This window comes from Acinonyx jubatus, chromosome D1, assembly GCF_027475565.1.
Source record: "Acinonyx jubatus isolate Ajub_Pintada_27869175 chromosome D1, VMU_Ajub_asm_v1.0, whole genome shotgun sequence".
NCBI lineage: Eukaryota > Metazoa > Chordata > Mammalia > Carnivora > Felidae > Acinonyx > Acinonyx jubatus.
In genome coordinates this window covers 11,809,920-11,941,806 of record NC_069390.1, presented here as the reverse complement: position 1 = coordinate 11,941,806, position 131,887 = coordinate 11,809,920, and the positions used below count along the sequence as shown (strand labels likewise).

The 131,887-nt window shown below is 39.5% G+C and overlaps 2 protein-coding genes, 1 long non-coding RNA gene and 1 pseudogene across 8 annotated transcripts; 2 read left to right on the top strand and 2 right to left on the bottom strand.

Moving 5' to 3' along the window:
* Nucleotides 1–18,623: 18,623 nt before the first annotated feature.
* Nucleotides 18,624–68,328, top strand: LOC113595399 (uncharacterized). The gene is made up of 3 exons (XR_003415899.2): nucleotides 18,624–21,612; nucleotides 44,094–44,207; nucleotides 68,029–68,328. It is a non-coding gene; the product is annotated as an uncharacterized LOC113595399 (long non-coding RNA).
* On the bottom strand, nucleotides 20,270–80,669 carry GLYAT (glycine-N-acyltransferase). Of its 6 annotated transcripts, none has more exons than XM_053203138.1 (8): nucleotides 80,439–80,669; nucleotides 69,554–69,643; nucleotides 66,704–66,811; nucleotides 32,934–33,029; nucleotides 29,475–29,582; nucleotides 23,547–23,673; nucleotides 22,008–22,179; nucleotides 20,270–21,590 (listed from the first exon to the last, which is right to left on the bottom strand). In XM_053203138.1, exons 2-8 carry the CDS (start codon nucleotides 69,629–69,631, stop codon nucleotides 21,188–21,190), a joined length of 1,092 nt encoding a protein of 363 aa, XP_053059113.1. In that variant the 5' UTR covers nucleotides 69,632–69,643; nucleotides 80,439–80,669; the 3' UTR covers nucleotides 20,270–21,187. The 6 variants fall into 6 exon arrangements, with proteins under 6 accessions (XP_053059113.1, XP_053059114.1, XP_053059115.1 ...); XM_053203139.1 differs by lacking the exon at nucleotides 80,439–80,669 and adding an exon at nucleotides 76,448–78,705; XM_053203140.1 differs by lacking the exon at nucleotides 66,704–66,811.
* Nucleotides 80,670–87,983: 7,314 nt separating this feature from the next.
* GLYATL2 (glycine-N-acyltransferase like 2) lies at nucleotides 87,984–96,288 on the bottom strand. Its single transcript, XM_015085000.3, has 5 exons — nucleotides 95,765–96,288; nucleotides 94,529–94,636; nucleotides 92,198–92,324; nucleotides 91,934–92,105; nucleotides 87,984–88,899 (listed from the first exon to the last, which is right to left on the bottom strand). The coding sequence occupies exons 2-5, from the start codon at nucleotides 94,589–94,591 to the stop codon at nucleotides 88,491–88,493; spliced, it is 771 nt and encodes a 256-aa protein (XP_014940486.2). The 5' UTR covers nucleotides 94,592–94,636; nucleotides 95,765–96,288; the 3' UTR covers nucleotides 87,984–88,490.
* Nucleotides 96,289–121,772: 25,484 nt separating this feature from the next.
* Nucleotides 121,773–123,780, top strand: LOC106986784 (beta-enolase-like; annotated as a pseudogene).
* Nucleotides 123,781–131,887: the final 8,107 nt, after the last annotated feature.

Here is a 131,887-nt window from a genome sequence, read left to right as displayed (position 1 = left end):
TAGTTCATCCATTTTTGCCTGGAATCCAGTGACTGGACGAGCACTGAGCAGCATGAGTTGTTAGCAAAAGGGCTGTAAACATCTCCTTCCCAACTGACCAAATGTGGAATGGCCAGGGGACTTGGGGAGTGTGTGCTCATGCCCCTTCGTTTCCTGGAACAGGGGTTCTTTGATAACACATTTTGAAATAGGCTGGGAACTTTGGTGTAAGACATCTGTTTCAGAGACAGGAGGGGTTTAAGGAGGAGCCTCTTCCCTACTCTCTCTCTCTTCCTTTCTCTTTCTGTCTCATTTTAAACCACTTTTATAATGTGAATGCTCTACTGTTTACTTCTCCTTATACTCATATTCTGGCAACCGTTATAGAGGCCAAACACAAAAAGGGCTAAAAAAAAAAACAAAACAAAAAACAACCCATCAACCAAGAGAACAGAAGAGAATAGTCATGCCAAGTTAGGGCAGGCTTAACGTTAGAAATTGGTATAAAATAGCAAAGAATAAATTAAAAAGATGGTATTAAAAGTCTAAGCATCCAAAAACAGGAAGAGAGAACATTTTTAGTGAGAGCAAAATTTAAATAAAATTCATCAATAATAAGATTGAATAAAGGAAAATAATATTTATTCATAAAAATAGCTATCAATAGCCAAAAACGTTTCTGTAGTTGTACATGAGGCACTGTCTAAGCACTTCATGGGTCTCACGCTCCTCACAAGAACTATCCAAGAATAACAGTAGTTATTCCCACTGAAAAGATAATCACCCGGAGGCCTGACAGATAAAACAACTTTTTCAGGGTCAGTTAGGGAGCGGCAAAGATGGGATTCCAACCCAGGAAGTCTGATTGCAAAGCCTACACTCAAAATTGGATGAAAAGCTTCAGCTGTTTTCATTCACATTACTACTTTTGTTTTTTCTTTTGAGAGAGAGAGCATGAGTAGGGGAGGGAGGCAGAGGAAGAAAGAGAGAATTCCAAGCAGACTCCACACTCAGCATGGAACTGGATACGGGGCCTTGAACCCATGACCCTGGGATTGTGACCTGAGCAGAAATCAAAGAGTAGGAAGCTCAACCAACTGAACCACCTAGAAGCCCCCTATTCACATTACTTCTGACCTCAAATGAGAGTGCTTTTCTTTTCCTCCTAACACCAACTACATAGTGTCTTTTCCAACACCACTTCTTGGATTCTCTGATGCCAACTGGATGTCCAGCAATTCTGTCACTACCCAGAGTTGGCACAGATGCACAGGTTAAGGACTCAGTTCCACTGGACAGTCCCCACTTCAGATGTCCGTCTTAAGTCCTGGGCACCTGTACTCCTGGCAGATCGGCTCTACATCCGATCTTCCCATGACCCCCTCCTCAGCCTTGATAATTTGCCAGTTGGCTCACAGAACTCAGGAAGGCACTCTGTTTATGTTTACTGATTTATTAGGAAGGATACAAATCAACAGCCAGATGAAGGCATATACAGAGAGTTCCAGAAACATCTGTGCAGAAGCTCCAGTCCCTGTGGTGTTGGGACGAGTCATGTGAATATGCTCACCAAACAGGAAATTCTCCAAGTCCTATCATTTACAGTTTTTTTTTTTAATGTTTATTTTTGAGAGAGTGAGTGGGGGAGGGGCAGAGAGAGGGAGGAGACAGAGGATACAAAGCAGGCTCTGCACTGATAGCAGAGAACCCCATGTGGGGCTCGAAGTCATGAACCATGAGATCATGACCTGAGCCAAAGTCAATGCTCAACTGACTGAGCCACCCAGGAGCCCCTCATTTAAGGATTTTTATGGAGGTTCCAATACATAGGCATGACTGATTAAATCATTGACCATTGGTAACTAAATAAAAGATTCTCCTGTTATCCCATTGCTTAAGAAATTCCAAGGGCTTTAGGAGCTCAGTGCCAGGAACTGGGGACAGACCAAATATATACATTTCTTCTTATGTCACAAAGCAAAGCAAAATTAAGAGAAGTATTGTGTTATCGGTTCCCAAAACCACTCTCAGGTTCAGTGATTTGTTGGACAGACTTCCAGAGCTCAGAAAAACTTTTCTTCATGGTTGATTTATTACAGTAAAAGGATACAGATTAAAATCAGCAAAGAGAAAAAGGCACATAGGGTAGAGTCCAGGTGAAAGCAGGCATGACCTTCTAGCTGTTCTCTCCCAATGGAGTTGTACAGACAGTGATGTACTACCAGTGGTGTGTGACGGCATGTACAACGGCCAACCTGGGAAACTCACCTGAGTCTTGGTGTCAGAGTTTTTTTTTTGGATTCAGTCATATAGGCATGGAGGCCAGCCCCAGAGGTCAGACTGAGACAGTGTGGCTCAAGACTTCAGGTGAATGAAAAGAAGGATTAATCATAAATCACATTGTTAGCAGAAATTATCTAGCAGAGGCCACTGTCTCAGATATACAAAGACATCCTTATCAGGCTGGATAGTCCAAGGGCTCAGAGGTTATCTGCCAGGAGCTGCTGGTTTGGGAATGTGCAGGGTACTAGCAACCCAAGCCTGTTGAGTTAATCCTCACTGCTCAGTTATGTTTAAGATAAAAGTAAAAAATACGCAATAAAAGGCAACGATGTAAAGCAACTGAGGGTTAACAGCATCCAAAAATGGTTTAGAAAAAGAAAGAAAAACGAAATTAGATATTAGACTTGAGGTCTATAAGAAGTTTTCTGAGAAATCCCTCAGAAAAAGATCTCTTGGGGTGCCTGCCTGGCTCAGTTGGAGGAGCATGTGACTCTTGATCTCAGGGTTGGGAGTTTGAACCCCACATTGGGTGTAGAGATTACTTAAAAATAAAATCTTTAAAAAAAAAAAAGAAAAGGAAGGGCACCTGGGTGGCTCAGTTGGTTGAGCATCTGACTTCAGCTCAGGTCATGATCTCATTGTTTGTGAGTTGGAGCTCCACATCAGGCTCTGTGCTGACAGCTGGGAGCCTGGAGACTGCTTCAGATTCTGTGTCTCCCTCTCTCTCTCTCTGCCCCTCCGCCTCCCCTCAAAAAAAAAAAATAAACATTTAGGAAAAAAAAAAAGATTTCTTGCTGAGCCCCAGGCTCTTTCTTCCTGAGCTATAGCTTGGTGGAGAGCCTTGACCTACCCTCTTGGCTGCCAGGCTCTGCATCTTGTGTTCTGATTACGTGTCCTTTACTGTGGGTGGGGTGGAGATAGCGGGGCTAAGAGCCACTGGTCCCAGCAGCATCTCTGAGCTGGTCCCAGCAAATGTACAGTGAGGCTGCCTGGGTCCTTGCAGAGGAGAATCTCCATGTTTCTGAACCAAGTCACTGCAGATGGGAGTTGAACAAAACCAAACTGTTTTCTGACAGCTGAACCATGCAGAGAAAAATTACTGCAACTGACTTTAAAGCACAGCAGTTTATTATGTGGCTTTAGCATGATATACCCCGAGGATAAAAATAAATAGAATTGCAGTAACAGTTTGTAAAATTTTCAGTGATAACGTTATTAGTAATGCTATCAACATTGTTGTTCTGAAGTTGCTATATATATATACACACACTTATACATGATTAGGCAGTTAAGTAAACAATTATGTTAGCAATCTAAATAATTATACTAATGTCATTAGGATCCAAGATTGTCACTGTAAGAGGGAGGAATTACAGATAAAAACAAAGACATTAAATAAAAACCATGTAATCTGAAATTTGCATTGGAAAAGATCAGTGTGAACTCATGATGAATTTTACCCTTAGGAAAAATAAAGTGCAAATGCATGTTTTCAGATCACACATATTTTTCATGTCCAGGCTGGAAAAAACCCAGAAACAATGACCAACCCAGGTTATGATCTCTTAAGATAATTTCCCAGTGGAAGAAACCATTGCCCTTGAAGAAATGGTTGATTGCAGGTCTGAGAAAGGGAATTAACAAGATAAGCCTGGAAGACCTTTTTGAAGCTGAAGGAAAGGAAGTTGTCAAAGAGTAGTGGAATCGTGTCAAAGGGCTCAGAAGCTAACATGAAGGGAGTCCCACTGACCAAGAACTCAATGGACAGAAACTTTTCGAAGATGACAAAACCCAAGGGTTCATAATGATACCACAAATATAAAGATCTTTGCTAACCAACTCATTGTTCTGAAAGCTGCTAAGTAAAGGAAAAGAGTTAAGAATTGATTCTGCTTTTCCTGTCCTAATTAATTAATGCTGTCTCGCCAAATAAGTATTATGGGACAGTTCTCTAGAGGAGAATTCTAGCTGGTGAATGCAGAAGGAATAAAAGAATTAGAATATCACACACATTGGTTTGTGTTCTATGGCTGTTGGACGGCACCTCTCTGGAGCATGGTTTTGAAGGAAACACCATGGATGGTCCAGCTCACCATGAGGCCAGAAGGTGCTGCTGAGAGTGGACACAGACTTTGATTTGGAACGGTGCTTTGCAAAGGTTGGTCCCTCAGACAGCATCATCGGCATTACCTGGGAATTCTTAGACTCCCAAGAATACTCTAAAAAATAAAGCCTATCAATCTAAACAAAACAAAACACCAATTGTTAATGCACTCCAGCAAATGTCATCAGTGGCTCCTAAAACTGATAGGTGAATAGCCAGCGGGGAACTTTGTAATGGTTGGAAAAGTCTGATGAAAAGTCGGGACCCACGGATCAGTACTGACCATCACAAAAATAGAGATGGTCACACTTTATGTGTACCCTAATGAGATGCACTAGGAAGTTCACAACCACAGTCAGGCAGTGTTCTTGCTATAGATTTAAACCCGATCCTGATTAAGATTCTCCATCTAATTGCAAGTTTGCAGGAAATACAAATTGCAGAAAAACAGGTTAAACAACACATAGGCTTCAGAAAAACAGGTTACACAAATCCAGAATGTGGGAACGTCTATTGGACAATTTTTTTCAACAAATCATTTGAATGAAGATAAGAACACGAGTGAGAAATCTTGTTTGAATTTTGATTCAAACAAATCAACCGTAAAGAGGTGCTTACAGGCAGATTAAACCCTGACAGGATGTTCTATAACAGCAAGAGATTATTAATTATTTTATCCATGTTAATTGCATTGGGTATATTTTCAAAAGTCATCTTTTACAGATACATAATGAAGTATCTGCAGGTACTATGATATGGTATCTGGAATTTGTTTCAAAATAATCCATACTTGATGGTATGTATTGCAGGAAGGTTTACTCTCTTTTGTGTTTGCCATTCTATCATGGATACTCAAAATTCAAAAGCCTTTTAAAAAATATTTGGAGCATGTTCCCACCCTCCAAGGCAAAGCCAGTCTCCCAATATTGAAGGTGTTGAAAATGCTGACTACAGGGGCTCCCAGCCTCATTTATAGCTAGGACACAGGCACCAGACACAGACTCTACCAATTATATGCGCTGTTCCTTGACTTTGGATAAGCAGCCTGGTGGCCAGGGACTTGGGAGTATCAGCAAGCAGTTCTAGTGACAACACTTAATATTCTTGATCAGAGGCGTCTGGGCACAGTAACAATGGGGCTTCCACAGGGCACCTGCAACACGATTAGGGAGATGATTGCAGACTAAATAGCATTTAGGCTATATGCTAAGAGACATTCCAGCCCAACTAGAGGGAGATTCAGGTTGTTCACCCATTTTCTATTCGTTTCCTGCTTAAAGAGAACTTCCATGAATTACCACAAGATGGCGGTCTAACATCCCACCATCTGCCGCACATCCTCTTCCAAGCTACCCATTAATACAAGTGAACCTTACTTCCTTTCTGCTAAAGCCACCCCCACTTGCCTTCTCAAGAATATCACTTTAGCCATTTCCCCCTTTTCCCAGAATCATTGATTTTTCATGCTCTTATTGGGTCATTACCTCCAGCATACAAGACTGTGATTTTTCCTGTCATAAAAGAAATAACTTCTCGAGTCATTTACACTTCATTCCTTTGCTCCTATTTGTCTGTATTTGGTGTCTCCGTTTCCTCTTCTACAGTTGTCTCTTTGAACAGCTCCAGTCAGGCTTCAGTCCCCTTCAGTTTATGGAGGGGCATCATCAGAGTTTACCGGTAACTTCCACCTTCATATACCCAGTGGTCAACAATCAGTTCTCATTTTATTGGACCCATCAGTAGGATTTGTATATTTCTTTTTCCTTGATGGACACACTTGTCTTCAAGGGTTCCCTGAATTCTTCTATTCTAGTGAAAGAGGAAGTGAGAGGAGGAAAAAGGAAAGGGGAAGGGAAAGCAGATGTTGAGTATTTACTAAAATTCAGACACTGCTCAGTACTTTATATATAAATTACCTCATTTAGTATTTATAGCAATTGAGTGAGATATGTGCTATTTCTTCAGATTCTGCAGATGACAGTGTGCTCCACAGAGATTAATCTCTATGTGGCTCCATAGAGATTATGGTCTCTAAAACCATTTTCACACTGAAAAAGTTGTTGGAAAAATAGCTGATTTCACATTTGGATAAGGCAGATTTTTATAAGACCAACTTTTTTTTTGTAAGTTCTAGGAAGTTTTTCATTCTACAATGCAATAAAATGTCTTAAAATTAATGAGGTCATGTCAAATGAACACAGCAGCTGACCTAAAAGGGAAACCACTGACCAAAGTTGTCACAATTTGAGCTCAGAAAGGAGAGTAATGATTGTAGAATGTAGGGGGGTGTTCAATCTGAGTCCACAATGATCCACAGAAAGTTACAGAAAGAAAACATGAATGGGTCTAAAAAAAGTTGATGAGTATTGTTGGTTCGTTTATTTCATTTTTAAAAATCAGAAAATTTCTAATGCTAAATAGCTTTTTTGTTGTTGTTACGATTGTATGTTTGAAGAATTTCAGACCTAATGAAGTCCATGAGTTGTAAATTGAACAGCCTGGTACTCTTCATTTGGATTCAAAATCATCAACATTTGGCACATTTTTAGGCGTCATGATCCTTTAGCCCCTAACTAGTGTATAAATACAGTGATATTTTCTTATATAACCGCAAAACAGTTGGCTTTAATCAGAAAACTTGGCTTTAATACAATATAATTAACAATATTATTAATACATAGTCCATATTAAAATTTTTCTAATTTGTCTCAATAATGCCCTTTATAGCAATTTATTTTTCTGGCAGCTTCTTATCTGTTGACACACTTTGCACTTAACTGCAATCACTTTAGCCCTCTCTAACCTGAGACTGTTTTTCACATTTTCATTTTCATTCATGATGTTGATGTTTTTGAAAAGTGTAGGCCAGTGTTTTTCAGAATACCCCCAAGTTGGGTTTGAATGTTCACTCATTAATCGATTCAAGTTATGCGGGACGTACTTGATGTACAAACTCAAGATTGTGTTTTTCTCAATGCATCACATCAAAGCACAGGATGTTGGTGACTTTGATGGCTTGGCTAGTGGTGTCCACCTCACGAGATTGTGTTTTCTGACTCAAGGAGAGGTGGCGGTAGAATGACACTGATAAAGCCATGTGAAATGTCCAAAATTCTGTTCATTTTAAATATCCTCAGTAGTTGTATGCTCCTAAGACTAGGAGAGAATGAAACATTAGCTACAGAGAGAGGTCTTCTATATTTGCATTTCTTAAGAATCCATCCAATTTGTGCACACTCCCGGCAGCTGGCTCTAGAGCCCAGGGCTTCCCATTACGTGCTTTCTTTCCTTCTTTTCCCCTCCTGGGGTCCCGGGGTCATGCACACCACGCTGAGTGGCCAGTTGTGGGAAGGGGTGAGTGGGCTGCGTGAATGTGGAGGACAAGGCACGTGGACTGGAGAGAGGCACCCAGCACGGCAGGAAACTGAGAGCCCCGTGGGACCCTTGAGACAGAACCGGACCTGGTGGAGCACACTCTTCGGAAGCAGTTCCCCCACTGACTGCCCCGGAGGCCCAGTGACATTTATGTCAACGTGAAGACTGACTTAAGGCCCAGCTGGCCCGCTGCCAGAAGCTACTAGAAGGACTTGGGGACAGAACTGGTCCAGCGAGGTCCGCATTCACCCTTGAGCCTGGCCATCAACCCTGCCATCAACTTTGCCCTACCACTGCAGGTGGACAGCCTCCAGTCCTTGCAGGTGGCTGCCAGTATGCCCCCTGGGGAGCTTGTAGAGGAGCTGGAACCAGTGTTTCACAAGAACCCCTGACCCAGATCCACAACTCGGCCATCCATCTCCTGTCTTCAGGGTCACACCAAGTAACTGAAAGTAGGCTGGCCATCTTTATACAGCCAGGCCCAGATGTGGCCCCACTCGTACGGAGTTCTGTCACGGACCTCCTACCAGAGCCGTGTAAGAAAAAAAAACCAGTCCCCTTCACAGCTCAGGGGACTCTGAATTGAGAGGGGGAGCAGTGGGTCTTCCTGTGTCTTCCTCTCCCTACTCCGTTACCCAATAAACTCTTTTCAAATGCTTATTTTTTAATGTTTGTTTATTTTTGAGAGAGTGTGCAAGAACACATGTGGGGAAGGGGCAGAGAGAGAGGGAGACACAGAATCTGAAGTAGGTTCCAGGTTCTGAGCTGTCCGCACAGAGCCCTATACAGGGCTCAACCTCATGAACCGTGAGATCATGAGCTGAGCTGAAGTTGGTCGCTTCACTGACTGAGCCATCCAGGCGCCCCTAAACAATCATGTGGGGACTGATCATATGGTTGCTGAGGAAAGGCAGGCTATCCCTACTGAAAATAGTACAGAATTAACTGGACTTGTCTTTTCCAATATTTATCTAGTTTAGAATGCAAAATATTGCAATCCAGTTTGATGGAGCTATCCGTTGTGACATGGGCCTGTGGGTGAACAGATCATACCCATAGATGATGGGATATAATGGGACATTATCAGCAATACACCAAGTGAAATACTGAGATGTGCAATAGCACTGATGTGTCTCACAAGCATTTTGGTGAATGGAAATCTCAGGCATAAAATGGTACCCAGTATGTGGTGCTAATTTTATGAAGTTCAAGAACTTGAAAAACGAATCACTAAGGAAATCTTAACCATGGTTGTGTCTAGTAAGGCTGTGAATTGACTGGCAAGGGGGCATAAAAGAACTTTCAGAGGTGATAGAATTGTTCTATTTTTTGGAAGGGATGCGGGTTTCAAGAGTGTAAGCTTGTTTCAACTCTCTGAACTATAACTTAAGATCTGTGTGTTTGTAAATTATACCTCATTTTATTTATTTATTTATTTTTTATTTAAAAAAATTTTTTTTCAACGTTTATTTATTTTTGGGACAGAGAGAGACAGAGCATGAACGGGGGAGGGGCAGAGAGAGAGGGAGACACAGAATCGGAAACAGGCTCCAGGCTCTGAGCCATCAGCCCAGAGCCTGACGCGGGGCTCGAACTCATGGACCGCGAGATCATGACACGGCTGAAGTCAGACGCTTAACCGACTGTGCCACCCAGGCGCCCCAATTATACCTCATTTTAAAAGACTCTCTGTGTTAAGCTTTCCAAGTTACTGTATGTGCAAAAATTATTTTAATCCGTCCTTCTAATTAAGTGTTTTGCCTGTCTTTATGACTGTAGTTGGCCTTAAATTAAACCTTATAATTAGAGCTGAACCTTTCCTGAGAACTTAAATGTTATCACTTCTCTGGTAAGTATCTGGGGCTGCTCATGAGGACCCTGAAGTCAGTGTGATTGTTATTCTTCTGAACATAACCAGCCTGTTCCCTCTTTCTGGAGGCTTATCATATCTTGTCAGCATCATTGATGCTGGAAATTCCATAGTAATATATCTAATGAGTTCTTTTCACACTCAGCTTTTAAGTGAGTTCTTTCAATCTGAAGGCATTCTTCATTTTTTGAAAATCTGCTGCTTCTGCTACCTCTTTCCTCTTTTTCCTTTTAAATTGTTTATATCACCCCATTTGCTCTGTTCTCATTTTTTGGAATTCCATTTGGATGGATGTTAAGACTTGTCAGCGTTGTTCACTTCTCTTTTCTTTCGTGTTTTCCATCTCGTCTTCATTTTCAGGTTGTGTTCTGAGAGAATCTTCTAGATCTTCCAGCTTTGTGATTGTCAACTCTATCCACTTTGCCACTTTGCTGTTCACTCCCTCTATTGAGATTTTTTATTCAGAGTTCCAGTATTTCATTTCCAAAATCTATACGTGATTCTTTTTTATGCACGTAACAAATAGCACAGTTACGCTTATTTGAGGTCTTCTAATTGCTCTGTTTCTCTCTTAGCAGGTGTGACTTCATCTACAGGTGAGTTTCATTCCTCTCTGTGGTTGTCATGTCTTTAGTTATTCCTGGTTTTCTTTTCATCTTTGAGTTTGAGAGTTCCTCTTCACACTTTTAAAAAGGACATTACTGTTGCCTGTCCTGGCATGGGGGGGGGGGGTGGGATGGGACATGTTACAAAATGTGACTACAGTTTGCCATCTTTGTGTGACGCCCTCTGCTCTTCCAAGAGTCAGCTACGGTTGCTCTCAGTCCCCAGTACCCTTCCTAACTGCCTCGTGTTGCAGTAGTCCTCACACTGGCAATACACTTAGCAAAAAATCAGTATAGAATCAAGGGTCAACCAGCAAAGCATTGCATCATCTAGCTCTGATAAATAATAGCCCTGAGCTGTGTTTGCTAAAACCTGTATGCCTGTTGACTCTGGACTGAATGTGCCTCTTATGCTTTCCTTCCTTCCTTCCTTCCTTCCTTCCTTCCTTCCTTCCTTCCTTCTTCCTTCCTCCCTTCCTCCCTCCCTCCCTCCCTCCCTCCCTCCTCCTCCCTCCCTCTCTTTCTTTCTTTCTTTCTTTCTTTCTTTCTTTCTTTCTTTTTCTTTCTTTCTTGTTTATTTATTTTTGAGAGAGAGAGGGATGGAGGGGCAGAGAAAGGGAGACAGATGATCTGAAGCAGGCTCTGCACTGACAGCAGGGAGCCTGATATGGGGCTCGAACCCATGGGCCATGAGATCATGACCTGAGCCGAAGTTGGATGCTCAACTGACTGAGCCATCCAGGTGCTCAGAACCAAGACCTCTTGACTGAGTGATTGATTCTATGTTTACCTGTATAGAAATGCGAAGTACATTGAGCCATTTTATGTGTCAGAAAGCAAGAAAGCTTTCAAACATTAATGAGGCCATGTCCAAAGAATTAGGAATTAAAGACCAGACGAACAGGATGTTCTACAGGCTGAAGCTGTAATAATGGAGAGTTATGACTGAGGTTCAAATACACTGAATCTGAAAATTATGAGTCTGTGTGACACACAAAAAGATACTCAGGGAAAACTGACAAAGTCTCAAAAAGTGTGATATTTACCTATTGAATCATTGAAAAATGTGAAAATTAATCTTAACTACAACAGACAGTATTTTCTTTTTTTTCGAGTTTTTATTTAAGTTCTAGTTAGTTCAGATATGATGTAATATTGGTTTCAGGTGTAGAATTTAGTGACTCATCACATACATGTAACACCCAGTGCTCATCACAAGTGCCCTCTTTAATCCTCATCACCTATTCAACCCATCCCCCATGCACCTCCCTCCATCAACCCTAATTTGTTCCCTATCATTAAAAGTCAGTTTGGTTTGCTTACCTTTTTTTCCCTTCCCCTATGTTTATCTGTTTTGTTTCTTAAATTCCACATATGAGTGAAATCATATAATATTTGTCTTTCTCTGACTTATTTCACTTAGCATAATACACTCTAGTTCCATCCATATGGTTGCAAATGTTAAGATTTCATTCTTTTTTGTCATTGAGTAGTATTCCATTGTGTGTGTGTTTGTGTGTATACCACCTTCTTTTTTAAAAATTTTTTAACATTTATTTTATTTTTGAGAGACAGAGAGAGAGAGAAAGAGCATGAGCACATGATCGGGGGAGGGGCAGAGAGAGAAGGAAACATAGATTCCGAAGCAGGCTCCAGGCTCTGAGTTGTCAGCACAGAGCCCAAAGCAGGGCTTGAACCCACAAACTGTGAGATCATGACCTGAGCCCAAGTCAGACACTTAACCGACTGAGCCACCCAGGCGCCCCTTTAACACCACTTCTTTATCCGTTCATCGCTCGATGGACATTTGGGCTCTTTCTGTAGTTTAGTTATTGTTGATAATGTCCTATAAACTTTGGGGTGCACGTGTCCCTTTGAATTTCTAGTTTTGTGTCCTTTGGGTAAATATCTAGTAGTGCAATCGCTGGATCTCAAGGTAGTTCTAATTTTAAGGAAATATTTTAAGTTCTATTTTAAGTTTTTGAGGAAGCTCTATACTGTTCTCTAGAGTAGCTGCACCAGTTTGCATTCCCACCAACAGTGCACTAGGGTTTCCCTTTCTCCACATCCTCCCTAACATCTATTGTTTCCTGAGTTGTTAATTTTAGTCATTCTGGCAGGTGTGAGGTGATATGTCATGGTGGTTTTGATTTGTATTTCCCTGATGATGAGTGATGTTGAACATCTTTTCATGTGTCTATTAGCCACCTGTATGTCTTCTTTGGAAAAATGTCTGTTCATGTCTTCTGCTCGTTTCTTAACTGGATTATTTATTTTTGGGTGTTAAGTTTGATAAGTTCTTTATAGACTTTGGATACTAATCCTTGATCAGATATGTCATTTGAAAATATCTTCTCCAATTCCATAAGCTGTCTTTCAGTTTTGTTGATTGTTTCCTTTGATGTGTAGAAGCTCTTTATCTTGATGAAGTCCCAATGGTTCATTTTTGCTTTTGTTTCCCTTTCCTCAGGAGACATATCTAGAGAGAAGTTGCTATGGCTGATGTCAAAGAGGTTGCTGCCTGTGTTCTCCTGTGGGATTTTGATGGTTTCCTGTCTCACATTTAGGTCTTACATCCATTTTGAATTTATTTTTGTGTAGGTAATAAAGTTGTCCAGTTTCATTCTTCTGCATGTTGTCCAGTTTTCTCAGCACCATTTGTTGAAGGGATTGTCTTTTTTCTATTGGATATTATTTCCTGCTTTGTTGAAAATTAGTTGACCATAGAGTTGTGGGTCCATTTCTGGGTTTTCTACTCTGTTCCTTTGATCTATATGTCTGTTTTTATGCCAGTAGCATACTGTATTGATGACTATAGTTTTGTAATATCACTTGAAATCTGGAATTGTGATACCTCCAGTTTTGTTTTTCTTTTTCAGTATTGCTTTGGCTGTTTAGGGTCTTTTGTGGTTCCATACAAATTTGAGGGTTATTTGTTCTAGCTCTGTGAAAAATGATGTTGGTATTTTGGTAAGGATTGCATTAAATGTGTAGATTGCTTTAAACTGTGTAGACATTTTAACAATTGTTCTTCCAGTCCATTAGCATGGAATATATTTCTATTTCTTTGAGTCTTATTCAGTTTCCTTTATCAGTGTTTTATAGTTTTCAGAGTACAGATCTTTCGCATCTTTGGTTAGGTTTATTCCTAAGTATCTTACGGTTTTGGTACAATTATAAATGGGATTGATTCCTCGATTTCTCTTTCTGATGCTTCATCATTCGTATATAGAAATACAACAGATATCTGTACATTGATTTTATATCCTGGGACTTTGCTGAATTCATTTATCAGTTATAGTAATTTTTTGTTTTGGGTTTTTAAAAAAGTTTTTTTATTTATTTTGAGAGAGAGAGCATGCGCAGGGGAGGGGCAGAGAGAGAGAGAGAGAAAGAGAGAGAGAGAGAGAGAGAGAGAGGAAGAGAGAATTATAGGCAGGCTCCATATTGTCAGCATAGGTCTTGATCCCACAAACTGTGAAATCATGACCTGAGCTGAAACCAGGAGTCGGATGCCTAACTGACTGAGCCACTCACACACCCCATTTCTAGCAATTGTTTGGTGGAGTATTTTGGGTGTTCTATGTAAAGTATGTCATCTGAAAATAGTGAAAGTTTGACTTCTTTGCCAATTTGGATGCCTTTTATTTCTTTTTGTTGTCTGTTTGCTGAGGCCAGGACTTCCAGTACTATGTTAAATAACAATGGTGAGGGTGAACATCCCTGTCTTTTTCCTGACTGTAGAGGTGAAGCTACCAGTTTGCTCCATTGAGGATGATATTAGCTGTAGGTCTTTCATATATGGCCTTTATGATGTTGAGGCATGTTCCGTCTGTCCCTACTCTGTTGAGGGTTTTTATCAAGAATGGATGCTGCATTTTGTTAAATGCTTTTTCTGCATCTATTGACAGAATTATATGGTTCTTATCTTTAATTAATGTGGTGTATCACCTTGATTGATTTGTGGATATTGAGCCACCCCTGCAGGCCAGGAATAAATCCCACTTGACCATGGTGAGTCATTCTTTTCATGTACTGTTGGATTCAATTTGCTAGTATCTTGTTGAGAATTTTTGCATCCATGTTCATCAGGGATATTGGCCTATAACTCTCCTTTTAATGAGGTCTTTGGTTTTGGAATGAAAGTAATTCTGGCCTCATAGAATTAATTTGGAAGTTTTCCTTACATTTCTATTTTTTTGAACAGTTTGAGAGGAATAGGTATCAACTCTTCTTTAAATGTCTGGTAGAATTCTGCTGGGAAGCCATCTGGCCCTGGACTTTTGTTTCTTGGGAGATATTTGATTACTTATTCAATTACTTTGCTGGTTAAGGGTCAGTTCAAATTTTCTAATTCTTCAGGGGAGAGGGGAAAATGGGTGATGGGCATTGAGGAGGGTACTTATTGGGATGAACACTGGGTGTTGTATGTAAGCGATGAATCATGGTAATCTACCCCCAAAACCAAGAGCACACTATATACACTGTATGTTAGACAACTTGACAATAAATTATATTAAAAAGAAAATTGTAAAAATTAAACAAAATTTTTTTTCTATTTCTTCCTGTTTCAGTTTGGCGGTTTATATGTTTTTAGGAATTTGTCCATTTTTTCCAGATTGCCCAGTTTTTTGGCATATAATTTTTTATAATATTCTCATGATTATTTGTATTTTTGTGGTATTGGTTGTCATCTTTCCTCTTTTATTTGTGATTTTATTTATTTGCGTCCTTTCTCTTTTCTTTTTGATAGGTTTGGCTAGGGGTTTATCAATTTTATTAATTCTTTCAAAGAACCATCTCTTAGTTTCATTGATCTGTTATAGTGTGGTTTTGTTTGTTTCTATATTATTTATTACTGTTTTAATATTTATTATTTACCTTCTTCTGCTGGCTTTAGGCTTTATTTGAGGTTCCTTTTCTAGCTCCTTTTGGTGGAAGATTAGGTTGTGTATTTGAGACTTTTCTTGCTTCTTGATGTAGGTCTATACTGCTACATACTTCCCTCTTAGGACTGCATTTGCTGCATCCCAAAGTGTTTGGACTGTCATGTTTTCATTTTCATTTGCTTCCTTGTATTTTAGATCTCTTCTTTAATTTCCTGGTTAACCCATTAATTCTTTAGTAGTATGTTCTTTAACCTACATGTATTTGTGGTTCTTTCTGATATTTTTCCTGTGGTTGACTTCAAGTTTCTTGGAGTTGTGGTCTGAAAATAAGCACGGTATGATCTCAATCTTTTTGTACTTGTTGAGGCCTGATTTGTGACCAGTATGTGATCTGTTTTGGAGAATGTTCCATGTGCACTAGAAAATAATGTGTACTTTGCTGCTTTAGGGTGAAATGTTCTGTATATATCTGTTAAGTCTGTCTTGTCCAGTGTGACCTCAGCCGAAGTTAGATGCTCAACTGATTGAGCCACCCAGGTGCCCCATCCCATTCAGTACTTTGAATATATCATGCCAATCCTTTCTTGCCTGCCAGGTTTCTGTGGAGAGCTCTGCTGTGAACCTGGTTTGTCTTCCTTTATAGGTTAAGGACTTTTTTCCCCTACTGCTTTCAGGCTTCTTTCCTTGTCTGTGTATTTTGTAAAATTTAGCACAATATGTCTTGGTGTTGACCAGCTTTTGTCGATTTTTATGAGACTTTTCTGTGCCTCCAGGATTTTGATGTCTGTTTCCTTCCCCAGATTAAGGAAATTTTCAGCTATAATTTGCTAAAATAAACTTTTTGCTCCCCTTTTCCTCTCTTTTTTGGGGACTCCTATGATACTCATGTTATTATGCTTCATGTAGTCACAGAGTTCTCTAAGTCTACATTTGTGATCTGATACTTTCCTTTCCCTCTTCTTTCAGCTTCAGTATTTCCCCTAATTTTATCTTCTTTATCACTTATTCATTCCTCTGCTTCTTCCAACCTTGTTGTCATTACATCCTATCAGTTTTGCATCTCAGTTATGGTATTTTAAAATTTTTGCCTGACTAGTCTTTAGTTCTTTTATCTCTGCAGTAAGGGACTCTGTAGTGTCTTATATGCCTTTCTCAAGCCCAGCTAGTATCTTTAAGATTGTTGTTTTAAATTCTGGTTCAGGCATATTACATACATGTTTTGATTAAATCACTGGCTGTGACCTCTTCTTGTTCTTCTTTTGGAGTGAATTCCTCCATCTTATTTTTTCTAGGTCACTGTGTGTGTGTGTGTGTGTGTGTGTGTGTGTGTGTGTGTGTGTGTTAGGAAAGCCTGTTTTATTTCCTTCTCCTGAGAGTAACGGCTATGTTAAGAAGAGGTCCTATACTGTCCAGGGCTTCAGGAAGTGTTTCAGAGTGTGTACTCTGCTTTTATGTTTTGGCTGCTCTTACCCTCAGTTGATCCTCTGCAGAGTTTCTCCTTGCCTGCAGTGGGGTGTTTGGACTTTGTCCAGTGTGTGGCATTTTAACTAGTTATGCTTTGGTCTCATTGTTAAAATAAGTCTGATCCTATAATGCACTAGAGCTGAAGCTTTTCAGCACTCTATGAACAGTAGACTTGGTGTGTGCAAGGGTTTGTGCTGGTCGTCTAGGGTAGGAGCCTGCTGCACTGGTTCTCAGGCACACTTGCCCTAGTCCAGAAGCATCTGCAGAGCACAGGGTGCAGGGCATGGTATAAATGGCTCCAGCCTCCACTGGGGTGCTGTGTTGCTCATGGAAGTCTGTCAGCAGTGCTGATGGGAGAGGGGGAAAATATTATTTCCCTGGCTTTCTCATCCCTGGAGAGGAGCATTCATGCCTGCTGCTGTTCAGGAAGCCCTCACAGAAGAGTGAAGAATCTCCCCTTTGTGTCCCTGGCTTCTATTAGATCCCTGCCTTCATCCTGTGTCCAAGCCAGTCCTGTGTTATACCTCAGGTGCATGCTAGGTTTCAAAACTCCAAATTTTGGGGGCTGCCACATTGTGGACTCACACTGATCATCTGGGGGAGGGTCTTACCAAGCTGTGGCTGGTGCTAGTTTGTCCCAGAAAAGCAGTTGCACAATCACACAAGGGCTCAGACTACATGGTAAAGCACCGAAAGAAGACAGCACCAAGGTTTGCTACTCTCATCTGATGTCTCTGCTCCTATGTTAATGAACAGGGCAGTACATTGGTGCCTGCCAGCATTTTTGCCTCCTGAGAGGCTGTGCCACATCTCTCAAATGCATTCCAAGAGGGGAACTGTCTTTTCCAGTGCAATCCAAAGGATCTCAAACCACACTGTCCACTCCGGGGCCTCTGGCTCCTTCCCCACAGGAGTACCACTATTGCTGCCAGGCTTTACTTGGGGGTGGTGCAGACTCCTAAAACTCCAGACTTTGAGCTTCCCTGCTTGTAAAAACTTGTGATAATCAGCCTCTCTACTTTTCCTAGTCAATGGTTTTGGGGGAATGTTTCTCTTGTGCAAATTCCTGTGTGTCACCTTCTCTCTGTTTCTCTCTCTCTTTCTTCTCTCTCCAAGATCAAGGCTCCCTCCCCTCTGCAGCACCCACAGTTCTTTTCTCCCCAGTCATATCGCCACAACTTTTATCTTCCACAGTGTGGCTTCTTTTCTCCCTCTGGTTCTGCAGTTTGTTCTCTCAGCATTCAGATAAATTTCTTGGGTGTTTGGAGTGATTTGGCATTTATATAGCTGTGTTTGAGGGACAAGGAAAGCATAGGACCCCCTACTGCTCCACCATCTTAACTCCTTTTCTGTATGTCCCAGCATTTTCTTTTCTATTTGAACTTTTATTTTGTTAAAAAAAAACTCAGAAAAATTGCAAAAGCATTACATTAAACACACACATACTCTTCACCTCTATTCACCAATTAGAGTTTGCCATATTTTCTGTATAAGTCTTTTAAATTCTTATGTAGGCTACAGACATTATGACAATTTATTCCAAATATTTTAGCATGTATCATGGAAGTATAGGGATATTCTCTTATATAACCATAGTATAATGATCAAATTCATAAAACTTAATATTTCTCTACTACTAGTAACTAATACACTGACCATGTACAATTTTTGCCAATTATGGCAATAGTATCCTTTATGGAATTTTTTTTTCCTGATCCAGTATCCAATCCTGAACCTCAGATTGCTTTTAGATGTTGTGTTTTTTAGATTCATTTTCTCTGGAACACTTCTTCCACCTTCCTTCTTCTTTCATGATATTTAGCATTTTTACATGTACATGTCAGTTGTATTATAGAATGTCCTTTAATTTTGGCTCTTGTATTCTTTTCTGAGGTATTTAATTTTTTCCTATTGACCATATTCAGGTTATAAATTTTATTTTTTTCAGGTTATGCATTTTAGATGGTAATATATTAAAATTATTATTTCTTCACTGGTGAATCACATCCAGAGACACATCCAGATCACATCCAGATAGGTCCTACGGTTGATGATATTAAATTTTGTTCACCTGGTTAAGGAGGCACTTTAAAAAACTCATATATTGTATTTGAAATCTCCAAAGCCATATGAAATATCCAAATTTTAGAGATTTTTTAAAAGATATCCTTAGGAGTTGTGATGTCCTAAGTACAAAAGAATACAAGCATCCCTCAGTGGTTCCCTTCAGATCCAAAAAGTTCTCCAAGTTTATAGTTTTGCATCTGAAAACACTAAACCCAATTAGTTCTCAAGGAACTTTGAGGAATGCTAGATTGTAGATATGACTGATCATGGAGTGGTGTGAAGGACCTTCAAGACAAGGGACTGGGAAGCTGAGCTGGTACTGAACAGTGTAGATGGAGAATGTGGCCTTGAATTGAAGCCATGGAAGACAGTAAAGATGTTACTCTGAATACAAAAGATCCTTCAGGTCACATTTCCAACTCATAGCACTGAAAGATCTTGTTTTTCCATGGCACAATTCTCAACAGCTGAAGATATTATTTTGCTTTATTAAAAATTAATCTATGCTATTTTCTAGTGACCACGTTTTATGAAGAAGTAGTGAAAGTGTAGTTTGATGTCTGCCTAATGCACTCTTTAATGACAACGTTTATAGAAGCTTTAAGAATTTGTAATGAAGTAATATTATCAATCAATTAAAGCACAATGTAAATTATAATTACAAAAGTAAAATGATATACCTAAGTAGTGTGCAATATGAATTTTCATCTATTGTTCTAGGACATAAAATATGTTCAATTATTTCTCTAAACCAATGGTTTTCAAAGCCCGATTCGTGGACCAATGCCAGTATCAGGATCACTTGGAAAGGTGTTAGAAATTTAAATTCTGGGGCTCTACCCAAAATCTACTGAATCAGAAACTTAGGAGATAGGCCTCACAGTCTGTGTTTTAACAGGTCTGACAGTTAAATCACAGTCTGTGATTCTGATGCAGGCTCAAATTTGAGAATCCTTCCTCTAGACCACTGGCTCTCAGTCATAGGTGACTTTGCCTTCAAGGCACATTTATCAATATCTGCAGACATTTTTAGTTGTCATAACTGGGACAGAAGGTGCTACTGGCATCTAGTGGATGGATGCCAGGGGTGCTACTAAGTATTCTAAAAATGCACAAGACAGCCCTCACCCCACAGCAAAGAATTGTCCAGCCTAAAATGTCCATTGTGCCAAGGTTGAGAAACCCTAACTCGCCAAGAAATTAAACCTCAGTCAGTTTCTGAGGGTTGGAGGGACTTCATTCTCAATCTGTAGCCTAATGCCAGGCTTAGGTGGACCAGAAGGAAACAGGTTCTTAATCCAGGTGATTACCTTCATTCCAGTGTTCTCTTTGCTATTTCTTTTGAACTGTTGGGGCAAGGACCCCTCCCAGCTCACCTGTCACCACCAGGAAGAATATCCCTCCACACTCCCAACTAGACTCTCCCATGAGACAATTATCAGAACTTCACAGAATCCAGGCATCCTGAAATAACGTGCCCAGGGCAAGTGGGGGCAATGGGTAACCATGCCCTCCCCATCACCTTCTGTCTCTCTCAGTTAATATCCACTCCCTAGGTCTTGGCACTCCTACTTCTCTCTCTCCATAAACTCACCCATGCGCTCTCCATTATGAATCACTTTGTTTCAACCTGTACAGTGAAACACAAAATCTTTTTATTGTCTGGGGTTTCAGGTGGGTTTAGGAAGGTCTGCTTTTAGAAACAATATTGAGCCAGGGCACCTGTGTGTCTCAGTTGGTTAAGCATCCAACTTTGGCTCAGGTCATGATCTCACAGTTTGTGGGTTTGAGCCCCGGCATTGGGCTTGGTGCTGACATCTCAGAGCTTGGATCCTGCTTCGGATTCTAGGTCTCTCTCTCTGCCCCTCCCCACTTGTGCTCTGTCTGTCTCTCTCAAGAACAAACAAACATGAAAAAAATTTTAGAAACAATATTGAACCATTTTCCCTGGTGTGAGTGTGAGGAGGGGACAGACAGGCTAACATTAAGTCTTTGTCTTATTAACCCTCTCTGCTATATCATGTGTATCACGTTTAACCTAATTTCTCCTATGTACTTGTATATATTTAGTGTACCTCTAAAGCAGTAATCAGAGGAAAAGATAATCTCTACAGACCTAATGAGCAGAATATGCTTGCTGAGTACTAAGGAAAAGGCCATAGAAAGAAAGAGGAATAAGTTATAATGCCCAGGAAATATTACCCTTTCCTGGAAGATTTGGCAGGGCTCTACCAATCCGTGTACTAGGAGTTCTAGGAGAAGCTATTTGGGGCACCAGGTAGCTGATGAAGGAGCATCACAGAGATCCCAGAAGTATGGGAGGCTAAATTCTGTGGGGCCCACTGAAGGAGTACCTGGGCTGCTTCATAGTGATAAATCTAAAGGAATCCCATCTGCAGTTCGAGTGCAGGGACTGGGGTGGTCTTGCTGACCAATCACACTGCTTCCCTGGAGCCCAAACAGTGCCATTCCTTTACTGATGATTACAATTATAACTTATTCTTTCTGTCTTCCCAGGCCTATCTGACATGGTCTTCTGTGCAGGGCTGCTTCACAGGGGCACACAGTGCCACTGGTTCCAGCCACAGGGTATGGTGATATGGTCAAGTTTCTTACAAACTTTCTGCATAGTTTTGTTACTCTTGTCAACGTGAGAATATATGGGGAAGCCAAGTTTGTTTAGATAGTGACTATGGGAATAGATGACTTGGGTGATAAGGCCGTGGGCCCGGTACTCAGGCAGGGTACCCGCCATCCGTAACTCTCCTGTCTGGTCCATCAGGTTCCAGGATACAGGCGTCCTCTCAGGCCCCAGCAGGCAGAAGGTGGGGAAGTTCTGGATACAGCGCTCGATGAATCTCTGGCTCCTCTCATTGCCGCCAAAATGCCAGAATTTATTCACCAAGGCAGCGTGGGTAACATCCAGGGAGGAGGGTTTAAACATCTCTTGGCAGCTATGGAGGAAAAGCAAAGTCTGTGAGTATGGAGGTTTTTATTTGTTCTTCCCTCTACTGTTTTGAGAGGCAGAGTAGGTAGAGGAAATAAGAAACACAAAGCCCTGGAGTATAGGTGAGTTTGTGATGACAAAGGGATGGAAAAGTCCACTGTTGTTGGAATGAGTGAGCAGGAAGAACAGGATAGGTCGAAGAAGCTGGCAGAAATCAGATATATTCCAGATGAGAAAAGAAATGGTGGAGTATTTTAAGCAAAGGAGGAATATGGTATGAATTACATCTTAAGAAAAGATTACTCTGACTGTTTTGAAGAATATTGACTGCAGATGGGCCAGAGTGGAAGCAGGGTGGGAAAATGGGAGGCTGTCTCAGTACTGAGAGCAGTAAGTGATGCAGAGTGATTTGTATCAAACTCACATGGCCTTGGGTTTGCCACTGTTGGGTGATAAGTTCTTTCCCTCCAGCAGGGAAGGAACTAGTTTCTTTATCGTCTCAGCCGTCATATAGAGAATGCAATGTGTTTGCTTGACTTGGAAGGATTTAGTAGCTGCAAGATTTTGTATCACCTCATTCAGGCTGGGCTGTGAACCTAGATGGGATTATGAGGAGAGACAATGATTTAATAAGTACATGCTGTGGAGAAGCTCCCCATTGGAGTAGGAAGTGTCTGGGATTTACAGTCAGAGAACCTAGGTTCTGGGCTCAGTGCTGCTGCTGTGTAACCAGAGTCAAGTAGTCAGGATTCGTGCAATTTTCCCTGTTTTATGTAAGAGAAAACATGCCCAGAAATTCATTAAGCCATTGGTGGCAAAGCGAGACTGGAACCAGGTTTTCTGGGCTACATAATCATGTAGTTTTGATAATTAAAGGAGAGAAGTTTTTTTTAAAAAGTAGTAGCCAATATCCATTGTGTACTTACTATGTTCCCAGTGTAGTAGATTGTTGCAGTAATGGCCTATATTTGCCCACATCTCCTTGAATCCATTCCTTGGGGTAGTCCTCGCCTGCACTGCATCTGACCTTGGCCATATGATTTGCTTTGGCAATGGGGAAGAATGAACTTGATGCAGAGAGAAGCTTAAAAGTGCTTGCACATCGGGGTTTGCCCTCCTTGTGATCTCAATTGCTTTGAAACCAATGCCATACAAATAGGCCTAGGCTAGCCTGCTGAGGTCAGGTGCTCCTATCATTCCATCACCATGGCAGCCAACGCTGACAGCCAGAACCATCATTCAGACATGTGACTGAGGCCATGTTAGAGCAATCAGGCCATAGTCCACCCATCAACTGATGGCAATTGCATGAGTAAGCCCAAGAGACACCAGCAGAACTGCCTTGCAAAGCCTAATACAAACTGTAGATTCACAGAATTATGCAGCAAAAGTCAACTATACATCCAGGTATTATAGTAAGAAATCCCTATTCAAGATTTCATTTAATCTTTTCAATGCCCCTGTGTTCTAGGAACTATTATTATCCTCATTTATGTATATGAAAGTCATGGTCTCCAAGAGGATAAGTCATGTGGCTAGGATCACATAGCAAGTAACAGGCAGATGCCATCCTAGGGAGTCTGACTCGGGGCAGGGGGCATATCCACACCATGACAGTTGTCCTTTATGATCTGGGAGGTGCTTTATGGCACAAGTCATCATTCTCATTCCAGGAATGGAAGACCTTGGGTGAAGCCCTCCTTTGGTACCCAGTTACCCTAAGGGATCCTGTATATGTCTACAAAATATGCCATAAATCATTGGCTATCCAGGAATTATATTATGTTCCCCTATATGAAGCCCATTTTTTGCAAGCTTTGAAGGTGTTTTTTTCTCCCTTTATGAGGGAGTTAAAAAATTGGCAGCAGGCTGAGGGTCTGGAGCTTGGGGGCAGGAGATATGAGTCATAGGGAAAATTGTTCAGGACAGAGGAGTGAGTCCGCACCCATCCCATTTCTCTTACTTTGGATCTGCAAATGCTGTTTCCAGTTGATGACTTCTGGTGAGACGAGACATTTCTGACAGTTCTTGAAGTCCTTGGAGTAGATTTGGTAAGTATTGGTGTAGTGATCAAGATCATCTGTCATCTCCTATGATCATTGGGAAAAGGGAAATAAAACAAATTACTTATATTTCACTATTGCAATACTTTTTCTAAATTCCACTATACTGTGAGTTTTTAACATTGAAATATTGTTGACACACAATGTTACAATAGTTTCAGGTGTACAATATAGGGATTCAACAAGTCTATACTTTATGCTGTGCTCACAATTATAGCTACCATCTGTCACCATATAACACTATTACACCACCACTGACTATATTCCCTATGCTCTACCTTTTATAGCATGAGTTATTCATGCTATAACAGGAAGCCTGTATCTCCCACTACCCTTCACCCATTTTGCCCATCCCTCTGCCCTCTTCCTTCTGGCAACCACCAGTTTGTTCTGTGTATTTATGGGTCTGTTTCTGATTTTTGTTTGTTCATTTGTTTCTTAGATTCCACATATGAGGGAAATCATACAGTATTTGTCTTTCTCTGTCTGACTTATTTTACTTTGCATAACACCCTCTAGGTCCATCCATGTTGTCATAGATGGCAAGATCTCATTCTTTTTATGGCTGAGTAATACTCCATTGTGTGTGTGTGTGTGTGTGTGAGTGTGTGTGTGTGAGTGTGTACACACTACATCTTCTTTATCCATTTTTCTATCGGTGGACATTTGGGTTGCTTCCACATCTTGGCTATTGTAAATAATGCTATAAACATAGGGGTGCATATATTTTTTCAAATTTGTGTTTTTGTTTTCTTTGGGTAAATACCCGGTAGTAGAACTATTGGGTCGTATGGTATTTCTAGTTTTAATTTTTTTTCTATTTTTTTTTTATTTTAGAGAGAGAGCACAAGCAGGGGAAAGGGGCAGAGGGAGAGAGAGAATCCTGAGCAGGCTCCATGCTGAGCATGGAGCCCCATGTGGGACTCGATCCCACGACCCTGAGATCTTGACCTCAACTGAAGTCAAGAGTCAAACCCTCATCTGACTGAACCACCCACATGCCCCTCTATTTTTAATTTTTTTTGAAAAACATCCTTACTGTTTTCCACAGTGACTATACCAATTTACATTTCCACCAACAGTGCACAAGGGTTCCTTTTTCTCCACATCCTCACCGACACTTGTTTTTTGTCTTTTTGACTATAGCCATTCTGACAGCTGTAAGGTGATACCTCATTATGGTTTTGATTTGTATTTCCCTGGTGATTAGTAATGTTGAGGATCCTTCATGTTTCTGGGCTATGTGTATGTCTTTTTTGGGAAAATATCTAATTCATGTTGTCCTATTTTTTTCTTTTCTTTTTTAAATTGTATTTAATTTATTTTTAAAATTTACATCCAAGTTAGTTAGTTTATAGTGCAACAATGATTTCAGGAGTAGATTCCTTAATGCCCTTTACCCATTTAGCCTATCACCCCTCCCACATCCCCTCCAGTAACCCTCTGTTTGTTCTCCATATTTAAGAGTCTCATATTTTTGTCTCCCTCGCTGTTTTTATATTATTTTTGCTTCCCTTCCCTTATGTTCATCTGTTCTGTGTCTTAAAGTCCTCATATGAGTGAAGTCATATGATATTTGTCTTTCTCTGACTAATTTCGCATAGTATAATACCCTCTAGTTCCATGCATGTAGTTGCAAATGGCAAGATTTCATTCTTTTTGATTGCTGAGTAATACTCCAGTGTGTGTGTGTATAAACATAAATAAATATAAATATATATATACATCATATATATGTGTGTGTATATATATATGAATATATATATACCCCACATCTTCTTAATCCATTCATCCATTGATGGACATTTGGGCTCTTTCTATACTTCGGCTATTGTTGATGGTGCTGCTATAAACATTGGGGTGCATGTGCCCCTTTGATATAGCACACCTGTATCCTTTGGGTAAATATCTAGTAGTGCAGTTGCTGGGTCATAGGGTAGTTAGAATTTTAATTTTTTGAGGCACCTCCATACTGTTTTCCAGAGTGGCTGCATCAGCTTGCATTACCACCAATAATGCAAAAGAGATCCTCTTTCTCTGTATCCTCACCAACATCTGTTGTTGCCTGAGTTGTTAATGTTAGCCATTCTGACAGGTGTGATGTGGTATCTCATTGTGGTTTTGATTTGTATTTCCCTGATGATGAGTGATGTGGAACATTTTTTATGTGTCAGTTGGCCATCTGGATGTCTTCTTTGGAGAAGTGTCTATTCATGTCTTTTGCCCATTTCTTCACTGGATTATTTGTTTTTTGGATGTTGAGTTTGATTAAGTTCTTTATAGATTTTGGATACTAACCCTTTATCTGATATGTCATTTGCAAATATCTCCTCCCATTCCATTGGTTGCCTTTTAGTTTTGCTGAAGTTCCCTTCGCTGTGCAGACTTTTTATTTTTATGTGGTCTCAATAGTTCATTTTTGCTTTTGTTTCCCTTGCCTCTGGAGATGTATTGAGTAAGAAGTTGCTGTGGCCAAGGTCAAAGAGGTTTTTGCCTGCTTTCTCCTCTAGGATTTTGATGGCTTCCTGTCTTACATTTTGGTCTTTCATCCATTTTGAGTTTATTTTTGTGTATGGTGTAAGAAAGTGGTCCAGGTTCAATCTTCTGCATGTCACTGTCCAGTTTTCCCATCACCACTTGCTGAAGAGACTGTCCTTATTCCATTGGATATTCTTTCCTGCTTTGTCAAAGATTAGTTGGCCATACATTTGTGGGTCCATTTCTGGGTTTTTTATTCTGTTCCATTGATCTGAGTGTCTGTTTTTGTGCCATTGCCATACTATCTTGAAAATTACAGCTTGGTATTACAGCTTGAAATCCGGGATTGTGATGCCTCCTGCTCTGGTTTTCTTTTTCAAGATTGCTTTTGTGGTTCCATACAAATTTTAGGATTGTTTGTTCTAGCTCTGTGAAGAATGCTGGTGTTATTTGATAGGTATAGAATTGAATATGTAGATTGCTTTGGGTAGTATCAACATTTTAACAATATTTGTTCTTCCTATCCAGGAGCATGTAATGTTTTTCCATTTTTTGTGTGTCTTCTTCAATTTCTTTCATAAACTTTCTATAGTTTTTGGTGTATAGATTTTTCACCTCTTTAGTTAGAGTTTCCTAGGTATTTTATGGTTTTTGGTGCAATTGTAAATGGGATTGATTCCTTGATTTCTCTTTCTGTTGCTTCATTGTTGGTGTATAGGAATGCAACTGGTTTCTGTGCATTGATTTTATATCCTGCCACTTTGCTGATGAATTCATGGGTCAGTTATAGCAGTTTATTGGTAGAATCTTTTGGGTTTTCCATATAGAATATTATGTTATTTGCGAAGAGTGAAAGTTTGACCTCCTCCTGGCCGATTTGGATGCCATTTATTTCTTTGTGTTGTCTGATTGCTGAGGCTAAGACTTCCAATACTATGTTGAATAACAGTGGCAAGAGTGGACATCCCTGTCTTATTCCTGACCTTAGGGGGAAAGCTTTCAGTTTTTCCCCATTGAGGATGGTATTAGCATTGGGTCTTTCATGTATTTATGCCTATTTTTAAATTGGATTCTTTAGGTTTTGGTGTTTAGTTAAAAGTTCTTTATGTATTTTGGGTATTAACTCCTTATGGTAAAAAACTGAGAACTTTTCCTGTAAGGTCAGGAAGAAGACAAGGATTTACACTCTTGCCACTTTTATTCAACAAAATACTGGAAGTTTTAACCACAGCAATCCAGCAAGAAAAAAAAGAAAAGGCATCCAAATTGGTAAAGAAGAAGTTAAACTGTCACTATTTACAGGTGATATAATCCTATACAAAGAAAACCCTAAGACTTCACCCACAAACTATTAAAAGTAATAAATGAATTCATTAAAGTTCCAGGATACAGAATTCACAGAAATTGGATGTGTTTCTATACACTAACAATTAGGTAATAGAGAAATTAAGAAAACAATTCCATTTACAATTGCATCAGAAAGAAAGAAAATACCTAGGAATAAACTTAGGAAGTGAAAGACCTGTACTGTGAAAATTATGAAATATTGATGAAAGAAATTGAAGATGACACAAAGGAAAAGATATTCCACGTTCAGGGGGCGGAGAAATTAATATTGTCAGAATGTCCATACTACCCAAAGCAGTGTATAGACTCAGTGCAATCCAAATCAAAATACCAATACCATTTTTCACAGAACTGGAACAAATAACACTAAAATTTGTATAGAACCACAAAGACCCTGAAAAGCAAAAGCAGTCTTGAGAAAGAAAAGAAGTAAACTTATGCTTATGCAGTCCATTGTTCTATGACAAAGCAGGAAAGTGTATCCAATGGGAAAAGGATGGTCTCTTTAATAAGTGGTGTTGGGAAAACTGGACAGCTACATGGAAAAGAATGAAACTGGACCACTTTCTTATACCATACACAAAAATCCATTCAAAATGTATTTAGGACCAAAATGTGAGATATACTGTGATATTTTTTAAGTGCTAAAATGTTGGTATTTTCATTGGTGCATTACAATTATTCCTGAATCATTTAAATCATGAGGTCAGGAGGAGAGATTCAAGTATTCAATTTATGATGGAAAATTGGATAGCAATACTGCTATCTACCCACATATTGCATTAAAATTTCAAATCAAACAAAGACACAATTATTAGGAAGCATTCTTCTATACTTCTATTATTCTCAGTGGGAAGAAGAGAAAAACAATTGACAAGGAAAAGCCAAACTTCTGTTGCAAGAATGCATGTAGTAAACAGTTCAAATAGTTGCAGAACATGCCAACCATGAACATCACAGTATTAAATTTAGTTATAGATATTTCTGGATTAAAATCTCCATCTATACTTAATGAAGCCAAAGAAGATGAAAACCAATTAGAAATGCTTCCTTAAAACAATGCTATAGTTAAACAAACAGTAGTTCCAGAAAAATAAAGAGAGTACTTATTTAAGAAGACCCTCTCAACTTACTAAACAGATGAGATTATTGGGAAGTAAGAGGCACAAGAAAATATTACCACAACTCAGTGCAGAATTCAAAAGCTTTTTAAAAAATGGTTGGAAAATGTTGCCCAAAAATACACTGACAAGTCAGCAGGGATATCCACTAATACATTTTATTACTTAAGATCACATTTAAGATAAAAGATCAAATAATTTTATTTCAGGTCAGTTGTTACTACTAATACAGATTTCTTTATATATTGTTTAACTTAGTGGTTTTCAAATCAATTTTTATTTCTATGAAAGGTATAATATTTGTATTTTTATAAATTTAGAATTTTACTGAATGTTTAAAAATAAGCTTGTGAATTTTTGTCTTTGAAATGTGTTTACTATTTAGTTTTGCTAGTTTTTAAATGTTTCCTCAAAATGCATATGGCGATTATAGTATTATAAGTTTGCTTTTTATAATTGCCCTAACTCACTGTACTGTCTCACACCTTCCTATCTTTACCCCTTGTGTTTTCTCTGTTGGAATGTCCTCTTTTTTTTTTGTCAGCCTAACAGTATCTACAAAATATGTACAAGATCCAGTGCAGGTGAAACCTCCCATCGGGAAGTGTCTCAGACCTTAACCTTCATCTCCAGCCTCCGTTGTTGAATCAGCTTTCGCTATTTCTGTGTTGTACATCTTCTCTTCCCACACACTTCACTCTATATTGGAATTTATTTGCTTATTGATCTTTTCTTCCAAGGCTCTGAGCTCTTTGAAGAGAGGGACTTACTTTCCGTCACACAATTCATTTCTGTATCCCTGGGCTGCCATATTGTCAGGCACATGGCAGGTACACAGCAAAAATGAACAGAAGTATATTCATTCCACGTCTGGCACCTTACCTGCTCCTGAGGGCGGATAACCACTGTGTTAAAATCAGGCCACTTGTCCACTAGAGCCTTCAGCTTGAATGGGTTTCCCTGGTTCATGTGGAAGACAGTCCCATAAACCTGCAGCATCCCAAGAAAGGGAGAGGGTCAGCTTGTTAGGAAGGACTGGTAAAGTGCCTTGTTTGGTCAGGACAAGGATCATTTCTATCATGAAATTTTATGTTGGAAAAGGGCCAAGTAGGGCATCTAGGTCAAACAGTCTCCATGTACTATATTTTTTTTTAACCTCAAACGAGAAGAGCTTTTTCTCCCCACCCGATATGAATCATACATGCATATAGTAAAATGTTTGGCCAGATAAAATTTGATTTTAAGAATACCATTCTTCATTTTAGGATTTAAAATTTTCTCCTTCAAGATTTTCTTCTACTCATACACATAGACACAATTTTACAAAAATTAAATGATCTGATACATGTTTCCTCCCCCAGAATGCATTGTGTTTATGTTCATAAACACAAACATTTTCAATTGTTTTATGATGGCTGCATAGGATTCCATCGTATGGATATATCACAGTTCATTTATTTGCTTATTGATAGTCATTTCAGCTGTTTCCAGCTTTTCACTTTGACAAATAATTCTTCATAGAGCATGCTTGACAGAAAATTTGCATGGGCTCCTGATATTTTCTTAGAATATTCAGAAGAGTAGTTGCTGGCTCAAATGTTATGCACATGTTTAAAACTTCTTAACATAAATGACCACGTTATTCTCTGGAAGGATTAAATGAACTTCCACCAACAAACAGGCTACAGCATAGTGCTCAACAGAATGTGCTGTGTGGTCCCATGGCCTGGGGTCCAAGTCCAGTCTTGGATCCCCCTACCCCCATTTGTGTTGTGCAGGCTGTTGAGAGACAGGAAGATGGGGAGAGAATGAATGAGAACAAGTCTTGTGGACATTGTGTTTTTGTGGTTTGGGGGATTGGAATGCAGCAGCAGATACTAGCATGGGCAACTGTGAACATGAAGCCTCTGCAGATACCAGCGTGGAAGCATGCCAATGACCTGAGGTCAAAAAGATGGTATATGCTTTAATATTTCCACCTTGGATACATGATGACTAAGAACTATGCCTGTATCTTTCCCCCTGCCACTCTCCACCCCACATAAACTATTGATGTTAGACAAAGAGAAGGGGGAAAAAAGCTCAGTTGACTGAATTTATCTGAATTTATTTTGTTTTCAGCCATGAGTGGAGGCTTGATACAGAATTCAGCATAATTTGGGAAAATACAGACATTATCTTTTTACATATTTGCATTTGGGCCCCGTAAAACTGATTTACACCATACTATTACCCATTATAGGATCTGAAAATACGTAGAACTGTTACTCTTTGTTATTCCCATGGCCTAATTAATTAAAAAAATTTCTTTTTTCCTGCTCAGTTCAGAACATACCAGGCAGCTACTCTAAGTTGACTCAACTGGAGTTGATACACGCACTAAAATGTATTTAATATCTAGCACTAAGAGGAATGGCTGGGCTTTTTCTCAACTGAGACTCAAATAAGTATTGAATTTTAGGTTATACATCCATTACAAGTACTACACATATTCTGGATTTTAATTAGGGGGCAATGTATGTCTTTAATATGCAACCAAAAATTGAAGGTGCTATTAGGGCCACCTTATCTTACCACGGAGATCTTCCAAGAAAGGACACTTGGAATGCACCATTTTCTCAAAATATTTGGGCTCAACTTAACATAAGCTGTAAAGAGAAATTTAAGTGACAAAATTCTACACTAAATTCATGGGAAAAAAAAAAACTTTGGTCTGAAGAATTGTTAAAAATAACTATTCACCATAAAAATATCTTAGGCAACTGTTTATAGAGTTTCTAACTGATGTAACCTCCCTCCCAACCCCGCAGAATTGATTGTAAGGTTGCCTGGATCTTAAGGATTATGAAGTGAAAGGAGTTAAATAGTGGGTGGTAGAGATTAATGGTAGTAGGAATCTACTAACATGGTTAACTTTAGTTTTAGATCACAGTTGACCCTTGAACAACATGGGGGTTGGGGGGCACTGATCCCCCACTTGCAGTGGAAAATCTGTCTAGAATTTTTGATTACCCCCAAACTAAACTACGAATCACGTACAATTGACCAGAAGCCTTACCAATGATTTAAACAGCTGATTAAGATGTACAGTATGTTATATACTGTATTCTTACAATAAAGTAAGCTAGACATAAGAAGATGTTATTAATCAGATTACAAAGAAGAGAAAATCCATTTACAGTTCTGTGCTATATTTGTTGAAAAAAATCCAAGTGAATATAAGTGAACTCGCATATAAGGGTTAGCTGTGGTAGAAGTCATTTTTTTTAGTAGGAACTAAAGAACAGTTATTTCATTAGTCTGTTTCTAATAATTGAAAATTAAGCCTTAAAAAATAAATAAATAAAAGAAAATTAAGCCTTGTGATCTACAAATAAAATAATGCTAATATTTTTCTCCTTATACTGAAAGAAGGGAGTAGCAGAGCTATAAGGGAGTAAAGGAGGCAAATGCATTTATCTTATCTAAATTGTATGCATCTTATAGGAATGTCTTATAAAATAGTAAAAATCTAATTTCTATGTCTACAGAGGTTTTTTTAGGGAAAAGTAACTGTCCTCTAACACACACACACACTCACACTCACACACACACACATGGACCCTATGCCTTTGGTTGCTAAAAAAAACACAAGCAAGTACCATAGCCTATCACTAGAGTTGCTCTTGCACAGTTCTGGATGTAAGTATTTACGTGTACATCTTAGTTAATTCTGAGATTTCTAATCAGTTGTACTAGGTTAAAGGAGACACCTAATTGTACTAGGTTAAAGGAGACACTAGGTTAAAGGAGACACCATAAAATAGCCTGATATGCAGTCAGCTCAGGGAAATTGGGAAATTTAAGTCAAAATTGGAATTGACTCCTTATTAATTTTAGAGAAGACTCCTGATGGTTAACCTCTCACCTAGCAAGTGTTCTTTTAAGAAGAACAATTTTAACACTAATATGTAGTCTCAGCCAACTTTTGAGGAAAACCCTCAGCCAACTTTTGAGGAAAACACCAATGTTATTATGGAATGTTTTTTGGAAAGGAGAAAGGGAACACTTTATGAATGACAGAGCAAAAGCTGGTAAAGTCCCAGGCATACCTGTGTTCATGCCATGGCATTGCAACTCATTATTTGTGTGATATTGGCTAAATCACCCTAACTGAGATCCATCTTCTCATCAGTAACATAGACATAGTAGCAAATATCTTCTAGAGAGGTAATGCAAACTAAGCTAGAGAAAACATGGACTAATGCTGGACACAGGACAGAGGCTCAATGTTAGTCTCTTTTCTTCTTGACTCATGGGGTTTCTATTCCTTACTCTCCACCCAGAATTTTCCATTGTCACCTTTAAGGATTCAGGAAGGCTCTTCCTCAAGGACCTCTCCAGTGACTGCAGCATTTGGGCACTTTGCAGTGGGAACATCATGGAAGGTACCTTAGCCTAAAGAGAGAAACAGGAAACAGCTAGGAATGAGAAGAAGCTGGAAGAGATTCAGAAATATGAGTAGGAAGTTCTCTTCTAATGGCGAGGTCCCCCTTCAGTGTCTCTTCATCTGTGTCACCTTCAGTAAAGTCTTCACTAGCTCTCACCAACTCCAAGGAAGGACAAGACTGGTAGAACGCATGGGGGGTGGGAGGATTTATACATTTTTAAATTCACTTTCTTACATTTCAATGCATTCCAGCCATCTGTTTCATTTTAGGTTAACAAGCGCATTTTTAAGTACACATAACATCTTTTGAAATTTAGTTGCCATTAGTGATTCTCGTGACACCACCAGTGATAAGCCGTATAACATTGTGGAAGTTATTTACTCTTTCTGTGCCTTGCTTGCCTCTGTTAACCTCAAAAATAAAACTATCTTACCATCAAAAATGGCTTATTTGGAAATAGCAGGGAATTGCAATACCAGATAATGAAGCTATAGAAAATTATAAGCAAGTCTGGAGAACAAAAAAGAGGAACATTCTTTTATAAAAAGGAGAGGAAGAGGACTGTTATAAACAAAAAGTCCATTGGTAGAAAGGTGGAGTTCCCAGTATCAGGGCTTTTTCTTGGCTGAGTGGTGACTCTCTCATTGGCTGGGCTGTTGCTGAAGGGAGGAGGAAACCTGTCTGCTCAGTAGGAAAGTAGTAGCTAGAGTAAAATGGAATTTGGAAGCAATGAATCATAGGAATCTACCCCCCCCCCAACCAAGAGCACACTGTGTACACTGTATGTTAGCTAACTTGACAATAAATTATATTAAAAAAATAATTATAAATAAAATGGAATTTGGAAGGCACTCTATTCCTGTTGGGTCTGCGGTGAATGCAGGCAGGAGTTGTATGGCAAGAACTCCCCGCTGCTGGCTTCCTGACTCCATTCCAGAGGATTCCTTTTATTGATTTTCACACTTCGAAGGTGGATGGGATAACAGCACCATCTAACTTACAGACTTTTTTTTAGGGTTAACTGAGTTATTACATTAAAGGAGTCAATAAGTGCTTGGAATAGTATCTGTCAGGGGCTCCTGGCTGGCTGTCAGTACAGCATGTGACTCTTGATCTTGGGATCATGAGTTCAAGCTCCATGTTGGGCATGGAGCCCACTAAAAAGAAAAAGAGTATCTCTTGTATAAAAGCACTGAACATGTTATTTTATTACTCCTCCTCCCTCTCCTCTTCCTTCCTGTCCTTTTTCATCCCCTCCTTTTCTTCCTCCTCCTCCTTGCCACCTGAGTTAAAGTGCTGTTTATTGCAGTACATTTTGCCGCAATCTTTTTAATATGGGCATTTGGACATGGTCTAAAATATAAACAACCTTTTAAAAAATTTCCAAGCTGGTATTTTCACCCTATTTTTTTTTTTTTAGCCTTACTGTATCTCACTCTTGCATCTGTTTTGCATATTGTACGGATTACGAGGTGGAATAAAAATAGCATTTTTTACATATTTGATTCACTGCGTGAAATTGGGATTTACCAAAACATTCTATAAAACCCCAACTACATGAAAAAGCAGAAAGGGCTGTGTCACAGCGTTCTATTTTGGAACCAGGATCCCTGGAGGAATACATCACTTCTAAGTGAAGGAACCAAAGAAGTGTTCAGAGAGGATGTTGCATTAAAACTGGCTGTGTGTGAGATTCCATGCTCCAGGTCGGAACTGGGTAGCTGATTTTACAACAGCACGGAGGAGGCTTCTACTTCTGGCCAAGAGAGCATAACAGGATCTGGATTTACCTCCTCACCTGAAAAAAAAAAAGAGACAAAACTAAACAGTAAATGAAACAGCATTGCACAGAGCAGAGCCACTATCCCCAAGAAAAGGAAAAAAGAAAAGGTGAGTTTAATGATTGCATAGCTTATTGTTGGAAGACTGCAGCTCAGGGAAATGGAGCCTGACCAGATCACTGGGGTCTCAATGACTTGAGCATATAGAAGTAGAGGCCAGTGTGGAACTTGAGAAAGAGACAAAGCAGAGAGGGAGAAAGAGAGAGAGGGAGAACGAGAAGGAGAGAGAATGCATGAGAGAGGGAAAATGAGGGAGAGAGAGGGAGAATGAGAGAGAGTTCTGGAGATCTTTGGGAAAGAGCAGTCTCCTAGAGTCTTTGGCTCATCACTGAACTGTATAAGGGGAAACTACCTTGGGCTTTGGCCTAGGGAGAGAACCACTGGAAAAGATCAGGTGGAAAAATTCTTATAGCTGACACAAGTCTGGGAATAATTTATGTTCTGACACACTGAAGTGAAAAGACCTTGTAGCATAAGGGCATTGAGTAAGAAGCTCAACAAGGGGGTTAAATTCAGACTTGTCTGTTCTAAATTCACCCTGCACTGATTAAAAGAAAGTCTTGAAATGATCCATCTGATTCCAATAACTTAATTGTGCACCAGAACAAAACGTACTTAAAAATGCAAGTACAACAAAATCTATCAACTAACAGTATATAATTCACATTGTCTCACCTCCAATAAAAACTGATACGATGGAAAGAAGCAGTAAAATATGATTCAGAAGCAGAAGACAAACACAAATCAGTAAAGACAGGCCCAGAGGAGACACTCTCAGACCTACAATCAAAATGTTTTTTTCTGTTGCAACAGTGCTTCTCCATGATGCAATAGTCCTTCTCTCACCTTCTTGCAACATTTGCAAATAAGGTTTCTCTTTACCTGAATAAATAAAAATGAGTAGATGCAGATATATTGCAACAAGCAGGCAAAGCCATTAAAAAGCTATAATAATGCTGCTCTTCATGTTTAAGAAGATAGAGGGACACATCATGATAAGAGAAATGGAAGCTACAAAAGATGCATATTGAACTTATAGAAATGAATATATACAGCATTTAAAATAAAAAATACAGTGGATGTGATTAGCACTAGATTAGACATTCCAAAAGAAAAGATCAGTGAGGTTGAAGATGCAGCAATTGAAACTATCAACAATGATGCATGGAGCAAAAAACAAGAAGGATCAGAAGACTTATTATTGCTAGTATGTCACCATTTATCCCCCAAATTGATCTACAGTTTCAAATTAGCCATAAAACATTTCAAGTTTTATTTGTAGAAATCACAGATTCTAAATTTTACATGATATCAAGGCTTACTAAAGAGCTACGGTAATCATCATGGAGTGGTCTTGGAATAAAGATAGACAAACCAATGAAACAGAATAGAGAAATTGATAGACATTTGTGGTCAATTGATTTGCTACAAAAATATCCAGACAAATGGGAGATAGGATATTCTTTTCAATAAATGGTGCTGATTATTTTTAAACAGTCAAGATTACTTCTTGATAGACTCAGTAGTTGTAAATTTCTAAATGTAGACATTAGAAGAAAGTCACTCTTGTCTATACTTACTTGTCCCTCTGCTACTTTCTGCTCCCCAGGTCATTTATCTAAAAATAGATCCCCATTCCATTTAGGGTGTTTTATGAATTTGAGAAAGAAAAAAAGCAGCACCCAAAACATAACATTTTCACAGAACAGCAGAACCTGGCAAGGTCATTCAATGGCCTTGATGGAAGGGGACAAAAACGAGATCATTCCACAACCATGTTTGAGCATGGACAAAACAAGAAGGTAGTCTTATCTGCAAAAACAGCCAAATACTCTCCCCAGGTAACAAGTGGCTGCCACTTCTTTACTCCTAATCTTTCTTCCTGCTTCATGGACAAAAGTCTTCCATACAATTGCAGTGTTTTCTGACAATATTCAAGGCAGAGCAAATCCATGCTTCCTTGAATCTTTCCCCAAATCATGTGTCAAGTCCCTCCTGACACTGTTACTGAGGTGTACCACATTTCCTTCCTTATGGTGTGCTCTCCCTTTTGTTGCAACAGATAATAAATCCCAACTTTGCTGGGTTACAGGTGTGTTCTACATGGCCTTTGACTAGAAGTTATTGATAATGTTTATAGCAGCATTATCAACAATAGCCAAACTATGGAGAGGGCGCATATGTGTATTGACTGCTGAACGAATAAAGATGTGGTACACACACACACACACACACACACATACACACACACACACACAGATACACAGAAACACACACACTGGAATATTACACAGCCATCAAGAAGAATGAAATCTTGTTATTTGTAATGATGTAGATGGAGCTACAGTGTATTATGCTAAGCAAAATAGGTCAGAGAAAGACAATACCATATGATTTCACTCATATGTAGAATTTAAGAAACAAAACAGATGAACATATGGGAAGGGAGGGGAAGAAGAGAGGGAAAGAAACCACAAGAGACTCTTAACAATAGAGAACAAACTGAGGGTTGATGGAGGGAGGTTGGTGGGATGGGTTAGATGAGTGAGGGGTATTAAGGAGGGCACTTGTCATGATGAACATTGGGTGTTGTATGTAAGTGATGAATCATTGAATTCTACCCCTGAAACCAATATTGCACTGTATGTTAACTAAAATTTAAATTTAAAAAAAAGTTATTGACACTTATTTAAATATTTAGCTCTGAGGCATTTGTTCCTACTGGATTGTTCACTGTTCGCTTTGACTTCCTAGGACTCAGAGACTTCTCCTTTTCAGCTTAGCTCCTCAGGACTACTAGTTTTTCAGGGTGGTCATGAAAGATTTGGTTTTGCAAAAGTGGAACCAATATTAGTTTGTTTCTATGGAAAAACATATCTAGGTTACAAAGATTTCACTGTTTTGGTTGCTTTAACATGTTGGGTAATGTGTAGATCGTCAAATGTTCCTGATTTTTCTATGTGTGTGTCCTCTGTCTCCTTCCAAGTCCCTGTCAATCATTTGAAGAAAACAAAATGATGAAATGGCATTATGTGATAAATGTGAAATAGCATTATGCTGCAAAAAAAAAAAACCTATGTACATAACCTTAATTTTAAAATGCTAACCATTATCTCAGCTTTCAGTGAGTCATAATCTTTTTTTTGCCTTGACATTGATGGCTGCTGACTGATCAGAGTGGCGGTTGCTGAAGGTTGAGTGACTGTGGCAATTTCTTAAAAAAAGACAACCGTGAACTTTACCACATCGATTGACCTCTTGTTTTGTGAATGATTTCTGTAGCATGTGATGCTGTTTGATGGCATTTACCCACAGTAGAGCTTCTTTATTTATTTTTTTAAGTTTATTTATTTATTTTGAGGGAGAGAGACCGAGAAAGAGAGTGTGCATGCATGCATGTGAGCAGATGAGGGACAGAGAGAGAGAGGGAGAAAGAGAATCCTGAGCAGGCTCTGCACTGTCAGCGAGGAGCTTGATGTGGGGCTCAATCTCCTGAACCATGAGATCATGACCTGAGCTGAAATCAAGAATCGGATGCTTAACCCACTGAGCCACTCACATGTCCCTGAACTTCTTTCAAAATTGGAGTCAATCCCTCAAACCCTGCCTCTGTTTCAGCAATTAAGTTTATATAATAGTGTAGACTCTTTGTTGTCATTTCAACAGTCTTCACAACATCTTCATCAATAGTAGATTCCAGCTCAAGAAACCACTGTCTTTGTTCATCCATAGAAGCAGTTCTTTATCCATTGAAGTTTTATTATGAGACTGCAGCAGTTCAGTCCCATCTTCAGGCTCTAGTTCTGATTCTAGTTCTCTTGCTCTTTCCACTACATCTGCAGCTACTTCCTCCACTGAAGTCTTGAACCTCTCTCAAAGTCATCCATGAGGATTGGAAGCAACTTCTTCTGAATTCCTATTAACGTTGATATTTTGACCGCTTCCCATGAATCACGAATATTCTTAGTGGCGTCCAGAATGGTGAATTTTTTCCAGAAGGTTTTCAATTTACTTTGCTAGGATCCATCAGAGGAATCACTGTAGCCTTATGTGGAAGCTATAGCCTTATGAAATTTATATCTTAAATAACAAGAATGAGACTTGAAAGTCAAAATTAGTCCCTGACTTATGGGCTTCAGAATGGATGTTGTGTTAGCAGGCATGAAAATAACTTTAATCTCATTGCACATGTCCATCAGAGCTCTTGGGGGAGTGGGTGCATTGTCTGTGAGAAGTCATATTTTGAAAAGAATCTTCCTTTCTGAGCAGTAGGTCTGAACAGTGACTTAAAATATTCAGCAAACTGTGCACAGATGTGCTGTAATCCAGGCTGTTTTGTGCCATTTCTAGAGCACAGGCAGAATAAGTTTACCATAATTCTTAAGGGCCCTAGGATTTTCAGAATGTAAATGAGCATGGGTTTTAATTTAAAGTCACAAGTTGTGGGGCAACTGGGTGGCTCAGTCAGTTAAGCATCCGACTTTGGCTCAGGTCATGATCTTGTGGTCTGTGAGTTTGAACCCTGTGTTGGGCTCTGTGCTGACAGCTTGGAGCCTGGAGCCTGTTTCAGATTCTGTGTCTTCCTCTCTCTGACCCTCCCGCGTTCATGCTCTGTCTCTCTCTGTCTCAAAAATAAATAAACGTTAAAAAAAATTAAAGTCACCAGTTGTATTAGCCCCTAAAAAGACAGACGACCCATCCTTTGAAACTTTGAAGCCAGGCATTGACTTCTTCTCTGTAGCTAGGAAAGTCCCAGGAGGGCATCTTATGCCAACAGAAGGCTATTTCATCTACATTGAAAATCTGATGTTTAGGGTAGCTGCCTTCATTAATATCTTGGCTAGATCTTGTGGATAACTTGCTGCAGCTTCTGTATCAGCACTTGCTGCTTCCCATTACACTTTGATGTTGTGAAGACATCTTTCCTTAAACCTCATGAACCAACCTCTGCTAGCTTCAGACTTTTCTTCTGCAGCTTTAACTCTCTCAGCCTTCATAGAATTGAAGAGACCCAGGGCCTTGCTCTGCATTAGGTTTTGACATAAGGAAATATTTTGGCTGATTTGATTGTCTACCCAGATAACTAAAACTTTCTTCATATCAGCAATAAGGGTGTTTTGCTTTCTTATTATTCATGTGTTCACTGAGTAGCATTTTTTATTTCCTTCAAGAACTTTTCTTTGCATTTACGACTTGGCTAACTCTTTGGTGGAAGAGGCTTCGCTTTTGTCCTGTCTTGGCTTTCGGTAAGCCTTCTTCACTAAGCTTAATCTTTTCTAGCTTTTGATTCACAGTGAAAGACATGTGACTCTTCCTTTATCTTTGACCCTTAGAGGCCATTGTTGGGTGATTTCTTGTCCTAATTTCAATATTGTTTGTCTCAGGAAATAGGGAGGCCCAAGGAGGAGGAGAGAGACAATTTAAGGGCCGTCAGAACACACACAGCATTTATTGATGAAGTTTGTCATCTTATAGGCACACAGTTGGTGGCACCTCCCAAACAATTAGAAATGTAACACCAAAGATCACTGATCACAGAGCAATGCAACAAATATAATAATAACGGAAAAGTTTGAAATATTGGTGAGAATTAGCAAACTGTGACCTAGAGACACAAAAGAAGCAATGCTATTGGAAAATGGTACCAATAGACTTGCTTGATGCAGGGTCACCACAAATCTCCAGTTTGAAAAAACACACTATCTGCAAAGCATAACAAGGTGAAGCTTGATCAGACGAGGTTCGTTTGTATTCATCTACTTATTTCTTTTCTAACTTTAAGTACGGCAACCTTCTTAGGAATCACAGGCAGGGAACAAAACTGCCTACTTGGTAATACAACCAGAAGGATTAAATATGGTAATATGTGCAGTGTCTCCACACATTAAAGACTCCATTCACCCCCACCCCGCCGCTTCCAGAAAGCATCCAAATCTCTCCTCATTCATTTATTAGTTCAAATCAGAGACCTGTAAGAACTTTTCATAGTACCTAGCAAGTTAGCCTTCACAGAGTAAGTGCTAGATATAGGTTTCTTAAGTTAAAGTTATTTCTTTCCCTTAAGTATGTTTGCCATCATATTCTGATGTAACACAATATGGGCATTTTGATTTGTCTCATGTAAGTGGAGATGATGTCACAAAGCAATGACTATCTTTTTTTTTTTTTTTTTTTTTTTGGTATGAGCCCCCACCTGGAAAGCTGTCTCCACACCAATATTTGCAGGTGTCCCCAGGAACAAATGAAGAGCAGACTTCCAGGCTATGAAATTTCCCTCTGATGGTGTCAGTTCGGCAAGATCTCTCAGACTGAATTTAGGTCTGTCTCCTCCAGAGATTGCTGAGCTGAGGCTCAAAATGTGGACCTTGCACATAAGCAAACAATTCTAGGTGTCAGCTCTTGTGAAATCCAATCTTCCTCTCTGGGACTCATGTTGTGGGAGCTCTTTATGCAAATTCAGGGGCTGGGAGTGTGTCACCTGAGCTTCTCTTTGCAAAACACCAGGTTGCTCTTTGCTCCCACCAGCCTGGCCATGACTCTGGAATCCAAAGCTGTGTGAACCCAACAGGCCAGGTGTCAGAAGGGGGGTCATGTTGCATAAACCATACTGTCTACCTCCCCTTCCCATTCTTAACAAAATGCAATCAGAGCAAGGCAATAGGAAAGATAGGGATAAGGTGTGATTTGCAGAATCTGGTCTCTTTCCTTACACATATGCAGAACAGAAAATATTTTCGTGGAGTGACTAAAGCCTTTAGGATCCTCCTTTTTTTTTAACGATAAGCTGTGCCCTCTTTCCTGCCTATTGTGAGGCTGCAGTTAAACATCCCAATGATTCAGCGTACACACTTCTTAGTCTCACTATTATGGAGGAGGACACGGAGGCTCAGTGTGCCTGAATTAGATGGAATTTAAACCCAGAGCCTTCTCACTCTGAAGTATCCACTACTCCACATTAGCATTTGCTCTACCATTCTCAGGAAAGGAAGGAGGATTCATAGAAAAGATATTTTGAGCCACAGCTCCTCTGTGTGAAACTACCAAGGAGGGAAGTTTGACACTGTCTGGTCCTTGCCTTCATCACCCTCGTCCTTCTTCACCATAAGTAGTTGATTTCATTATGAAAGAAAGAAGGGTCATTCCCATCAGAGGAGCAGAGACAGGGGTGGCTAGTGTCTAGAGAAAAAGTAGAAAAATCCTGTGTGCTTCTTCAGTCCATGGGCCAGCAGAGCACATATTTCTCCCTGTCCTTTCTAGGAGCCTTGATTCCTAGAATAATAATTCTCAATTTTATCTCCTGGTGTTGAAGTCATTATAATCATTACTTATTCTTTCTCCAAAGCCAAAGGCCACTGAAGCTGCTCTGTCCCTGGACAGTCAGCAGAGTGGACCCCTGGGTCCCTGTAGAGTCTCATAAAGGCTGACTATTACAAAAGAGTAGTGTCCCCTGTGCCCCAGTCCCAGAAAACCTCTATCTCCTCTATAGACCTCTATCTCCTTCAGCACTAACAGTCAGTCAAGATTTGGGTCTCTACCACCCTTGTATCTTAAACTAGTCTCTTAATCTCGCTAGGTTGGTTCCCCAGCTGCCAAAAGTGTTGTTGTATTAGGTAACCAAGAATTTTTCATGCTCTTCCTTGATTCTGTGGTGGTTATCCTTGCTCTGTTATATGAAATAATACATATAAATCTTCTCACGTACTTTGGGACCGGATACAAGGAGAAAGATTCAGGAGCACTGGCCCTCAGTGTATTTATGTGTTTTCCTCTGGGTGCTGGGTGCAAGCCCAGACGATGATGATAGAAGCAGCATTGCATAGTAGCTCAGAGGGAGGACGATGGGGCCAAACTAACATGGTTGAGATCTTGACTGACCCCACATACCTACTGTGTGACCTTGGACAAATTATTTCCTCTTTCCATGCCTCTGTTCTTCTGTCTAGAAAGAGGAGTAAATAATGGCACTTACTCTGTAGGGTTTAGAGGAATATTAAGTTCTCCCCCCGCCCTGCTCTGCCACAAGTGACCCAATCCATGTGTCCCTTTTTGCTGAAGAAGTTCCCATCCAGGCTCATGGGTTGCCCTGTGCCTGCAGGTCCTTAATGAGTTCCAGGAAAATGTGTGAGTTGTAGTTTATCCAGCCTTTTCTGATCATTAGTGTGGGATCAGTGCTTTTTTACAGCTTTCTAAACCTAACTTAAAAGCAGAAATGAGACCATATATTTTCTTAATTTAGATATACATAATAATTATAATGGCTTAGACAGTAATTGTTTAGACAAGCTCCTGGTACATGGTAAGCATATATAAATGTTTTATTAAATAAAGAATTATCGAATACAATGCATTACGCATGTACAGGTATTTAGTGGAAATATTGTTTCCCTTACTATAAACCATTTCTGCTTTCTATAGTCAGCATGTTTAATGGGGAATGTGAAAAGGGTAATTTGTATCTGCCTACCAGGTAATCCAATGGAAGGGTTTCAACTGATGTCCATATTGGGACTCTCACCAATAGAAATGTATATTTCCTTTTTCTGCCACTGAAATTTTTGATACAAGAACCACTGCACATATATAAGGGGTAGATGCTAGATTGTACCCAATTATTATGAATCCAATTTGTAAATTATACTCTGGAAACCTTATAGCTCAGTCCCACCCAATTTGCTAACCATTCCCTGCCCCCTCCCATGTAATAATAATCTTTAGTCCAGATTGTACCTGTTCCTGGTACTTAATACCAAAAATTACAACTAATATTTTTGGAATGCTTAATATGTGCCAAATATTTTTCCAAGTTGTTCATTTAGATTTTCTCATTCATTTGATTCTTGAAATAAATCTGTAGTTTGGGAACTGTCATTTTCCCTCATTTTAGAGATAAGGATTCTGTGGCACAGAGAGGTCAAATCATTTTCTCCACTTTACAGAGCTGACAAAAAGCATATCTGGGATTTTCATTCAGAGAGTACAGCTCCACCGTATATATGAGAATGCACTATACTGCCCTACCCCATAGTGTTTCTAGCATTATGGGTGTGCTTTATTTTATATTAATAAGTAATCATTGAAATGTAGGCTCACCAAGGGATCTGTGTTTTATTCAATATTTGACCAAATTCCTAGAACAGTCCCTGACACATAGTAGGTGATCAGTTAATATATATTGCTGTTGTTAAAATGAGAAAATTGTGGAGGGTTTAACACATGTTTTGTGCTACCAGCATGGAGAAGGAGCATGAGAAGTTCATATGAAAAGGCAGGAGAATCTTTGCTCGTTTGGACATCACTACATCCCATTCTGGAATTTTCCCCAAGGAAAATAATTTTTTTAAGAGGTAAGAAAAGAATAAAGGAAAGAAGGAAGAGTAGGAAATAGAGTGGGTGCCCCCACTATCTCCTCTCAATGTCTTCCAACTGATGGACCCTCTAGTTTAACTTCTACAATCAAACACAAAATTTGTTTATGGCAGGGTGATTATAGGGGTAGAAATTGACCCATTTCAAGAAAGATAACACTGTTCTCACTTTCTTGGGGTTTCTATGAGGAAAAATGCTACCACTAGTCAGTCTTTCTCCTAAGAACTCCCCAGATCATATGCACTTAGTGTCAAGTATTCATGTGCCTAATGCGTTAACATGATTTTTTAAATCTTAGTTAATATACAGTACAAATTTGGTTTCAGGAGTAGAACTCAATGATTCATCACTTACATACAACACCCAGTGCTCATTCTAACAAGTTCCCTCATTAGTACCAATCACCCATCTAGCCCATCTCCCACCTATCTCCCTCCAGCAACCCTCAGTTTGTTCTGTATCATTAAGAGTCTCTTGTGGTTTGCTTCCCTCTCTTCTCTAGCCTCCTTCCCCTATGTTCATTTGTTTCATTTCTTCAATTCCACATATGAGTGAAATCATATAGTATTTGTCTTTCTCTGATTGACTTACTTTGCTTATCATAATACATTCTAGCTCCATCCACATTGTTGCAAGTGGCAAGAGTTCATTCTTTTTGATGGCTGAGTAATATTCCAACATGTGTGTGTGTGTGTGTGTGTGTGTGTGTGTGTGTGTGTGTGTGTGTGTATTTTATTCATTCATCAGTTGATGGACATTTGGACTCTCTCCATAGTTTATCTATTGTTGATAATGCTGCTATAAACATCGGGGTGCATGTACCCCTTAAAATACATATTTTTGTATCCTTTGGGTAAATACCTAATAGTGCAATTGCTGGATACTAGGGTAGTTCTATTTTTAGTTTTTTGAGGAACCTCTATACTGTTCTCTAAAGTGACTGCACCAGTTTGCATTCCCACCAATAGTGTTAGAGGGCTCCCCTTTCTTTGCATCCTCACCAACATCTGCTGTTATTGTGTTATTAATTTTAGCCATTCTGACAGGTGTGAGGTGGTATCTCATCATGGTTTTGCTTTGTATTTCCCTGATGATGAGTGATGTTGAGCATCTTTTAATGTGTCTGTTAGCCATCTGGATGTCTTCTTTGGAAACCATCTCTTCATGTCTCCTGCCCATTTCTTAACTGGCTTGTTTGTTGTTTTGGGTGTTGAGTTTTATAAGTTCTTCATAGATTTTAGATACTAACCCTTTATCAGATATGTCGTTTGCAAATACCTTTCCCATTCTGTAGGCTGCCTCTTAGTCTTGTTGATTGTTTCCTTCACTGTGTAGAAACTTTTTATCTTGGTGAAGTCCCAGTAGTTCATGTTTGCTTTTGTTTCCCTTGCCTTCTGCCATGTGTCTAGTAAGAAGTTGCTCTGGCTGAGGTCAAAGAGGTTGTTGCCTGTGTTCTCCTCTAGGATTTTGGTGGTTTTCTGTCTCATATTTAGGGTTTTCACCCATTTTGAATTTGTTTTTGTGTTTCACCCATTTGTGAATTTGTTTTGTCTCATTCTTCTGCATGTCGCCATCCAGTTTTCCCAACATCATTTGCTGAAGAGATGGTCTTTTTTCCATTGGATATTCTTTCCTGCTTTGTTGAAGATTAGTTGACCATATAGTTGTGGGTTCATCTCTGGGTTTTCTGTTTTGTTCCATTGATCTGAGTGTCTGTTTTTGTGCCAATACCATGCTGTCTTGATGACTACAGCTTTGTAATACAGCTTGAAATGGAGACTCATGGTGCCTCTAGCTTTGTTGTCTTTTTCAGGATTGCTTTGGCTGTTCGGGGCCTTTTGTGGTTCCATAAATGTTTTAGGATTGTTTGTTCTGCCTCTGTGAAAAATGCTGATGGTATTTTGACAGGGTTTGCATTAAATGCGTAGATTGCTTTGGCTATTATAGACATTTTGACAATGTTTGTTTTTCCAATCCAGGAATGCTTTTGCATTTCTTTGTGTCCTCTTCAGTTTCTTTCAAAGTGTTCTATAGTTTTCAGAGTACAGCTCTTTTACCTCTTTAGTTAGGTTTATTCCTAGGTGTCTTACTGTTTTTGGTGCCGTTGCAAATGGGATTAATTCCTTGATTTCTTTTCCTGCTACTTCATTACTAGTGCATAGAAATGCAACAGATTTCTGCACATTGACTTTAGTATCCTGCGACTTTGCTGAATTCATGTATCAATTCTAGCAGCTTTTTGGTGGAGTCTTTTGGGTTTTCTACATAGAGTATTATGTTGTCTGCAAATAGGAAAGTTTGACTTCTTCCTTGCTGATTTGTATGCCCTTTATTTCTTTTTGTTGTCTGATTGCTGAGGTTAAGACTTCCAAAACTATGTTAAATAGTAATGGTGAAAGTGGAAATCCTTGTCTTGTTCCTGACAGTAGGGGAAAGGCTCTCAGTTTTTCCCTACTGAGGGTGATATTAGCTGTGGGTCTTTTGTATATGGCATTTATGATGTTGAGGTGTGCTCCCTCTATCCCTACTTTGTTGAGGCTTTTTATCAAGAATGCATGCTGCATTTTGTCAGATGCTTTTTTTGCATCTATTGACAGGATCATATGGTTCTTATCCTTCCTTTTATTAATGTAGTTATCACAGTGATTGATTTGCAAATATTGAACCAGACCTGCAAGCCAGGAATAAATCCCACTTGATCATGGTGAATAATTCATTTCATGTACTATTGGATTTTATTTGCTAATATCTTGTTGAGAATTTTTGCATCCATCTTCATCAGGGTATTGGCCTGTAATTCTCCTCTTTAGTGAGGTCTTTGTATGGTTTTGGAATCAAGGTAATGCTGGCCTCATAGAGTGACTTTGGAAGTTTTTCTCCTCTCTCTCTCTCTCTTTCTTCCTTCTTTCTTTCTTTCTTAACAATTTGAGAAGAATAGGTATTAACTTTTCTTAAATGTCTGGGTAGAATTCTGCTAGGTAGAATTCTGCTAGGAAGGCATCTGGCCCAGGACTCTTGTTTGTTAGGAGATTTTTGAATACTGATTCAATTTCTTGCTGGTTATGGATCTATTCAAATTTTCTATGTAGTCCTATTTCAGTCTTGTTAGTTTTTGGGTTTCTAGGAATTTGTCCATTTCTTCCAGATTGCCCAGTTTGTTGGCATGAAATTTTTCATAGTATTCTTACAATTGTTTGTATTTCTGTGGTGTTGGTTGTGATCTCTCCTCTTTCATTTGTGATTTTATTTATTTGGGTCCTTTTTTACTTTTGATAAGTCTTGCTAAGTGCTTACCAATTTTGTTTATTCTTTCAAAGAATGGGCTCTTTGTTTTGTTGATCTGTTGTTGTTGTCATTGTTGTTGTTTCTATTTCATTTATTTCTGCTCTAATCTTTAAAAAAAATTTTTTAATGTTTATTTTTGAGAGAGACAGAGACAGAGTGTGAGCAGGGGAGGGGCAGAGAGAAAGGGAGACAGAATCCAGAACAGGCTCCAGGCTCTGAGCTGTCAGCACAGAGCCCGACGCGGGGCTCGAACCCACAAACCGTGAGATCATGACCTGAGCCATAGTTGGACGCTTAACCAACTGAGCCACCCAGGCACCTCTTTATTACTAATCTTTAATTCTTCTGCTGGCTTTAGTTTTTATTTGCTGTTCCTTTTCTAGCTCTTTTAATTGTAAGGTCAGGTTGTATATTTGGGACCTTTCTTGCCTCTTGAGATAGGTCTGAATTGCAATATACTTCTCTCTTAGGACTGCGCTTGCTGCATCCCAAGGGGTTTGGACTGTTATGTTTTCATTTTCATTTGCTTCCATGTATTTTTTAATTTCTTCTTTAACTTCCTGGTCAACTCATTCATTCTTTATTATGATGTTCTCTAACCTCCATATATTTGAGGGCTTTCCAAATTTTTTCTTGTGGTTGACTTCAAGTTTCATAGCATTGTGATCTGAAAATATGCAGGTATGATCTTGATCTTTTTGTACTTGTTGAGGGCTGATTTGTGACCCAGTATATGATCTGTTCTGGAGAATGTTCCATGCACACTCGAGAAGAATGTGTACTCTGCTGCTTTAGGATGAAATGTTCTGAATATATCTGTTCAGTCCATCTGGTCAAGTGTGTCATTCAAAGTCATGGTTTCCTTCCTGATCTTCTGCTTCAATGATCTGTCCATTGTTGGAAGTGAGATGTTGAAGTCCCCTACTATTATTGTATTATTACCAACGAGTTTCTTTATGTTTGTTATCAATTGAGTTATATATTTGGGTTTTTCCAAGTTGGGAGCATAAATATTTACATCTTCTTGATGGATGGACCCCTTAATTATGATATAATGCCCTTCTTCATCTTTTGTTACAGTCTTTGGTTTAAAATCTAGTTTTCTGATATAAGAATGGCTATTCTGGCTTTCTTTTGATATCCATTAGCATGATAGGTGCTTTTTTTACCCTTAACTTTCAATCTGCAGGTATCTCTAGGTCTAAAATGAGTCTCTTGTAGGCAGCATATAGATGGATCTTGTTTTTTTATCCATTCTGATACCCTATATCTTTTGATTGGAGCATTTAGTCCATTTGCATTCAGAGTGATTATTGAAAGATTTGAATTAAGTACCATTGTGTTGCCTGTAAAGTTGGTTTTTTTAGTCATGTTCTCTGGTCCTTTCTAGTCTTTGTTGCTCGTGCTTTTTTTTTCTTCTTCAAGGAGTCCTCCTTAAATTTCTTGCAGAGCTCATTTAGTATCCACAAACTCCTTTCGTTTTTGTTTGGGAAACTCTTTATCTCTCCTTCTATTCTGAATGACAGCCTTGCTGGATCAAGTATTCTTGGCTTCATATTTTTCCCATTCAGCACATTGACTGTTTCTTCTCACTCCTTTCTGGCCTGACAAATTTCAGTGGACAGGTCTGCTGCTAACCTTATGTGTCTACATTTGTAGGTTAAGGACATTTTATCCCTAACTGCTTTCACAATTCTCTCTTTATCTTTGTATTTTGCAAGTTTCACTGTGATATGTTGTGGCATTGATCTGTTTTTGTTGATTTTGAGGGGAGTTTTCTGTGCCTTTTGGACTTGAATGCCTGTTTCCTTCCCCAGATTAGGCAAGTTCTCAGCTAATATTTATTCAAATGATCCTTCTGCCCCCTTTTCCTGTGCTTCTGGGATTCCTAGGATATGGATATTGTTTCACTTTTTGGAGTTGCTGAGTTCTGTAATGATCTAATAGTATTCTTTCCCTCTTCTTTTCAGCTTCAGCACCATTATTTTCCATAATTTTATCTTTTATGTCACCTATTCTCCCCTCTGCTTCTCCATCCTCATTGTGATTATATCCAGTCAGTTTTGCATCTCATTTATAGCATTTTTTATTTCAGCCTGACTAATTTTTGGTCCTTGATCTCTGTAGTGAGGGTTTCTCTGGGGCCTCCGTTTGTTGTTGTTGTTGTTGATTTGTTTTGTTTTGTTTTGTTTTGTTTTTGAAGCCCAGCCAGTAGTCTTATGACTGTTGCTCTAAATTCTTATTCAGGGGCACCTGGGTAGCTTTGTTGGTTAAGCACCTGACTCTTGATTTTGGCTCAGGTCATTATCTCACATGTCATGTGTTTGAGCTCCACATTGGGCCTCACGCTGATGGTGCAGAGCCTGCTTGGGATTCTGTCTCTCTCTCTTTCTGCGCCTCCCCTGCTCGCTCTATCCCTCTCTCTCAAAATAAATAAACATTTAAAAAAAATTAATTATTCTTCAGATATGTTGCTTATATCTGTTTTGAGCAAGTCCCTGGCTGTGATTTTTTTTAAGTTTATTTATTTGTTTTGAGAGACAGAGAGAGAGAGCATGCATGCAAGCAGGGGAGGGGCAGAGCAAGAGGGAGAGAGAGAATCTTAAGTAAGCTCTGCACCATCAGCACAGAACCCAACATGAGGCTCAACCCCAGGTGTATGCTGTGTGTACTCTGCTGTTGTGTTTTGGCTGCTTTTTCCCACTAGTCAGTCTTCTGCAGGGCTCCTCCTTGTTGCAGTGGGGAGTGTTTGGATCTTTAACTAGGTGTGCTTTGATTTGTTTGTTAAAATAAGCCTGGAAAAAAAAAGGAAAAAAAAAGCCTGATTTCCCCCCCACACACCAAAACAAGAAAGAGAAAAAGAAGAGGAACAAAGAAAACCAAGCAGACATCAAAAAACGATAAGCCTAAAAAAAAAAAACAAAAAAACAAAAAACCATAAGCCTGATTCCAAGGAAAAAAGGAAAAATGATAGAAAAAGAAAAAAAGAAGCCTGATTCTGAAAGAGAGAGAGAGAGAGAGGGAGGGAGAAGGAGGGAGAAGGAAATGAAAACACAAACAACAGACTATTAGCCTGATTTAAAAGGGAGAAAAAGAAGGGGGAAAAAAAAAGTAAACCTGGTCCTATTTTTACAAGAATTGTAGGTGACACTTTGAAGCACTCTATGATAATCAACTTGGTGTTTGCAGGGTGATGCCTATTTTGGTCTTCTAGAGGAGACGCCCACTGTGTTGACTCAGAGTCAGTCCTGCCCCCATAAATAGGCAGTTGCCAGGCACAGAGAGGTGGGGTTTGGTGCACACAGGTCCTACCTCCACTGGGGGCTACTGTGTTGCTTTCTGAAGTCCCATCGTGTTGGCATGGATGGGGGAAATGGTGCCCCTCCACTTTCTCAACCTCAGACAGAGGATCTCACACCCCCCACTGTTCTGGAAGCCCTCACAAAATAGTGAGGGCAGTCAGTGTGCCCTGCTCCACAGCTCTCTTGCCTTTTTGTCTTTGGCACCCAGGTGGGATTCCAAACTTGAAATCTTAAAGGACCCAGCATAGCATGGACCCTCCCACCTCCTCTGGAGGAGAGCCTTTCCGCTGTGTCTGATGTTCTTTGTCCTAGAAAAGCAACCCCACTCTTGGGCACTCTACACAATCTGTGGCCTAACACCATGATAAGCAGTAACCAGGTAACATGCCCTCTGTGTGTGCTTCTGTCCCCTGCCTATGAAAGGCCTTTGGTGGAGCTTGCAGGGTGTTTTGTCCTTGGGGAAGCAATACACCCTCTTCAAATGTACTCCAGGAAGGGGAATGTTCTTTCCCACTGCGACCCAAGAGATCCCTACGCCATGCTATGCACTCTGGGGCCAGTTCCCTTCTTCTCCCCAGAAGTGCATGCCACAGCTTCACTCCAAAGTTGCACACTTCCAAAACCTCAGATTTTGAACTCCACAAGTTTGCAAAATACCTGCGACACTCAGTACCTCCGGCTCCCTAGTCCTTGGTCTGGAGAGGCTTTCCTCTTGTGCAAACCTCCCACCATTCTCTCAACCCCTCTCTCTTCCTCTCCCTTTTGTGTCTCCAGGGAAAGCGTTCCCTCCCTTCTGCAGCACTGCTGTTTTTCCCTCCCCCAGATTCACTTCCATGCTCCTTTCACCTGCCATGTGTGAGATCCTTCCTCCCAAATGTGGAGATCCTTCTGTCAGCCCTCAGATTGATTTCCTGGGTATTCCAAGTGAACTGGCCTCAATATAGCTGTGTTTGAGGTATGAGGAAAGACCAGGGTTCCCCTACTTCTCTGCCATCTTAACTCCTCTCTTAACATGATCGTGAAACAAAGACCAAAGGGCTACTGGTCAAAGAATCAATTCACTTTGGTCCCTAAATTACATGGGGTCACAAGTGATGTTACCAAGATGGTGGGATGGGAAGCTCTTGACTTTCTGTGTTCCTAAGGACACATTCAGAGGGGGCAATTACCTCTGAGAAATCCAGAAACTGGCCACGCAATCTCTACACATTACGTGAATTAAAAAAGAGCCACACTGAAATGGGTAGGAAGGGCTGAGATACACTTGCAATAAACCCTACCCTCAGCACAGCCCCTTACAATCAGGAGGGAATCCCTAACTCTCAGTTTCTTCCTGAGAAGCGAAAGATTTGGACCACACATCTAGTGCCCCATTTTTAAAGCTGCCACCCAAGGGATAGACCCATGAATCACCTCGCTCTGAGAGCCATTGTGGCTTGGCATCCATGAATCTTACAGGGCCGCATCAAACAAAGAAGCAGTTTTTAAAATGGGTGCATGGGCATTTCTTGTAGCTATCTCTTCCAGGCTCAGCACAGAAGGAGCAGGCAAAATGCCCATCACCCAGTCTCCCTGGAAGGCTTTGACTGCATACTTTCCCAGCTGCTACCTGAGGTTCTGGCTTCTAATCAACCCATATATGGGAGCTCACTGGGATCTTCCCAGAAGCCTAAAAGAGCTAGTGGAGACATCCTTTGCCTTCTCTCCTCAGTTAACCCCACTAATAAAGCTAAGTGTCCAGCTTCTCCCTAAAAAGAGTTTGTCTACAAATCTAACACCTCGTCTTCTAAGGCTGCCAGGGAGGGACTGGCTTCTAAATCACCTAGCTCTGGGAGCTGGCAAGGCTCAGTATTAATGAATCCTTCCAGGAACACACAAAATAAAGAGGTGGCTCTACATTTTCAATAATATGGATGAAGGTAGAGTGTATTGTGATAAGTGAAATAAGTCAGAGAAAGACAAATACCATATGACTTCACTCATAGGTGGAATTTAAGAAACAAAACAGATGAACACAGGGGAAGGGGAAAAAAGAGAGAGGGAAGCTAATCATAAGAGACTTAACTATAGAGAACAAACTGAGGGTTGATGGAGGGAAGTGGGTGAGGGAGGGGCCAAATGGGTGATGTGTATTAAGGAGGACACTTGTGATGAGCACTGGGTGTTACATGTAAGTGATGAATCACTAAATTCTACACCTGAAACCAATGTTACCATTTATGTTAATTAACTAGAATTTAAGTAAAAACTTGAAATAAAAAAAAAAAGAGGTGGCTTGGGGCGCCTGGGTGGCTCAGTTAGTCAAGTGTCTGACTTCAACTCATGATCTTGTGGTTTGCAAGTCTGAGCCTGTGTCAGACTCTGTGCTGACCGCTCAGAGCTGGAGCCTGCTTCAGATTCTGTCTCTCTCTGTTTCTCTCTCTCTCTGCCCGCCCCCCAATGCTCTTTCTCTCTCTAAAATAAACCATTAAAAAAAGAGAGGTGGCTCTAAATGGGTACAAATGCATTCCCAGAGGCTATCCTCTCTGGCTAAGCACAGAATACATAGACAAAAACAACCGGCTCCCAGTTTATTCCTGATTGCATCATATCTAATATTTTGACTTGCCCAAGTGCTGTCTGGAGATTGGGCTTCAAATTAGCTTGCATTGGAAACTGAAGGAGCTGGCTAATAGTTCTCTGGGAGCCTAAACAGGCATGTGTGCAATTCCCATGCTGTTGGGATACCAACAGGTCTTGGACACCCTAGTCTCCTGGGAATCACTAAGAGCAAAGGCAGTGGTTTACAAAAACACAGAGGCTTGAGGAAAATAAATACTCAGGTCAAGCTTATTGACAAAGTTTATTTCCTATATGAGACCAGTCTGTTAAGACTGGGATAGGTGGCTGTTTTATCTAATCTATAAAAACCAATACAGAGAGTCAAGGAAAATAAACAGAAAAACATGTTCCAAACAAATAAGCAAACTCTCACACACACACACACACACACACAAACAAGATAAATCTCCAGAAACCAATCTTAATGAAACAGGGATAAGTAACTCTCTGAAAGAGAGTTCCAAATAACAGTCATAAAGATGCTTACCAAGGTCAGGAGAGCAATGCATGAACAAAGTGAACATTTCAACAAAGAGAAGATATTTTTATTTTTATAATGTTTATTTATTTTGAGACAGAGAGTGAGAGCGGGGTAGGGGCAGAAAGAGAGAGAGAATCCCAGGCAGGCTCCATGCTGTCTGCACAGAGCCTGACATGGGGCTCAATCCCACAACTCTGGGATCATGACCTGAGCCAAAACCAAGAGCTGAATGCTTAACTTACTGAGCCACCCAGGCACCTTGAGACAGAAGATTTTTTTTTTAATTTTTTAAAACTTTTTTTTAAATTTATTTTTGAGACAGAGAGAGACAGAGCATGAACAGGGGAGGGGCAGAGAGAGGGAGACACAGAATCGGAAGCAGGCTCCAGGCTCTGAGCTGTCAGCACAGAACCCGACGCGGGGCTCCAACTCACGGACCGCGAGATCGTGACCTGAGCTGAAGCCGGAGGCTTAACAGACTGAGCCACCCAGGCGCCCCGAGACAGAAAATATTTTAAAAGTAGCAAATAAATCATTGAGCTGAAGAACATAATAAACTGGAAAATTCAATAGAGGGGTTCAGCAGCAGACTAGATCAGATGAGGAAAAGGATCAGCAAACTCAAAGACAGGTCAATGAAAATCATCTAATCAGAGGAGCAAAAATAAAAAAAATAAAAGAGTGAAAATAGCTTCAGAAACTTATGGAACACAATACAGTGGACCAATATACCCATTATAGATGTCCCAGAAGGAAAAAGAGAGAAAATGGTGCAGAAATGTGTTCAAAAAAATAATGGCTAAAATCTTCCCAAAGCTGGGGAAAGAAACAGACACTGAAATCCAAGAAACCCAAAAGGGACCAAAAATATTAATCCAAAGAGGCCCACACCAAGACACATTATAATTTAATTGATAAAAACTAAAGACAAAGAATCTTAAAAGCAACAAAAGAAAAGTGATTTTGGGGGCACCCCTGTGGCTCAATTGGTTAAGTGTCCAACTTCAGCTCAGGTCACGATCTCACAGTTCATGAATTCAAGCTGACAGCACAGAGCCTGCTTTGGATTCTCTGTCTCCCTCCGTCTCTCTCTCTGCCCCTCTCTTGATCTCTCTCCCTCTCCCCCGCCTCAAAAAATCAATAAACACTTTTAAAAAGGTTTAAAAAAAGGAATTTTTTTTACATACAAAGAAACCCTCATAAGACTATAAGCAGTTTCAGCAGAAAGCTTGCATACTTGAAGGGAGTGGAATGATACATTCAAAGTGCCAAAAGAAAAAACAGCTGACAGCCAAGAATTCTTTACCCATGAAAGTTTCCTTCAGAATTGAACGGAGATAGGTCTTACCAGACAGACGAAAGCTGAAGAGTTCGTCGTCACTAGAGCAGCCTTACAAGAAATGTTAAAAGGAATTTCTTCAAGTTGAAAGATATTCCATACAAATGTAAACCAAAAGAAAGTAGGAGTAGCTACACTTAATCAGGCAAAATAGACTTTACGTAAAAAAAACTGTAGTAAGAAAGAAAAAAGGTCATTCATAATGATAAAAGGGTCAGTGTATTCAAATAATGTAACAATTGTAAATGTCTATGTACCAAATGATGGAGCACTTAAATATATAAAGCAGATATTGACAGATCTGAAGGGAGAGATAGAAAACAGTACAGTAATAGTAGGGAACTTCAGTACTCCACTTTCAACAATGGATAGATCATCCAGGCAGACAATCAGTAAGGAAACACTGGATTGGGGCTACATAGTAGACCAAATGGACCTAACAGATACATACACACATTCCATCATACAGCAGATGAGTACACATTTTTCTTAAGTGCACATGGAACATTCTTCAGGACAGATTATATGTTAGGCCACAAGACAAGTCTTAACAAATTTAAAACAATTGGAATCATACCAAGCACCTTTTCTCACCACAATGTCATACAACTAGAAATCAATAACAAAGATGAAAACTGGAAAATACACAAATATGTGAAAATTAAACAATATGTTCCTGAAGAAAAATGACTCGAAAAATTGTTTAAAGAAATTAAAAATTTTTTTCAGACAAATGTAAAAGGAAATACCATATACCGAAACTTACGTGATACAGCAAAAGTATTTCAAAGAGAAAAGTTTATGATGACAAATGGTTAAGTTAAGAAAAAAGATCTCAAATATACAATCTAATCTCACACCTCAAAAAAATGGAAAAAGAAGAAATAAGTACAAGGTTAGTAGAAAGAAGAAAATGATCAGAGCATAAATAAGTAAAATAGAGACTAGAAAACTAATAGAAAGATAAGTGAAACTAAGAAGTTTTTTTTGGAAGATAAACAAAATTCATTAACTTTTAGCTAGACCAACTAAGGCAAAAGAGAGAACACTTAAATAAATAAGGCCAGACAAGAAAGAGGAGACATTACAAATGACACAAAATGAAAAAGATAATAAGAAACCACTATGAACAATCATCCACCAACAAATTGGATAACCTAAAAGAGACTGATAAATTCCTAGAAACATACAACCTATCAAAACTAAATTATAAAGAAGTATAAGATCTGATCAAACCAATTACTAGTAAAGAAGTTGAATAATCAAGAACTCCCAATAAATAAAAGCTCAGGACCAGAAGACTTCACTGGTGAATTCTACCAAACATTTAAAGAATTAATGCAAATCTTTCTCAAACCCTTCCAAAAAATTGAAGAGGAGGGAATACTTCCAAACCCATTTTATGTGGCCAGAATTACCCTGATACCAAAGCTAGACAAGAATCCAAGAAAAGAAAGCTAAAGACCAATAGCTCTGAAAACAAAGATGGAAAACTCCTCAACAAAATAGCAAGCCACATTCAACAACACATTAGAAGGATGATAAAACATGAGCAATGGGGTTTTATCCCTGGATATTAGCCCACAGCTAACATCATACTCAATGGTGAAGAACTCAAAACTTTTCCTTTAAGATTAGAAAAAAGACAGGGATGCCTACTCTTGCCACTTATCTTCAACATAGCAGGTAAAGGAGACAAAAGGCACAGGTTAGAAAGGAATAAGTAAAATTGTCTATACTGGTGACATTATTTTATGTATAGAAAACATTAAAGATTCTACCAAAAAACTGTTAGAACCAAGAAATCAGTAGAGTGGCAGGATACCAAGTCAGTATACAAAACTGAGTTGCATTTCCATACATTAACAATGAATTATAAGAAAGAGAAATTAAGAAAATTCCATTTACAGGGGTTCCTAGGTGGCTCAGTCAGTTAAGTGTCCGACTTTCGCTCAGGTCATGATCTCACAGTTCCTGAGTTCGAGCCCCATGTCGGGCTCTGTGCTGACAGCTCACAGCCTGGAGTCTGCTTCGGATTCTGTGTTTCCCTCTCTCTCTGCCCTCCCTGGCTTGCATTCTCCCTCTCTCTATCAAAAATAAATAAACTTTAAAAAATAAATCCCATTTACAATAGCAAAAAAAAAAAAAAAAGAATTAAATGCTTAGAAGAGTTTTAATTAAAAAGGTCAAAGATCTGTACACTGAAAACTATTAAAAGATTAATGAAAGAAATTTAAGAAGCAAATAAATGGAAAGTGATTCTGTGTTCATGGACTGGAAAAATTGTTATTATACAGATGTCCTCCATTCTACCAAAAGCAATCTTTATCAATACAATCTTTATCAAAATTCCAATAGAAATAGAAAAAAAACAATCCTAAAATGTGTATGGAACCACAAAAGCCAAATAGCCAAAAAAGATGCTGAGAAAGAAGAACAAAGCAGAAGATATTGCACTTTCTGACTTCTAACTATGTTATAAAACTATAATAACAAAGCAGTATAGTATTGGCATAAAAACAGACACATAGATTAGGGGAACAGAATAGAGAGCCCAGAAATAAACTCATGTAGGTATGGTCAGGTAATTGTTAACAAAATTGTCAAGAATATATAATAGAGAAAGGACAGTCTCTTCAATATACAATGTTGAGAAAACTGGATATCCACATGCAAAAAAAAAGAAGAAAGAAAGAAAGAAAGAAAGAAAGAAAGAAAGAAAGAGAGAGAGAGAGAGAGAGAGAGAGAGAGAGAGAGAGAGAAAGAAAGAAAGAAAGAAAGAAAGAAAGAAAGAAAGAAAAAGGAAGGAAGGAAGGAAGGAAGGAAGGAAGGAAGGAAGGAAGGAAGGAAGGAAGGAAGGAAGGAAGAAAGAAAGAAATTGGACCACTATTTTACACTATATACAAAAAATCAACTCAAAATGAATTAAAGACCTACACATAAGATCTGAAACCATAAAACTAGAAGACATAGGGGGAAAAAACTCCTTCACATTGGTATTGGCAGCAGTTTTTTGGATTTGACACCAAAAACACAATAAAAACAAATATGAATAAGTGGGATTATATCAAGCTAAAAAGTTTCTGCACAGCAAAGGAAACCATAAACAAAATAAAAGGCATGGTATGAAATGGGAGAAAATATTTGCAAACTATATATCTAGTAAGAGGTTAATATCCAAAATAAATAATGAACTTATACAACTCAAGGGCAAAACAAAACAAAACCCCATATAACCCAACGAAAAAATGAGCAGAGGACTGGAAAAGACATTTTTCCAAAGAAGATACACAGATGGCCAACATGTACGTGAAAAGATGCTCCTCACTAATCATCAGGATAGGCAAATCAAAACCACAGCGAGATATTACCTCACACCTGTCAGGTTTCTGTTATCCAGAAATAACAGAGACTGGCAAGGATTTGCAGAAAATGGAACTCTTGTGTACTGTTGGTGGGAATGTGAAGTATTACAGCCTCTATGGAAAACAGAGGGGAGGTTCTTCAAAAAATTAAAAATAGACCTTCATATTATTCAGAAATCCTACTTCTGGGTATTATATAGAAAGGAAATGAAATCACTATCTAGGAGAGATTTCTACATTCCCATGTTCACTGCAGCATTGTTCACAATAGTAAAGTCATGCAAACAAGCTAAGTGTCCATTTAGTTGAATGAATAAAGAAGATGTGATACACACACACACACACACACACACACAGAGGAATATTGTTAAACTATAAAATAAGAAGGATGTCCTGCCATTTGTGACAACATGGATGATTCTGAAGGACATTATGCTAGTGAAATGAGACAGATAAAGACAAATACTGCATGGTATTACTTATGTGTGGAATCTAAAAACAAAAACAAAAACAGGATTTTTGAAACTTTTAGAAATCATATAAACAGTAGAATGATGGTTGCCAGGGGCTGGGATGTGGAGGAACTATGGAGAGGCTCATAAAAGGGTTCAAATTTTCAATTTTAAGATGAATTGTTCTAAGGATGTAATGTATAGGATGGTGACTATTGTTGAAAATTCTTTAATGTGTCATTGAAATTTGCTAAAAGATTAGATATTATGTGTTCTCTCTCTCTCTCTCTCTCTCACACACACACACACACACACACACACACACACACACGGTAAATATATAAAGTAATGGAAGTATTAATCAACTTGGTTGTGTGTTGTAGACTCTGGGTCTGGAGTTCTCTCTTGTCCAGCAAGAGAGCAGGATGCAGGAAATGAAAACGCAAGAGAGGCTAATGTCCAGGAGGAGACAAGAGCCCTGAATAAGGGTCCTTGCTACATTTTAATTAAGATCAGAAGGCTTACAAGCGTGATGGATGTGCACAAAGAGACAATGAAACTGTGAATTAACTTATGGGCGTGGGGAAGAGGGGGTTTTGAAGATATGCAGTGTTAGGAGTTTGGGTCAATATAAAACAAAATCCTGGTGCTGGGCGGATGGTTGTTTACAGCAGACATGAAGCCCCACCTGTGTTTACCTAAACTGGCCTAGGGGACAAGAAAGAGCATGCCACCTCAGGGTCAACAAGGCATCTTTCTTTTGCTACTTAGCTCCACTCTAGGCAACTTTGCCCGCTGTGGTCTATAGCCCCATTTACCTGTTTACTTCATTTGGTCCTTCCTTCCCTTGGAAGCAACTTTCTGCTATTGTCCCAAACCTTTGTCCTATACTGGGGCCTTTGCCCTGTTTACCTAATCTTATTTACCTAATCTTTGATGTTTTCATCCAGAGGTTTCCTGTTCCTATATCTTTGTCCTATACTGGGGGTCTTTACCCCATTTACCTAATCTTGTTTACCCAAACTTGGGTGTGTTCATCCTATGGCTTTCTAATTCTTTATGCCTTATTAACCCATCGGTGCAAGCTCAGGGAATTCCTAAGCTTATTTCCCATAGTTGTGGGAATCCTTCCACAATGTGTGTGTGTGTGTGTGTGTGTGTGTGTGTGTGTGTGTGTGTGTATCACCATGTTTCATACTTTAAAGAGATTACAATTTTATTTGTCAATTATACCTCAGTGAAGCTGGCTGGGGGTGGGGGACAGAGAGAGGGAGGGTAAAGCAAAAAAGAGGAAAATTAGACTACACTTAAGGTAATACCACATCTTGGCAAAAGGGGCAAGATATGCTCATTAGCAATTATCCACTTGTAAGATAGGAGAAGCATTAGGGCAGCATGCAAATGAATAAAGAGTGTCACTGGTACCCAGAAGTGCAGGAAACTAAACAAAAGCAGGGTCCACTATAGGAGGGTCTGGCCATGGCAGGTCTGCTGGACCCAAAGGGGAGTCCATGAGTGGTTTGAGAGCAAGGACTGTGGTGGTTCTGTTGACCATTCACACTGTTTCCCAGAGCCTAGACAACACACACTACTTTAAAGCTAGTTACAATTTATTATTTCTCTCCATCCACCCATACACTCCTCCTGCCACATCAGCCCATCCAACACTGTCTTGTGTTCAGGACTGCGTCACAGAGGCTCACAGTGCCACTGGTTCCAGTCACAGGGCATGATGATATGGCGCAGACGGTGACTCATTTTCTGTGTGATTTTGTTGGTTATGAGTGTATGGTAATATGTAGGGTAGTCAAGTTTGTCCATAGTGCGGATGTGAGCATCCATGACATAGGTGGAGAGACCCTGGGCCCGGTACTCAGGCACAGTACCCCCCATCCGTATCTCTCCTGTCTGATCCATCAGGCTCCAGGATACAGGGGTCCCCTCAGGCCCCAGAAGGCAGAAGGTGGGGAAGGTCCGGATACAGCGCTCGATGAATCTCTGGCTCCTCTCATTCCCACCAAAACGCCAGAATTTATCCACCAAGGCAGTGTGGGTAACATCCAGGGAGGAGAGTTTAAACATCTCTTGGTTACTATTGAGAACAAGGGAAAAGAACACAGATAAAGGTATAGATTCTGCAACCAGATTGCCTGAAATAATAATCTTTTTTATAACATGAGACATTAACATAAGTGGGGGATTAATAGCACCTCTGTCAAATAATATAAGAGCTATTGCATGATAAGTACCTAGGACCTGTGCCACGCAACAAATAAGAATTACACAAAAATTAAGCATTAATTAACGCTGTGTCACTAAGCATTAGTCACTGTTGTGATTCTCCACTTAAGATGAGAGAATTGATAACATCCCTGTTCTACACATAAGAATAGGTAAGCAGAAAATAAACAAGTGCCCCCAAAGCATATGCTAGCAAGCTGCAAAGCCAGAGCTTAGAATCTTGGGATCTTGGAATGTTGGTGTCACAGAATCCATAGCCACTGTGGGAAAGCTGAAGTCCAGAGAGAGGCAATGCTGTGAAGTGAAGGCAAGCCGCATGTTACAGAACACTGAAGTCTGAAGGCTGCTGCAGTGGGGTGAAAGGGCTTTGGGAGGTGTCCTGGAAAGATCCCACAAGGTGGAATGAGATCTACCAGTGAGCTCCAGTTATGCCCTTAACCATCCACAGTACCTGAACAAGCTATTTCATTAACTGAACCTATCTTCTGTCAGGAAAATGGGGATCATGTCTTCTACCTTGTTTATCTCATGGGATAGACAAGAGAATCAAATGAGATTGTAGATTTAGAGGTGTCTTTCAGGTGTTAGGTGCAATACAGTATGAATACAGCTTTTCCAGACATATTAACACACACAGGGCCACAGGATTGGACATCTGCAGATCAAATCCCTATATCAGTTTTAATTCTATTCAGGCATCAGTGGAAGGAAATATATAATATGTTTAAGTTCTCCATATTGGAAAACTTTTGCTCTGAGAAGCAAATTCATTGAATGCATATTTACGAAGCAGTGTTTTCTGTTCTGTTCTGGCTACTGAAAACTTACTGGTGAACAACATAAATAGTGTCCCTCCATAAATAGTGGAGTTTGAAATGTTGCAGGGGAGGATCAAATAGCAAACAGGTCAATAAAACACAAAGAAGCTGATTTTGGATAATGGTAAGTGCACCGAGGAAAATAAAACTTGGGTTTTGTGATGAAGAATTACGGGAAAGGGTAGTTTTAGGTTGTTCTGCAGAGAACTCTCTAAGGAAATGAGTTTTGAGAGAGTGAATGGCAAGAAAGAAGCAGATATGTAAAGATGAGAGGAAAGGACATTTTAAGCAAATGCAATGGTCCAAAGGCATGGGTGAGTGTATGAGAACAAGTCTCAGAAAGAAGGCCAGAGCTGCTGGTGGGAGTGAGCAAGAGAAACAAGGTGAAATCCAAGAGGTGGTGGATTACAGGTTTTACAGGACCCTGAAGGTCCATAATGGGTGTGTGAACCGAAAAACACTGATGGCTTTTAAGTGGATGAATTGACATAGTCCTTGTCACATACCAAAAGGATCACCCTGGAAATGGATTGTAGGGAGGCAAGAGTGAACATAGGGAGAGAAGTTGGGAGGCCACTTCCATACAGAAAGATGAGAGTAATGCAGAGCATCTTTTTTCAAACTCACATGGCCTTGGGTCTGCCAGATTTAGGAGGTAAGTTCTTTGCCTCCAGCAGGGAAGGGATCAGTTTACTTGCTGTCTCAGACAGCATATACATAATGGCTTGATCTTGCTTGACCTTGACCAATTTAGCAGCTGCAATATTTTGTATCACCTCATTCAGGCTGGACTGTGAACCTAGAAAGGCGTAAGGTAAGGTGAGAAGTAATTCCCCCTGTAGACACTGAAGAAGCTTTCTGGTGGAAGTATGCAGAGTTTAAAGTCGGACAGTGTTGCTTCTGGTGTTGCCATTAACCATGTGACCATAGCCAAGTCACTCCTTGAGCAACTTCCTCTTATGTAAGACAGATAGTAGTAGAGATCCTGACTTTATCATTGTGAAATCAATGGGACAATGGTATTTAAAAGCAGTAGCCAACCTTGAGTGTGCACATACTTCATGCCAAGGTATTGGTCTAATACCACATTTAATTCTTCCATTGACCCTATGTTTTGGGTATTTCTGTTATACTATCCTCACTTTCTACATGTAAGGAAACTGAGTAACAGATAAGTTACATCACTTGCTCAAATTACAAAGCAAGTAACAGGCAGAGCAAGAATGCCATTCTAGAGAATCTGACTCTGTAAGGCACACTCATAACCATGGTAGTTATCCGTATGATCTGAAGGTCCTCTGTGGCACAAGGAACTGTCATTCTTCTTCTAGTAATGGATGGCCAGATGGGGAGTTCTACTCTCACACCTAATCATGGTAAGGGATCCTGAATATGTCAGCAAAATATATTATGAATGCTCAGCTAACAATAAATTCCATTGCTCACAGTTCCTTGTATCAACTCCATAGTTTGCAGTGTTTGAATTCTACTCCACTAAAGAGGTGGTAGCAGCTGATGCAAGGAATAAACATCAAGCTGAGTGTCTGGGGTTTGGAAGAGAAAGTAAAGGCTGTAAGGGAATGTGCTCAGGATGAAAAGTGACCCTGCAGATGTAAACATGAACAGTCACAGAAGCCAGCATACCTCCTAGATCCCTTACTTACTTTGGATCTGCAAATGTTGCTTCCAATTGATGACATCTGATGCACCAAGGAATTCTTGGCAGTTTGTGGGATTCTTATAATAGATTTGGTAGGTGTTGGTGTAGTGATCGAAATCATCTGTCATTTCCTGTTTGGTTAGGTAATGTGGAATAAATCAAATTGATCTATACCCAGTGATTGGAACACTTGGCTTTAGTTCATTATACTGTGCTATTTTATAAACTTATGGGGGTGCCTGAGTGGCTCAGTCAGTTAAGCATCTGACTTTGGCTCAGGTCATGATCTCATGGTTCGTGAGTTCAAGCCCCACCTCAGGCTCTGTGCCGACAACTCAGAGCCTGGAGCCTGCTTCAGACTCTGTGTCTCCTTTTCTCTCTGCCCTTCCTGCACTTGTGCTCTGTCTCTCTGTCTCTCAAAAATAAATAAGTGCAAAAAAAATTATAAACTTATAAATAGTGATGTTTTTCTTGATATAGTCACTATTCCTGAATCATTTATATCATGTAAACAAGTCAAGGATTTAATCAATTACTCAACCTATGATTAAGAAAAATATACTGAACTAGATATTTATATGTTGCTTTACAATTTCAAATCAATCAAATGTGCACTGTTTAGAAAGCATTCTTCTATAATTCTGTAATCCTCAGGAGAAAGAAAGTATTATTGTCAAAGCCAAGGTTCTGTTGCAAGAGTAAATCTTACTCTCTTTAAAGGAGTCTCAAAAAAATAAATAAATAAAAGAATCTCAGAAAAATTGGATTATAAATGTAACAATGTTGAAATTGACACAAGTAACCTTGTATTACAATTTTCACTTATATATGATATAGCTACACAAAATAAAGACACATGGTGTCTTTATTTTTTCATTAAAATGTTTTAAATTCAAAGTATAATTAATATACAACATTACATTAGTTTCAGGTATGCAATATATTGATTCAACAATTCTATACATTTCCCAGTGCTCATCATGATAAGTGTACTCTTAATCCCCTTCACCTCTTTCACCTATCCTCTCCCCCACCTCCCTCTGGATACCATTTGCTGTCCTCTGTATTTTTTTTTTCAACGTTTATTTATTTTTGGGACAGAGAGAGACAGAGCATGAACGGGGGAGGGGCAGAGAGAGAGGGAGACACAGAATCGGAAACAGGCTCCAGGCTCCGAGCCATCAGCCCAGAGCCTGATGCGGGGCTCGAACTCACAGACCGCGAGATCGTGACCTGGCCGAAGTCAGACGCTTAACCGACTGCGCCACCAGGCGCCCCTGCTGTCCTCTGTATTTAAGAGTCTGCTTTTTGTTTGTCCCTTTTTTCTTTGTTTGTTCATTTGTTTTGTTTCTTAAATAACAAATGTTATAAATGTTGTCATTTACAACAAATGTTGTAAATGACAAGATTTCATTCTTTTTGATGGCTGAATAGTATTCCATTACATATATATACCACATCTTTATCCATTCATCTCATTGATGGACACTTGAGTTGCTTCCATATCTTGGTTATTGTAAATAATCCCACAATAAACATAGGGATGCATATATCTTTTCAAATTTATGTTTTCATTTTCTTTGGGTAAATACCCAATAGTAGAATTATTGGATCATATGCTAATTTTATTTTTAATTTTTTGAAGAACCTCCATACTGTTTTCCATAGAGACTGCACTAATATACATTCCCACCAACAGTGTATGAAGGTTCCTTTTGCTCCACATCCTCTCCAACACTTGCTTCTTGTGCCTTTTATTTTAACCATTCTGACAAGTATAAAGTGACATCTCATTTTGGTTCTAATTTGCATTTCCCTGATGATTAGTAATATTGAGCATATTTCCATGTGTCGATTGGCCATCTATATGTCTTCTTTGAATAAATGTCTATTCAGATCCTCTGCTAATTTTTTAATTGAGTTATTTGTTTTTTTAGTGTTGAGTTGTAGAAGTTCTTCATATATTTTGGATGTTAACCTCTTATTGGACACATGATGTCTTTAAAATGTAAACCACATGCACTATTATTTAAAAAAATAATTTACATTCCTCAAAAAAATGAAATTTGAACACAAAATTTGTTCAAAGAGATCCTCTGAAATTTAACAAATGAAAGATTAGGTTATTTGAAGATGAAGGAAGGGATCAGAAAACAACCACCCAACAAGGGGGTAGAATAAGGTAGAAGGTGTTGCACAGAAATGCACTAATAATTTCATTTATTATTTCAATAATTAATGTAAATGTCTTCATTTTTGTATTCTGTTTAGTTCAGTATTTTTAAACAGCACTATACATTTAAATTTTATTTGAAAAAATTTATGTTAAAATGACACTATATGGTTGCATATTTTGCATGCATAAATTTTTACTTTATATTTTCCAATATGCTTATAACAGATTTGTATTTGAAATGTATTAACCACTTAGTGTGAGTGATAAGTTGGCACTGAAAATGTATTCCCAAATATAGGCATTGCAATTTGTTGTTTACATTTCCTTAAAACTCTTCATATTTACCTTTACATATTTTTAGGTGTCATTTTTCTGCTTAGAATGCCCCTCTAGTCTTGTCAGCCTGTCAAACACCTATTGATCTTCAAAATCCAGTTTTGGTGAAATGTCTACTAGGAAATTGCTCTGATCCTCTCCTTGTACACCCTGACTTCGGTGATTTAATCATCTCTTGGATAGTGCTGCTGTGTGTATCTTGTATGTTGTATGTTTTTGTACAATTTTCACCCCATGTTGTAATTTATTTGCTTATCTGTATTTTCCTCCAAGCCGTGAGTTTCTTGAGAACAAGGACTTTTTCACTATTATGCAATTCATTTCTATATCCCCTGTGTCTACCACATTGCCAGGTGCATGGTAGGCAAGTAGCAAATATGAACACAAAAGCATATTCATTCCACATCTGGCACCTTACCTGCTCCTGAGGGCGGATAACCACTGTTGTAAAATCAGGCCATTTGTCCACCATGGCCTTTAACTTGAACGGGTTTCCCTGGTTCATGTGGAAGACAGTTGTATAAACCTGTAGCAACCCAAAAAACTCAGAGGGTCAGCTTATTAAGAAGGGCTGGTGAAGTGCCTTGTTTGATCAGGACAAGGATTATTTCTGCAAAATCAGGGTGATAATTTATAAGGCATATGGTTGAAACCACCTTCAGATTCCACTTCATTACTCCAAATAGAAATAGGGTTAGGAGTCAAACCATGAGAATATTATGAATATAGTTAAATATCCAGGTAAATAAATTGATTAATTAAAAATCAGGGGTGTCTGGTTGGCTCAAGTCAGTTGAACATCTGACTCTTGATTTGGGCTTAATCATGATCCCAGGGTTGTGAGATCAATACCAGCAGCAGGCTCCATGCTCAGATTAATTTTCTCTCTCTCTCTCTCTCTCTCTCTCTCTCTCTCTCTCCCTCTCTCTGCCCCTCTCCCCGACTCACACTCTCCTAAAATTAAAAAAAAAATCATCCACTATCACATTGTAGAACTTAGTGTTATAGCTTTCCATTTTATTTCATTTATTTACAAATACACATAAAATTTTTAATGTTAATTTTTGAGAGCAAGAGAGACAGAGTGCAAACAGGAGAGGAGTAGAGAGAGACAGAGACACAGAATTTGAAGCAGGCTCTAGGCTCCGAGCTGTCAGCACAGAGCCTGCTGTGGGGCTCAAACCCACAGACGGCAAGATCATGACCTGAGCCAAGTTGGATGCTCAACTGACTGAGCCACCCAGGAGTCCCATACACATACAATTTTTAAGCAATGAAATTACCTAATATATATTAGTTTAACATGTACCCCCACACACACACTATACTATGGGTATATTTCCATATCAATAAACACAAATCTACATAACCATTTTTAATGACTGCATAATATCCATCATATGAAAGAACTCCAATTCAATTTTCGTATCTCCTATTGCTGGTCATTTCAGCTTTTTTGAATTTTTTAGTTTAACAGTTTATTCTTCAAGGAATTTTTTGTATAAATCTTTGCAAATATGTCTATTATTAGAAATATTAGAAGGGTGATTTCTGGGTCAAAGGTCAATTGCTGTTTAAAGACTTTTTTGTTCTTACACATATCTCCAAATTGCTTTCCAGAAAGGGTGAGTTCTGACCTATTTAATAAGTAAAGACAGAACAGTGCTAAGAACCTGAGTTTTGCTGACCAAAGTCTGTGAATATCACATATTCAGCAATCTGTTTTTTAATCTTTTCCACAAGCATTTATTCGAACACCAGTGCTATCAAGAAGGACATTGTAGAGTCTGAGAAAGAGAAATCCTCCAAACTGGAAGGGTCCCTGTGGTTGTGAGGGAAGGAAATACAGCAATGCATACCAGTGTGGACCTTGGGAGCTAAGTGCAGTTGGAAACATGATGCTTCAGTAGATTGTATGGAAAGATGCTAAAGACCAAGGACCAATGAAATGATAAGTTCCATGACAAAGGACCACACCTCACCCTGTACTTTCCTACTCCTGGCATATTTAATACCATATTAAACTTAATATGAGAGGACATACATGGTATTATTTCAATTCTTTCAAAGGTCTTAAAAATATGACCTATCTTTGTACATGTTCCATGTGCACTTGAAAAGAATGTGTATTCTTCTATTGTTGAGGGATGTACTCTGTAAATATCAATTAAATTGGTTCATAGTACTTTCCAGATCTTGTATATAGGTTATAGACTTTCTGCCTATTCTATAAATTACTCATAGAATCTTTAATGTCAAAATCTTTTTTTTTTGTTTTTTTTTTTTTTTTTTTTTAACGTTTATTCATTTTCGAAACAGAGAGAGACAGAGCATGAATGGGGGAAGGTCAGAGAGAGGGAGACACAGAATCTGAAACAGGCTCCAGGCTCTGAGCTGTCAGCACAGAACCCCATGCGGGGCTCGAACTCACAGACGGCAAGATCATGACCTGAACCAAAGTCGGACGCCCAACCGACTGAGCCACCCAGACGCCCCTAATGTCGAAATCTTTAATTACACCTATGGGTTTACCTATTTATTCTTTCAGTTCTATCAGTTTTTGTCCCGTGTTCTTTGAACCTCTGTTGTTAGGTATATACATTTCAGCATTTTTCATGTCTTCTTGGTGAATTGATACCTTTATCATAGTGCAATGGCGCCTTTATCCCCAGTAATATTCTAGTCCCCTTGCAACATGTTATTGCCCCCCCTAAAAAAAGACCCTACCTCTTTATGTACACGATCACTGATATATTTCTAAAATGAAATTTCTGTCTCATCCCAAATTAAACGTAATCATTTGGGGTTTGACAAAATAGAATTTGGCCTCTTAATTTCAAAGGAGAATCATACTGGTTAACTTTTTCAGGCACTTGATTATTTAGAAAGAATAAATCAAACATTAATGTGTTCAGCCAATTGTGAAATTCTGGGAAATCTTCCAATGTTATATAATGGCACATGGAATGGGACAAAGGGATGTTTTTGGTTTATCACACAGCAAAGATCATAGTGAATTTAAATCACAGGATTGCCACTCACTAGTGGCGTGACCTTGGTCAGGTCCTACAGCTGAGCTTGCATTTCCTCTTTGGTTACATGGATATGAAAGACTTGCCTTGCAGTGAAGTGATGTAAACTAAATGAGATGCAAGATGAGTGAGTGCCTGGCACAGAGTAGGTGCTCAAAGAATACTGATTCTCCCTCCTACCTCTTTCATAGGTCATTGCTAGTCCTTTTTTTTCTCCCCATGTGTTTTACTCTCACCTTTAAGGACTCAGGGAGGCTCTTCCTCAAGGATTTCTTTAGCATCTGTAGCACTTGGGGGCCTTGTAAGTGGTGCATCTTGGCCTTACCCTAAAGAGAGGATGAGGAAATATCAAGGAATGAGAAGTGATAGCAGACATACAAAGACACAAAACAGACACAAAAGGCTGTTCTAGCTAATGGCCAGGCCTTCATTCCTGCTGTTTTATTAGCGTCCCATTCACTGAATTCTTCATTGACTCCTAGGAAGAATAAGACTGACAGAAAGCACAGATCCTTCTTTCTGAAATTATTTTTCAATATTTTCTAAACTTTAAAAAATCTTTATGATATAGTTTTTTAGTTTTTTTACATTTATTTATTTTTGGTAGACAGAGACAGTGCAAGTGGGGGAAGGGCAGAGACAGAAGGAGACACAGAATCTGAAGCAGGCTCCAGGCTCCGATTTGTCAGCACAGAGCCCAACGCAGGGCTCGAACTCACAAACCACGAGATCATGACCTGAGCCAAAGTCAGACGTTTAACCGACTGAGCCACCCAGGCATCCCTCTTTATGATGTCTTTATTTTAATTTTCATATCACCCAGAATACCAATAGTTAAGGATGCACTAAGATTACCATATATATTATCTAAACATGCATGAGCATCTTTGAGATTAAGTTTCCATCCATGACACACCTGAGGTTGCCATTTAGAAGCTGTATGATGTTAGGCAAGTTACTTGTCCGTGTCTTCATTTTCTCATCTATAAAACGGCAGTGACCATAGTGCCTGTCCCATAAAGTGGTTGTGACAATTATATAAATCAGAGCTACTTAGACCAGTGTGTTTGAACAAATGCTTTTATTTCTCTTGAGTAAACATGTGGAAGTGCACTTGCATGGTCATATAGTAAGCGTGTGTTTAACTTTATCAAATGCTTCCAAAATCTTTCCAAAGTGGCTGAACTATTTTATATTCCCTTAACAGTGTATGAGTTCCAATTTCTCTTCATTCCCTCCAGCACTTCTCCAGATGATTTTCTTATGCAGCCACATTTAGAAATCATTGCTATAATAGGTAACAGTTTTATAGGGTAAGTTCTCAACAATATCCTTCAGGGGTCAGAGAGAGGAAGATGATGGCAGAGTAGGAGGACTCTAGGCTTCTTTCATCCCACAAACACAACTAAATAAGTATTCAATCATCCTAAATACCCCAGAAATCTACCCGAAGACTAGCAAAACAAACTCCACAACTAGGGGAGAGAAGAGGCCACATCAAGGAAGGTAGGAAGTGCAGAGACATGGTTTGGGGGAAAAATGAATAGTGGGTGCAGCAGAAGAGAGGGAGCCTTGGTCATGGACAAAGGCAAGAGAGGGAGGAACACACAAGGGAATGTACAAGGAGAACATTTCCCCAAAGCCATTGGCTTGCAAAATGAGAGGGGCTGATTTTTGTGAATTCTTGCAACCAGCAGCACTTAAAACTTGGAGTTTTAAAGATCAGCAGGCTTGGCAGACACCATTTCCGCCCCCCATGCATAAACACAGACCTACCTGCAGAAAGCAGCTCAGCACAGACAGTAGCTGCCTAACCTGCCTAACACCAAGCTCCTCCCTCCTATGCTCTCACTGGTCTGCCTTTCTCAGTCAAGCTTGCCTCATCCCAGGGTGACAGTTCTCTCCCACAAAAGACCAGCACAAACCCCCTCCCACACCACGTCTCCCAACCAGAGAGTCCTGCAGGGTCTCAGTTTTGGTAGAGTTGGTGTGGGGTCTCATTTCACAAGTGGACTAGAGCACACCTAGTTAAAACTTACCACATTTCAGCAAGAGATCAAACACTGCTCACTGCAGGCAAGGAGAGCACCTGCAGATGACTGGTCATAAGAATAAAGCAGCCACAACACGACAGCAGAGCACACTCAGCACACACCAGAGTCATACCCTGAACTGCCAGGCCCTGGGCACTACATGATCTCTTCTTCATAAGGCCATTACTTTCAGAATCAGGAGAAATTGCTGGTTTTTCTAACACACAGAAGAACTCATAGAGACTTAGACAAAATGCCAAGATGGAGGAATTTATTCCAAATGAAAGAATAAGATATGGCTACAGCCAGGGATCTCAGTGAAGCAGATATAATTAATATGGTGATGGAGAATTTAAGGCAACAATTGTAAAGATACTCACTGGGCTTGAGAAAGCAATAGAAGACATCAGGGAGACTCTTCCCTCAGAGGTAAAAGAGTAAAAAGAATCAATTAGAGGTGAAGAATGCAATAAATGAGATTGGAAGCAGGCTTAATGCAATGAACAGCAGGCTGGAAGAAGCAGAGGAATGAATTTGTGATATAGAAGACAAAATAATAAAAAATAATGAAACTGAACAACAGAGAGAAAGAAGAATTATGGAACATGAGAGTAGACTTAGGGAATTCAACAACTCCATCAAATGTAATAACATTGGTATTATAGGAGTCAAAGAAGAAGGAGAAGAGGAGGAGGAAGAGGAGGATGAAGAAGAGAGACTAAACAACATGCTACTAAACAAAGAATGGGATTGGGAAATCAAAGAAGAAATTTAAAAATACATGGAAATAATATAAATGAAACACGATGGTCCAACACCATTGGGATGCAGCAAAAGCAATCCTAAGAGGAAAGTATATACAGGCTTACTGCAGGAAGCAACAAAAATGTTAAATAAACAACCTGACATTACAACTAGGGAGCTAGAAAAAAAACAAACGAAGCCTAATTCAGAAGAAAGAGGGAAATAATATAGATTAGAGCATAAATAAATGATACAGAAACTAAAAAAAAATAGAACATATAAATGAAATGGAGCAGGTTCTTTTTAAACATCAATAAAATTGATAGACCTCTAGCCAGACTTATCAAAAAGAGAAGAGAAAGGATCCAAATAATATAAAACCACAAATGGGAGAGAAGAAATAACCAAAAGCACAGAAATACAAAAAAATCATAAGAGAATATTATGAAAAATGATATGCCAACAAATTTGACAACCTGGAAGAAATTGATAAATTTATACAAGCATATAAATTACCAAAACTGAAACAGAAGGAAACAGAAAACTTGAACAAACTAATAAGAAATTGAATCAGTAAACAATCCAATCTGTAAACTCCCAACACAAAAAGTCCAGGGCCAGATGGCTTCACAGGTAAATTCTACTATTTATTTATTTATTTATTTATTTATTTATTATTTATTATTTATTTATTTATTTATTTATTTATTTATTTATTTATTTAGCTAGCATGAGTGGTGCAGAGGGAGAGGGAGAGAGAGAATCCCAAGCAGGCTCCACACCCAGTGGGGAGCCCCATGGAGGGCTTGATCTCAGAATCATGACATCAAGACATGAACCAAAATCAAGAGTAAGATGCTTAACCGACTGAGCCACCCAGGTGACCCTACCAAATATTTATTTAAAAATATTTGTTAATGTTTGTTTATTTTGGAAGAAAGACAGAATGTGAGTGAGGGAGGGGCAGAGAGAGAGGGAGACAGAATCTGAAGCAGGCTCCAGGCTTTGAGCTGTCAGCATAGAGCCTGATGTGGGGCTCAAACTCACGAACCATGGGCTCATTACCTGAGCTGAAGTCGGATACTCAACTGACTGAGCCACCCAGGCGCCCCTTAAAGAAGAGTTAATATCTATTTTTCTCAAACTATTCCAAAAAAAAAGAAAAGGAAGAGAGACTTCCAAATTCATTCTATGAGGCCGGCATTACTATGATACCAAAACCAGATAAAGACTGCAGTAAATAAGAGAACTACAGGCCAATATCTCAGATAAACATGGAAGCAGAAATTCTCAATAAAATACTAGCACACCAAATCCACAACACATTTTTAAAAAATCATTCACCATGATCAAGTGGCATTTATTCCTGGGCTGCAGGGGTGGTTCAACATTCACAAATCAATCAACATGATACAGCACATTAATAAAAGAAAGGATAAGAACCATATCATCCTCTCCATGGATGCAGAAAGAACATTTGACAAAGTACAGCATCCATTCATGATAAAAACTCTCAATAAAGTAGGTTTAGAGGGAGCATTACCTTAACATAATAAAGGCCATACATGGAAAACCCACAGCTAATGTCATCATCAGTGGGGAAAATCTGAGAGCATTACTCTACAGTCAGGAACAAGACAGAGATGTCCACTCTCACCATTGTTATTTAACATAGTACTGGAAGTCCTAGCTACAGAAATCAAATGACAAAAAGAAATTAAAGGCATCCAAATCAGCAAGAAAGAAGTAAAATTTTGTTCATCTTTGCAGATGACATGATACTCTATGTAGAAAATCCAAAAGATTCCACCAAAAAAACTGCTGGAACTAATACATGAAGTTAGTAAAGTTGCAGGATACAAAATCAATGTACGGAAGTCTGTTGCACTTCTGTACACGAATAATTAAGCAGTAGAAAGAGAAATTAAGGAATCAATCCCATTTACAATTGCACCAAAAACAGTAAGATATCTAGGAATAAACATAACCAAAGAGGTGAAAGACCTGTACTCTGAAAACAATAAAACACTAATGAAAGAAATTGAAGATCACACAAAGAAATGGAAAAACATTCCAGACTCATGGATAGGAAGAACAAATATTGTTAAAATGTTTATAGTACCCAAGGTAATCTGCATACTTAATGCAGTCTCTACCAAAATACCACCAGCATTTTTCACAGATCTAGAACAAACAATTCTAAAATTTGTACAGAACTACAAAAGACCCTGAATAGCCAACGTAAAGCTGGAGGCATCACAATTCTGGACTTCAGGTTATATTACAAAGCTGTAGTGATGATGAAAGTATGGTCCTGAAATAAAAATAGACACATAGATCAATAACCAGAATAGAAAACACAGAAACAAATCCACAACTGTATAGTCAGTTCATCTTCAACAAAGCAGGAAAGAATATCCAATGGGAAAAAGACAGTCTCTTCAACAAATGTGTGTTGGGAAAACTGGACAGCAACATGCAGAAGAATGAAACTGGACCACTTTCTTACACTACACACAAAAATAAATTCAAAGTGAATGAAAGACTTAAAAAGACCTTTTGAACCCATAAAAACCCTAGAGGAGAATACAGGCAGTAACATCTTTGATATCAGCCATGGCAATTTCTTTCTAGATAGGTCTCCTTAGCCAAGGGAAACAAAAGCAAAAATAAACTATTGGGATTTCACCAACATAAAAAGCTTTTGCATGGTGAAGGAAACAATCAACAAAACTAAAAGACAGTTTATGGAATAGAAAAAGATATTTCATACTTATTTTTGAGAGAGAAATAGAGAGACAGAGCATGAGTGGGGGAGGGGCAGATACAGGGAGACGAATCAGAAGCAGGCTCCAGGCTCTGAGCTGTTGGAGCTCGACACAAGACTCGAACCCACGTGCTGTGAGGTTGTGACCTGAGCTGAAGTTGGACACTTAACTAACTGAGCCACCCAAGCACCCTGGGAGAAGATAGTTGCAAATTACATATCTGATAAAGGGTTAATATTCAAAATATATAAAGAACTTATAAAACTCAAAATCCAGACAATGAAAAATCCTATTAAAAAAATGGGCAGAAGATATGAATAGACATTCTTCCAAAGAAGACATACAGATGGCCAACAGATACATGAAAAGATGCTCAACTATCACTAATTATCAGGGAAATGAAAATCAAAACTATAATGAGATTTCACCTCACAACTGTCAGAATAACTAAACTAAACAACACAAGAAACAACAGGTTCTGGTGAGGCTGTGGACAAAGGGGAACCCTCTTGCACTGTTGGTAGGAATGCAAACTGGTGCAGCCACTCTGGAAAGCAGTATGGAGGTTACTCAAAAAGTTAAAAATAGAACTACCCTATAATCCATTAATTGCACTACTAGATATTTACCAAAGAAAACAAAAATAATAATTCTAAGTGATATATGTATCCCGATGTTTATAACAACATTGTCTACAATAGCCAAATTATGGAAACAGCCCAAATGTCCATTGACTGTTGAATGGATAAAGGAGAAGTGGTGTGTGTGTGTGTGTGTGTGTGTGTGTGTGTGTGTGTATATATATATATATATATATATATATATATATATATATATATATAATGGAACATTAATCAGCCATAAAAAAGAATGAAATCTTGTCATTTGCAACAATGTAGATGGAACTAGAGAGTATTATGCTAAGTGAAATAAGTCAATCAAAGAAACACAAATGCCATATGATTTCACTCGTGAAATTTAAGAAACAAAACAAATGAGCAAAGGGGGAAAAAGAGGGAGTGAAAGAAAAATCAAGAAACAGACTCTTAACTGTAGAGAACAAACTGATGGTTACCAGGAGGGAGGTGTGGGGGTGGGGGATGATGGGTGAAATAGGTGTTGGGGATTAAGGAATGCATTATTGTTATGAGCACTGGCTGTCGTATGGAACTGTTGAATCCCTGCATTGTACAACTGAAACTAATATTACAGTGTATGTTAACTAACTGGAATTAAAATATTGTTTTTAATGTTTATCTTTATTTTTGAGATAAAGAGATACAGAGCATGAGCGGGGAGAGGCAGAGAGAGAGGGAGACACAGAATCAGAAGCAGGCTCCAGGCTGTGAGCTGTCAGCACAGAGCCCACTGCAAGATCATGACTTGAGCCAAAGTCGGACGCTCAACAGACTGAGCCACCCAGGCACCCCTTAACTAACTGGAATTTAAATAAAAACTTGAACACACACACATAATACCCTTCAAGTGTGTAAAGCAAGAAGATGTGTAGAGGTAATTCTCAAGGCAGGCCAAAAGACTGAGATCAAAATGTATTTCAATAAATACAAATCTCTGAGGGACTTACAAAATGGAGTTTTACCCAAGTCCTTGTTATACTGGAAAACAGCAACAGCTGAAGAAATCCTTCCACCTACTTTGTGTTCCTGGAATGGCTAACTGCAAGGAATCTTCCTTCCTCCCATCTGCTTTAATAACATGGATTGATACCCCACTTGTTTACCTATGACAAAGCCAGACACTGACCCTCCAAATTCCCAGTATTTGCTCTGTAAAGGATTAGCTGAATTCTGAATCCCCACTGATAAATCAAAACAAGCCAAATGTTGGTTAAACTTCTCTTCTTCCTGTAGGCTGAGTCAATATGTAACCCCTTCTTAACAGCCCCTACAAAGAATAGGCTGAACTCAGTGTAAAACATTCTCTGAGCTATATTGGTCCTGCCTCTTCTACATCCCTCTTCCCCAGATTGGATTTTCTTCTGCCCTGTTTGCTCTTCATAAATGGTTAGGTTGACTGTTTATCCCTACTAATCCTTCAGAACAGTTGACTAAACTTCAGTTAAGCTTCTTCCCTTAACATAGGAATCTGGACTTTGACCCACCCTCAGCCTGAGCCATCATCTGCTTGCAGAAAAACACTCCATGAACTTTGCTTACTCCTCTCTATAAAAGAATATCCCTTCTCTGCTTGACCTTTCATCCGTTTGTAGATATTATGGCCTGAGGATTCTCCCTGTTCAAATTGATCTATTATTCATCCATTCATTTATTCAAGATTTATTCGTTAAATCTTGATCAAAAGCTCACTCTAGTGGCTTTGTAAGGCAGTCGCCTGACCTAGGCTGAACTGCCTTTCCTGGAATTCCCTGCCTTGCATATTGCCCTCTAGAGTGGGCCACATGAGAGTTCCTAGGGGAGATTTGTAGGGCAGAATTGAAGCATCGGGCATTTAGTTGCTAACTTCATGACATGAGGCTGCAGCTGGGCTGGCAAATGTTTCACTGTCCCCTGGGTTTACCTTCAGTTTCTCTGTCATCTGGGCCAGGGTGTTTAGCTTCCTAATGAAGGAATCTGTCCTTCAGGACATTCAATCTACCAAGGCCAGAGTCGGCAAGAACTAATAAGATTCCTGTCCCTCTGAGCTTCAGCTTTAACATGGTGAGAAATAACGTTTTGGTTTTTTCATATGTGCTCCTTTTCCCCAGATTCTTGTCAGCTATTTGGATTTTTGCCAGTGAAACAGTCCTTTCACTTAACTTAAAGAATTCCTTTTGTGATTTGAAGGGAGAGTCTTGACCAGAACCACTAAGGCAGTGGTTGTATCTTTGTTTTTTCTTTTTTTTCCCCTCAGCTTTACTGAAATATAATTGACACTAACATTGTGTACATTTAATGTGTGCAATGTGATTATTTGATACACAGATAACTTGTGAAATGATTACCACAATAATGTTGGTTAACACCTCCATTATATCACCTAATTACCTCTCTTTTTGTTGTAAGGACATTTAAGATCCACTTTATTAACAACTTTCAAGTATATAATACAATATTAGTTATAGTCCCCATACTGCACATTAGATCCCCAGAACTTATTTATCTTTTTCTAATTTTGTTTTTGTTTATTTATTTGTTTTGAGAGAAAGAGTGAGAGAGTTCATGTGAGCAGGGGAGGGACTTCATGTGACAGAGAGGGAGAGAGAGAATCCTAAGCAGGCCCCACACTGTCAGTGCAGAGCCTGACTCAGGGCTTTATCTCACAAACCATGAGATCATGACCTGAGTAGAAACCAAGAGTCAGACACTCAACTGACTGAGCCACCCAGGTGCCCCTATCTTACAACTGGAAGTCCGTACCATTTGACCAACATCTTCCCATTACCTCCAACCCCCAGTCCTGGCAACCACTATTCTATTCTGTTTCTTTCATTTTGGCTTTTTTTAGATTCTACACATTAGTGAGATCGTGCAGTGTCTTTCTCTATCTGACTTATCTCACTTAGCATAATGCCCTCAAAGTCCATCCATGTTGTCACAAATGGCAAGATTTCCTTCTTTCTCATAACTGGATAATATTCCATTGTCTGTGTATACCACATTTTCTGTATCCATTCATCTATCTCTGGACACTTAGGCTGTTTCCACATTTTGGTTATTGTCTATAATGCTGCAGTAAACATGTGGGTACAGATATCTCTTTGATATTGTGATTTCATCACCTTCAGATATATACCCAGAAGTGGGTTTGCTGGATCATATACGGTAGTTCTATTTTTGATTTTTTGAGGAACCTGCATACTGTTTTCCATAGTGTTTTTACAACATCTGAGACATAGTAAGGACTCAGTAAATGTCTGTTGAATGATTGAGTGTATGAAGTATTTATATCAACATAACCATCTAATTAGTCTCTCCACTTACCAGGGGCAAAGACTCATTTATTCATTCAACAGGTACCTATAGACGGCCTACTATGTTCTGGGCATGCAAGCTTGTACCAGATGCTTCTTTGAAAAAAGCCTCAGGCCAGAATAGATGCAGCCATGCCCTATCTTGGAAGCTATCAAGGCAGTAGAAATATAACATTTCTGAAGATTAATCTGACGCTAGATAGAAGCAGCTCACAAGGGGCACCTGGGAGGCTCAGTCAGTTAAGTGGATGGCTCTTGATTTCGGCTCAGGTCATAATCTCATAGTTTGTGGGCTTGAACCCTGCATCGGGTCTGTGCTGAGGGCATGGAGCCTGCTTGGGATTCTCTCTCTCCCTCTCTCTCTGCCCCTACCAGCTCATGTTCTCTCTCTCTTTCAAAATAAATAAACATTAAAAAAAAATTTTTTTAAAGAAGCAGCTCACAAAAAGATCACATGTCACTACGAAGCCAAGTTGAATTTGATGCCAGATTACTGAGGATATAGTATTAATGCCCAGTACTTTTGTGACAACCTTCAGCACACACACACACACACACACACACACACACACACACTAAAAACACATATGATGTGCAACAAATGCATTTGACTGAAACTGAGGAGATTCAAGGGCACTGGCACATTTTAGTGGTTGCCAGCACTGATAATGGACAAAGTCCTATAAAGGACACTTTGAAACCTTTGATGAAACCATTCCAATATTTGGAATTTTTCCAAAGAAAACAACTCAAATGAAGAAAAATTCCCTATCAAAAATTTTCTAAAGCCATACCAACTTGTGGAGAAGTACCAGACACAATCTCAGACAATTTACATAAATAATTGTCTATTATTACTTTACTACTCTAAGACCCATTAACATGGAAGTTATGATATATATGCTGCTATATGAAGACTTAAGACGAACACAAAAAAGGCAGAAACTGACAATATATAAATTCTAATCAGATATGTAAAGTCTTTTTATGTGTGTGTTTATATAAGTCACATATATAATATGAAAATATAGATGGAAACACCAAATAATATCATAGGAGTGTTACAGCTGAGACTTTTTTTAAATTACATTTTTTATGGTTTTAAATTTACAATTAATCTCATCTGTATTACAGTCCCCTTACTACAATCTACCTTGTCCCTTTGCACCTCTAAGCAGGGCACTTAATTTCCTTGGTCATCATTTATCCAAGGCAAAAAATTTGACTACCTTACAATGTTACTAGGGGGTTAAATAGGATAATGTTTACATAGTACATCTATAAATTGTGTTATATGTCATCCAAACCAGCAGATTCCTTCTAAAGGCTGTTAGATTTTCTGTCATCCCTCTACCAAGAGCAAGCTCCCAGATCTCTTCACATTTATTTACCAATTCAAAACAAGAACCTGGTTTTACCCTGTGAAGAATTTCTCTCAGAAGTAGGATATTGCCCTATGCACAGTAGGTGCCTGATACACGTTTCTGAAATGAAAGAGCTTCTTTTTTGTCTGGCATAATTCTCAACACAAACAAGTTGAGAAATTCTTATTTATATCCAACAGTAGCATTTTGATTCGTTCTACTTTTGTGGGGAAGCAAAAGGAGATGAGGGGTCCCAGAGCAATGATTCTCCTCTTTCTTACCTGCAAGCTGTCAATCTTAGTCTCTGGAGAGATCCCAAAGAAAAGACAGGAGTCTGTAGGCTATTCTAGAAGGTGAAATATACTATCTGTACAAACTTCTGGCAACAGGGTATGAAATGCAGTCCTTCTCTCATGTTCAGAGAGGCGGCTCCCTAATGTTGATAGGTTGGCAGTATGCCTCCTGAAGCTCTTTCCCCAGAAAGCTCAACTGCTTTCTGGTGGTAAAGTTCCTGTCACTCAGGGCCATGAAACCAGCTGGCTAAACACAGGGAAGTAGGTGGACCTCTGTAAGAAATAACTCTTTCCTTCCCTCCCCTTTCACAAGCACCAACAAGATGAGACTGCTATTGTTCAGAGTTGATGTATAGAATCAGAGTTCTTAACTGTAAATAAAGAAATTCCTTATTTGGAAAGACTAAAGGATTTAGGATGCTCCCCTTTTAGAATAAGCTCAGTGAAAGTCAAGCAAGATAAACAGAAAGAAAAACACACCCAGACACATGGTGATTAAACTACTGAAAACCCTGTATAAAGAGACAACCTTAAAAGCAACCAGAGGAAAAAAAAGATGTATTACACATAGGGCAATAAAATTACAAATAACAGCTGATTTTTGGAAGATGCATAATATGAAACAAAAATAACTCTCAACCTAAAATTCCATATCAAGCAAAACATCCTTTCAAAATGAAGTCAAAATATAAACATTTTCAGATAAATGAGGCAGAGCTGCCAAACAAAAGAGAAAGTCTGTAGGCTAGAAGGAAATGAACTTCCACAACATTTTTGGAACTACAGTTAGGAAGGGAGAGCACTGAAAATATTCCATGACTTAAAACCTGTGTTTCTTTCTTTTCTTAAATTCCTTAAAAACAATTCAGTATTTTTAATTCAGATATCATAACTGTATAATAACAGCATAAAATATTTAACAATGGCACCAGTGGGGACAAATGGAATTATACTGTTTTTAAATTCAGGCATCGTATGTGAAGTGGTGTAACATTAACTCAAGTGAAAAAATGTGATAAGTTGGGAATGCATATTCATAATTATTAGAGAGCCACTCGTTTAAGCCACGAGAGCATGACTTTCCCCTGGAAAGTACAGGTCTAATGGGATTTTCCATGTCTGTGTCTCTCTTGCTGCATGTTAACAAGGCCCTCCACTGGCAGCCAAATCACAATCATAAGGAGAAACAACCCTAGGATGAAAGCCATGGTAATCAGACAAAGAGAAAGAACCCAGCTCCTTGATAACACCATTGAGCTTTAAACCAGATTTGGACTGAATTTGGACTCTCAGTTTTGTGGGATAACAAATTTTCTCATGACTAAAGCCATTTTGAATCAGGGTTGTGTTTTTTTTCCTTGCTTGAAGCCAAAAGCATCTAAATTAATATATGATGTGACAATATCATGGAGTCATTTGAATTGCGCTTATCAAAAGACTTAAATAATATGAAAAATATATAAGTTGCAACAAGAAGTATTAAAAAGTTGAAAATAAAATGTTAATACTTTTCTTCTGAGGGTTTGAGAAACCAAGGAATCTAATATTATTTCATAAGCTTCTAATATATGTCATTAGGCATTGTGCATGTTAGGCTAACATATATCCTTTCTTATTTCATCTTAACAACTACCCCATGAAGTTTCATTAATTCATTTATTTTTATTTATTAATTTATTATATATATTCATTCATTATCCATTTGTTCAGCAGGTATTAACTGATAAGTTCCTGGCTAGGTCTTTGAGCTAAAGTTTCAATATATTTTTGCAGCCTCGAATTTTTCTTTCCAGTGTTGAGGAGAGAGCAAGCATTTAACACATAATTGTACGAGTATTTAATTGCATTTGGGACAAGTTATAGAAGGAGAACTACAGGGTTCTAAGAGAACATGCATCGGGGAAAATGGATCTAGGTGGGGTATTAATGGTGGGTGAGTCGTGGGAAACTTCCCTCTGGAAGTCACCCATAAATCCATATCTGAAGGCTGCACAGGGGCTTTTCAGGGATTGGGTAATAGCAGTTTTAGAGAACCAGAGGAAAAACCTAAGGGGATTGGAGCAGATAGTTTCTGAGGTCTGTTCCCAGTGCAAACATCCAATGATGTGTCTTAATCATTTCTAAGCTCTGACCTGCACATAATAGGTCTCATTAACTTAGTAGACAAAAGGAAGGGGAAGATGTGATCAAGGTATGTAATAAATATTTTTTAATTCCAAAAGATTAGGATGCTTTGGGTCCACCAGTTGGGACGACCTAAGCAGGGGCACATTTCCACTGATGCCAGGCTTGGGAAGCAGTTCAGAAACCTGAGTGTTTTACGATCCTTAGGGTTTGTTCAACTTCCTCTGCCTCATGTCCATAAAATGGGATGCCTTGCTGAATGAAGTGTTTCACCATGTGTCCTGTGACCTGCCCTGAGAAACTATGAAGGTGGATACTGGATGGGTAAAAGCCATTCTCCCTTCTCAGGACTGCTGTGTTGCACTCCAGGAGATGCGTATCTCTCAGTAGAACAGAAAGCACTGGATTCAGCACTAGTTAATACTCAGACTCCATTCATTCTGACCAAATTTTCAGTTACTATTCACCAACCCTGCACGGGAGACCATTAGCAAAGACATTTTGAAGTCCATGTCTGCTCTGCAAAGAAAAATTTTCAAATGAGAACCATATCATACAGACATGAAGAAAGAACACTTGGATTCTGGCTCATTCTGCCAGATGTGCTGCATGTAATACACTGGATCTTAATCCCTGCCATACTGACCCTCAAAAAGAGAAGAAATGTAGGCTAGGCATTAATTTCAGGTCCTTCTCTGTCTCCTATCCCACATACCCATACATCTTTTTATGGGCCAAGAGTTTAGTTTTAGCCTATCTTGAAACTTAAAGACAAAGTTCAGTCCAATTCTGCCAACTTACTATAACTGCTTACGACTATCCATCACACCTCAAATACACATCTATTTGTTCTTTGCCTCTCTTCTTGTCTTAATAAAGACAGTTAAGTATGTGTGTAGGTGGAAAGGTGTTCAGTACACTAAGACAGGACTAGTAGTGGCAAAAATTCAAAATATTTTCGTTTTCTTTGGTATTATCCCTTTCCGTGCTCTTCTCCTAACTCATCCTCTGGGAAACCATCCTCTCCCTTTCTCCTGCTACTTTCTCAGAAATAATTTCTGTCTATTCCCTAATGGTGCACTGTGTCCACATTCCAAGTGTTTCCTACTTATCTCAAATCCCTTTTGTGCTAGGTGTTAGGAATGCAAGCTATATACATCACGCTCTTACAGCAGACTGAGATACAGACCAGCTGTTTGTATTTCACTAATTGACTCACCTGCACCTCTTCCCCCCATTCCTTCTCTTCTCACCAGCTGCCACTTTTAACTATGGCTTTCAATGTTCTTTGGGGCAGATTGTGTTGCTTTGTTGGTTTGTTGGTTTCATTTGGCTTCTGTTATTAGAGAAAGAGATGATCAGACACAGCAAACCCACAAAACCTATCCATTTTGATTTTCTTCCTGGAGTCCCTATACTCTCAGTCATTTTGTGCTTTTGAATATTAGGTCCCTCTGGCCAGCTTGTAAAACAAAACTAGTAGGAAAGAGGAGGAGGCTTCTTGAGGGGCCTCAACTTCTCCCATCTCCCAGCATACACTTTTTTTTAAGTTTTTGTTTATTTGTTTTGAGAGAAAGAGACAGAATGAGCAAGTGGTGTAGGGGTAGAGAGAGGGAGAAGGAGAGAGAGAATCCCAAGCAGGTTCCGTGCTGTCAGTGTGGACCTGATACAGGGCTTGAACCCACAAACCTCTGAGATCATGACCTGAGCAGAAACCAAGAGTCGGATGCTTAACTGACTGAGCCACCCAGGTGTCCCGCCCAGCATACACTTTCTGAAACCTTGGCCCACAAGTGGTTGGTCTGCTCTACTGACATAATCCTCACTATTTTCATGTATACAAATTAATGTTTATGCCAAATTACTGTGCAATTTAATGAGCAACATACATACTTTAAAATGCATGTCCTACTTTTTTGTTGTAGTTATATCTCAACATTAAGCTCCACACACTGTCAGCCTTTACAGTCTATGGCAGGTGGCAATCCACTCACAATCCACAATTTGAGCAAACCCCAAGATGGAGCTGGAGGACTCTTCTTCATCCATCCATCTGGTTACCCTGCATTTGGAAGCTTGTTTCAGATGACGACCCTGTGAGAATCCAGGATTTCCTGGAGTTTCCAGGGTGCCCTGATGAAGATGTGGTAGGTGTTGGTGTAGAAATTTAAATGATCTGTCATCTCCTGTATGATGTGGAGAATAGAGCAGGGGAGGTGTGAAGTAACTGTCACTTCTCCCTCACCCCACATCTATGGATCCAGACCTGTCCTTGTCCATTAGGTCACAGAGCCAGGATTTCAAACAAAATGAATGTGAGGAGATTAAAGAGAAAAGGCTCTGTCCATGGAGGCAGTGTGTCCACTCTTATGTCCAGAGACCCTAAAACACTGCTTGGCACATAGTAGGCATGCAACAGGTATTTGTTTTAAAAAAAAACTTGAAACATTTGCACTAATAATAGTGCATTGAGTGCTTGTTATGTACTAGGCACTGTGCTGAGCAAACAATGTCTGGAGGAGGCTGATTCCCATTTCACATCTGAGAAAATTGAGACACAGAAGGGATTTAAAGTACTAGCCCAGGGCTTGTAAATATGTCTAAAACCCACTGGTCTGACTAGAACTCTCCTCAATACTACTATTTCCATGTCAGCTCTGGGAGCTGATCTCCTTCCATCTCTTGAAACAAACTCCTTCCATTCTTTCCATGAGAATCATCTCTTCTCTCATGGTTGCCTGTTTCCCAACATCTTTTCCTCTAACTATTTTCTAATTTCCAAGTAATGTTGAATTTCCTGAAACTGTTCTATAAATGCCTTAACCCTGGGTTTGTCCATTCAAGGGGATTTTTAATAATGGGTCACTGTGTGCACGGGCTTTGGAGCTTGGCCATCACATAAATTGTGATAGAGATTTTCACTAAAACTATAGCTAACACCACTGTATGGTATAGGAGAAAGTTGTTAAGATAGTAAACCCTAAAATTTCTCATCACAAGAAAAATTACATCCTTTTCTTTACCTTTTTATTTTTGTATCTCTGTGAGATGATGGATGTTAATAAAACTTACTGTGGTAATCATTTCACAATATAGGTAAGCCATTCATTTTCTACACACCCTAAACTTATGTGGTACTGTGAGTTAATTATATCTCAAAAAAACTAAGGGAAAAAAGTTAAACAGAGCTACTGAAGATCCAGCAGTTTCACTTCTAGTATGAACCCATACCTCAGCTCATTTGTCAGTGTTTATTAAGTCTTAGCCATTTGTTATATACCCCAAAGAACTGAAAGCAGGAATTCAAACAGAAAATTTGTAACACCCATGTTCATAGCAGCATGAGTCACAATGGCCAAAAGGTGCAAACAACCCAAATAAATAACCATAAACAGATGAATGATAAACAAAATGTGGTATATACATACAATGGAATATCATATAGCCATAAAAGGAGTGAAGTTTTGATGGATGCTACAACATGGATAGACTTTGAGAGCATTGTTAAGTAAAATAAGCCAGACACGGAAGGACAGATGTTGTACAATTCCACTTATATGTGGTATCTAGAACAGGCAAATTAATAAAGACTGAAAGTAGAATAAAGTTTAGCAGGAGCTGGGGGACAAGGAAATGGGATGTTATTGTTTAATGGGTCTAGAGCTCGTGATGAAGATGATGAAAAATTTTGGTGTAGGTAGTGGTGATGGTTAACATTGTGACTATATTTAAGGCCACTGCATACTTTCCAATTACAGATAAGAAAACAGACAGCGGACAGGAATCCATATGTCAGCTTATTTGTCAGTGTTTATTAAGCCTTAGCCATTTGTCATAGGTGATAACCCAGAGGTTAAGAGTACCAGCTTGGGAGCCACACAAACTCAATTCAGTTCCTGAGTTGGCTATTATAGTTTGGTGGCCTGGGCCTTAGACAAAGATGTAACACTCTCTAGTGTGGTTTTCTCTTCTTCTGCTTTAAAAAAATTTCTTTTTTTTAGTTTTGAGAGGGGGGGGAGGGGCAGAGAGAGAGAGAGGGAGAGAGAGAGAATCCCAAGCAGGCTCCATGCTGTCAGTGCAGAGCCCAACGTGGGGCTTGATCACGTGAACTGCGAACATTTAACCAACTGAGCTACCCAGGCGCCCCCTGCTTTTCTCTTCTGCAGTAACCATGCCTGCCTCTCAGAGCAGTTGTGAGCTCCAAATGAGTTAAAGTGTGCCAAGCACGTAGAATGCAGCCTGGAACCTGTTAAGTAGGATCTAGATATAAGCTATTATTAGCATGTGCCCTTTCTCCCTCATTTTATTGTGTCTCTGATTCCTTTGACACTGTCTTGAATAAGAGCTTTCTACTTTCTGTTCTACAGCCAAGATGAGTTGTGGCTGCCACAGAGATCGATTACAAGGAAGGACCCAGTCAGTCCTGGAGTGTAAATTAGGGCAGGAAAAGTGGTATCCAGAAGGAATCTGAATTCCTAAGGTGTTACCTTAGTGTATAGGTAGGGTGGCTGGAAGCCTATCTCTGCTCAGAGAATGCTGCTCATGGAGTCACAGGGCTGTTAAGGCCTTTGTCTATTGTTAATGTGTGACTCTATCATTTTTTACCAACCTGGGTGGGCATCTATTTTCAAGCACTAAGGGCATTTTCAAGATGAAGATGTTGGTTCTTTTTTACTTAGATTTAAGTAAACATTATCTGTGGTGCCTTCGTCCCCAAATCCCTTATATGAATGGGCCCTGCATATCAATGTTTGTACATGGCCTTGACCTCTAAGTCATAGTTGATAGAATTTTTGATAGACACAGGGTTCAAACTAGAGTAAGTTCTCCCATGAATATGGACCTAAGATATACAAATGCTAGTCAGTCTCTGACTGAGAACATATGAGTTCTGAACGTATGTGGTGACTTTGCTCATAGAGTAACACAAACCTGACACTCATATATGGTAGACTGGATAATGACCCCCAATGATAGCAGCTCCTAATGCCTAGAAGCTTCAAATGTTAAATTATATTGTAATAAGGACTTTGCTGATGTGATCAAATAAAGATCTTAAGATGGGAAGACTATCCTGACTTACCCAAGTGGGTTCTGAGTTTACTGACAAGTGTCCTTGTGAGAGGGACATGGAAAGAGATGAAGGGTACAGGGGGAAAACAGAAATAGTGGGAGCAAAGGGATGCCGGACCACAGCCAAGGCATGAGGGCAGCTTATTCAAGCTGGAAAAGACCAGAAAATGGATTCTCCCCTCCAAACTCCAGAAGGTACTGACCTTGCTGACTCTTCGATTTCCCAACAACAATAGGAAACCAATACAGGACAGAAAAGTTGTATTGAAAATATGAAGTTAAGACACACAAGTCAACCTACCCAGCCCCTGTGATTAAAAGCCAATCAGAAAACCAAATGTTCACTGATGGCTACATAATTTAATTCAGTAAAATATCTCAAAACTCTTGAGAGGGCACGCAGGATCAAAAGCTGAGGGCTTTTCAAGGGTCCTTTGGAAAATTTTGTCAGAGGAAGGAGAGAATACCAGAGGAGACACTTCTCAAAACAGTCTTTTTATTCTTAAACATAGAAGCATGAAAAAGTAGTAGACTTTCATGAAAGAAGACTTCAAAGAGGAAAATGTTGCTCTGAAAGGGTTATCTTGGCACTAATGATTAACATTGGATGATTTTAATTCTGAAATGTCTGTCACCATAAAGGAAAAACCTAACACCGAAAGTTCAAGCTTCTAGTTCTCTGTAATGTGGAGGAAGACAAAAATATTGTACAAGCATGGGTTAAGTAATGCACGGAACCAAAATAATTGGATGTTTTTGTGCTAATACAAATTATCATGATTGTATGTGAACGGATACTTTTTTTCACTGATGAGGAAGGCTTGCAATAGAAAATGGCACTAATCAACAATATTTCTCAGGACTGCATTTCCACTGATGCCAACCACAAGAAGCAGCCTTAAACTTCAGATCCCTCAGTGCCTGATTGGATTCTTCTTTATGTTCTGACACATGAAAATAACATGGCACTTTTTTCTGAATAACATAATTCATAAGGTGAACACTGGTTTTCTTCATATAGCCGTGCTTTCGGTATTTGGGGACAGTGTAGCCCATTCTCATCTCACAGGACTGTTCCATCACAATCCAAGAGATAAGGCGCCCCTCTGGACCCAGCACACCGAATCCTGGAAAATTCTGGAGGCAGCGTTCAATATATTTCAAGCTCCTATCATTTTTCCCAAATGTCCACTGTTCATTCACAAGCCCTGCATGGGAGGGATCCAAGGAAATGTTCTGAAAGCTTCCTTTCCTGTCAAGAAAAAAAAATGTGCATTTATTCAGCCAACATTTACAAAACACCAGGATTGTAGAAAATGAATATGACACCAATCCTTTCCTTGAGGATCCCACAGCCTAGAAGAGGAAACAGGTGGACAAAAAACTAATTCTTTGTCCCCTTGAAAGTGTTCCCAAATAATTAAGAGGGCTATCACCCTATGTACTTAATGATACATTTCATAACAGAGAGTTAGCATCATATAGTACAGTACATCTCAGAAAAGTCTAACCATTTATCCCAAGGAAGAAGATAAGCATATGTCTTAAAAGAGGAAGGCTATAGATACACCAGAGCAGTCCTCAATTTTGTTCAAAGATGCATGTGTGAAATATGTAGTTTGAATTCTCTCCCACAAAATATCTAAAGACACAAGGTAATACTTCTTTCAACAGATATTTCCAAAAAACGTGTATCACCGGAAGATGAGAGCCATGTTGATCTTAAGCTTCATGTGTCCCAAAGCCCATCACCACATACCTCTAGGAAAGTACCAAAAATGAAATTTAACAAGCACCAATACAGGAAAAGAATATCAGATTTTTTGGTGATAACAATAGGATTTCATCCTGGTTCTCTCACTGGACAAGTTATCTGAGACTGAGTCTTCTCATCTGCAAAATCAGAATCACATCCTCTGTGGGTAGGGGAGGTTGGGACAGATGGAAGAGCCCAAGGAAGTTTCAACTACCTGCCCCTGGGAGAAAGAGTTTTCAGGAATTCATCAGTTTTAAGGTCACTTTATGTCTGCCAGTAAGTGGGGTTGCTGCACACCAAATTGTCCACACATGGGTGGGGCCTTCTTTTCTCTCTGCCTGCCTGACCTTTCCTGGCCCTGCTTCTTCAGAGATCTCAAGCATCTCACCTGACCTTGTCTTGTGGCAGAGCCAAACTGAGGCTGGCAAGATATCAAAATATGCATTTGGGTTTAGAGGAAAGAAAGATCACCTTAGGGCAGGTACTCCATTCCAGATTTTCAGAGTTATAGTATTATTGAATCCCCATTTACCACTTTTCCCTATGCATATGTTTCTTCTAAGATTCTCATGGGAACACAGCTGGGCCACAGCAAGATTTGAATATTGTTGGCTCTCCTGGCTAAATTAGTTGCATGTGTGAGCATATGTTTTTATTTTATTTTATTTTTTGAATTAGCAATATAATTATAGAGCATAAATGGATATTAATGAAAAATAAGTCTTTCTTTTTTCTTTGATCTCCTATTATCCATTTACCTTCTCTAAAGTCTACCAGGAATGCAATATATTTATGTAACCTTCCAGAGGTGTTTGATGCAATTTAAGATGTTTACATACTATGATAGCATACTGTATATATTATTCTATTTTATTTGTTGTGTTTTTTACTTAGCATTATATTTTGGAATTCTTTCCATATTAGTTCCTATAGAGCTGATTCCTTCTTGTTAATGGCTGCATATTATTCCTTTGTCTGGATTATACCATAAGGAATTGACCTGCATTCCTATTGATGGACACTTTGGTTGTTTCTACGTTATGCTATCACATATTGATTTTATCAAAGTCTTGGGGCACCTGCATGGCTCAGTCAGTTAAGCATCAGATTTCAGCTCAGGTCATCACCTGTCAGGTTCATGAGTTCAAGCCCTGCATTGGGCTCTGTGCTGACAGCTCAGAGCCTGGAGCCTGCTTCGGATTCTGTCTCCTTCTCTCTCTCTGCCCCTCCCCTGCTCACACTCTCCCTGGCTCTCAAAATGAATAAACATTAAAAAAAATTTTAAATAAATGTATCAAAGTCTTAAAATCCAATTTGAGAATATCTTCCATTTAATATACATATTATGTTACCCAACAATTCCAACTCCAGGATTTATCTTTCAGAAATATTTATACAACTTGTGCAATGATCTGTTTACGATGACATTTCTTGTAGAATTTTTGTTATTAGGAAGAACTGGAGATAAATTAAAAGTGTGTTAATATGGGAATACATAATTGTGCATCTCCCTCTTATGGAAATCTATGCAGCTGCCAAAATACATGAAGATACCCATATGAGCTTACATGAAAGGTTTATATAACCTATTGAATGAGAAAGGTTGCAGTACAATAATTTCCTATGTTGTAAAAACAAAAGAAAAAGGAAAACATCAAAACCAATTCATACACACAAAGTACTAAAAGCATACACACTAATATTAAGAATATTTACACCTGGGGGCGCCTGGGTGGCTCAGTCAGTTAAGCATCTGACTTCGGCTCAGATCATGATCTCATAGTTCATGAGTTCAAGTCCCATGTTGGGCTCTGCACTGACACTGCAGAGCCTGCTTGGAATTCTCTCTCTTTACCTCTCTCTCTGCCCATCCCCTCTTCTTGCTCACTCTCTCAAAATAAATAAATAAGCTTAAAGAAAAAATTTACACCTGAAAGAAAGATTGCGGAGAATCTAAGTGGGCAAACTTTCGCTTTTTACTTTGAATGCTTGTATACTTGGTATAGCATGCAGTATTTTTTTAATGTTTATTTATTATTTTTGAGAGAGGGAGAGAGACAGAGACAGAGAGACAGAGCACAAGCGGGGGAGGGGCAGAGAAAGGGAGACACAGAATCTGAAGCAGGCTCCAGGCTCCAAGCTGTCAGCCCACAGCCCAACACTGGGCTTGAACCCATGAACCTGAACCAAAGTCTGATGCCTAACTGACTGAGCCACCCAGGCACCCCTAGCATGTAGTATTTTTGCAAGAAATTGAAAATAATCTCAGTAAAGATTCTCTATGTCACCATGATGTCCTGTACCCTCCCAGGAAGGCTTCAAGTGAGTTAAATATATATATGGAAATAACCTCATCTAATGAAGACCCTGCCCATGCTCAGCAAACCTCAGCTAATATAGTTCCCTCCCTTTACCCCTACAACTGTGTACCCCATAATTTAGTCTCAAATCTTGCCTTTCCAAGTCTGGCCCTTACGACAACTCAATGATTTCTTATCAGGAATTTGGGAAGCAAAAGGCAAAATCTCACTTGGTATTGTCATCCACTTTGGGCATTTTAAATGACTCCATCACATCCACCTGGTCATCATTGGGTTCCACCGGCATTTCTGTCATAATGAGTATCGTCTTCACGTAATCCACCCGCACTGATTTTGAAGCCGAAATCTTTCTTATTGCCTCTTGAAAGCTCTCTTGGCAACCTGGAGAGAAGAGAAAGACAGCCACTGTCTGCCCCCTTCCACATCTGCTGTGATGAACCAGAGGTCTTTGCTTCTTAACTCAGATCAGTTACCTTGGATCTGGAAGACTTGGTCCCAATTGATAACCTGGGGCTGTGCCAGGACCTCCTCTAACTTGTCAGGAGCTTTGGTGAAGATTTGGTAAGTGTTGGTATAATGATCCAGGTCATCCTTCATCTCCTGATACAACAAACGGTCAACCTTATTTACACAGCAGTACAATTTACAAAATGCTCTTGCATATGCCTGGAGCACTGCAGACTCCATTGTTTGATACCCTCTGTTTTTCCCAGAGGTGTGGGCAGAAAATGGCCTTGGAATCCCTTGAGAAATAAACCACTATTCACAGATTTCTGCTGGTCGCTTTTGGATGGTACCCTGAAGGCACCTGCTCTTGGGACGGTGCTTAAGGACCTTTCTTGCCTGGGATGGGAGGTGCACCAGCAGGGCGTGTTAAGGGTCTAAAAGACAGAGTGTCTACCTTATAGGGAGAAATAATGGGAACAGGGTTGGAGTCAAGACTGTGGGTCTGTGAGAAAGCCATGCCTAGGCTAATTCTGACTCAGCACTCTGGTGCTAGCATGGTGACTGGCCCTTGCTGTGCAAGTGAACAGAGAGGACTTTTAGAAAGAGCCATCACAGCGGGTTCACAGCGACACCTGGAGGGGAGAGCCCAGTCTCTCACTGCCCTGCATTCTTGCTCACCTTCTGCAGCAGATACTCCCCTGGGGGTTTTTACAGGTAAGGTTGGGTTCTAATTCTCCTGATAACTATGTAAATGGAGAAGTGTGGGAGGAGTGGTTAAAATATCTGGGATATTTTTTAAAAATTTTTAAATTTTTAAAAAAAATTTTTTTTGAGAGAGACAGAGATAGAACTTGAGTGGGGGAGAGGCAGAGAGAGAGGGAGACACAGAATCTGAAACAGGCTCCAGGCTCTGAGCTGTCAGCACAGAGCCTGACGCAGGGCTTGAACCCACGAACTGTGAGATCATGACCTGAGCTGAAGTTGGATGCCCAACTGACTGAGCCCCCCAGGCGCTGCTAAAATTTTTTTTAATGTTTATTTTTGAGACACAGAGAGACAGAGCATGAACGGGGGAGGGTCAGAGAGAGGGAGACACAGAATCTGAAGCAGGCTCCAGGCTCCAAGCTGTCAGCACAGAGCCCTACACGGGGCTCGAATTCACAGACTGCGAGATCACGACCTGAGCCGAAGTTGGATGCTTAACCGACTGAGCCACCCAGGCGCCCCTATCTGGGATATTTTAACTCTGGGATGGAAGGGATTCAATACTTATACTCCCCAAATCTGAAAGATGGGAAAGACATTTTTATTAAATAGACAGTTGGCTCTACAACACAGGTTTGAACTGCGTGAGTCCACTTTCAAGCAATTTTTTTTTAATTCGATAAGTGTATTTTCCTTATGATTTTAAGGACATTTTCTTTTGTCTAGCTTACTTTGTTGTAACAATACAGTATATAATACATGTAACATACAAAATATGTGTTAATAGACTATGCTATCATAAAGTCTTCTAGTCAACAGTAGTCTATTAGTAGTTTAGTTTTAGAGGAAGTCAAGAAATATATGCAGATTTTTGACTGAGTGGGGGCTGGCGCCCCTAACATCTGCATTGTTCAAGGGTCAACTGTACATGATGTATCTGTAGTTTAACAATACTCTGACATAGTAATTTCTGTCAACTTCACTTTTTATAGTGAAGAAAGCAGCAGTCTTTCCACGCTCACACAACTTGACAGATTTAGATCTCAAACCCAGTACTGATTCAAATGTTATTGGATTATGTTCATTCAGATCCAAGGAAAAAAAAACATTTCCTAACCATTTCCAGCCACAAACATCTTGAGGTATATGCCTGTGATTAGAATCTCAATGGAAAAGAATTGACCAGGGGCACCTGCATGGCTCAGTTGGTTGAGCGACCAACTCTTGATTTCAGCTCAAGTCATGATCTCACACTTTGCAAGACTGAGCCCCAAGTCTGGCACCTCTATGAGTGTGGAGCCTGCTTTAGAACTCTCTCTTCCCTCTCTCTGTCTCTCTGTGTCTCTCTCTCCCTCTGCCCTTCTCCCATGTGCTCACTCACTCTAAATAATATAATATAATATAATATAATATAATATAATATAATATAATAATTGACCAGATGGGATCCCAATGTTATTAATAAGCCCTGCATCACTGGCCATTTGGTTTACACCCATGCCTTATTTCACTGCCCCCTCTCCAATCCAAGCAGCCATTCCAAAATCTATATGTATCGGGGATGCCAAGGTTCTCAGCTTCAGTCCCCTCATTTACACACAGAGAACATCCTGAACATGACTGGCTTGGCATTCAGTAACTAATGCTCTCACCTCTTGCTGAGGCCGAGTAATGACTATCTGATAATCTGGCCAGGCATCCACCAGCACCTCCATGTTGAATGGATTTTAATTTTTAATGTTGAAAACGGCACCATATACCTACAAGAGCAACAGATCAAAACAGGAGGAGATGAAGTTTTTCTTTGAGGTAGGGTCTTGTAGGTGGTATGGGCAATAAAGCCAGGAGACAGGAGAACTTGACAAGATCAATCCAGTGCTTTCGGGATGGCTCACTGAACTATCCATCAGGAAGTATGCTGCAAAAAAGCCCAGGAAAGGTCCACAAAAAGCTAAGTTAATCAGTGAATCATTAGGAAATGGCTCGTCTGATATTTTTTCATTCATTTTTTTAAAATTCATACCATCTTTTTCATTTCATACTATACCATTTTTGGCACATATTATGTGTCAGATTTGTGTCAAGTGTGGAAAATCCAAAGGTGAGTATGATATGGCCACTGCCTTCAAGTTTACAAGGATGGGGAAGTATACAGTTTGATCATAATAAGACACATATTCTGATAGATGCATGCATATGGTTGTGTGGGATCTCAGAGAAGAAAGTCACTACCTCTCTAGGAGTGGTAGGAAACTTACAGATAAAGTAATATTTGAATTTGGTCTTCAGAGATAAGTAAAATATTTTCCTGGCAAAGCAGAGAAGAAAGGCAAGTAATTCCAGGTGAGAGAAAAAGCATGCATGAGTGCTTGAAGTTGTGGCAGATTATATCATCCCTGATGAGCTTTGAGGGCTCGGTGATTGTAGCATGTGGTATATGGAAGAGACATGTTGGGAGATTAAGCAGAAGAGGCTGGGACATTTTGTGATAAACCTCAGAATTAAGGAGTGTGGACTTTTGTGCCTTGGACATGGACCACTACTGAAAGTTTAAAACAAGGGAGTGGTATGATCATATTTGTGTCAGATAGATGACTCCGGTTACCAAGTGTAGGTAAGCTAGTAATATTGTAGAAAGGCAGATATTGTAATAGCCTGGAGCAGATAAGGAATTCCACTAGAGATAGCAGTAGAATGGATTCAAACAATGTATAAAAGAGGAGAAGGAGAAGGAGTAAAGTAGGTGTCTGGATATGGGTATTAAGACCATCCTTGCCAAAGGAGTCTGACTTTAGACTTGTATTTCCATCTGCCTGGAAGGTTCTGAGCCCTGAACCTATATTCCCACACTTTACCCCTCTCTCCCAGATTTCTCCCTGCTTTCTCACCTTCAAGGACTCAGGGATGCTCTTTTCCAGGGATTCATACAGAATATGCAGCTTCTGGGATTCATGAAGCACAAACATATTGTATAGCACCTGAGCCTCCTTCTTCCAGGAAGATGACCTAAGGAAACAAACATACAAACAAAAATACCTGGAAAGATGAGACAGGTGTCCAGCAAGAGGAGAAAGGAAAAATCACGTAGGACATAATACACTGCCAAAAATAAAGGGCTTTAGAAATTTTCAAGTCCAAACCTTTCATTTTGAAAGTGAGAAACTAAAGCCTGGAACTGCAGCTAGACTCAGGGTTCATTGGTGATCTTTCTACAATTCCATGGAAAGTACCGTAACATATTTGGTGAAACAAATATGATTTGAGAGAGATTTGATTTTATTTGATTTGATTCAAATCAGGCCAAGAATCTGAGGAGCAAATGTCTTCAGCTGTCCAGATACAAATGAAGAACAACGAATCTTTTCAGAAAAACTATCTCAAGGGACCCTGAGATCCCTGGGCATTGAAACACTTGTGCAAATGTTGTCATAGGATCAGTAGTATTTTCAGACATCATGAAAGCAGGCAATCTTCCGGGAAAGGTCCTAGAGACTATATTGAGTATAGTTACTTTTTCCTAAGGAACAAAATCATAGGAAGGAAAAAATTGTTGATCAGGAATGAAATTACCCAAGTATAAATTGGCAAAATCTAGAAACTTGAATTATACCCTAGCAATCTTAAAAATAGAGCAAACCCTTTTATTCAACAATTCTGCTTTTAGAAACTCATCCCAAGGAAGCGATAATAGTTATCTATAGATATGTAAATATAAGGGAATTCACTGCAGTATTATGATAATATAAATTTAGAAATTATCCCAAAATGGGGTGTTTTCTGTCTCAGAAAAACATGTGACTGTTGATCTCGGAATCATGAGTTCATACCCCATGTTGGGTGTAGAGATTACTTAAATAATTAAAACTTTAAAAAGTAGAAATGATCCAAATCCATTATAGAGGAATGCTTAAGTTGATGATGGCATATCTAAATTATGGATCACTGGACAGACATGAAAGTAATGTCTACAAAGTGTGTTTAATGACAGAGGAAAAAGTCTGTGTTAGAAAGTCAGGAAAATATCTAATATAATACCATGTGGGTAATATAAAGATGGATAGGTAAAATGGTTAGCCATGTATGTGTATGTGTGTGTATATTCACCTCGAAGTCTTTCTGAAATAAAGTAGTATATAAATAAGATACACATAGGAATTTTTTTCCATTCTTATACCCATGAATATGTATATATATTTATATTACATATACCCGATTGAAGTATATATGATACTTAAAGACATTTATAAGAGTAACCATATTTTCTAAAAACTAACAAAAACAAGAAACTCAGAGTAATTTTGATGGCTGATAGAGGACCCATCATTTTTTTTTAAATCATAACTATCCTGGAAAATCTAGCACCTGTCATATGGTATTGGTGTATGTAGCCAAAATCAAACCAAAAGGAAGTACAGTGATTAAGAACATGGTCTTTGGAGTCAAACAGACCAGGACCCAAACCTTGGCTCCTCTGCTTGCTAGCTGGGTCACTTTAGGTAGATTACTTTACTTGAAACTCTCTGAGATTTACTTTCTTCATCTATAAAATGGGGATAATCATACCTACTTTGTGGGTTGTCCTAAGGAGGACATCATGAAATGTATATGTATATGAAGGGCTTAGTGTTCTGTTGGATGGTGTACAGATGTACTTCTGAGGGAAATTGTGAAGACCTGCAAACCCAATCAAGGGGACCATTCTATTGGACAGGAGCATAACCAAACAAATCTTCAAATATGGCACTAAATATAAGTTGTCTAAGTAAATCTGTTAGCACAAAAACAAAACAAAAGACATCTTGAGGCAAATCACAGCTCTACAACAAGCCAGTATATTTCTGGCCCTGTCTAGGACAATGGACATACTAACCAAATGGCAGATTATTCTGCTCATTCTTCAGGCCTTTTGTAGCAAATTTCCCCAGAAGAGTGTAATCTCCTTGGAAAGTAGGACCATCTCTTATTCTTCCTTACAGTTCAAGCATCAAGCACAGCACTTGGCATAGTATAGCCACCAATGAACTTTTTGTTCAGTGAATGAATGGAATCAGTGAGGCATAGAGAGGGGACTCTTGGGATATTTTTGGGGGAAGACTGAGCAACAATTTTCTTCACTCTCCAAGCTTTCAACTCCAGCTCTGAAGACAATGTGGCTGCTAATGGAAGCTTTCAAATAAAGAAGAAAATGTTCAATGATGAGTTGGTTTTAGTACCTTATATCAGATATATAAGATGTAGGGGGATGCATTAAGAAGGGATGGGAGAATGGTTGTGCATAACTTCTGTTCCCTGCTGCCACATCCCATCATTCACAGCACATGCTCTCCCATTTCTGTGCCATGTTACAGCCAAGTGCCCTTCAGGGCAGGACCCTTGCTCGGCTCCCACCAGTTGGAGACATCTATTTCCAATTCACTCTGGGGCCTCCAGGTGATAGAATCCTTCTGACTTAACCTAATCCAATAGACACTCTGTTATGATCATCCATAAAAATATGTAGAAGAACATAGATGTTTAATGAAATTAGGAAGGTTCCAACAGAGGAGACTGGGGGAAAGTGGCCAAAGAAGAGTGTGAAAAATAAGATGAGAGGCATCTCAGAAGTCAAAATAGGAGAAAATTTATTTAAAGGTGGGAGTGATTAGAAGAGTCAAATGCTGCTGGGAAACTAAGAGATGAGTACTAAAAATGCCACTGCAATATGGAGTTGGGAATTGATTACTGATCTGGAGAGACATAGACCAGGAAATGATGGAGAAGAAATCAGGTGAAGAGAATTAGAGACTAAATGAACCATGAGGAAGTGAAGATAAGTCTTTAAAGGGCTTGGCCACGAAAGGAAGGAGAAGAATACAGGAGTATAGAGGGAGGAAGGAGACTGTGGGAGCTCAAAGGAAGACATTTCTTATTAGATGAGAGTGGTAAGCATATTTATGCTAACTACAGAAATCCAGGTATGATGGAGAGTAACTGGATAGGCCCGTGGATAAAACAGGAGGTGGAAAGAGGAAAGAAAAATAGCTAAATCCACTGACCAGGCACTGTTCCAAATCCTTTGTGTTTATTAGTTCATCTAATCTGTAATCTTAGCTCTAAGAGTAGATGTTGGGATTAGTTTTGGGTGGGAAGAATACCTCTTCCACTGAGGTGGAAGAGAAAGCTTTTAGTTCAGGCGTATGCACATGCATGTGTATGCATGTACTTGGGGCTAGACAAAAGAGCAGGAAGGTGACAAGTTATCTTTGTCCATTTTCTGGAAGAAATAGAATGACAAGTCTTTCTTTGGAAGTGAGTAAGGTGGGAGAGTGTGCCAGGAAAGCGTAGAGAAAAAATAGTAAGTTTTTATGGGAAATGATTAGAGATTGAATGGCATCTGATGTTAGCAGGAGAAAGCACAGACAATGAATACATACAGGGATCTCCAGGCATTGCTTTGGACTAGGTGCAGAGGGAAAACCACTATTTGGGAGTGATATTCATCCACACTTATGAGCTCAACACCCAGAGAGTAGAAGCAGAGAAAACAAATTGAAATGAACCAGGCTAGAGCAGCAAATAAATAAATAAATAAAGGAGGAGAAATATTTGAGAACAAGGAAATAAATTTAAATGGTAGGACTTAGAAGAGAGAAGGAAGGAAAGAAGGTAGGACAGAGACCAATCAAGTGGGACAAGATGGAGAGAGCACACTTTATAAGGTCAAAGAATAGCAATGGTGATAGGGAAAATGTATGCAGACCACATGAGAGCAGAGTCAGAAATTAGGCTGTCAGAGGTTAGGATTTCAGAGGTAGATTAGTTCTGGATGTATGGCTGTTGGCTTCAACTTCAAGTCGATAGAGTAGGAGCCAGTAAGGGACTAGGAGTATCATGTATGATAGGCATCACCATGATGTGGCAGGAGTTTGACGAGAGAAAAGTCAGATGCTAAATGCATCCATGAATGGAGAGAAATTTGGCAGAAAGCAACAGGAAGGAGGAAGACTTCATCTTAGGCATCTGGCACAGCCCTCAAAGGTTTTTCTATTCAAATGGACAAGTAACACTTTAGAAGATGGGTTAGAGGCCAGGAGAATGCTGATTCTTGTTGTTATCATGGTATTTTTGTGGATGTCTGGAGGGTGCAGGGACAGGCACATGTATCAGTAATTTATGGTTCAAGGAAAGCATTTCTACGGCTTACCAGTTCAAAATAACACAACACTAGCATGGCAGATTCTTAAGGTATTTTCCAGGTTCAGAGACCTACAATATTTTCAGGATTTGGTTCTCAACATTGGGACTTGTGAGCGCTCCTTCCAAGGATTTGCATGTGGCGGGGGGCAGGGGGGAGTCAATTAACAAAATACTAATTATTTAGAACCAGGATTCTGATTAATTGAAAGGCTTAGAAAAAAGACTTTGTCCAAAATAATTCTGCTTACCTGAAGTTTCTTTGTAAACGTGTATACACACCACCTTCTGTCATTGCTTAGTGTGGCAGTGGAGAGGCTTCCATAGCTACTAACTTACAGTCATCCACACTAAAACTTGAACTGACTCATGTTGTCACTGGTCAGCATAAAGCTCCAAGAAGCTGTGGGTTCCAATAAAGCACACTGGAGGTTCTGTTCTTTGACATGAAGTCAGACGCTTTGTGTGGACCAGAGGAAGACCAGGAATATGTTCTGTATGAGCAATTTCTATGATTGTAAGAAGTTTCCCGCTGAAGTTTTTGATTTATATGCTATCACTTATAGCTGATTGGCTATTTCCAAGCAATAATAATGAGGCAACTTTAGAGTTAGCAGAAATGACTCAGCTCCAGCATTATTCAGGTAGTATCATTAGGGCAAACAAAAGATGTAGAAAATTTGGCTTCACTGCAAACCTCCTGGTTTAATGTCTTCAACCTGGAAAAGCTAGAATACCCCTGGGCATTTGCTGTTAGTATAAGAACTGAGCTCATACACCTTGTCCTTTGTATTGTTTACAGTGAAAAGGACAAGTGAGGGGGATATAGTAACACAAGAAGAATAAACAGCTACCAGACAGAAGCATGGATGGGGCTGGAATTCATTTTGGAGAAGAATGGTGGTAAAATGGTTTCTCAAAGTGCTCTCCTCACACCATCAAGATCATCTGTGCTTGCTTGTTAAAAATACAGGAACTTTTCCAAATCAGTTGAATCATGGCCTCCCAGAACACTTGGGAGTCTGTATTTTATAATAAGCTACCTAAAAGATTCTGGTCTGCATTAACATTTGGAAACATTGAGAGAGAGGAGAGGGTAAAAAAGCTTTCAAAATTTTACCCACTTTCTGAAACGGTGTGGAACAACTTCAAAAATTTTAATCATTCATGAAGTGAGAAAAGCAAGAGGTATTTTCACACTAATCAGGAAGATGGTGTTGAGAGAGAATGAATGCCTTCCACAAAGTCACAAAACTAGCCAACAGCAATGCCTCAACTGAAGCCAAAGACCAGATTCTTTTAATGACACCATGATTCTTCAATGAGTCATTCCTTACCCTTGGCCAGTTTCTGTCTTCTTACAAACCTACTTCATTCATTTAGATAACATTTTAAATCCCACAGATGAGGATTTAGCACTATGCATGTGCTTGTTATATTAAGGCCTTAAAGTTTTAGTAATTCCATTTTTTGAACCAAAAAAATTTGACATATTTGTAGTGTTTTATGATTAATTTGTTCACAAAATTACATTAGTTACAATATGTTGATTCATCCTCTTTTTTACATATGTTGACCTATTTCCTGCCAATAAAAGTATACTTTCTTTTATAGTTGAGATCATATTGTGGATAGTTGAGATCATACAATTTTTATGTCCCACACTGAGTATCACATAAGTGATTTCTCAAGCCATTAAAATTTTTTTCTAAAGATAGTTTATAATGGTTGCACAATTGAATTGCCCACTTAAGAAAGAATTTTATTTCATGATATTTGGACTCTCCTAGACACTCAGTATGTAGGAGACATAATTAGTAACATTAGGTTCCTGGATGCCCTCTCCTTACTTCTATAGAACTGTATGGACAGTCACTTTTTCTTTCTTATTGTTTGTTCTACCAAATATTCCTACCCCAAATAGAATCACTGTTATTACTTGTGCGTTTACGCAACCTGGACACTTTGGGATCTTTTATATGCAAATTGTCAGTCACCTGTAAATGTGTAGAGAAAGAAAGTTGAAAACAGAAAGGGGGGAAGCCAGATGGTAGAGTAGTATAATGAGAGATCTTGTCATTGAGATATTGAAAAGATAAGTGTATCAGTCATGGCAGGCCACTCCAAAATTTCAGTGACTTAACATACAAGTAAAGTAAAGTTTTACTTCTTTCCCACATCACAGTGCCATATGAGGTTACCCTGTCCACACAGTCCTATCAGCACGCAGGCTTTTAAAATTTTTTTTCATTCCAGTTAGTTAACATACAGTGTATTTTTAGTTTCAGGTGTACAATATAGTGATTCATACATTGCCCTGTGCTCATCACAACAAATGCCCTCCCTAATCCCTTTCACCGATTTAACCCATCCCTCTACCCCCTCCCATCTGGTAAGGATCAGTTTGTTCTCTGCAGTTAAGAGTCTGTTTCTTGGTTTGCCTCACTTTCTTTAGGATGCAGGCTTTTTTCCATATTGTTATTCTGTCTTCCTCTAAGACCTCAGAGTTCTCTCTGGTCAGCTCATAGTGAAAGAGAGGAAGGACCAGCCACAGAAATGGTGCCATCACTTCACTAAAATTTCACTAGCCATAATTCAGGCACACGACTATACTTAGCTACAACTGATATTGGACAATAGTCTCTAGCTGTTGTCTCAAGATAAAAAAGAGAGAATACGGTATTGATGAGCACATGCAGAACCTGCCACCATAAAGGAAAATAACCCATTGTGATAAGGAAGGAAGCTGGGAAATGAATCAAGAAGCCCAGTGGAGAAGGCAATCAACATCTTCCAAATCCTAAAATCAGAAAGGCGTTGGTGCATGGATGGAAAACCAAACACAAGGAAATATGTGTTCCCTACAACAGACTTCAGTGATGCTATCTTAGGGAAAATGGAAAGGAAAGAAGTAGTGATTCTGTCCAGGGAAAGGCAAATAGAAATAACTGCCTTAAGTCCTTTAGTGAACATGGCTAGATACAACAAACCATTCACTTGCCATTCCTTTACTTATCACAAATACTAGTTGAATACCTACTCTGTTACACTGTCCTAGACTGTGAGGTTCAAGACAGCCAGCCAAGTGAAGGAGAGTAGGGATGTTGAAGTTGATGAAGACCATACTCCAGATAGAGGGACAGTATCTGTGACTTCTCAGAGCAAGAGAGAATAGAGCACTTTGAAAGATGTACTTGAAGAACTCAGGTAAGACTGGAGCACAGATGGGAGGGTGAAAGAGAGTGCCAGAGGGAAAGGCATTAATCAGCCCTGTTAAGGACTTTCTAATTCATCCCAAAGGTGATGGAAGGCCATTGGAAAGTCAAGACTGGAGAAACATGGCTGGGAGGGGGATGTCTATTGGTGGGATGCACACAGAGGTGATGGCCACCTGAGCTGATACACTAGCCATTGTCATGGAAAGAGGTAGGTTGTTTTGAGATAATTCAAATGTAAAACTGACAGTATTTAGTGACTGATTGAGAAGGAGGAAGAAGCAAAAGATGACAGAAGGATCTGTGGACTGATCTAATGGAAGCATCAATAATCTTAATTATTTTAAAGGAAAAATATGTGAGTAAGAAACAATCTTACTTCACTTGGACTCTGTATTATGGTTTTTGAACAACTATAAAAACAAATCTTTCTCTGTATTTATGAATGTCCTTACTTTGGATAGGGCTTTCACGGTCTCAAACCTTCTAAATCCAGTTTCCTCCACCCCATTCTTTCCATGAGACCACACGTTTCTCCACAACAAATTCTGCAGTAGAGGTTATCAGATGCCCAGCCACCTATCCACCCTCCCATCATGCTTCATGAGGAAGGATTTGTTATTTACCAAGGGAAACTTTTAAGTCTGCTTATGGACATTCCATTAGAGAACAGTGAGAATGTAAACAACATAACTTTAAAGATGTTCAAGAGTTTCCAGGAATTGCCAGGACTGTAGGTTTAGAATAATAATGGTTAACATTGATCAATTAACAAAATACCAAGCACATTCTAACTGATTAACATACTGTTTTATTTGATCCTAACCTATGAGGTAAGCATTACTAATTTTACTATCACACAGAATGGAAATAGCTGAGCCAGAACTCAGATCTAGATAGTTTGGTTCCAGAGCCTAACACCCCAAAACCTTTGCTAACAGCCTCCAATAAGATGTGGAGGTAAACCTCATTATTGTGCTTCTGATTGCCACCAGCTATTTGAGACCTCATTACCTGCCAGTTTCCTCAGGGATGTGGAAAAGGCACAGATTTCCAGAAAGGCATCAAAAAGGTAAAAATAGATAAATAACTATTGAGAGATTTGTTTGTTTGACTAGTCTTATTGAAAGTGGATTGCCAAAGGGATAAGACAGCACTTGTCTCAAGAATATTCTCAGATCAAAGTAGGTTAGAGTAAAGGTATCAAGGTCCACAATGTTCAGGGGTGAGTATTTGGGGGATATTGGCAAGTAAGCCAGAAGGAACTTGGGCCAGAGGCTACTGTATCCTCCTTTTCCTTTGAGTCTCCCCCACCCGCTATTGGTAGAGATGCAATACAAAATAACAGTTAAAACTGGGAGTTTTTGGTCATTGGGCCTAGGTTCTCAAGCAGATCCTGCAACTTAGCATCTATGTGACTTTAAGCAAGACATTTAAACTTCCACAGCCTCAACGTACAGAGCAGTGACATTTAAACAATGATACTACCTACCTCACAGAGTTATTGATGATAAAATAATTCATGGGGTGCACTAAGCACACTTTCTGGAACCTACTGCGTGTTTTTAAATCATGGTTATCTCCCCCATGATGCCAGTGTCCTGGTATTTATGGTTTTATCTGGTTGCCTAGTGCCCATCCTCTTTTCCTAATAATGTCACATTCTTAATTCAAGAAAACATTCTGTTCCTCCGAGCCCCTGGTATGGATGCAACGTCAGCATCCCAGGTACTTTCACTGGGGATGTTGAATCCTGAGTGGATGGTGCAAGGCAGATACATGCTAATCAAAGGGCTGCTTGTGGGAGAATGCTGCTGTACTTCTTTCTTCCTGGGCCTCCAGAACTGTCCTTAGTACTCTCTATTCCCAAGGCTGGTTCTAAGGTCTCTTCCACCACAATGAATTCCTTGTTAGCTTGTAACCAATAACCCTTATGATGAGGCACCTGTATGTGATAGTGGTACATTTGATATTCATTCATATGTTATACATTCATTTGATTCAGCATGATTTGTACATGTTTTCAAGAATTCCACTCATGTCGTCATTTACTCAAACCCAGTTTTAGCTCTGCCATTTACTGAGCTGTGTGGCTCCAGGCAAAGTAACCTAAATCTCAGCTTCTTTCTCTAAAATATGGATAATTAGACCAGCCCTGAATGGTTGCTTGCAGGATTTCCAGCTATATGAATATATGTAATTTTTAAATACCATGACAATAGTATTAACTTGAGCTTCCATACGTTTGGGAGAGAAAAGTCTTTTTTTTTTTTTTTTTTTTTTTTTAGAAAAACAATGCCATGAAGAAGAAAGAATTAATGTTTAGTTTCTTTTTCTCAAGCATAGGACTATGTAGCAAAGCTTTTTTTCTCTCCCCCCTCTTTATCATCTCAAAAATCAAGCTGAAAGACTCCTCAGAGACATCTTCCGTTCTGTTTACAGCATCAAATCCTATGATGTGCTGCCCTGTGGGAGAAAATAGGATGACAATGAAGACACCTCTGGGCCCGCCAGGCCTGTGAGAATAAAGGAAGAATGAGGTGCAGGGGGAAGCCAGCCATCAGACCTGTGATATTTTCCCTAACGGGCTTTTGCTTTGGAGAAGGGACAGGGGGTGTTGAGGAGGAAGGATAATATCACAGGTGAGGGATTCTTGGCTCCACTTCCACAGTTGGTACCTGGGAAGGTCACGTTGTGCGATTCCCTGTACAACCTTGGGAACAGACCATGACAGTGCAGTTGGTGTTGCATCAAAATCACATGGAGGCCTTGAAGCTAATTGTATCTGCACAAAAGAAGCCCCTGGCCTGGGCACCATACTTCATTTAGAGAGATCAGCATATCACCACCATTCACAAAAAAATTAGTTTACTCAAGAACACATAGGTTCCTTCACTACTTGGGATCCAGTTCTGAGTGCTGACATATTTCCCCCTATAAATTTAAACACCTGTCCTTGTGACTAACACTATTCAGTCCCTGGGGAAATGCTTCTCTGCATTTCTAGAACAAAAGGCTACCAATCCAAATGCCATGAAGGATAGTAGGTTGTGCTGTTACTGAAACATTACAAGAAAAATGACTTAATTTACATTGCTTATTACTTAACTTACCAAGTCCTCTTCTAAAAGAGCCTAAATACAATATATGATGACATAAGGTAGCCCCTGTTGCCCATTTTCTTTGCACTCCAAGTCATGGGTCTATAGGTTCTAATGCATTAGTTAAGTATTTATAATAGTTGCATAAAGGAGATAAGGGATATTTTGCAATATTAAGTAATTAATATTGCTCTTCAATTTGTATTCATGTCAATGTAGAAATAATATGCATGAATTGTGACATCAATTCTTCATATTGTTTTAAGGATCCAGGTGTTGCTTTAAGAGATGATAAAAATAATTATGTAAGTGATTGGGAGATATATATATATATATATATATATATATATATACATATATATATGTATATATATATATACATATATATATGTATATATATACATCTTAAAATGTATATATATATATATATATACACACTATATCTATCTATCTATATATATATATATACACTATATATATATATATATACACTGAAATCAAAATAATTTGGAGTATTTCTACAATAATAATATCTTACATGACTACCTTATTACAGAATCTGAACATAATATATAAAATTCATGGTTTATTTCTGAATTTAGGAACTACTTTAAGAATTTTAATACCAGTTGCTATTGCCTCAGCAGGGCAAGGTTTGATTGATAAAAACAAATCTCGGAGCTATAATGATTCAAGAAAGCTTATCTAATTTATCAATTGTCAAAAGAGCAAAAATTATGTGAAAATTGTTCGTAAAACATATTTTGTAATTTTGATTAAATGAAAGTAAGGAAAATAAATTTTATTGAATAAGTTTGTAGTAACTTATAAATCATATAGCTCCTTATTGTATCAATCACTTAAATATCACTACTCCATGATACAGGACACCCAAAGATATCCAATGTAAACAAATCCAGGTATCTTTGATACATTGTCAACTTTTAGTCATCTTAAAATGTATTTACTAGGGTTCTTTTTATTGTGTCATTATGCAAGTATATTCGTCAAGGTGGGAGCACAAAATGTTACTTAATAGTTTGATTACTGACTTATAAAATATAAATATTTAGACATAGACATACATATTTACACATTTAGGCATGTGGTCCTCCATCTGTCCCCTTGCCCTCAGTCCTATAAAGGTGGGGGTGTGCCTGCTTGAAGCTTACCCCTCCCCAGCGGTGTTCAGTTTTTGCACAGCAGGGATACTGAGTTGATTAGGACAGGACTGGTGGAGTCTTCTAGGTAAGAGCAGGTAGAAGAAGGACATAGGGGCAACTATAGGGTCTGCAGCCAAGCAGATGATGCAGGAGGCACCTAATCAGTAAGAAGGAGGTTGCCAGTATTCCCAAGGAGCATTGCATGAGTCAAATAATGGCCTACCAGTTCCCCATATAGTAATGCCAGAAGGGGAAGAAGCTACCAGACAGATGGGGTCTAGAAAATCATGAAACTGCCAGCCCAAAAACTCTGTCTTAAGTTGCAAAAAGCTACTGTCCTCCTCCTGTACACTGAGACAGCATCTTGTAAAATTTCAGGAAGAGTTGAAAAAAATTAGAGACTGAATAACCTAACCTTATACCTAAAGTAGCTGGAAAAAGAACAGTAGGTAAAGCCCAAAACCAGCAGAAGAAAGGAAATAAAGATTAGAGCAGAAATCAATTATATAAAAAAGAAAAACAAAAACAAAAAAACAGTGGAGAAGATCAACGAGACTAGGAGCTGGTTCTTTGAAAGAACTAACAAAATTGATAAACCCTAGCCAGATTTATCAAAAAACAAGAGGAAAGTACCCAGATTAAAACAACAACAACAACAGCAACAACAACAACACGAATCACAAAGAGGAGAGATCACAACCAACACTGCAGAAATACAAACAATAACAAGACAATAGTATGAGCAATTTTATGCCAACAAATTGGGCAATCTGGAAAAAAAGGACAAATTCCTAGAAACATACAAACTACCAAAACTGAAACAGGAAGAAACAGAAAATGTGAATGGACCCATAAGCAGTAAAGAAATTTAATCAGTAATCAAAAATCCCCCAACAAACAAGAGTCCAGGGCCAGGTGGCTTCCCAGGGGAATTCTACCAAACATTTAAAGAAGAGTTAATACCTATTCTTTTGAAACTGTTCCAAAAAATATAAATAGAACAACTTCCAAACTCATTCTACAAGGCCAACATTACCTTGATTGCAAAACCAAAGACACCCTAAAAAGGAGAATTACAGACCCATTTCCCTGATGGACATGGATACAAAAATTCTCAACAGGATACTAGCAAATTGAATCCAACAATACATTAAAAGAATTATTCACCATGGTCAAGTGGCTGCAGGGCTGGTTCAATATTTGCAAATCAATCAATGTGATACATCACATTAATAAAAGAAAGGATAAGAAACATGTGATCCTCTCAATAGATGCAGAAAAAGCATTTGAAAGAATACAGCATCCTTTCTTGATAAAAACTCTCAACAAAGTAGGGATAGAAGGAACATATATCAACATCATAAAAGCCATATACAAAAGACCCACAGCTAATATCATCCTCAATAGGGAAAACCTGGGAGCTTTCCCCCTAAGGTTAGGAACATGACAGGGATGTCCACTCTCACCACGGTTGCTCAATATAGTACTAGAAATCGGCCGTGGCAATCAGACAACAAAAGGAAATTAAAGACATACAAATTGGCAAGAAAGAAATCAAACTTCCACTGTTTACAGATGACATGGTACTCTACATGGAAAACCTGAAAGATTCCACCAAAAAACTGCTAGAACTGATATGTGAATTCAGCAAAGTCATAGGATATAAAATCAATGCACAGAAATCAGTTGCATTTCTATAAACCAATAATGAAGCACCAGAAAGAGAAATCAAAGAATTGATCCCAATTACAATTGCACCGTAAGATACCTAGGAATAAACCTAACGAAAGACGTAAAAGATCTGTACACTGAAAACTACGGAAAGCTTATGAAAGAAATTGAAGAAGACACAAAGAAATGGAAAAACATTCCATGCTCATGGATTGGATAAGCTTTCTGTTTTGATTTGCAAGCTAGATGCATCAGAGAAGTTGATTTGAAGTCCTTCAAAGAGACTACTTTCTATGAGATAGTAGATGTTCTGAAGAAAAGAAGCATAAGGATCTAGGAGCCCTGGCCCTCTGTACCCCTAAGCCTAGGCTGAGCTCCAGAGACTCCAGAGATGATTGTAAGGGCTAGTGCAAAGAAGACTGGTCTAAGGAACTGGAAAATTCTGCAGCCCTGCAAATAGTATGGGAGCCCATAAGGAAGTTATTCTCCTGGCCAAGTGCCTGAGATATTGTATTCAAGAAACTCAGGCAGCCTTGAGGCAGATAGGAGCTAATGCTGGGGTTGGAAATACACAAGATGGTGCAGATCTTGTTACCACCACTGTCTTAATCAAATGACCTTGAATAATTCACCATTTGAGCTTTGGTTTTCTCATCTGTAAAATGAGAATAACTTGAACTATAAAGAATATTAAAGAAGATATTGTATGCAAAGGTTACTAACACATAGCAGAGGCTGAATAAAGGCTGGCTCTTACATGTTTCTAGAACAAAATATTAACCACTCGTGATTCCCAATTTCCATTCTTGAAATGTAATCTAAGGAAATAACTGTGGCTATTTACAAAGATTTGGAAGTATGGAAGATTAATTACAGAGATATTTGGGAAAGCAAAAACCCAGAAAAATATTTAAATGCCCAACCATGCGGAGGGGTCAAATAAGTTTTGTTGTACTCATCAGTAGTATTAAGTAAAAAGTGCTCGATGTCAAGAGCCTATGTTTTTGAAAATACTGTTAAACGAAGAAAGCAGACTGCAAAACAATATGGAGAGCATATCATTCTTACAAAAATGTTACCTATGTGAGTTTTGTTTCTCTCCAAGGACCCCTGTCTGGATCCTGTCCCAAGCCCAACACATTGCCCCTCTACCAAAATTAGGAAGCTGCCCAGACACATCTGGACCCCACAAGTACATATGCTTCCTGGGCACACCTCTGTCCTATTGCTGAGATCGATCTGTGGACAAGTCCGTGTCTCCCACTGGAGGACAGGACCACCCTAACATTTGTGGCACTCAGGACAAAAATATAGGTGCAAATATAGATACCATGTAAGGTACTCTAAATATTCAGGCTCTTAGTGTCAACCTTGACAGTTTTATTTTCTTTTTTGTAATGCAAGTGTCTGGCCTAAGCTTTGATTGCTGAGGCATCCATTTCAAAGAGGCATCCACTTGAAAGAAGGCTATTTTGAATATACACATTGCCCTGCCACACATCTAGATAAAGAGCCAGGCCACCTCCCCTCACTGCATTTTCTTCATTTTAGAGATCCTGGTTGATTTTGATAACTGACCTTTTGAGCCACTTGCTTTTTCTCTTCTTGTGCTTTAAATTCCTGCTCTTCCCCAAAAACTTAACTAATAGTCTACTATTGACTGGAAGCCTTACCAATAATACAAACAATTAATAGATATTTTATTGCATGATATGTGTAATGTATATTGTATTTTTACAATAAAGTAGACTAGAGAAAATAAAATGCTATTAAGAAAGATCACAAAGAAAATACATTTACAGAAAAAAAATTCCTGCTCTTACATTATCAATTCACCAATGAAGAGTGAGATCCTTAATTCCCAAGCCCCCAAACCTTAACCCCCCAAAAAAGCAGAACCCCAGGCATCTGTTCTCTCTCTCTCTCTCTCTCTCTCTCTCTCTCTCTCTCCACCTTGACCTCAAGGTGTGGCCCCCAGTGTGTAATTCCCAGGTCCGTGAATAATAAGACTCTACTTTTTTCAAAGTTGCCTGATGGTTATGGCTGAGGGCATCTTGCAATCATAATAGGAACCACAAAGGCCGGTCCAAACACAATATTGGTTATTGATAGGCTGATACCGGCACAAAACAAGGCTACAGAAAAACCCTGAAAACTGTTAAATAAAATGTCTCTCCCCTATCTTGACAAATATACCTTCATAACTAAAGTATCAATCATGGACAATAACACTGGAATAACGTACATTACAGTGTTCGCAGTAGCTCTCTCTAGATAGTGGGGCTGTGTATTGGTAGCTGGGAGCGGTGTATTGGTCCCATATTGTGTGAGGAATTTGACACTCAAGAGGTCACATGGCCATTGTGCAAAACAGTATGGTGACTTCTTGAAACCTTTAAAATAGAATGACCATATGATCCAGCAATTCTACTCCTAGGTATATACCCAAAAGAATTGATAGCAGGGACTCAAATACATACTTGTACATCAATATTCCTAACAGCACTCTTTATAATAGGCAAAAGGTGGTAGTAACCCAAAGTCCATCAAGAGGTGAATGGTAAAATAAATGTGTGTGTGTGTGTGTGTGTATTCATATACACAAACACACAATGGGACTTTTCTCCACCTTAAAAAGAAATAAAATCTTGAATGAAATTTTGAAATTAAAACATGGGTGAATTTTGAGACCATTATGCTAAGTGAGATAAGCCAGACACAAAAGGATAAATGCTACATGCTTGCAGTTATATGAGGTATGGAGAGTAAGCAAGTTCATGGAGACTGAAATAGAAGAGAGCTTACCAGAGGCTGGGGGGAGGAGGAATGGGAATTATTGCTGAATGGGCACAGAGTTTCTTTTTGGGATGATGCAAAAATTCTGGAAATGGATAGTCATGATGTGGTTGTAACACACTGTCAATGTCCTTAACATGGCTGAACTATAATATATCCTTAAAACTTGTTAAAGAGATGACTTTTATATTAGGTATATTTTACCACAATAAAAATAGAGAGTTTAGAAAAGGGTCTACTCAGGGGTCCCCGGGTGGCTCAATCAGTTAAGTGTCCAACTTCAGCTCAGGTCATGATCTCATGGTTCGTGGGTTCAAGCCCCACATCAGGGTCTGTGCTGACAACTCAGAGCCTGGAACCTGCTTTGGATTCTGTGTCTTCCTCTCTCTGTGACTCCTGTTTGCCCTCTCTCTCTCTCTCTCAAAAATAAATAAATGTTTAAAACATTAAAAAGAAAAGAAAAGGGTCTACTCAGATTTTTCAGCAGTTTTCTTATTTAGAAAGAAAAATCTGATGGTGAAGCTCGAGAAAACTTGTATTTGGGTAAATGTTGGAGGCAGAACCAATGTGAGGAGGTAAAGGGTATATCTGATGTAAGGAGAAGGCTCTGGACTGAGGCCAGCCAGGACAGAGTGTGACGGAAGGAGAGGGTATGCAGGGCATCGTGGAGGAGGACATAACTGCTGACAGATCTGTGTGGGGAATAACGCTCTGTTCTCCAGCGTCAGCCAGGGCCACCGTGTTCTCGGCACAATTGGAACCACAAGTTCTTTTTGCAGGCTGCACAAGCATGATGGACCTGGAATTAAAACTTCTAAAACCTTAACCGAAAGTTAGAAGGAGAAACTAATAGCGAAAGACATGGGACTGGGCAATTTTAGATAAATTGAGGGGGAAACAGGGAGCGAGAAAAGTTCATGGTGGTGGAAAATAAAGTAGCTTTTTCCAACAGCTACAAGAACAGCGTAGGAAATTTGGTTCAAGCCTTCTGAAATTCTGAGGTCCAGCAACAGGATGTGTTTGTTTAGAGATTGCTTCATCAAGCCACAGCGTATACCACAACCTTAGCCCCAGGGGAGGCAAGGTATATTTAATCTTGCTGGTCTGTTAACACATATTTGTTAACTATTTCACCTCCAGGACTGAAACATTTTTAAACATCTATATTAGCTAGTTGGCTAGTGATTGCTTTACATATCTGGTCCCTGGGCTCTTTCTCTTATGTTGAGTAACTTAATAAGTTTCTCACATTTTTAACAATTCTTCACATCACTGAATATAAATGCTGACTCTATAAATTAGCATGTTGATGATGTAATCAATGCAACAATCTAACATATGTTAGTTACCAGGCATAAAGCTAAGCATTTTACATGCACTGCATCGTGTAATACCATACTTCTGAAAAGTCTGCACTCTCATTTCTGGTTTACTGATTAGAAAACATTTTGAGACTCTGATTGGTTAGACAACAAAATCTGAACCCATCTTGAACCACCCTCAGTTACGCCAGTGGCCTTCTCCAAGTAATTACTAAATTGTTGGCATGTTTCCGACAACTGTGAATGTCATTTCAACCGAACTTCATGGATAAGGGTCAAAATTTGTCCTTGTATGTAAAATATTGTCATGGAACAGGCAACTTCTGAAATGGCCACTAGGCCTTAAATATTTACTAGCTGGACCTTTCAGCAAATGTTTGCTAACCCTAAGTTTTCCTTTCTCACCTGCCCATGGAAAGCTGACATTCTCTATTCCCAATAAAAGAAGGCTTGTTAGACATCGGGGACCAAGTTATAGGAAAGGGGTTATGGAGGTGGCAGAGGGTTCTGTTGTGGGCATTTGGGAACCTCATAGAACATTTAATGTTCCCTTTTAACATTCACTCCTTTAGGGAGGAAGAGCATGGGTTTCAGTCATTCATACATGGTCTCAAAATCTGCCTCTGCCCCTTCTTTCTGGATGAACTGAAGGAAGTTGCTCAGTATCTCTGAGCTGTGGTGCCTTCAAAATGAGGATGATAACAGCCTCATGAGGGTTACTTGGTGGGTATGTGTCAAGTGCAGTCTTCAGTCCCTGAACACTCTCCCTTTACTTACCTTGTCAGAGTTTCGCCTCGAAGAGCTCAGACTGAAGCATCCATCCCACAAAGTGCTTCTGCTGCATGATTCCCAGAAGCTGCTGACCTCATGCAAATTCCTGGCCAGAAGCATCCCATAGTCCCCAAAGGTGAGGCAGTGGTGGGAGGTCGGGGTGTTGACGTGCGATATTGAGGGGGTCAGAAAGTAGCAGGCTTGTAATTCTGGTCCTTCCCCACTGCCTTTCTGCAGAGGGTTGGAGCTGCTAAGAGAATGGAGGGGGAGGCCCATCTAGACCTAATGCTGCTTCTCAGCGCATTCTGCCAGTTCTGTCATTCACCTGGGGAGGCAGCAGAGGATGACAGCTAAGGGCATGGGTTTTGGAGCCAGACTGAATGGATATGCATCCCAAGTCTGCCACTTTCCGATTGGGTGGTTTTGGGTGTGTTACTTTACCTTCCTGTGCCTTGCTCTCTTCCCATGTGAAGTGGGAATAAAATTAGCACCTTCCTCTTAAAGTTGTTATGAGCACTACAGTCTGTAGGATATAAGTACTAAGAGCCTAGCAAATGCCTGCTCAGCGCACACTGGCTGTTCATGATCATGAAGATGCCTGTGAGTTCTTCCACCTGCTTGCTGGTAACTTCACTTCCATCAGTGTGGTCCTGGAGACACGGCTCATCTGTCCTGTCACTGACTTGGTCCCAGGACCCTCTCCTGACCTCTGTGTCTCCCTCACTCATCACATCCAGGCCCCCATGTCTGAGGATGCCAGTGCTACCTTCCCAACCCCTCCTAATCCCTTCTGCTCCTCCAGGCATATGGCTCTGTTTATCACATCAGCCATGGAAATCCCTTCAACTTGGATGTGCTGGTGGACTCCTGGCCTGAGTATCAGATGGTCATCATCCAGCCTCAGAAACAGGTAGATGCACCAACCAGGACAGGTGGGGACTGGTCAGCATCAAAAGGCTGGAAGAGCCAACCCCAGTTCAGACTCACCATGGCTGCTTGTAGCATTGAAGAGAAGTTGGAGTGTCTTAAAGACACTTCATCAATGCTTGGTACCTTGGATGAGTGCCACATCCCCACGCTTCCTGTCATGGCATAGAACTCATCTAGGCAATGGTAGGATGTGAGGAGAAGAAGGAGGAAGAGAAGGAGGAGGAGGAGGAGGAGGAGACCGGCACTGGAAGGTCACCTCTAATCTGATGGAAATTTGGGACTTACTGAGTAGCAGGTGTCAGTGACAGGGGCTGAGACAAGGCCAATCTAAAGGGAAAGGTGTATGTCCAGGATATCAGAACAGTGACTTGGAAACAAACACCAGGCAGAAGTCCACTACTAAAAACTGTCTCTCAGAAGCCAGAGACAAGACTCATAATGACTGCTGTCAACTATGTGGAGACACTTCTCGTGTTAGTGGGTGTCATCCTCAGGACAACCTTGGAAAGTGAGCCTTAATATCTCTAATTTAGAAAGGGAAAACAATGCCAAGGTTGGGGGTGTCAAGTCACATGGCTGCGGGAGACCATGTGTTAAAGCATGGTCTTTGGCTTTGTCTAGTGTGACCTGAATTCAAATTTGAATGCCGATTTTACTAGGTCTGCCACCACAGGTGCAAATTTTTCTGAGCCTCAATTTCATCCTCTATAAAATGGAGATAGTAATTTCTTCACAGAATTGACTAGTTTAAGTGAGAGACCGTATATCAAAAACTTAAGTCTATAGCATATGCTGGTAAATATTATTATTGGTACTGGCTGAGGACCCACAAGGAGCAAATCATTACACTGATGTGCAAACCTACATCAGCTTTTGTCTGAAAGCCTCTGAACTTTGCCAGACATGCAGTCAGTGAACTGACACTTCAAGGCCAGCTGACTTTATTGTGGGTGCAGAAGTTGGGCCCCCAAATATTAATAATCTAAGCCAGGTCGAGCTGACCTTGCAAACCAGGTTGGGCCTGGGATGCCAAAGGCAATGAAACTGTCCCAGCTTGAGGACACCAGGGAAGCAGACAGGATCAGGTGTTCTCCACATCCTCTTTGCTACTTCTTTCCCTAGCACTGTGCCTTTGGTCTCCTGCTTCCTGATAGTATGGGTTTGGAGACTGACACTCAGTTTAGTACATTCCATAGCCCAATTCCTTCAGAGTGTGAAGGGCTCCTATTCGTTTTTATTTCAATAATTTCATATTTGGGATGTGTATTAGAGCAATAGAACCATGGCATCAAACCCATGCTTTCACATCTACGTTGCTTTGACCGAGGCCAGTTTTTAAAAAGTGAGTCAATAAATAAAAATACTAAATATGTGCAAGTGCCATGATACACATATGTGACAAAAATTGGGAAGATTCTAAGACAATACAATTTATTTTGAAATCCATTTGCCTAGCCTAATTCCATGACATATGATGTTCCTTTTGGTATTAAAAGTCAACCCAATTGTCATGAGATTATGACCAATTTTTTATTTTTATTTATTATTTTTTTAAATGTTTTATTTATTTTTTGAGAGAGAGAGACAGAGTGTGAGTGGGGGAGGGACAGAGAGAGAGGGAGACACAGAATCCCAAGCAGGCTCCAGGCTCTGAGCTGTCAGCGCAGAGCCCGACGCGGGGCTCGAACTCATGAACCAGAGATCATGACCTGACTGGAGCCGAAGCCGAATGCTTAACTGACTGAGCCACCCAGGTGCCCCAAGACCATCTTTCTTTATTCCCTGGGCCAAATTCCTTTTACTTTATGGTGTTCTAAAAATTCAAATTTACATGCAGAGGTGCCTGGGTGGCTCAGTCAGTTAAGCATCAGACTTCGGCTCAGGTCATGATCTCGCGGTCCGTGAGTTTGAGCCCCGCGTCAGGCTCTGTGCTGACACTCAGAGCCTGGAGCCTGCTTCGGATTCTGTGTCTCCCTCTCTCTCTGTGCCCCTCCCCTGATCATACTCTGTCTCTCTGTCTCTCTGTCTCTCAAAAATAAATAAACATTGAAAAAAAATTACATGCAGATACTTTACTCAGACTATCAGAGGACGTGTCCCACAAATGTTAGTGGTGTTATCCAAAAGAAGATCAAAATCCTGTTAAACACTGAAGTACTTAAGGATGAAATCATCCATTGGAGGGTCCAGATGAAACAAGGTTGGTCCTAGGTTGCTAATCACTGAAGCTGGGTCATGGGTTCATGGGGGTTTATTACACTTTTTTATTTTTGTCTCACTTCCACATTTTCGATTACAAAATGTAAAAAAAAAAAAAATTAAATAAAAGAACCAAAAAATCTGTTAACTTCCTCACCACTTCGGAACAGTAGCCAGAAGAGCAGAACTAACCCTGGGCCAGTCCTCCCTCTAAGTTGGCCCCTCACTTACTAGTTGACCCTGGGAATCTTTCCACTACACAATCTTGTTACTGACCTTCCTTCAGTCTTTCATTTGAAAAACAGGGGGTCCTTGCCACATCTGAATCCAGTGAGATGCTAATTTAAGCTACAGGTTTTGAAGTCTTCCCCAGATGTAATGACTAAGAAGCTTTAGAGAGGCGGGATGCAGCAGAATTCATGTAGATAAGGTTCCAATTTTTCCTTTGTTAGTCTTTTTTTTAAGTTTATTTATTTATTCTGAGAGAGAGAGGGACAGGGAGGGAGAGAGGGGGAGAGAGAGAGAGAGAGAGAGAGAGAGAGAGAGAGAGAGAGAGAGAATCCCAAGCAGGTTCCATGCTGTCATTGCAGAGCTGGATGCAGGGCTCAGTCTCACAAACCGTGAAATCATGACCTGAGCCGAAATCTATAGTCACATGCTTAACCCACTGACCCACCCAGGTGCCCCACTTTTGTTAATCTTTAATCACAAAGATAATATATGCTGATTATACAAGAGGGACAATCCTGTGTTGCTTTAAGAAGCTACTCTGACCTCTTCTCTTCCCCTCCTTTCCTACGCCCTGAGGTAATCAGTGCCCTACCTCATTCCAACACACATGGGGGTATTGTTATCTCTTCTGCCAAAACTTTCTGGTTTGTATTTAACTCAGCATGCACATCCCTCCAAGTCAATCAATGCAATAGTAATTCTTTTCAATAACTATGTAATATTCTGAAGAGTGAATGCACTGTCGTTAAGTCAGCCATCCTATTGCTTCAAATTGCTCATGGTTCTTTGCCACTACAAACTGTGTTTCAACAAACATCCTTGTACCTGTATCTTTACATCCTGAAAATCATTTCCTCAGTAGAACTGATTCCTGAAAGTGGTCAAAAGGTATGTGTATTTCAAAGTCTAGTAAGTGCTTCCTGATTACTTTCCCAAAAGATTGCTGCTCTTTAATTTTGTTAACCATGACTAGAAGAACTGTTTCCCCAGCACTGGATGTTACCCTCTTTTTAATTTAGGCCAAATTCGTGGATGAAAAATAGCGTGTTATCATAGACTTAATTTGCATTTCCCTAATGAGATCGGACATATTCTCATATGTCTATCAGTCATTTGGGGGTTACTTCTGAATTGTCTGTTCATATCTTTTGAGCATTTTTACACTGAGTTTTTGTGTCTTTCTTAAAATTCTGTAAGAATTTTTAAAAGTTAAGGGTACTAACATTAACGGTGTATGCCACAAATTATTTCCCAATGTATCATTATTTTTATTTTATCAATGGGGCTTTTCATTCCAAACTTTGTGAATTTTCATGTCATCAAATACACTTTCCTTTCACTATGAGTTCTGAGGTATTTTTTTTTTTAATGAAAAGGCTTTTTCCTACTCTAAAGTTATACAAATATTTAAAATGTTTTTTTTACTGTAGGCTTCTTTTTACATCTTATGTTCCAATCTTTACTTCATCCAGAATATATTTTTGAATAGCATTAATTAAGTTTCTGCTACATCTTTCTTCCATATGGCTAACTAATGATGCTAGTACTATGTATTAAATAAATCATCCCACTGAAACTTAAATATCTCTTTTTCCCTATAACAGATTTGTATATTTTGTATCTATTCCTGTACTGGAGTTTAATCTTTTGTTATGCTGTGTCAGTGGCTTTATGGTAAGTTGTAATATCTCATCAAGGACATCTCTTTTCACCATTCTTTTCCTTTATTTTCTTTTTTTTTCTTATGGATTTATGTTCTGTGTGAACTTAAATTGAGTTTTCCAGTTTCCCACCAACTATTCCAACTACCTACTGCAATTGTCATTGGCACTGGATTCATTTGTTAAAATAATTTTGGGAGGATTCAGATTTTCATGACACTAAATCTTTTCATCTAGAAACATGATATGTATTTCAATTTTCTGTTTCTGTTTTAATACCATTTGGCAAAATTTAGTGTTTTCCTACAGTAAGCCAAATGAAATAAAACCCATTCGGGGCACCTGGGTGGCTCAGTCGGTTAAGCATCCAACTTCAGCTCAGGTCATGATCTCACAGGTGGTCAGTTTGAGCCCCGGCACTGGGCTCTTCGCTGACAGCTCAGAGACTGAGACTGCTTCAGATTCTGTGTCTCCCTGTCTCTGCCCCTCCCCTGCTCATGTTCTGTCGCTCTCTCCCTCTCAAAAATAAATAAACATTAAAAAAAAAACACATTCAGTTTACTCTTGGGTATTTTATGCTTGTCACAACTGTTGGTGGAATTATTTGCCTTTTCCATTTCTGAGTACTATTACTTTGCTATTGATTTTTATTTCTGTTCTTAATTTCTAAACATGCCTCACAAGATTCTTTAAGATCCTGTTTATTTGTTTTTGGTTGGAGTCTCTTGGACTTTGTAAACACATAATACTGTAATATGCAAATACAGATTATTTGCTTCCCTTTTCCTATATAGTATTGGTTTTCTAGTTTCTTGCCTAATTATTACATGTGCAGAACCTAGCAAAATAATACCAATTAAGAGCAGCAATATCTCCATCCTTGTCTCTTTCCTGGCTTTAATGTGATGGCTTTAATAATTCACATTTGTAATTATATTTGGTCTGTCTTTACATGGTTAGAGTATTTTCCTACTATTCTTATTTTCTTAGAATTTATATTTGGAATAGCGACTGAAATTTTATGGGTTTTTTTGTATATGTTTCTTTCTATGAGAAAGTTTCTTTTTGGCAATTGATACACTCACACAATTTTTCATCCTTTAACTTAGACTACACTGAAAGACCTTCTGAGTCTTCGCCATTCTTGCCTTTCTAAAATAAACTCTATTTGCTCCTATCTACTATTCTTCTGATTTACTCCTGGATATTTTATTCAGAATGCTTGCATCTGTATTCATAAGTGAAAAGGTTCAATAAGTATCTTTTATTCCTTTTTTTTTTTTAATCAGATTTTGGATTGGGGCGGGGGGGGGGTCTTTCCAGCTGTTACCATGGCTTAATATTTAAATTGTGTGTTAAGTTTTGGTTTAGGTAGAAGTTAAATGTAAAAGAATCTGATTTGGGCCACTTTTTAAATGGTAAACATTTCCAGTTATTTCTATCAGTCAGCTGAAGTTATTTATTTCTTTGAAGATCAGTTTTGAACATGGAGGGAAATTATCTATTTCTTTTATTGGTAAACATGTTGCCTAGAGTCACATCTAAACTTCTTTTGTATTTCTCTTGTTCCCTTTGCTATCTCCTTCCTCATCTCTAGTACTGTCTGCTTTTTGCTTTTGCTTCTCTTGTTTTTTCCTTAAAATGTATTTTTTTTTGCCATTTAAAAAGGAGTTTATGGTTTTGTCTATTCTTTGTTCTATGTCTCATTTTCCACTTCATTATTTTCAGCTTTGATTTTTATGAACTGCTCCCTTTGCTTTCTTCTGGCTCACTTTGATATTCTCTTTACAATCCCTTGAATACTTTATCTCCAGTCATTCTTTCAAAATGAGGTTTCTTAACACATCTACTATTCTGAATACATCAAGGTTTTGCTTTGAGCCACACTGAGGAATCTGCATTTATTTCTACTAGCACCCCTCAATTCTTGAAGGATTATTTTTTAATGTTTATTTATTTTTGAGAGAGAGAGAGAGAGAGAGAGAGAGAGAGAGCACAACAGCAGGGGGAAGGTAATGGAGAGAGGGAGACAGAGAATCCCAAGCAGGCTCCATGCTGTCAGCACAGAGCCAGACACGGGGCTTGAACTCACGAACCGTGAGATGACCTGATGACCTGAGACAAAATCAAGAATTGGACGCTTAGCTGACTGAGCCACCCAGGCACCCCTTGAATGATTCTTTAAAATTAGTTACACTACTTTATATTTCAGTTTTCAGCAATATACTTTTCAACAAAATATACTTCCAGCTGAAACTCTCAGCCTTACTGTTGATATTTACTTTCAGAAACAAATATTATCTTTCCATGGAAGCTGTGGCTTGCAAGAATGGGATTCCAAGTCTCTCTCTTCCAAGTCCATGAGAAAAATATGACAGCAAACCACCTAGAGTGCTACCAAAACTCCTGATGACCTTATTCCTCTACTTCTGGCTATGAATGAGGTGTTCCTGTTTTCATAGGTTGATAGTCCTTTCTTTGACTCTGGGCCAGGGTGATGTCTTTGGGCAAGGGTAATGTCTCATTCAGGTTTATTTTCACTAGAGCATCTTGCCCATGCTTTAGACACTGTAGATTCTCAGTACATGAAAGCTGAAGAAAACGTTCAAGGTCATGAACTGACCTTTCACCATCCCATACAAGAGCTGACATAGATACTTCATGTTCTCCAAAGAGCCTCAATAATTATAAGAAGTTCTGAAAAATTATGAAGTCATCAGCCCGAAGATGCTCCAAAGCCATGGCAACTAGTCAGAGGCAATGGGTATCTGCATTGGTGACCCAAAGTGGGTTCCCAAGAAACAACATCAGCAGCACCTGCGATCTTGTTTAAAAATGCCAATTCTCAGGCTTCCTGAAGAAACCCTGGGAACCAGAAGGGGAACCGTAATCTTTGGTATAGGGAGTGCTCCAGTGGATTCTGATACAAGCTCAAGATTGAGAGCTACCAAGCACCTGTAGTGAGTTACTAAACAGGTGGAAGCTGAAGAAGCAGAGAGCTCTGAATCACTGACAGGGCTGCTTTCTTACCTTTCTTCCCAGGTTGTCAGGAAAGTTTGGGTGAGGAGACAAGAACTGTTATATTATCAAAGTCAATGACAGTGAAGGACACTGTTCCAGCTGCCATCTAGACTCAGAGCTCACCCTAACCCCCCAGTGAAGACATCCCAGCTCTGGCCATGCAGAAAATCTTTACCTGGGAAATCCTGGACTCAGGGACAACCCCATGGTAGATGTGGTCCTACACATGGCCAGGGGCCAATTCCAAGCAGCTGTGCCCAGAAGAGCTTCCACAGGTATCTATGAAACTCTGAAACTGAGAGATGGAGACAAATCCTGCTCCCTCAGGAAAGGGATTCTGAAGGCTGTGGGACACATCAATAAGACCCTGGGCCCCACTCTGCTGTAAAATAAACTAAGCATTGTGGATCAAGAAAAAGTTGACAAATATATGATTGAGCTGGATGGGACTGAGAATATGTTCATGTTTGGTGTCACTGCCATCCTGGGTGTATCATTGGCCATGTGCAAGGCTGGTGCAGCCAAGAATGGGGTCATGCTCTACTGGCACATCACAGACCTCACTGGGAACCCAGACTTGGTCCTTCCAGTCCCTGCCTTTGATGTGATCAGTAGGGGCTCCCATGTTGGAAACAAGCTGGCCACACAGGAGTTCATTTTTCTGCCCATGGGAGCCAGTTCCTTCAAAGAATCCATGCACATTGGCACTGAGGTCTACCACCACCTCAAGGCGGTCATCAAGGCCAAGAATGGGAAGGATGCCACCAATCTGGGCAATGAGAGCAGCTTTGCACCCAACATCCTGGAGAACAGTGAAGCCCTGGAGCTACTGAAGACAGCCATCCAGGAAGCTGGTTACCCAGACAAGGTGGTGATTGGCATGGATGGGACTGCATCTGAGTTCTATTGCAACAGGAAGTACGATTTTGACTTCAAGTCACCTGATGACTGCACTGCACACCACTGGGGAGATGCTGGGGGAGCAGTATAAGAGTTTCATCAAGAATCACCCTGTGGTCTTCATCAAGGACCCCTTTAGCTAGGGTGACTGGGTCACCTGTATCTCATTCCTCTTGGTGATTGACATCCAGATCATTGGGGATGACCTCACAGTCACCAACCCCAAGAGGATTGCCCAAGCCATTGAGAAAAAGGCCTGCAACTGGTGCTGCTGAAGGTCAACCAGATTGGCTCAGTGACCGAGTCCATCCAGGCCTGCAAACTGGCCTAATCTAATGGCAGGGGTAATGGTGAGCTACCACTCTGGGGAGACTGAGGATGCATTCATTGTTGACCTCATGGTAGGGCTCTGAATGGGATAGATGAAGACTGATGCCTCCTGCTGCTCAGAGCACCTGGTCAAATACAACCAGCTCATGTAGATTGAGGAGGCTCTTGGGGACAAGGCTGTCTTTGCTAGACACAAGGCCCCAAGACCCCACAGGACAGATTTGACCTTCAAGCCCCTCCCCTGGAAATAAATACTGGTGCCAACCAAAACCAACCAACAGGAGGGAGCCAAGATGGTGTAACAGCATGGAAGTTTTTTGTGTGTCTCACATCCATGAAATACAACACTAAACTATCCTGCACACCTAGAAAACTGATCTGAGGATTAACACAACAATATGCACAACCTGAACCACAGAATTCAGCAGGTATGTGGCATGGAGAGGTGAACTTGGAGAGAGAGTAGCTGTGGAGGGCAGGAAGCCGCTTTTGCAGGCAGAGAGAGGACAGAGACAGCAGGGGCTGGGGTGGGTGGAGAATACAGGAAAAGCACCCCTCCCCAAAAGCAGCTGGAGAGAAAGTGGAAAATTGGAAACAGCTGCAGAGACTGAACTAAAAAGGGAGAAAGGAGAAAGGAGAGGGTTTAAATTCCATTAAGACTATAAACAGGGGGAATGCAGAGAGTCTGCAACTCCACAGCTCGATACCTGGCAGTGCTCTGGTGGGAAGGGCAAATCCCCAGGAGCAGAGTGGGGTCCGGGAGTTCTTGGGCCATACCGGGAGAAGTGGTTCCACTGCTGGAAGGATACTTGATAGAGGCTGTGAGGCAGCCTGGGCCCAGCAGACCCCAGAGAACAGCCACATTCGCTGGTGCTGGAACAAGGTCATTAAGAGTGAAGCCTGGTGCCAGATATGTGTTGTGATTTTCCATAATCCCTGAAACTCTGCTGCTACACTATCTCACGAACTTTTTCTGGGGCAGGCTGTCACCTGGCCACAGTCTCTGGGCATCAGCAGCAGCACGGTCCCTTGAACCTTCCTGAGAATGGCTGGCATTCGGCCATTGCTCGGTGAGACCCTCGGCACAAGGGTGGAACAGGTCAAAGCCGCAGTCCCTCAGAAGTAAGAGGCCGGGGAAAACAGCCGCATCTGAGACAAAACTCGGGAGAGAGGAACTGCCTGGGGCCTGGTCATGGACAGTGTAAAAGCAGGGAGCGGACAAAAGCTGAATACAAAGGATGGATGTGTGATTGCTGATTGGGGAGAACAGAGTCTGGATACTAGAGACTGGGTAGCTGAGTGCTGCTATTTTCACCACTCCCCCGCATGTGCATAAGCACCTACAAGCGCCACAACAATCCATCCCAGTAGGCTAGCAGCACCATCTAGTGGAGAACAGAGCCGTTACACTAGGCCCCACCCAACTGGGCCAACCGCGCTCTTCAAGAACACAAGTCTAACCGCCTACTTAGTTTATGGACTATAAAGCGCTTCATAGTCTGACTCCTAGGGGAAAACAAAGTAATTTCAGTCATATTTCAGTCTGGTAGCAAGTCCATCTATTCAATAGTTTTTCTTTTTTTTTTTTCTTTTTCACTTATTTTCTTTTTCTTGAATACAGAAGAGAAAAATTCATTTTTATTTTCAGTTTTTATTAAAAATATTTTTCTTTAATTTTTTACTATATTTTTATTTTTGTGTGAATTTTTTCAAATTCTAGCTTACTTCCATCATTTCATTTTAGTCTACTTCAGTGAATTCATTTTTTCAAATTTTCAAATGGTTTCCTTTTTTTTTCTGTTCTTTCCCCTTTTTTCTCTAGTCTGTCAAGACACTTTCAACACCCAGACCAAAACACATTTAGGATCTAGCATCATTTATTCGATTTGTGTGTGTGTGTGTGTTTGTGTGTGTGTGTGTGTGTGTGTGTGTGTGTTTAATTTTTTAATTTTAATGTTTTTTTATTTTAATTTTTTCTAGCTCATTAATTCCTTTTCTCCCTTCAAAAGGACGAAATGAAGGAGTTCACCCCAAAAGAAAGGGCAGGAAGAAACGACAGCCAGGGACTTAACCAACACAGAAACAAGCAAGATGTCTGAACCAGAATTTAGAATCATGATAACAAGAATATTAGCTGAAATTGAAAATAGATTAGAATACTTTCTGCGGAGATAAAAGAAGTAAAAACTAGTCAGGATGAAATAAAAAATGTTATAACTGAGCTGCAATCACATGGATGCCGAAGCGTCAAGGATGGATGAGGCACAACAGAGAATCAGTGATATAGAGGAGAAACTTTTGGAGAATAATGAAGCAGGAAAAAAGAGGGAGATTAAGGCAAAAGAGCATGATTTAAGAATTAGAGAAATCAGTGACTCATTAAAACGGAACAACATCAGAATCATAGGGGTCCCAGAAGAGGAAAAGAGAGAAATAGGGGTAAAAGGGTTATGTGAGCAAATCATAGTGGAAAAACTTTCCTAACCTAGGGAAAGACACAGACATCAAAATCCAGCAAGCACACAGGACTCCCATTAGATTCAACAAAAACCGACCATCAACAAGGCATATCATAGTCAAATTCACAAAATACTCAGGCAAGGAGAGAATCATGAAAGCATCAAGGAGAAAAAAAAGGTCCTTAACCAACAAGGGAAGACAGATCAGGTTTGCAGCAGACCTATCCACAGAAACTTGACAGGCCAGAAAGAAGTGGCAGAATATATTCAATGTGCTGAATCAGAAAAATATGCAGCCAAGAATTCTTTATCCAGCAAGGCTGTCATTCAAAATAGAAGGAGAGATAAAAAGTTTCCCAGACAAACAAAAATTAAAGGAGTTTGTGATCACTAAACCATCCCTGCAAGAAACTTGAAGCAGGACTCTCTGAGGTGAGAAAAGATGAAAATATAAATAAATGAATAAATAAAGACCAAAAGCAACAAATATTAGAAAGGACCAGAGAACACCACCAGAAACTCCAACTCTACAAGCATCATAATGGCAATAAATTCATATCTTTCAGTACTTGCTGTAAATGTCAATGGACTCAATGCTCCAATCAAAAGACATAGGGTAACAGAATGGATAAGAAAACAACACCCATCTATATGCTGTTTACCAGAGACCCACTTTAGACCTAAAGACACCTTCAGATTGAAAGTAAGGGGAGGGAGAACCATCTATCATGCTAATGGTCAACAAAAGAAAGCCAGAGTAGCCATACTTAAATCAGACAATCTAGACTTTAAAATAAAGACTGTATCAAGAGATGAAGAAAGGCATTATATCATAATTAAGGGGTCTATCCACCAAGAAGACCTAACAATTGTAAACATTTATGCTTCAAATGTGAAAGCACCCAAATACATAAATCACTTAATCACAAACATAAAGAAACTCATTGATAGTAATACCATAATAGTAGAAGACTTCAACAACCCACTCACAGCAATGGACAGATCATCTAATCAAAAAATCAACAAGGAAACAATGGCTTTGAGTGACACACTGGACCAGATGCACTTAACAGATATGTTCAGAACATTTCATCCTAAAGCAGTAGAATATATATTCTTATCCAGGGCACATGGAACGTTCTCCACAATAGACCACATACTGAGATACAAATCAGCTCTCAGCAAGTACAAAAAGACCAAGATCATACCGTGCATATTTTCAGACCACAATGCTATGAAACTCGAAATCAACCACAAGAAAAAATTTGGAAAGGTAGCAAATACTTGGAGACTGAAGGACATCCTACTAAAGAATGAATGGACTAACCAAAAAGTTAAAGAGGAAATTAAAACATATATGGAAGTCAATGAAAATGATAACACCACAACCCAAAACCTCTGGGACACAGCAAAGGCGGTCATAAGAGGAAACTATATAGCAATCCAGGCCGTCCTAAAGAAGGAAGAAAGATCTCAGATACACAACTTAACCTTATGCCTTAAAGAGCTGGAAAAAGAACAGCAAATAAAACCCCAAACCAGCAGAAGACAGGAAATAATAAAGGTTAGAGCAGAAATTAATACTGTCGAAACAAAGAAAACCAGAACAGATCAATGAAACACAGAAGCTGGTTCTTTGAAACAATTAACAAAATTGATAAACCACTAGCCAGTTTGATCAAGAAGAAAACGGAAAGGACCCAAATAAATAAAATCAAGAATGAAAGAGGAGATATCACAACCAACACAACAGAAATAAAAATAATAATAAGAGAATATTATGAGCAATTATATGCTAATAAAATGGGCAATCTGGAAAAAATGGACAAATTGCTAGAAACATATACACTACCAAAACTGAAACAGGAAGAAATAGAAAATTTCTTTTTCTAATTGAATTAGTCATCAAAAATCTCCCAAAAAACTAGAGACCAGGGCCAGATGGCTTTCCAGGGGAATTCTACCAAACATTTAAGGAAGAGTTAACACCTATTCTCTTGAAGCTGTTCCAAAAAATAGAAATGGTAAGAAAACTTTCAAACTCATTCTGTGAAGCCAACATTACCTTGATTCCAAAACCAGACAGAGACCCCACTAAAAAGGAGAACTATAGACCAATTTCTCTAATGAGCATGGATGCAAAAATCCTCAACAAGATATTAGCCAACCGGATCCAACAATACATTAAAAGTTATTCACCACGACCTAGTGGAATTTATACCTGGGATGCAGGGCTAGTTCAACATCCACAAAACAATTAACATGATTCATCACATCAATAAAAGAAAGGACAAGAACCATATGATCCTCTCAATAGATGCAGAGAAAGCATTTGACAAAATACAGCATCCTTTCTTGATAAAAACCCTCAAGAAAGTAGGGATAGAAGGAGCATACCTCAAGATCATAAAAGCCATATATGAACGACCCAACGTAATATCATCCTCAATGGGGAAAAACTGAGAGCTTTCCCCCTAAGGTCAGGAACAAGACAGGGATGTCCACTCCTGCCACTGTTATTCAACATAGTATTGGGAGTCTTAGCCTCTGCAATCAGACAACACAAGGAAGTAAAAGGCATCCAAATCGTCCAGGAGGAGGTCAAACTTCCACTCTTCACAGATGACATGATACTCTATATGGAAAACCCTAAAGATACCACCAAAAAATTGCTATAACTGATATATGAATTCAGCAAAGTTGCAGGATATAAAATCAACACACGGAAATTGGTTGAATTCCTATACACCAACAATGAAGCAACAGAAAGAGAAATCAGGGAATCGATCCCATTTATAATTGCACCAAAAACCATAAAATACCTAGGAATAAATCTAACCAAAGAGGTGAAATATCTATACATGGAAAACTATAGGAAGCTTATGAAAGAAATTGAAGAATACACCAAAAAATGGAAAAAGATTCCATGCTTCTGGATAGGAAGAACAAATATTGTTAAAATGTCGATACTACCCAAAGCAATCTACATATTGAATGAAATCCCTATGAAAATAACACCAGCATTCTACACAGTGCTAGAACAAATAATCCTGTATGGATTTTTCCATACAGGAAAACTTGTATGGAACCAAAAAAGACCCCGAATAGCCAAAACAATCTTGAAAAAGAAAACCAAAGCAGGAGGCATCACAACCCAGACTTCAAGCTATACTACAAAGTTGTAATCATCAAGACAGTATGGTACTGGCACAAGAACAGACACTCAGATCAATGGAACAGAATAAAGAACCCAGAAACGTATGGCCAACTAATCTTTGACAAAGCAGGAAAGAATATCCAATGGAATAAAGACAGTCTCTTCAGCAAGTGGTGCTGGGAAACCTGGACAGTGACATGCAGAAGAATGAACCTGGACCACTTTCTTACACCATACACAAAAATAAACTCAAAATGGATGAAAGACCTCAATGTAAGACAGGAAGCCATCAAAATCCTCGAGGAGAAAGCAGGCAAAAACCTCTTTGATCTTGGCCCCAGCCACTTCTTACTCAACACGTCTCTGGAGGCAAGGGAAACAAAAGCAAAAATGAACTACTGGGACCTCATCAAAATAAAAAGCTCCTGCACAGCAAAGGAAACAATCAGCAAAACTAAAAGGCAACTGACAGATTTGGAGAAGATATTTGTAAATGACATATCAGATAAAGGGTTAGTATCCAAAACCTATACAGAACTTATCAAACTCAACACCCAAAAAACAAATCATCCAGTGAAGAAATGGGCAAAAGACATGAATAGACACTTCTCCAAAGAAGACATCCAGATGGCAAACCGACACATAAAAAATGCTCCACATCATTCATCATCAGGGAACTACAAATCAAAACCACAATGAGATACCACCTCACACTTGTCAGAATGGCTAATATTAACAACTCAGGCAACAACATGTTGGCAAGGATGTGGAGAAAGAGGATCTCTTTTGCATTATTGGTGCTAATGCAAGCTGATGCAGCCACTCTGGAAAACAGTATGGAGTTTCCTCAAAAAACTAAGAATATAACTACCCTATGTCCAAGCAATTGCACTACTAGGTAGTTATCCAAGGGATACAGATGTGCTGTATCCCCATCCCCAAACTTGAATGTTTTTTTAAAATATAATTTATTGTCAAGTTGTCTAACATACAGTGTATACAGTGTGCTCTTGGTTTGGGGGGTAAATTCCCATTATTCATTGCTCACATACAACACCCAGTGCACATCCCAACAAGTACCCTCCTCAATGCCCATCACCCATTTCCCCTCTCCCCTGCCCCATCAACCCTCAGTTTGTTCTCTGTATTTAAGAGTCTCTCATGGTTTGCCTTTGAAAGTTTTTTTTACAGTTTCTTTCTCCACAGCAGGTCTGCCCCCTCATGTGTTTTGACCTGGGGTTTTCCTGCAGGTTCATCTGTCTACTAAAAATCTCTGGCCCAGTGACAGCACATTTTGTTTTCCTTTGCTCTGCTGTTGCAGATTTATTCTGGCTTTATTTCTTTTTATTTTTTCCATGATCGAATACAGCTATTGGTGTGAAGAAGACAAGCACGTGTAACTTGGTTCACCACCTTGATTCCCCTCTCTACCTGGGACGCTGTCCTCACCCCTTCTCCCAGGCAGACTCCAGTCCCCACATCGCACCAGTGCCCTCATGTGTACCTCAAGTAGCTGCTCTTGCCGGCCCATGAACCTGGGCGCATCCTGCTTTCCCGTGGACACTAAACTCCCCTGAAATACTACCCGAGTCTCAGGCTTTGCATCTGAGTCTTCCCTTGACACAGCAAGCCATTTTTTCTCTTACCTTCGTGGAGGCCTGGCTTCAGGAACAGGGGCAGCCCTACCATTGATCCCAGTGGGCTGTCCCTGAAGGTAAACTTGCTGTGCTGTGTTTAGGGTACAGAGGAGAGGCAGTAGGTGAGGAGGGACCATTTCTCCCCCCACCCTTCCTTACCTGAAGGAGCCCTCTTCTCACAGGAAAAACCTAGGGATTCCAGCAGAAGCCCCTGACAACCAAGCCTTGCCTTGTCATCATGGGAAGAGTAGCCCGTGTGCTCAAGGGTGAGATTTTTACAGTGATGGGGCTTCTGGGTGGCTCAGTCAGCTAAGCGTTCAACTCTTGGTTTTGGCTCAGGTCATGATCTCACAGTTCGTGAGTTCAAGCCCTGCGTTGGGCTCTGTGCTGACAGCGCAGAGCCTGCTTGGGATCCTCTCTCTCTCCTCTCTCTGCCTCTCCCTCCACCTATAAAAATAAATAAATAAACTTAAAAAAATTTTTTTTTAATTTAACAGTAATGCCCAGGAGTGAGAATAAAAATATTTAAAAAACAGTAAAGGCACCAACCCTTCAGACCAGTTTGTCTTTCCAAGGTCCTACACCAGATCTGGAGACCATAGCACCTCCCTTGCCACCCTCAGGCTTCCATTTGTCCCTCCATTCCAACACACACACACACAGACCCCTCTACCATCCTCTTTGGCCCCTGATTTCATCTAGATTTAATCCAAATCTTTATCTTCCTGTTCCCCAAACCCATGTGCTGTAGAACACTCGTGAACCCCCTTTTGAGCATCCTCACAGACCTTTCAAAAGCTATCCATGAGAAATGTATCTCAGATAAATTTTTCACTTCAAGCCAGATCCACCAGTTTTCTTATGCATGAACACTGAGCTTCTTTGTTGCTGTGAAAATACATTGAAAATGAGTTCTTATGCTTGTGCCATCACAGATTATCTCTGGAAAGGTAGAGCATGTAGAGAATGGGATGAAAATTTATTTCCCTTGTAGAGGTTTTTTTTTCTTTTAAAAAGTATACCCTGTAGTATTCAAAAGATAACATTTTTCAAAGGTGATATTGCCTCCACTAAAGAATCTTAATTTACTTATCATCATAGTCCCTTTTTAACTTTGTATTGATCACTAATATTTTTCCTAGTATCATAACTGAATGCAAATTTCTCTTCTACTGTAGGAAACAAAGTACCAGGTCCTCTCCCTGTGCTTCCCATGGACCCCAATAAGATGGTGTCTTTCAGGAAGATTCATTCCCTATCCTCCTTCCTCATCA

Bases quoted from the DNA above. Each gene is read 5' to 3' on its own strand.
- GLYAT (XM_053203138.1), bottom strand. From the start codon at position 69,631: ATGCACCACTTACAAGGCCCCCAAGTGCTACAGATGCTAAAGAAATCC. The intron at 66,812-69,553 runs GTGAGAGTAAAA...GGGTTGCTACAG, and splicing joins GCCTCCCTGAGTCCTTAAAG to GTTTATACAACTGTCTTCCA. The intron at 33,030-66,703 runs GTAAGGTGCCAG...TTCTCTCTTTAG, and splicing joins TTATCCGCCCTCAGGAGCAG to GCTAAGGTACCTTCCATGAT.
- GLYATL2 (XM_015085000.3), bottom strand. From the start codon at position 94,591: ATGGAGGTGCTGGTGGATGCCTGGCCAGATTATCAGATAGTCATTACT. The intron at 92,325-94,528 runs GTGAGAGCATTA...TTGTTGTATCAG, and splicing joins TTACTCGGCCTCAGCAAGAG to GAGATGAAGGATGACCTGGA. The intron at 88,900-91,933 runs GTGAGATTTTGC...TTTTCTTGACAG, and splicing joins AAAGTGGATGACAATACCAA to GAAAGGAAGCTTTCAGAACA.